This window comes from Limanda limanda, chromosome 20 (genome assembly GCF_963576545.1).
Source record: "Limanda limanda chromosome 20, fLimLim1.1, whole genome shotgun sequence".
NCBI classification, from domain to species: domain Eukaryota; kingdom Metazoa; phylum Chordata; class Actinopteri; order Pleuronectiformes; family Pleuronectidae; genus Limanda; species Limanda limanda.
The window spans coordinates 8812370-8956548 of record NC_083655.1 but is presented as its reverse complement, the minus strand read 5'-3'; the positions used below and the strand labels follow the sequence as shown (position 1 = coordinate 8956548).

Sequence of the window (144179 nt, the reverse complement as noted above, 5' to 3'; positions counted from 1 at the left end):
CTGTTGCTCCTCAGTTGTACAAACATGTTGAATAAGTGTATCAGACGGTGAAGTAATTTAATTTAAAATCCCTACATTAGATTTTGGTCTAATTGACTTCAGGCCTCTACTTGTTGATGTGTTTTCATTCTTCTAGGCCTCCTCCATGTTAGCGAATGGGACGTGGACCACAATAAAAAGTAAAATTACACGTACAATATTTTTTTTAAATCTTCCTGATAAGTTTTACAAGTTTTTGGCTTCCTCCGCTATATGTTGTCATTGTGTGTTTGTGATTCCTTAACAGATTAGCATTAAACCTGGTGGACGGATGTGGAATTGGCCAGAGAGGAACCCATTAACACGGATTTTCTGGCTTCATTTTTTTGAACAGTGGGAGTAACTGGGAGACACGTCGTCCATCTTTGTCTACGGCCATCGGGATCAGCTGACAGGAACACTTCAGGTCAGGTTTGCATGCAGACTCTTCTCCAGCTCCACCAACACACGCTGTGTTTAAGTGCTGGTGGAAAACTGGGACATCTTGGCTTTGGGTGAATTCATGTGTGAAGTGGCAAAGACGGAACGCGTAGATTTACGATGTCTGTGGACACTTTGATTTATTGATATATTCTTTTTCATTATTATTTTATTGTCTGATAGGTTTTTCCCTCTTGGTGTTGGGCTCCACGCCATTGCACTGTGTGAGCTTAGGGAGCCGAGAGACCAGGAAAAAGAGGCGGGAGTGAACTGTGCGATCGCTGTCGGACGCCGTTACTTCGGGGACATCGGGCCAGATTTATGTTGAGATGATTTAGGAGATGAAACCGGGATGTGCTACATTTTGGCGTGTACATATCCATTTATGTAATTAACTAGGAGTGCTCCTGTTAGCGAGGACGGTTAATAAGCTCCAGTGGGAACATGGGGAGGCAGGTGAACCCGTGGCCCTGGAGATGTTAAACACAGATGAATAGATGCCATAGCACACACACCGCCCAGTAAATCAGCTAAAATGAGCAGTGGAACATGACTGAAATGGGCTTCACGGTGAAAACTCAATATCACATAAACGGACAGGCCTCTCATAGATATTGGAAACTTGTAACCTTGCCACCGCCGCTTCACCTTTTCTATTGCTCACACGCCCACCGCACATTTACAGGCCGAACCTTTCTCCACGTCCATTCCAGCCCTCGGAACCTTTACACGTGCAGCGCGGTCATTACGGGCCGTCGGCTAAATGAATGTGTTAATGTAATAGCCGCGGTAACAAGATAGTGAAAACAATATATTATGTTGTCTGCGGTTTTTTCCTGCCACGTAGCTGACCGCGTTATCTGGTGTTATGAGTCAGGGAGGATGAGGAGGTCAGAAGCTGAAGGAGGAGGAGGAGGAGGAGGAGGAGGAAGAAAATGGAGAGGCAATGACCTCCTCAACTCAAGGTTTCTTGTGAAAATGAAGGTTTAATAGATAGATAGATAGATAGATAGATAGATAGATAGATAGATAGATAGATAGATAGATAGATAGATAGATAGATAGATAGATAGATAGATAGATAGATAGATAGATAGATAGATAGATAGATAGATAGATAGATAGATAGATAGATAGATAGATAGATAGATGGATAGATGGATAGAAGGATAGATAGATAGATAGATAGATAGATAGATAGATAGATAGATAGATAGATAGATAGATAGATAGATAGATAGATAGATAGATAGATAGATAGATAGATAGATAGATAGATAGATAGATAGATAGATAGATAGATAGATAGATAGATAGATAGATAGATAGATAGATAGATAGATAGATAGATAGATAGATAGATAGATAGATAGATAGATAGATAGAAAGAAGTATACAAGGATGGATAGACATCAAGGTTTTGTCCTATTTGATTAATCTGCTTCCAGCATGACCCATTTAACGTGTGTTTCATGGTATATTCCTCTGAGACTCTTAAAGTCCTTTACTGTTGCTTCCAGCTTTTGATTGAATCTCAAATGGCTTCTCCTATATACATCAAGTTAATATTGTTTCTTTCTTTCCTTGATATATTGAAAAGCCAAGAGAGAGGGGCCTTAACAACTGGGATCTTTACAGTCTGAGGACATTTATTTCTTTACATATAATACAATTTATTTCCCCATTAACCTTCTGGGGAAACGTATCAATGTATCAAGGAAACACTTTTAATGAATGTATCTGCAAAACTCTCAATGAAAACATTTTCCATTCTCTTTTCCAGCTTTTTCACAACACCCCCTCCTGCATTACAATATCCATCCATAGAGAAGCGACACAGTACGAGCCCTCAGTTCAGGTGAGGCAAAGACTTGTGGTAATAAAGTAGTGAAAAGGTCGTACAAGTCATAAACGTTACAGTCTGCAGAACATACACATTTATTTCATGAGGTTGGCAAACGTTCCAGTCTTCCCTCGACCCCGTGTCCTGGAAAGTATTATCTCAGCCGCGTGGTTATGCTTTCACCCCCGTGTCTGTTTGTTTTTTTTGTTTCGCAGATTACTCAACTACTGCATGGAAAATGAAACTGGGGGGGAGGGTGGGACATGAGCCAAGAAAGAAGCCACTAAATTCTGTCCGTGGATCCAGGTAAAGTGGAATAACTCACGAATCTTGCTTTTAAAAATCAGGCATTTTGATGGGAACGGTAGCTGTATCTAACCCTAACCCTGTTTCAATTTGGTGCAGCTCCAAATAAAAATCTAGGGGGCGGGTATTTGATCCCTCCTTTCTCTAACACTGTGAGACAGGACCCCTGGTGGAAGTGTGTATGAGCCATTTGTGTAATTAAATATATAAGGTTTGCTTCCTTAGAGCTCACTAATAAAACCTCTCAAGAAGCCTTATCTTAAAATATACACAGCGCTGATGAGGATGATGCGCTCTGGTTTAATAACTTGCGGGCGTCTTGTGTTCCCTCCGAACCACAACACTGTCATATATCATTAGCAAGTTATTCTAAACACACATGCACCAGAGAGAATAGGGAATAATTAAGCTGTTTGATGCCAGAAATATCCATTTAGATTCATAAGGCAGGAAAACAGAGCAGAGGATGTAAAGGGAGCTGAGATGAAACGCAGCGTGACTGGGACCAGCAGCACAGGTCAGATCCCACGGAACTAAACTGCAAATTCAAACTGGAGCTTTACATTCATTTTGTCAGACTTCATCCAACAGTTTTTATTATATTTTTTATTATCCCTTTGAGAACGTGTTTGTTCATTTCTAATCGTTTAAGATAAACACCAGACAGGGAAGCGTTACCCGTCCCAGAATGCACTGTGGATGACAACGTGTACTTCCAGCCGACCCTCGTGATTACAAAATAACAGCTTTAACTTCTCCTTGTTTAAAGCGTTGAATAAAATCCTGTAATAAACTCATAACAATGCACTTATTGGAAAAGTGGCGCCCATTTAAGTTGGCTCTAATTGCCCCGGAGTTATGGTGAAGTAGTGGACGGAGGTCGAGAATAGCAGCACTTGGCACTTTTATGAAGTGGGATAGATAAGACGGGGAGTGTGGGAAAGAATGCTTTCCTTGGTGTTTTCTATTTTATGAGCTCTTCAGTAACTTGGGGGCCAGACATCCTGCAGCTCTGCCCTTTTACCTTGTCTCCTCAGTCCTGTGATTTAAATAATGGAAAGTGCCGTGTTGTGCCTCCTGGCCGTCGCACACGAGGAGCGCTTGGATCACCAGTCGCTGTCACAAAGGGCTTTACTGCACAGCGGAGATGACGATAGATTTGTCTTTTTCTATTCTTTTCGAGCAATGTCACCTTGATGGCATCACAGGAGCGGGGTGGGGGGGGTTCAGGGTTTCTCCGGGAGTCGGCGAACGCTTTGATGTGGCGTGTCGTGTAAGGTGTCAGTTAACAATACGACTTCTGAGTGGTAGAAAGAGAAATATATTCCCTAAACCTCAGGTGCGCAGAGGGAAACTGCCGGCGCTCATCCTTTAAGCAGCAGTCAGACGAGACCCTCTCCCCAATGGCCGTTAATGTAGAACAAGAAATATCTCCTAAGTTATGTGCTTTTATTTTGGGAACACGCCGCTGATTTGCATATCCTCATGCACAGGTCCCTTTGGTGGCGTTTAAATGATTTGCACGTCGATACATTTCCCCCAGATTCATCGCACTTGCGTCGGGATTCAATAAAACGAGGGGTCCGGTTGCTTCTCCGGACTCCTCGGCCCCCCCCGAGCGCCATGCGGCCCCCTCACTCCTCGTCCGTCCTTCAGACCGAGCGTCTCCCGGCTCTGCGGCGGTAATTAACAGCAGCGTTACATCTGGGGAGAGAGACTCCGAGCTATGTCAGAAAATTAGGCTGCGGAATAATGAGGGTTGAGGGACGTGCACTGTACCGCCGGTCGGGGGAGCCGCGTTAAAATCAAAGGACTTTCACAGCTAATTGGAGAGAGGGGTTAAACTGCTTGGCAGCCTCACCCCTGTCCCCACCCCTCCGCCCACAGACCCGCCCCTCGGAGATCACTGCCCCCCCCTGCTGCTGTCATTTCGTGTTTCATTTCCATACAAACGCCAGAACTTATTCACTGGATTGAGGAAACCTGCCCAGGCGGTGAGACCTGGTTCAGAATAGCTCCGGCACTGTAGCTCGGGTAAGTGTGTGCCACCAATTTAAATTACAGGAAATTACCTTTTTTTTTTTCCTCTTCTCTCTGGACCGTGATAGGCCGCCCAGCTGGCTTGTTTTCTTTTGAGCGGTCACCAATTACCTCAACGTCCTCGCAATTGACCATAAGACGCGGGCAGCACAAATCAATGCAATGTCCGAGCGGCACATTCACTCGCCCGAGTGGAATTAGCACAGCAGCGAAGAGGTAGACTCCCTCCCTCTCCCGCCTCCCCCCCCCTGGTTAGGATGATGGTATCAGCAGCATGACACTGTATAATGAGCCCAGCCACGGTCCGCTGCTCAGATGAATACAGTAAATACACAGCATTGTGTTGGGGGGGTGTGCAGAGCAGCTGTGTGCTGCCCCGGCTGCACAGCGGCTAATTACCAGCCAGCACTTGTATTTATGTATATCTTTAAGGGGGGAATCAAACAAAATTGTGTTCTTTGCTATTTAGAGTCAAGAGATAGAAAAACCAACAGTGCACAGAGTCGCTCGAGCCAGTGTTTGTTTTTCACGACGGGGATTCACATAGGCTGCATCCGGAAAATGATGTTTAGGTTCAATTATCCTGAAGAACAAGCGATATATTTTAATTAAAGCGACGCCTTTAGCTCCACTAATAAGAGTTATGTTAAATACACTTACATTAAAGGGGGGAGGGGGAGGTATGGCAGTATCGTTGACCACATTAATAGACCACTAATAAAGCATAATGGCTTCAGAAGAATATGATAATTATACAATAACAAGTCATAAATATCATGTTAGCAGGTGAAAAATGTCGATTTTTACTACAAGTGACTTGTAACGACTATAGTCTCAAGGTAAAGACTCAAATGGATGACGTGTACCCACTTCCTCCCACTGTATAAAAATAAATCCCAAATATCATGGATACTGGTGACACCTATTTTAATAGCATCAAATAACAAATTTAAACCTGATTTGAACCTATAGATAAATTATGGTTATTTTGCAAATAGTTCTCTAATTTTGATATCCAAAGTTTAATATTCATTCCATTGCGCAAAGTGAGGTAGTGCTACTAAACATAAACAAAAAGGCCTATATATAATTAAAATATGCTATAATATTGTTTTTGAGAAGCTTTTCTTGTTGAATTATGAATTTCTTATAATCTGAATGGAGTCATCACGTCTCTCAATCGGTGTCTCATGGCTCCAGAAGCTACGTGTGCAGAAGATGATTTCACATCCATGAACACAACAAATTCAAGGTTTTTCCTCTTAAATTTCCTTTTTTGTCCCTGATACAAAAAGTACATTTAAAAAAAACAACTCTGTCATCTTCCTTTTTAAGTGCTAAAATAAAAACACATTCTCACACGGAGTCGGTCTCATTGTGTTTCACTTGACCTTATATGGTGTTGTGCTGTTTCCTCCGCGGCGGTTTCTACTGGCTTTTAAGTCTTGTCTGTGTTCGGATGAGACCTTCTGCTTGTCACTCTCAGTCATTTGGGTCCTGACAGATGGGGAGAAAAAGCAAATGAATTCAAGTCTGATGTTAGAATTTCAAGTGTTACCATCTTGGCTCGAGTGTTGTTGGAGTCTGCAGATTTCATTGGAAATGCAGCCAGAGCTGGAAGAGGAACAAATCATTTCAAATGAACAGCGGTCCTGTGTTTTCAAATAGTCCTCAACATAAAATAACATCAAAATGTGAATCAAAGTATACAGAAAAGAAAATATGTGATATCAAAATGGATAATTTCAGATATTTCTGACTCAGACATGCACATAGCCTCGTACAGACTGGTACATGACAAGGAGGTTTTCTGAGTTATACAATCGGCCTCTAAAGTTTGCCACTGTTTTCAGACCAAACTTCCAAGTGAATAAAGATTAAAAAAAAATACTTACGAGCTGGAAAGATCTTGGACAACACAAAGATAACAGATTTTCTCTTCATTTCTTGTTTTGATGGGTTGAGTGAATGATCGTGTTGTGACTCAAATCTTAACTCAAGCCTACGGTGGCCCTGAGAGTCAAAACACAATTTCCCTTGTTGGGTTTTGAGTTGTTCAGGGTTTTCCTATAATGTTTTTGTGTTTTGTGAAATGTGTTTTGGGCCTCAGGGCCACCGTACAAACCAGACAGACGGTTCAATTCGCCAAACTTTCTTACTGTAACTAATGTATTTTACTAAAAACATCTGGTGCAGCGTCTTTCGTCCCTGGACAGCACATAATAACGTTAAAAATATAAAACTAACGTCCATCATGATGAACTCGATGCACTCGAGTGAATCCACAACACATTTCACTTCAACTAATGTTGGAGACACAACGCTAGTGGTGTACAGTGTTTGCCCTCCATACAAATCAAGATGCACATTTGTAGATCAGGGAAATCAATTTCTTAAACCCCGCTCCTGGTCATGGAGACTCCATCTGTGTCACTAATACCCTGCAGCTTATTTGAAATTGACCCTGTTGGTATTAGAGCTCAGAGTAGGTGGGTGGAGGAGATTTGGAGAATGTTGTCCCCTGGCTATAATTCCTAGAGGCTACACAAGACTTTGACAACATCATTTCATATTCAGAGAAATAAACATCCTGATGAATTAATCATCTTTTTATTAACCATCCTGTTTGTAGAGGAAGAAGAAGCGATATCATGTTTTTAAAGTACTAATTCGTCATGTCTCTTTATTTAAAATGTCATAAGACTGTGATATCCGCCTCAGTTTAGAATCCGTCCCTCTAGCCTCTGCTTCCCGATCGGGTTCCCAGTCCAGGTGATGCGGTTGATGCGGGAGAGAGGCCACAGCTTTGTTCAGTCCCCGAAGGGAAACTGTTGTACACGGGCTGCAGCTGCCGTCTTCTCTCGTTGCCGTCGATTAAGGCAGTCAGGCGTGCTTCTTTATTTATTTATCTTTTCATCAAAAATCTAATAGTTTTGCATGGATTTAAAACACATTTCAACATTCTGATATATCTCTCACATTGTCTAGGACAGTCTTATGAACTGTGAATCCCAAAAGAAAGAATATAAAATGAGTAATACTCTGAGCGGTGATTTCATCAAGGCCCTAAAGCCTTTTGCAGATTCCTTTAGATATGAATAGGAAAATTACTGTAAAATAATTATACAGAGATTTACTTTTAGTCTTTCGTACAAAATGTAAACTCAGAGGCTCAAAACTTTCCTTTTACAACAGTGAGTCTCTTGTAATTGTGGCCATCGATTGCATGAAACTGCTCCAGGATACTGAGGAGTTTTCTACGATTGTGCTGCGGCAAGAAAAGTTACCATATTTTCATCAATATTTATATGTCAACAAAGGGGCAGTTCGTAGTGAAAAGTCTTCGACAAGCAGTGATTTCTGAGTTCATCGTTTACTAGAAACACGAGTTTGTGGCTGAAACAGAGCTAAGAGCAGAGAATATTGGACACACATTCAGCGCCATGGACTTAAACTTAACTTTAAAAAAGTCCATATGCTCATGATAAAGGCAGCAGTTTGTTAAAGTTTACTATTTAGCTTGGTAAAGACAAATAAGGTCAACGAATCACTCATTCTAGGTTTAAATCTGTGAGTTGTTATTTTACAGGAATGTGGAAAGACTAATGTCGCTCGAGACAATAACTTAAACCAGCAAATAGTCTCAACCAACCGGGGGGGGCGACAGCTAGCTGTGCTTTACCTGAAGGTGAAACAACTGCACACCATCACCTCTAATGCTTACAAATTATGCATCATCCAAATATATCAGACAAGAACTGAAATGTAAAATGATAAAGTTGTGATTTCGTGCATTGTTGCTGGCTGGAATGGGATTTCTTATCTCAATGCTAAGCTAACTTGTAACTTACCACGAAGCTTGTATAGCGAGAAAGCAAATAAGTGTGTTTCACAAGATATCTAACTAATCCTTTAAGACTTTATGATATCTGTGCTTTGCATTGCTGTTGCTATCGGCTAATCCCATATGCACCCCCCCAAACAGAAAATGATTTTGGGGTCAGGCAGCCCGGGCAGACAACAATCATGTGAAATCATCACAGAGGCCATCAGAGTTTGTTTGCGAGTGCAGAATCGAAACCTAAGTAATTGAGTGTATGGTGGGCACTGGATTATTTTTTATATTTTTTTCATAAATCCATTAAAATAGAGTGAAAAATGAAAATATAAATATATAATAAAAAAAAACCTGGGAGCATCTGCAGTGACTCAAATCTGCATTTTGTCCCAATAATGAAATTTGAAAGAAAGCCCTTGAGAGATTAGGGATTCCCCTTTGCCAACAGATGTTTGTGAAATGAAAGAGTTTCAGAGAGAGGAGGCGAGGAGAGGGGGGCGGAGAGGCTGGGCGAGGGAACAGCCGACGTGTAATCTTGAGATGGAGGCAAAATGTTTGGATTCTCTCTGCGTTTGCGCAGTGGGGTAAGAGGACAATGGACGAGGCTGATTTCTACATTGTAAATGTATTAGAGTGCAATCCCCCTGCAGAGGAGCGCTGCATCAGGATCAAGACTTAAACAATGTCGCTTCGCCTTTATCTCGCCGCCACACTCTCCCACCGACCTGCTGGAATTGACTCGCAGTCTGTTATTCCCGAAAGCCTGAATCGCAAACAGCTCCCTCTCATTCAAGTGCAACTTCATTACCGCCGGAATTATGCTGAGATTGGAGTATATATTGCTTATGTGTCGCTTGCATCATAATTTTGTTTACATAGCGCCGTGGCAATCTGTGTCTGCAGCAATAAAAAGCGTGTAAATTGAACTTTATGAGAACCTTTGACAGACGTCTTTGACCTTCAGCCGTGATGGAACAGCTCGGGAATCTGAGAAAGAAATTGCTTCAAGATGGCGAGATACAATCTTACATTTGCCCTCTGCACCAATTCAACCAAAAGAACACTTGTTAAAGACCTCCACTTTATTGGACCAAAGCTGTCACATCTGATAAAGCTCACTGTAACCAAGTGGGTGACCCAGGTACATCGGGGGAGACTGGGAGATTGGTTTGAGCCCAACTCCTGTGACACTGAAATACACCTTTCACTCTCGAGGGGGAAAAATATGAAAAAAGATGTCACACCTTCGAAGGCAGCAAACTTTAACAATATCATAGCTTGTGAAAGCACATAAGCCCCGAATGACAAGCACCACTGCAATCTGGCCACATCATTCGCTGGAACACCTTGGACTTTAACGACGGCCATGAAAGCACAAATGAGCAAGTGAAGACTTCCTGTGTGGAATCACAAATGAACACATTAGCGGGTGCTGACAGATGAGTCTTAATTGTTACCTCTGGCAAACGGGACTTCACAGGCGAGAACCAAAGCTCTCCTCCCAGCGCCCTGTTTGATGCAATGTGACGATGACCTTGCTGCAGTGCACCCCCCCTCCGCAAGATCCTTAAGAGTTTATCTTGACAGACTCCCAACGACTGTCTCTCAGGTGTCGCGCTGATAGACCAATTCATTTAACTCTGTCACGATCGGGGGGGCTTTAGAGGCTGCAGCCTGATGAATCCCTAGCGCTGCTCTGCCTGTCTGTTTGCACTCCTCCAGGCGAGCTACATTACTGTTTCAATAGCCTGTGGACTATTACCACATGAGAAACCGCTGCTATTCCCCCCGAGCGGGTCCTTTGTGTCCTGTGTGGGATTCCATGGTAACAATAACAGTGTGCACTCACGGCCAAATGGATCGGGTTCAGCTCGAGATCTGAGTGCGTCGTGTTCACATGTTCCATCACCAGATTAAACACATAAACCTGAGGAGTGTTTTATATCATTACATTGTTTTACCTTGATGCATTAAACTGAATTATATATCAAGATCTTCTCTTCATATCTCTTTATAAACCATATGAATAAAAAAGGGCTTTTTTGTTTCCATGCTTATACGGGAAGATTTTTACTCTTATTCCTGTTTCCATACATAAATCTACAGACAGGAAACCGCTAGCTTAGTTTAGCATTAACACAGTTATTCTATTTTGTCTAGTTAACTGTGCAAAATCCAGAATATGCCAGTTTGAACCCGTTTCTGATATTTTAGCACAGCCAGCCGTCAGTTATTTTAGTGTAGCGTAGATTTTTTGCTATAGCCAGGCTTTCTCCAAACAAAAGGGTTTAACCTGCTCTAACCACAAAATTTAGTTTGGTTAACTGAACAAAAGCCTAACCATCAAAATGAGTTGGAAACAAGAGTTAAGTGTGTACTTTTGTATAATGCTAGGTTAGCTCCATAGTCTTTATACTAAGACAGCTTCAATTAGCTTATAGTTTAGAATATTGAAGCAGTTGCAAGTAGAAACAAGTAGTCTGGCTTTTAGAAATATGTCCATCTACCAGCACCTCTTCAATTAAAGAATTATGTATAATGAATCTGTCATTTTGTTCCATGTATTCTAGTTGGCACAGCGAGCTCTATACTTACCCCACCGACATAGAGAGTGGTATCGATCTCCTCATCCAACTCAACAAGCGAGCGTTTTTTCTCCAAATGTTGTATTATTCCCTCGAGTAATTACTCAATCTCCTGTCTTTTCTACTATCTGCACAACCTCACTGTGGCTGTATGGAGGGGAGTGTGTGTGTGTGTGGAATACAGGAGCATGACGGAGGAGAAGAAAAATAAGCCTGGGTCTTGTTTTTGAAAGATTTCTCTAGCAGAAAAACATTAGCTGATAAGAATGATTAAATATCCACGTTGAAAGGTCAAACCCAACATGCTTACAGATTTGAATTCTGTTTGAAAAGTAATTTTGCATCTTGTTGAACAGTCGCCTCTCACCACCCTCGATGCCCTTTGTACACCTGAGCAGAGAAAAGGCGTGAGAACCTTGAAGAATCCGGCATCTTTAAGTAAACACACGGTTTATTCCACCATTGTGGTGCTAAGTGAGTCAGATGCAGTGAGGTAAATAAAGCACCACCTGATTTGTGCTTGCATGGTGTGAAAACTTGAACATGAGTTTCAGTAGATGAGTGTTGGTGTAAACACGTTAATGCATCGTAAGAAAGGATCCAAGAGAAATGGGAGAATTAGAAAATCTAAAGTCTGGTATTTTTTTCCTGTCAACGCAGGTAGTCGCTGCTGTTTCTGAGATTTTTCACTTTAATCTGCTGCCATGTCTCAGTTTAAGACTGTATCTGGAGATGGATGATATCCTGGCTGTCGAAACATACCTGTAAATTATTTTTTTTGTAATTTGATGCTATACAACAAGATGAAACATCATGATGACAGGTGACACTGACTTGTGATTGGTCCATGTGTATCAATACTGTGTCCAAGTGCACAAAATGCCGCCACAAACCAGAATATATTTTCGCTTAACTTTCTGGACACGTGGAGGAAGTGGAAACAACTGTTTCTTGTTCCGGCCGATTGCTGCACGTGCAGAAGCGTGAGAGAGTCAACTTTCCTCATTTTGTCGCCAGCCCTCTCGTAATACATCAACAGATCACCACAAGTGGCTTCATCTGGCTGTGCACTCTCATCTCTGAGCCGCCAGGCCGCCTCCTCTCCAGCAGGGAGTGTGTGATGGTGTGAGTGGTCCTGCCCGGTCCAGCAGTGGCCATGCGGGTGTTAGATGAGCCATTGATCCTCCCCAGCAGGATCTTCACCAGACCATTTCTCCGCTCGCACCGGCCCCTCCCCCACGCCATCGACTTTCCGCCATGACGTGCCGCTGTCACGGCAGGACCTGACATTTAATGATCCTCTGATGGAGTGATGTCACATTTATCACCTGCCAGCAGATGTGACAGGGCGGAATCTGAGGGGCAAGCATGGGCCGAAGCCAATAAATATATATATATATAAACAATATAATCCAGGAAGAGGAGCTGCACTCTGACTGACAGTGGACGTAATGCAGGATTAAATCCTGAAATGACTGTGGAGAAATGTCTTCTGCAGGCAAACCAAACAGGACACATCTACCAGGGCAGGCTGGAGTTACCTTTAATGTGGAAAAAGTCAAGGCCAGGTACTGGAAACATGTCTTAAACTCTATGGTTATACTTTATTGATTGATTTAGTTTCTGTCCTGCTGACAGCATCAATTGACCTCTCACCTGACACCTCCCAGGGACAATTGTCCAGTCATAGCTCGGCAAAAGTAAGAGGGGAATGTATTGAATATCCAATTTGGTCCAACGCGTGTTTTCCCTACTGCACAAAATCCAAATGTCCAAATGAACAAGATGGAGGTGTTTGTATCCTGGATACTTTGGCGTCATATCTGGAGAGTGGAAGGAAGTGGGGATTTGTCAAATTTGTGTATGTGTAGTTTCAGCCAGCAAAATCAACATTTGTCTATTTGTAATAAGGAAACCTGCTTTTTGTCAAATTACCAATCGGTGTCCGCTGTCTCATTTTCTCTCTGCTGTGAATCTGCCATCATCACCGTAAAGTTTATTTTCGCTGGAGTGGCTCAACAATAAAGTCTTGTGTTTAGTGGTCGGGGATTTCAGGTCCAAGCTATACAATTTTAAAATGAGTTTTTCACTGTTTTGACAGTTCAGGACCAAGCATGACAGTGTTTACAGCCGGATCGAGCCTCTCACCTTTCTGCTGTCTACGGGAATAGTAAAGGAGGAGATATTCAATAATAGATCTTAGAGAGCTCTGCTAAAGAAGTTGCAGAAATAGACGTAGGATATAAGAAAGGCGGAACTGTCCAAAAAACTGCAGCTTTTGTTGCAGTCTTCTTCTGAATACCAGAAATTAAAGTCTTCTACTTTGTATCTGGAAATGATTTTACATACTATTTAGTGAGAACAAAAACATCCCAAGTGTGGCTTCGCCTGCAGCAAACAGTCTGACTTACATCTAAAGGGAGAAATCTGCAATGTAAGTTAAAATAGTGACTCTGAGGTCGAATAATTAAGCGTCCCTCCGCGCGGCACATCGATGCGCACGGTTCTGCCTAATTTTGGGTGTAAAAAAAGGAAAAACAATGTCGAAGGACACTGAAAGAGATGTGTTAATTTACAAAAGGCTTGAGGAAGTGTTAATTAAAGCGGCTGCGGGAATGGGCGAAAGTGCTGAGTCCTGGAGACACAAAATATTTATTCATCAGCCCATTAATGTTTAATTCCCTTTTTTTTTCTCAGGCCTATTTTTAAAAATGGAGTTAGAGCGAAGGAAAAAGCTTTGAACATTTGACCTTATATGTAAAAGTATCGGGTGAGTCTGAGGCGCCGCGGGGATTGTCTTAATCATTAGGAACCGGCAGGAAGAAAAGAAAAAGATCTCTCTCACTGCTCTGTCGGAGCAAGCTGACGTTTTATTCAAATCAGATTGTTGCCGCGTTCGACTGTTTCCCTTTTTTTTTTACCTTTTTATAAAACCGTGTCCACGCCGGTGAGGAAACAGATCGTTTGACCAGGTGACAGCAGAATCAATAATCTGCTCCAGACAAATGAAAACATGACAGAGTCGAGTTTAAAGCAACATGCACTAAACATTCATTATGTCACACAGAACACTTGACGCTGCCGCAGGTAGCGCCCCCCCCCTTCACTCCGGTGAGATGTGTCTGATTAAAGGATGGGGTGGGGGGGCGCCCGGTTATGTTCTGGATTTGTCTGCCGCCTAATTACGTGGCAACAAACGAGTTGCCAATCATGAGAATATATTGTCTGGTTTTATCTCAGGAACTCATCAAGTCAACCCAATTAAAAGCTGCAACGAGAACGACATCGGCAACAGGGCTCTCGTTCAGTTAATTCATGATTGCCAATTAAAATAGAATAGCGTGCAAAGTTGTAAAGCTGTCAGGAGGGCCAAGCTAAATTACCCTTTTCCACTTTGAATGATGGACGCGTTCATTGCTCTCCTTTATCTTATTTATTCTCTGGGATGGAAGGGAGTGTGCGTGTGGGGGGGGGCGGCGGTGATGCTGCTGCTGCTATGGGTGGGGGGGCTGCTGGTGGTGGTGGTGACAAAAGCAGGGAACAGTTTAAAGAGTGCAACGCTAATGAAGAAGGTTCCTCTTTTCGTAAAAATCCGCCCGCAGAAGATTGTTTTTGCTTTTTCTCGTGGATAGAAAAGTTAATTAAATCACCGACAGTTTGCCGGATCCGTGCAGACGGCACCAATTTGCTCAAACAATCACTTAGAGAGCTGGAAATCCAAAGTGAGATCACACCGCAAGTCGGCATTGTTGATATTGCTATAGGTGGCTATAGGTATTCATCACATTGTATCTCTCTGACAGTGTTTTCCCTCATTTCAAAGAAAAACGTTTCATTTGTGTCAAAGCTTTAAAGTCCGTTTCAAACGTGGTGTCCCCAGCAGTTAGTGCCAAGGCAACTTCTCCTGGTTGTGTCTTCTGCACCATTAGCTGCTGTTGCCATACTATTGATGGCCTAATTAAAATGTGTCAGGCTGAAATATGTCACTTTTTTTTTTTTTAAAAAGCTGAAATTGATAGCTCACATTAATTTTCACTTTCTCAAAAATGACCTTTAATTTCGCGTGCCAAATGCGGGCTTGTGTCTCCACCGGCCCCCAACCCCCCGCCCGCCCGTGCTCGAGGCTGGGACAATATGTCAAAAACGTTTTGACAACACGTGGAAGAAGCCGAGCGTGATTCTGGGATTCCACATGAGAAAATGATATGTCAACACCTCCCTGTAGCCTAATGGTCTCCAACATGTTTTTTCTTCCTCCAGTTAATAACTCATCACTCACAACCTCCCCTTTAAACCAACTCCCAATTTTCCTTTTCCTTGGAGCCCAGCTTTTCTTATTTCCCCCCCTTGGGATTCTCTCTTTGTGAAAAGCAAAACAACTTTCCGGTCAGAAGTGTCACCGCGCCGCGGCTCTCCTTGGAACTGGCAGGAGGGAAAGCGATAGTTTCCGTTCGGGCGCCAGCAGCCCAGAGTTTGTTCTCCTCCTCAGAAGACGTGCTCCGCGGGTCAAGCTCTTTGCAACAGATTAAAAGACAGTGTCACCGATGTCACCCGGCGAGGGAATCGATGGCACCGAGTAGGAAATGAAAGCTGTGACGGACGCGGACGACCACATCAGCTCCTGTCACCATGTGTCCACCGAGCGGTCTCTTCATCCTGGCAGCTGCCGGGGCCTGGGGGGGGGGGCTGTCAGCTGCAGCCAGTGTGGCCCCTGCACACCATGAACCATGGAAAACCCCTGAGGGACCTTTCTTGGAAAAGGCTTACAGGGCTTCAGACACTCACACCACCGGCTCAATCAACTCTTGCCGCTCCGGCCTGAGCTCTGCTGCCGCACCAGTGGAGAACTTTTCTCATTTCGAATGCGGCCTCGTCCTCACATGAGAAATCAAAGTGTTGGAAAGAGAGGAGGATGAAATTTAAGAGAGAAACAATGAAGTGACGGAGAGCTATTCGGTCGAACTTGTGAGACTTTTCTCTCCGGTCACATTGATAATCAACAGAGCTCGTTGTTGCTTAATCTTTATTTCACATACTGATTGCAGCCATTTTTCAGACAATGGATTTAATCACCATTTGTCATCCTCCTCCTTTTATTTTTTTATTTCCCTCTGTCTCTTTCTCTATGCGAGCGGAATCTCATTTAGACGCGGACATTTGTCGTCATTGTCAGACTGACAATATGAAGCCTTTTTATTGTTGAGGTTAGCTGGAGGCTAAAGGAAGAAAAGTCGCTAATCATCAAACTTGATTGGAACGTGAGCCACGACTTTCCAACATAGACCAGAACAGAGTTACTTCATTCAGCCTTTGAATTAATAAACCATCTGGTCACTTATTTGCCACTAACGTTAATGTTAGATAAACACAACATTCTCTCACACTTTTGCACTTGTTTGATTTTTTAAAAATACTCTTGGATATATCCAAAGGTTGAGATGCCCAAGTTACGGCTACTGGTAAAGTGGGCCATGTGCTGGTAATGCTGGTTGCATCTTTCTTGAACAGCCAATGTGACCGGCAGTAACTGAACTTCGATGAGTAAAGACCAGTTACCTTAACAGCAACACACCTGCAAAGTTTGAAGTAGATGGGATGAGAATGGGATGACTGTGATTCTCACATTTTAGTAACTCAAAAACTATTAATTTGAGGCGCTCAAAGCCAGTAACCACCAGGGAAACCAAAAGTTCCAAAAGTTTTGACATTTTCATCCTCGATTCCCAGGCAACACAAAAATAACATCTCATGCTTTTCCTTTTCTGAAAAGTTCATTCCGTTCTGAGATGACATTAGAAAAGAAGCCTCATCCTAACAAAGTATTTCCCAGCTCACACCGAGCCATTACCTTTGTGTGCCTTCCTGAAACAATACCTCACTTGAAATTCCCTTCCCGTGTTCAGGAGATGATTTGTTACGTGTCCTGTTCTGTTTGCCCTCCACCCATTGACTCAGCAATTGTTCTTGGCTCTCTGCTATCCCATTCACATAAAGACCCCAAAGCAAATTTAATGGGGAGAGTGGAAATCCGTGGAGTTAATGAGACAAGAAGAAGACCTGCTCTGTTTTTCAGGGCTTTCAGAGCACAGTATATACTCAGTCAAACCCGGCCCCTAACGCGAGCCTGTGTATCCACATCTGACACTTGTCGGTTGATTGAGCCCATTAGATTATCTCTGTTAATTTCCTTTCCTTGAGATCGGCAAGTCACTCCTGTCACCAGCAGGACGGCTCCGGCACAATGGGCGCAGCCGGGTTGGCTCGGCAGGAGCGTATTTGATTTTCGGGATCAGGGAGCTTCGCCGGATGCAAACGCCACCTGGGCTTTTTGGGGTTGAGCTGTTTGTGTTCACCTGTGTCTTGCAAAGGAAAATAAAACATGCGCCTCGTGTTTTCCTTGTTACTTGGTGGCCAGGAAACACGGGGGCTCGTTGAAGCAAACAGAATGCAGATGCTTGTGGTGTGGGGGAGAGAATGGGATGTGGAAAGAAGCGGCGCAAGCAGATGAAGGGATGTCGGATAACAAGCTCTTTGCCAGCCAGGCAACCATGAGTGCTATTGCTCTGCTGGAGTGAATGCAACAGGCCTGTGTTTTTCAGCCTGACTACTGGAGCATGTGAACACACATCTTCTCCACCATGGGGGGGTGGAGGTGGGTGGGGGGGGAATGTCATGACAAAGCCAGTGCCTTTTTCCTCCTTTTTCTTCTTTCACTGTCTTTTTACTGTCCCTCCTCATCTGTGTCTCTGTCTCCTCCCGTCCTCATTTCTGTCGTGTTTGTGCTCGCTCTCCGCTGGCTCTTTCGTTATTTCTCTCCCGGTGTGTGTAACACAAGGTGACATTATTTCCCCCTCTTTTTTTATTTTTTTTAAAATGGAAAGAAGAGTTTCTGGGTGATATGTTGTCAAGGCTGTCGAGGCTCGGAATATGTGCCACCTTTTCAAGGAAGTCCTAATTGAAAAGCCTGACTCTGCAGGTACAACACATACAGGTGAATACATGAATACAGATGTGATCCCAGGTGTGAAACCAGATTTCTTAATACACTGAAAAAGAAACTCTGAATTTGAATTGTAATTTTCCATTGCAATCAATCTGTTGTAAATTCAACACAAGATTGTGTAGCGGTTTGTTGTCGACTTGGATCTACAGCGGTTATAGCAGACAATGGGGATTTTTCTTTCTCTTTTAAAGGAAGTTTTAGTCACAATCTTTTCGCCAAGGAGAGGCTGCGACCTTTGATAGCAACTTGGCTTTGTGCGTTGTTAGTGTTTTTACAGATTAAGCTCCACAGATGTAGCTGTGCTGTTTCCTGTCCTGGCTGCTTTTTCCAATGAGCAATTAGTTTTGCCAGGTCAGATATTTTCATTGAGAAACGCAGCTCAGGCTATAGCAACATTTGTGTAGCGCCAAATCATAACATCAGCTCAAGGCAATTTATTTAGGGAAAGCTAAAAAGAAACTCAACAGCTCTTATGAGGTCAAACTGACAGTTCACACCTAGTAAGATAATAGCATTTCGTGTTTTTGTAACCCTTATATTATTTTTTTTATATGAATTAAATCAAAAATAATTACATTATAAGAGGAGTGAGAATTTACTCTATTAACTGAAAGGCTAAACAAGCTGATCATCTATCAAAAGTAGCGTAAAGCAGAGGTGTTAACTCAAAGTGAATGACTTTGATAACTTCTCTGTGATGCAAAATATTGCTTATAATTGCTCTCATGGCATCAAAGCATTAAAAAAGTTGAAAATACTTTTTTAAACTAAAGTCACTTTAGCTAACCTTGGCAATCAGTTGGCTCTTTGTGCATCCGGCAACGTTAGCATTCACTTCACAGTCTCCGTCCACCTGAGGCCAATAGAATGTTTTGATTTCCCTTCATTCGCCTTAAAAACATCCGACTCTTGTTTCGGTTTAATGCTTCACTGTGTTCACAAGCAGTTAACAAACATTGTCTGTCTGCTGTTGTGTAGTTTACCAGAGCTGGATTTCTGGCAGTGACCTAAAATTAATTAAAAGATGAATTCTCAGGTCAAGTTTTCGATGGTTCAAATATTTCATATTATTGTGTTTGAGTGAGAGAAGAGATCCTTCACCTCCAGGCTGTTTGTATTGCAGTGAGCAGTGTGATGGGGGCTATATTGACAAGGAGGATCTCTTCTGGCTGCCTCATTTCCCCTTTTGTAGGGATTTTGTCGGTGCAGGACTGAGAGGGAGAGAGAGAGAGCCCAGCCCGAGCTGTCGCTGCTCTCTCTCTCTCTCTCCCTCCCTCTCTCGCTCTGTGACACACAGGCCGGCTGAATGCAGGCGAGTTGGTGTGTCATTAGGATTCGGATCAGGACGCCGTCTCAGTCGACACAAACTGAGGTGAATGAACATGACTGTCTGCAGTGAGACGTTTCTCTTTCAGGACCTGCTGTGACTCGTCTGGAGGGAAATTGCTGAGAATGACCTCTGTACTTGTGGGTTACCTCCACCTATTCTCAATCTCAAGTATTTACCCAGATTTATTTTCCTCTCTAAGGCTCCTCTGTCTCCTCCTTCTTGAGGAGAAACGAACGCAACGATTTGCAGAGGTGATATTAGTGACGTTGGAATGAAAGACGCCACGACTTCATGATCAACTCTCAGCAACATTGATTATTCACACGCATGCAGAAGACTGCCCTTGAAGAATGGCTGTCTCTGCAGCGTTGGCAGCCGGTGTCACCGACCACCAAGTCATAATTTTGCCTGTGTGCAAAATTGCAGCTGCAAGCATGTCAACATTCCCACCACACCGTATATCAATGAGGATTAAGGCAGTTTATGTATGGAGGGTGAATATGCAGCAGCTCTGCAGTATCTCCTCGTGAGGGGAAAAAAATAAAAAACCTAAAAAAAAGGGAGTTGATAAAAACCTGTTACAGTAAATTATTTGAAGACAAGTTCTAAGCTGCAACTCAGCAACATTGCCATTCCTCCCCCGTATTCTATTGAACCCCCCGGGGAACACGGGGGGTGCGGGCTGAATTAGTGTAATCTGAACGAGGGGTTTCTGGAATCTGGTGGATCCAAGCGGTGAGGAATCGTTTCCTCCTCCGGCTCCCGTGGCCCGGTGGACAATGAGGATATGACCATCTGAATCGATACAGCCAATCCACCATGATTAGGTCATCCATTAGTTCACTTGATCTTTCGACCCTCTTACATTGCATCTGATGAAAATGTAATCACTCAATACTTGCCGGATGATTAGTGCAAATCCCTGCTCTCAAAGTGGAAGAGAGGGAATGTTTTGATGCAGCGAATGCAAATAAGCCGGGGCTTTTGTATTTTGGTCATGGTGGCGGAGTCGGGGGGGGACGTCAACTCCCCGGCCTTGTCCCTTGAACATCAAGGCCCCTCCGCTTCCTCTGATCCCCGGCTCTCTGCAGCCCTGTGAACTCCATGTAGTGAAATGCATGTTCACATTCTGTGTGCAATGTGAAACCCACACAGGCTGAGGCTGGCTTACACAAACACTGCTGCTGATGTGACTCTGGACACAACAAAAATCAATCAACAACAAGGTTTAAAATTAAAATAAAATAAGACAATCATGGCACAAGGCATTTTCACTCGTGTGCAAATGTCTTCGTAGAATTAGGAAGTGGAGAAGGACTCAAAGAATAGTAAGAACATCCACCAAGTAGAATTCAGTTTGAGGATAAATCAGGATCCCACTGTCAAGATCACCGTGTGAAAAAGGTCACTCGCTCTGAGTCATCGCTCCACCAGCACTAAAGATCCCGAAGCCCGACGCGGTGTTCAGTGAATCCTATTTTCATAAACCTTAAAAAAAACTTGAATCAAAGCGAATTAAAGTACGATGATATTCTCCATGTTTCACCGTGGATTTCCTCCTCTGCGTGCACATGATGAGCAGAAAGCGGATCGTGTCCGTGGCCGTTTCATCATCGTTCTCCTCGCCGTGTGTTTCTGAAGCGGCGCCAGACTCTGCCTAGCGCCCGGTCGGAGCCGTGATGTTCCCAAAAGCTGGCGTGTGTTCTGGTGGCTCTTTAGCTGTGAGCACGGCATAACGTGTTTTCTTTAAACGTCCACCGGAGAAATCGATACCTTGTTTGGGCCTGAAATTGTCCAGTCAATGTTACAATCATCTGTTTCCAATTACAGTGAGAGGCAGTCACTGGAATTATAATGTCAACTGTCTGGTAGCAGGTTAGAGACTGCCCAGCCGTTAACACCAGTGATCAATGCATCCACTTATGTTTCTGTTATGAGCATCGGTCCATGTGTATCTGTGTCTTTTTGTTCCAGCAGCAGAATCCGACCAGGAGGAGCTGAGCCTGTGGAGGAGCTGAGCAGGAGTCAGATTGTTCTTCGAGGTCATATTTCATTAATGAGCTGCTCCACTGTCCCAGCAGTATATTTTTTTCCTTGTGAGTTTGTGAACAAAAGGTCTGCATCAAGTGGCGTGTCCCCGCGGAGCAGATAACTCTGAGGGCTGAGGTGAGCGGAGGTCACAGCATCCTGATAGGGGGGTGGTAAGGAGGTGTAATGGAGGCGCCGGCGGTTAAATGCCGGGGCCGCGAGGGATCCCGGAGGGAGTGGCACACGGGCCCCATCACCTCGGGCATCTCCTGACCGCGCCTGATTGATGGGGGGGGGGGGGAAGCGCTGACGATCCCAGCTCCCAATGTCACTCTCCAATTAAATAACTCTCAGCGCTGAACCGCTGCACCCCCCCCACACCTCCCATCTTCCCTCCCTCTCTTCTCCGGCGATAAACCGCCCCCTTCTCCTCCTCCCTCTCACCTCTCTCTCTCTCTCATCATACAGCCGCTCTCCCTCTGCGCTCTGTCTCCACACGTCCTTTAAGTTGACTCCTCGGTTACAGTCCAGCTTTACATGCTCTCCTCCCGTTTATCTTGACATCACCGTGCCCCCCCATCCCCCCCCTTTAGCTGCCTTGCCCTCTGCCTCCTCCAAAAAAAAAGCCCTCCTCCCCCCTTTATCCACTCCTGCCTGTTTGTACCTGTGCATTTGTCCAATATCAGTAATTTCAGCATTTGCTAACTGCTCTTCCAGGCTTGACAGACAGAGGCTGCTCTTTCTATTAGTTTGGTTCAGTGCTCCCTTTTTTCCTCGATGACAAAGCAGGGGAGACAAAAAGAGAGCAGCGGCGGCGGTGGTGTAATGTATTCTGTCTCCAAAACTGCAAAGAGCACGGAGAAAGATACAAAGACTGCATAATGCATTCGTGACTAATGGCCTGGAGTTGTGTTTAAAGGGAAATGCAACGTGAGAACAGGTGTAGAAACCACCTGCGCCAAGAAAAGCAACAAACTGTTGAGTCTGACGCGACTGCAGGAGAATCTGAGACGCCGGTGCACACTGAATGTTTTCTGTCACTAATTAGAGATTTAACTAATTCTGTTTGGTTTGGACGGTGTGTGAGAGTGTGGAGGTGCAGCCTCCTCCCTCCTGCCTCCTCCTGTCACCACAGGAGCTCGGTCTGCAGCTAATTGGGTGAAAAACAACAACAAAACAACTCAGACTAGAGATATTGTGTTTTTAAAAAGTTGTATTTGGAAAGTGTGACGGTTTGCATGAGAAAGAACAATTTAAGGCAAATGTCAACGAAAGAGAAGAAACATGAGAAGGAACTTATTCATCTGCAAAAAACATCCAATGTGTTTTTTTAAACATTTCCTTGATATCGTTCAGGATTTCGGATTTGAACGCAGGATGGGAGAGTGTGTGTGTGTGTCTGTGTGTAGGAGGGGTGTGTGATGGTGGTAAGTTCCTCTCATTGGTCGAAGGTGTGAAGAATTTTCCTATTGATTTCCCTTTCACCATGGAGCCTATACCTCTTTACACTGCGCGTTGAGCCATCTGCTGCCAACTAACTTGGCAGGTTCGGACCCAAAAAACTGAGAATTCGTCTCGTTCTCTGTTTTGTGCCAAAGACGCGACGTGTGTGTGAGTTTCGTCCTCGCCAACTTATTCTGGTCAAACTCTTTGGATCCATCCCTCCCTCTCCCTCCTTCTCTCCTTCCTTCTCTCTCTCCATCTCCGCTCCAGTCAGTGAGGGTTTGGCTCAGATGTGAAGCTTCTCCTCCTCCTCCTGTCTCGTCCGGCGCCCCGGCTCCTCGCTGCGTATGAGAGAGAGAGAGAGGAAAAAGAGGGAGAGAGAGAGAGAGAGAGAGAGAGAGAGAGAGAGAGAGAGAGAGAGAGAGAGAGAGAGAGAGACTGCCCCAAACCCCGCAGCTGGGGTTCCCTGCACAGAGGAGGCAGCACTGCGCAGGATGCTCGGAGGAGAGAGAGGGGAGAGGGAGGAGAGGGAGAGGGAGAGGGAGAGAGAGAGTCTGACTCTCCACATCCCAGCCAAGGGTGAAGCATTTTACGCGCGATCCAGTGGCCGAGCTCCATCAGCTCCGCTCCTCCATCAGGACTAATATCATCCGGAAGAAAACTTCAGAACTCTTTATTCTCACACCAGCTGCTTTCCTGCGATCTGGTGAAGTGCGGAGAAAAAAAAAACAGGCTGAACTTTTTTGCGACGCCAGGCATCATCTGGTGAAGTTGCTCCATCTTCCTCCCGGTGAGTGATCTCCTCCGGATTCCACATCTCCTCTCCTCGAATTGAATGTGGTGTTTTCTGTGCATCTGCGTGTCGTCCCGTCGCTTAGTGTGTGATTAGTATTCCGTGGACACGGGTTTTCCTGCGGCGGTCCCTCACAGAGATGTTTACTGTCTCTCTTTTCTCTCCTTCTCCCTCCTTCTACCCATCATGTGCCGTATCTCTGCTCCTCCGCTTCCATCCCTCCTGAAGTTCCTCACATGTTTAAATCGATAGGTGCTTTATTGAATATCATCTCCCGTCGATGCAGGAACAGGTGATGCCTCCTGCGAACTTTGCTTTCCTCTCTCTCTCTCTCTCTCTCTCTCTCTCCTCCTCGGTGCTTGTGCAGGTGTTGGCAGCTAATGCGCAGTGATGGATCGTTAAGAGGCGGGTGGTGGAAGCAGTCAGGTCACATCAGTGCGCAGGGCCGAGGACCCAGGGGGGGTGGGGGTCCTCTGATTTACACTGCAAACACTCCACCATGCCCAGCGAGGCTCTGAGAGAAATCCTCTGCTCCTTATTTATCATTTCTGGGAAGGAGTGTGGGGGGGAAACTGCACCCTGCAGGGTAGAATGTGGATTTTCCAAAGTTGTATAATCTGCCCCCCCTCCCCCTCCCCTTCTCTTCCACATGTTCCAGGACACTAATATCTGCAGAGAAAACATGTGGAAGCATCACAGGATTAAAAAATAAAATAAACTATGGATCAATGCACAGTGAATTATCTTTGATATTGGATATTTAATGCAATTTTTTTGCAACATGCATGAAATGATTTGTGATCTCCAGCTGTGTGGAATACTTTATTTGTGCTGCTGGTATTTTCCCAGCATGTGAAGCCCGGTGCTGACCACAGCGACTGGGATTCCTGTTTAAACATCATGTTGCTGCAAGGACAGGAAAGAAGGAACATGTCTTCTAGTCCCAGTTTAAGGACTTTCTTAACAAATTCAACAATTCCTACATTTTTATTTGATTTAAATACACATTTATTTTGCTTTTATCACATGAAAATGACTTAAAATAAAAAAAAACATTTTTCATTTATCAGTCATCGATGACAGAGGGTTTCATTCTGCATTTCTCCAGTATTCTCAAGCAAGATTTAACTTTTAAAAAAGGCAAATTCCTGCTTTAATTTCCACTTTGAATCTAAGGAATCACTTAGATTTCTGCACAGATTTTCTTTTTATTTCTTCTCCTCCCTGCAGCGAGAGACACGCTCACAGTGTCAGTCAGCTCCAGACCTAATAGTGAAGGATGCCACATGAATTCAAATGACTGTGAGGTGAGGCGTTAGGAATCTGTGAGTGGTGAGACCACCCTTCAACCAGAGGACTCGGGTTCAGGAGCCTGCGTCAGCATGGAGGTGGTCCGCCCGAGTGTCCTTGAGCCAAACACTCGCTAAACCCACCCTGTCTTGTTATTGGGGCCGTGTTCAGCAGTTGACCCCCGAGCTCTCATCTCCACAAACAAGGAGGGAGGATCCCAGAAAAATCAATTTCATAGTAATTGAAATGAAAACTGCTGCACATGCCGCCTCTTTATTTGTAATTACAGACCATCACGTGTCAGTCAAATGGGATTTTGATTTACAGGCTGGTTTTTCTTCAGAAAATGATTCAAAATTGATTTTTTTTTTCTAAATTCTATATACTTAAGTAACTCTATTAAACTGCCTTTACAAAGTGTCTCGGGTTTTAATTAACTTTACACCACAGCACTTTGTGCATTCTGACCCACGAGTGTCTGTGCGTTCACAGTGATGGAGGAGAATATGGATCAGAGGAAGCATGCGATTGGTTACTGAGCTCTGTGGCCCTGGTAATCCTGTTGTGAGACTGGCAAATGGGATTAAGTCAGCGTGTGTAAGAGAAACAGAACCCGGGGGATGACTGCGAGGCTTTACATCCACGGCTTTATCTCACTTTTTCACTTCATTTAGCGTCATCACTTCCACGCCGGCCAACAAATGAGTCTGCGTTTTCCCACGGGATCCCCCCCAGCGTGGACTCTGACCAGTTTGAAAGACTCATATTCTTCCACTGAATCAGCCAAATGGAGATTTTTATTTTTTGGGTGCTAATAAATGGATGTTTGACAGATGATTGGAAAACGCACCAGGGTTGTTTTTCTCCCTCTCTGCAGGGGTGAAAACCCACTGAGGCACTTAGTCCATTTGGCACCAAAACATTGCCAGTGCTTTAAGGCAGTGTGACCCACCGCAGCTTCTCCACACAGGAGTGAAACTGCCTTTAAATGAAGAATTATAGACTGTTTGACATTTGGTAGTAAAAGCACATTGCCTGTGTTTTCTCACATCTGTGCCAACTTCCATGTATTTGGCTGCAGAGTCACTGGGCACACTCAGAGACATCAGCCCTGGTTTGAACTCCCTGTACAATAGAAAAACACACAACTCCCACCAAGTGAGATAATTTATCTCAGTGAGCAGGACGCATTCATGTGTGTGTCTCTTCCTCTTTTGTTGTCGCTTTGTTGTGCTGGAGCATTACGCTAACGCTCGGCTCACTGTCAATCACCTGACACTGACAGGAAGAAGAAACAGGGACGTGCTCTCGCTCCCGTCACATCTGTCTCTTTGTTTTCCGGTCGGAGCAGCTCATTTCAAGCCAGATATGACGTTGCACGTTTTTTAATTTGCGAAATGATAAACCGTTAAAAAAGGCATTGAGAGAATGGACTTCTCTGCAGCAGGAACTGCCCAGTAATCAACCCCACGATAAATCAGCGAGGAACTCATTCGATAAAAAGCCGGCATCTGCCTAACTGAGCACCCGACTGCACCCACATGGACGTCAGTGTGATCTGAGCTGTCTCTGTGCTCGTAGTGTTCGGGCCTCAGAGTGAAATGAGAAGCATTAACTCGGCCGCTTGTCTCAAACTGACCCTGAGTCCCCCGATGGGATCTCCTCTACCCACAATGCCACTGCTGCAACCTGCCTCCACAACTCGCACTGCCCTGCAGCCACATCTGCTCCACTTTCCACCTCCACCATTAAATTGTCATGCAGAGGCTGTGACTTTGAATCTGTGTGTACATGTGTTTGTGCGCCTTCATGTGTTGCTGCAGCAGCAGCATCATCGATTGATCGAATGATTATCTTGAAAATATTCAAAAAAACACCTTCTCAGAGGTTGAATTCACATCTGGAGAGATGAGAGTACTTCAAGAAGAAAAAGGACAAAGCAACAGCAGGAAAAATCTATTTTTGATTTGTAATAATGGTTGCAGGTTATTTTCTCTCAATCGACTAATTGATTCATTTACAAATCATTAATGCTCGAAGCCAAATGAGATCAGGATGAGTGTTAACAGCTTCATGGCCTCGTGGAGAAAGTTGTGTTTGCTTTTCACGCCTTGACTGGAAATTATAAAAAAAGATGTCTTCATTAAGGCTTTGAATATCAGAGCTGCAGATTAATTTTCCTAGATAAATTCTCACTTTATCAGGATGCTCACAAACATGTGTGCGCAGGAGACACTCATGCTGGTGTTATTCATTTCCGTGTTAATTATCAGCGCTTGAGGACTTTGCCACAGAGAAGCGCGGCAGAATCACTTTTCACAGGATGTGTGTGGATGTTTTTATGTTTTGCTTTGGGGGGGGTCTAGCTGAGGGGCTTGCAAGAAACGAGAAACTGTCGAATCTGTGTGGGAAGAAGCAGGTCACTGTATGCCAAAGCAATTACCTTCCTCGTCAAGGACCCTGCCAATACTCGGCGATGAGGAGGAGAGAGAGAGAGGTCAGCGAGGAAATAAACACACGGGCGGTCAAGCTCTCAGTCGTCTGCTTCCTGTTGACGACCTCCTGAAGTTTACGTGGCGTTTCCGAGTCGGTATCGTCCCAAGATGGCGCATGAATTTGCAACCGAACTCGTTTGCTTTCACAATCCTCCTCCAAGATGTGTTTTTTTTTTGCAGGGAGTTTGTGGAAATCAAATTATACAGATAATACCAGAAATGTTATGAAGCCCGTGCGATTGTTTAACCGCCGCCGACTGGCAGGATGTGTTGTGACATGACCAACATTATCTGTCAGGAGCTGATGCTTCTCTCCGCGTTGACAAGTCTTCACGTTCTGGCATCTCTGGGGGAACTGTCACAGCGCGACAGCGGCGGCGGCGGAGAGACAGCCCCCCCCCCCACCGCACGTGTTTTCGGGGCCGGCAAACAAACTGCTGGGACTAGAGGTCAGCGGCGCCCGGGCCATCATGCTGCTGACAGCTCAGATTTATTTTTAATCCCGGTGATGAGAAGTGGCCACACAGATCGCGTGGCTTGTTAGCGTTGAGTGGCGCGCCCTGCCGCCATTACGCCGCCACCTCATACAAAGAAAATGTGACCAACTAATGACCTTGGTGAGGTGAAGCCCAGATAATTGGGAACCAGCTTGAACGGCGTCGGATTGTTATTCCGTGCAGCCGCTGTTGTTCCGTTGGCTGTGAAATCTCTCATTTGAAAAGCCGGGTCATCTCCCCCTCTCCATCTTACCCTGATTAACATTTTGACCCTCACCCGATTCCTCCGCTGGCGTGTGTGTGGGTGAGCGTGTGTTCGTGAAGGACGCCATGTTGATTGTATTTATTGTCTATTCATTTTTTGAACAATTTCCTTATGATTAGGGCAAAAGCCCCATTATGTCTGCAGGCGCATGGCTTGATGTGCAAAGTGACAGCGGTCACACAGGAAAATGTTGCTGACGGTACTTTCTCTCCTTTCTCCTCTGCCTTTGTCTCTCCCTCCCTCCCCCCCCCTGCCTCCCTCTTTCTCTCTATCTCTCTGTTCTGATAGGTGCCAATTATACAGCCTGTGGGTTGAAGCCTCCCTGCTCGCCATTGACCCTGTTAGCCAGCTTTAATGTCAACTCCTTGGCTCCAAAGTGGAGGGAATTACCCCACTTTTAGTCTCCAATGAGGAAGAGAGTGGAGCAACACAGCAAAATGCAGAGCTTGACTCTTCTTCAACCCATTTGCTCTTTCCAGTGTCTGACTGCTCCTGCTTTCTGGTGAAATACAGAGTCAGGACAGTGTGGATAAGACCCTGAGGGTTTTGACATTTCAGCTTTTCTGCCCTTTTTTGTTGTTGTTGTTTTTTCCATCTCTCGCTCCCCTTCTGGCCTCAGTGCTTTTTGGAGGCGGCCCAGATGATGGGGTGGTGTAGCTCAGGCCTATGCGGAGCCCTGGCTCTCCTGGCACTCCTGCTCCCCTTGCGGCAGAGGGGCTGCTGGGGGCTGACTCCCGGCTCTGGGGACCTGGAGAAGTCCCCAGCCTCAGATCCAGACCCCTGGGAGGTCCTGCACAGGAACAAACGCAGCTGGGTGTGGAACCAGTTCTTCGTATTGGAGGAGTTCGGAGGGAACGAACCGCTCTACGTTGGCAAGGTAAGTGATCTGTGCAGCTGTTAATGGGTCAGCACTGTTACTTACACAAGAGAGCGCTTTCACTTGACTCAATCTATCTCGCTTGTGATAAACTGATCCCTATTTTTGCAGGTTTCTGCACCTGTACACTACACATATCAATAACCTGGCACTATAATGACCTGCAGAATCTAGGACGGCAGAGTTTTACAGAGTATACGTTCCCAGTGCCCTATATAATGTTAAACAAATGAAAAGACAAAACGCAGACCGTGTGGGAAGCTTTTCTGTCTTTTAATCCCAGCCAGACTGAAGTGTGGGCTCCTACAGATGTGCGGTTTTACTTTAGAGGCCTGTGCGAGACACGACAGGGTAATTTGCATCCTAATCAGTATCCATACAGGAGAGGTGTATATATATATATTGCTCCTCTGTGTCTTTGTACAGTAGGTGTTCTGCCAAGGTGCAAGCGGATCGAGCAGAGTAATGCGTGTTTTGGCAGGTGTGTAAATGTGCAACCCTCCCAATGACATTTAAAGCAAGAGGCACAAATGGGATAGTTAACGTGAGGGGACACTGACAAAGTGACTAATCAGGCATTAATGAGATATGGTGACACTGCTGCTCTATTATATATACATCACCTCGCCTCAGGTAAAGACCAGCGGTGAAAGAAGGATGTAGATACTTTTATGAAGTAGATTCAATTATAAGGATAATAAACAGTGGACCTGCCCCCCCCCCCGCCTCTAGCCCAATGTCAGCTGGGATCTGCTCCAGCTCCCCCATGACCCTCAAAGGATAAGTGGTATGGATAGAATGATGGATGGATGGATGAAAGTAGAAAGGCGAAACAAGACAATGTAAAAATAAAAAAAACTTTTCTTTAAAGCATTAAATGTGGTGATTTAAGAGAATAATTTTACAAAGTAAGGCTTGTTATCCAAGATAGATGTTTTAAGAATTCAATTAAACATTAATCACATATCACTAAACTACTTTAAAGACATTGAGGAAGTTTATCCTACAGCACTGCCTCATATCTTAGAAGCATCAATAGCAAATATGTGTCGTCTATTCTGTAAAAAGTAAAATATGACCTCATAAAAGAAGGAGGTGGGGTAAGAGTCAGAAATAATATTAATTTAAGTAAAATACAGGAACAAGTACCTTGAAACCTTAATAATTATACTCGTTTCATTCCAGTACTGAAAGAAGTAAGAAACTACACATTAAAAATATATTTATCAGTTCAATAAAAAGTGCATTAGCAGAAGTATAAAGACTCAAATAAGATCCAGGGAGTCCCTAAAAAAATCTACTGTAGAATAGATCAAATCAGATCCATAACTTCTATTGTTTCTACATCAAACCCTCACATCAAAGTTGCCTGGTTTGGTGTGCAGGAACATTTCAGCACCACTGTGTGAGTGGACAGCTCCTATAGGGGGGGTGCGGTCCAGATGGGCGTTCGGATCTCGTTCTCTAGATCCCACCGTTATCTCCGAGAATTTTCTGGTCTTATTATTAAATTAGTTTTCCGCCTTTCCGCTCATCTGCTGGATAATCATTCTCATCTGCATGTATTTGCCGGGTCTGCTCTCACGAGCCCATTTCCTTGCTGTCTCTGAACTGGATTATCGTCTCCAGCTGGAATTAGGATACATTTGACTGTCCCATTGTTATCCGCTCTATTTTTGCCAGAGGGATGTTGGAGGATGGCATCTAAATCAGAAGGAGCGTGTTTGTGACACTGCTGGAGTTCAGCGAAAGGTCATATCTCATACGAGCGTCTGTGGAATCTCAAGATGCTTTCGGACGTTTATTTTATCTGAGGAGCCGGGGCAGAGCTTTGTTTTTATATTTTTTTGGCTTGTTGACATCTGAGCTGTGTTTTCTGATTGAAATGTTTTGTCCTTGTCCTGTGTTGCACATCTGAAAGTTAAAGACGAGAGGCCGCCACAGTGGAGTCTCGAGTGCTTCTTTTCTTTTACACATGCTTGTGTCTGATTGGTTTTCTTGTTAGAAAATCCCACCGGACGTGAAGAGGCTGATTACTTATTCATAGATGTGTAGAGATCTGCTTATCCTCATGGAATATATACAAACTCATTTGCTAGCCCCTTTTTTTTATTTTCTCAGCATGCGGTGACGCCACATCCCCCTTCACATGAACATGTATATAATGGAACATAATGTGCATCTAGTGATCTTTTATTTTCCTTGGCATTTTAGGCTTTACAGTTGTAGTAGAAGCAGCAGACGTGTAAAACATCCGACCGGCTACATCCTTACATCTGACCTGCTGTACGAGCTGAGTCTAACCCTTTCAGAAGTCTGAAAAATCAGATTAATTTACTCCCCGCGGGCTGAGCAGGCTGCCTGGGAGCCTGAGAAGCTGTCACATTATTTGTTCCCTTAGATCATAGTTGTCACACAGTGTGTGTGTTTGTTTGGTGTCACGAGGACACGCGGCCGCTGTAAAGAAGTCTGGGCGGGCCACCCTGACCTCCTGATTCAGTGTGAGCGACACGGAAGGTCCCTCCATGTCAAGACAATGACCTTAGCAGAAATGAGTTCTGTACGACGCTTTAGAACAACAAAAAAAACACATCTCGTTCTTCAGGCTCAGCTCGGTAATTTCTGGCAGCCTATTGGCGAATCCGCAGTGACATGAGCGGTAATTTTATTTTGCCGGATGTATCCAGGTGGCAAATATGACAAACAATAGGAATCTGTGTCCAAACGAAACAAAAAGAGCGGCTGCACAATTTGGTCATTTGTTTGGCTGCAAGCAAAAGGACATATGATACAGTCAGGAAATGGGAAGTCATCACTTTGGCCCGGCTGCCTCTTTTGCATCTGCTTGGCTTTAATGCATTCTGTCAGATTCTGAATTTCACAACCAAATGTCTCATTATCCTTTGGCACTCTGCCTCGGGTAAGTGAACTGGCCTGGAATCAGCTGCAGTCACATCGTGCTGGTGGAAACGTGCATGTCAGAAGATTGGTGACCAGATATTTAAAGAAGAGGAAACGCTGGAGCCACTCGAGCACTTAACAGACGTGATGAGATTAACGATTTCTTCCGGGTGTTCACGCGATTTAATATCAAAAAGTGTTGCTGAGATGCAACTCTCTGTGCTTTACAGTGGAATATACATCTTCATCTTCTATCCAGTATGTTTCGGTGAAGCTGCAGCCACTCGCGCTCAGGCTCCTTTTTGTAAACAGATCTGTTTATTTTCAAGTGACTGCAGAAATTCACAGCGTCAGAGGCAGAGTGCTGCTCCACATCACAGGAGGAGCGAGCCCACAGACACGGCTCTTATGCTGGATCTCGCTTATTTATAGAGGCGTCATCAGAATGGGCAATCAGACTAACCATCCGGGTAATGGATTGACTTATGTCACCTTATAATTCAGGCTGCTTTCAGGGGCTGTTAGCCCAGGCTCTCCTGCCACACTCACAAAGGGATTTCTTCCAGTGCAAATAGAAGAACCTCGATGAGGAGCCAGGGAATGGAGAACAACTCTCGATGGAAGAATCTGTTGTAGCTTTCTGTCGAATCTTCAAGTGTGACTGAGACAGAGGAGGTCTGTGTGTGATCGTGTTTATTGCCGCACTCATGAGATTGAGTTCTTGTGCATGATGAGTCACTTCTGACCTGGCAGCAAGAACCTGGAATTGTGCTTGACACTAATTCAGTTTAATAATGAAACAATCGTCATCGTGGGCATCAGGGATAGTCCCACGTATAATTACAAACGTAGCGCCGGCCCTTCCATTTGCATTCTATTAGTTGTTCACTGTCAAATGAGTTAGAATCACGGAGCGTTGCTGCAAAGGTCAGCCTCACTAGCATCTGCTCAACCTCGCTGGTGCCACTGACACGTCGCACGCACAGCTGGGGAGGGGTGAGAGCGGCACGCCGAGCCGGAGAGGAGGGTGATTCGAGCTGACGGGGGGGGGGACATCATACACACGGTATGCAGGGACGAGAGCTCACAGAGGGGGAGAGCTCGGGAGGCGTCCTGGGGGCCTCTGGGATGGTGGGAAAGCCTTTATTTGAGCCAGGGAATCACAGGGGATGGAAACAGTAGCGTAAAGTGGACCAGAGGGGAGTTATCAGCAGGGAAGAGAGGAGAGGACTGAATATTGTTTGCACTCTGTCAGGCTCACGTAAAGAGCCAGGGGGGGGTCCACATCCACAGGGCAGTATAGATAAAGTCTGGGACAGTGGAGGGTTAAGTCCAGTGAGGAGGTCGGGGCAAAGTCAAGACTGTGGAGTAAAGTGAGGCTGATTCAAGACAAGGCATGAAAACTATTTGTCCTTCCTAGAAACTCTTAATGTGAAGGGGTTCAACCATTCATGTTAAATACAAATAAATAAAGCGGATCCACTTCCTCCCGCTGTAGCAACAATATCCCAAATGGTGAAGCCATCTTGCACTTTTATCTTCATCTAGAGCCAGAGTCTGTGAAGTGGAGTGAAGCTGGAATATTGAGTTCCTGCTGATGCATGAGCTTGACCAATCAGGAGTCGGTCTCCGCTGTCAATCAGGAGGATTCACCACATTACTATAGCGTCAAATAACTAATTATACATCAGTGTGATAAGTTCTGCCTTTAACAATGGAAACCATCTTTGAGAAACAAATAACTCGATGGAGAAGCCAGGATTCATGAATCATACTGCAGTGGAGCTCAAGTCAATGTGGCTTCACTTATGACGAGCTGTCATCTCGTCCATCTTCATTTACACTCTAGGGTTAAAACTAAATATGTAGGTCTGTTTATACATCTGTAATCTATCATTGGTATTGTCACTACTCTAATTGATCTCTCCTGAAGCTCATTCATCTGACCATAACTGTTTTGGTGCCAGATTTGTCTGGTGAACTCCAAGTTTGCTGCTAAAACTCTAAAGCTGTTTAGTTCTGACATGTGAACATATCTGGTGTTTGCAAATGCAGTCGAGTCCCATCATCCTGCTTCGAGCTGCAGCCTGACAGGGTATGAAATGTAGAAAAACGCCAATAAACAGAAAATCACTTCTTATTTGGCCTCATGTCAATTGGGCTGAAACTGTTTATTGATTAATCCGTTAGCTGATTGACAAAAAATCCTTTGAGTCATTTGTCAGAGAAGAAAAAAGTCCAAATATTTACAGGACCCAGTTTCTGCAGCGGAACAAACTATAAATAGAGTTAAATGAGAGTTTATTGATTAAATACTGAATAAGTGGTTTGAAAATATATATAAGTGAGTAATTACATTACTGTATCTACTGTCATACATGTTAGAAAGGTGGGAAATCTTTCACATGAAAACACGGCGTCTAATTATCCTCAGGTAAGAAACACCCACTCAGTTGTTTTCAATTACAGCGGCTGATTAGAGCTGCAGTCAGGTGGAAGTTGGGCGGAGCTGTGCAGGGAAGTACGTGACGCTACCGAACTATTTTTCATTGAGAAGAAACATCGAGGCGTAATCTGCCTCAACGCCTGCGAAAAAAAAACAAAAAAAAACTAACGGGGGAGTGAGGGAGACGTCAATCAAGCCCAGTGTGCAGACACCTGGAAGTGGGAGGACTGGGAAGCTGCAGCGGCTTCCAGCTGCTTCACCACATCAATTCAAAAGCCAATACTTCTCTAAATAAACTTTGAATTTGATAAATCTGTAAACTAAGATGTTGTTCTTCAGATAAGAGTAAATAAAAAAAAACCTGCAGCCCATTATTTTATATGAGGCGTTGGCGAGGAACAAAGAGATCCGGGACATTTCGGAAGAAAATAGTCCTGTTGAGAAGCTGTTTGTCGCTTTTTTTTTCTGCCAAACGTAACTTATTATTTACTCACTCTCCCTTTCTGTCTCATCCCTCGGCGAGGTTCTTCAAATTGATGTCGGTGTGATGACGGCTCGGTGAAAACCGATGTTGATCATTTTGGCGTTTTGGGGCGTTTGGTATAAAATAAACCTTCGTGTCTTGTAGCCAGTAATAGTTCAGCTTGATTAAATATTAAGGGATGTGGTGAGCGAAGGGAGCAGAGGAGCAGTTCGAAGTGTGTTTTATGTTTTTATGTTTCCTCTTTTATGTGCCGTTTTTTTGTCTGAATATTTGGTTTTCCGATGTTTCTTGAAGTGCTGATGTGCTGAATCTCTGGCATCCCCAACAGGTCTGACTCTGAATAATTCAGGAGAGGTCCTCAGCCCGTGCTGAGAGTATAGACATGCTACGAATACACACACAAAAAAAGTTTAGTTTTTCAGATCTGTCTATTTTTCCTCTACAAAGTGGATAACAGGTGGCCTGGAGGCTATTGTGTTTGGCGTAACCGCGGTATCAAGTATTCCTCTGCACTCCAGTGAAGCATGGCGGGGCTCAACTGCACACACACACTTGATGTATAACAAAGAATTTGGTTAAATGTCTCCCTGCTCCTCCTGGAAGCTTTTGTGGTGCAGAGAAGAAGAAGGATGTGGTGTAGTCGGAGGGAGAACGACAGGAGTGAGATGCCGGTCATGCATCTGTATTCAGAAGCTACTTCTCCTCAAAATCTAATGAGGCCTTATGGAAGGTTGCTCGTTTTTCACAGGCTTATTGCGTTTCACATGGATATCATGAGTGGAAATGAGAGCAGTGTGATCTCAGTGTTTCTCAGACGAGCCTCCATGCAGCCTGATACCCCGGCAGACAAGAGATTTGAGGTATTACAAATGTTTCCTTAAGATTACCAAGATATTGAGTTTCCCCCGTCTCTATTATTTCTCCTGTACTCCAGGTGCCTTCGGAGAGCAGCTCGTCGTGTCAAGTGTGTTTTGAGATTGATTCATTATGTATTACCCTCTGCCACTCGTGGGACCCCGAGTTCAAAGTCTGTCAAAACACCATTGAATTTGATTCTAATAAACACTGAAGCTGCACAGTAATCTGATTATCCCCCACTTTCAGCGGTATTCTCATTTCAGAAATATCCATCTGAGTGAGAGAGCAGGTTTCCTTTTTCAGGAGGAATAATCTGGTTATCGTGGCTAAGTTTGTGAAGGTGAAACCTGATTACTTAACCACGGATAGTAAAACCACATCCTGGTTTCTTGGCATTGTATCAGTGTAACTGTAATCGTTTTGGAAAGCAACCACCAACCAATGGTTCCACAACAAGAGGGGATTCTGTAGGAATCAGATGGTCCATGAAAAGATCCTAGAGCTGGAATAGTTTGAAAATAATTGTTTGCAATATTATTACATATTTGTTATTAGAAGGAAAATACATGCAACATATTGTTGTGAGTTTGGTCTTAAAGCCGAATTCCATTAAACCTCGGTGCTCAGAATGACGTCACACCCAAATAACCAAGTTAATAGCGTTCCAGTTTTAGCCAGCTAGCCCTTCTTAGCAACAACGGTTTATCATAGTAATTACAGAGCATTTCACGCATATTAACATCGTAGTAAAACATCCACAGACAGTAATTGGACAGTACTATGTGTACGGGAGGGGGGGCGGTCCAGTTGCAACCTCCGACTCGAGGGTCAGAAATTCGTTTGGTGAAATCTGGTCAACAGAGCAAACAGAGGTGTTTTAATATCCAGTAATAATTGATTGCTTCATGCTCATGATGCCCATGAATGTCTGAACAGAAAAGAAAATGGAAAAATGCAGATGAAGAGGGGTTTCACTATCATCAGTGCTTTGAAGGTACATCAGAGATAAAAGGTTGTGGAACTCGATCCTCACCTCCTATTGGCTGTAATTATTGGCTCTAACAAAGAGATAATTATGATTCAGAGAGTCAGAGTTGTAATATCCAGGCACTTGTTAACAGTAGAGCAGAGGGATGTTCTGATGTCAGTTTTTAGAAACGGGTAAAAGGGAAATACAAAAAACGAATTATCCGACTTTCTCACCTTAACCTGATTACGATCAGTAATCTACTTTGTGTGTCCATGTAAACGCGTCTAAATTGCAGTTCTGCTAAAGTAACCTGAAGCCTTCCCCCTCCTCTCCTCCTCCCCAACCCCCCCCCCATCCGCTCCATCCATCCGCACACAAAACCCCACCCCCACGCTCTCTCCTCCAGCCAGCGGATGAAGGGACCCTGGTATGCTAAGACCGGGGATGCATCGGCCACCTCTCTCTGTAATTAAATTCAGTCATAATGAATCAGGGCCCCTAATCCTAAAACCAGCTATATTTCCACAGGGAGGAGAAGTGACCTACATGTGCTGGAAGAGCTCCGAGTGCAGTCGTGCTTCTACACATTCCCTTCTTGGCATCTGCTCTTTAAGTATGATACACTAAACTCATTCTGAGCCGCGTGAATGTAAATTACTTCATTAAAGGTGCCGCTATAAAATCAGGTGGCAGCGTCAAAAGATCCACAGCAGGTCATGTGATGGTTTGTGAGTTTTTCTTAATGATGTGGGCAAGTTCTTCCAGGTTTCAGATAATCAGTAAGATAATTATCGTATTTGTATGATAATTTTGTCCCTTTCGATGATGCATGATTGTTTCTGTAACTTAATATCTTTGGAATCTCGACATAGCTTCGAATCGTATCGAGCGACCCGTCCCTACTCGGGTCTCTTACGATAATTTCCCTCAAAAAACGTTATTTTTAAGCATCTTGTACAATACCTCAACGTTTCCCATCTGGGGACACTCCAGATAATGTTTGTGGCCTGATTAGCAATGTGATGCAACAGCTCCTTGCTTTTTGGAGAAGAATCTGGGCACAGTAACTCAACGCAATTAGAGTATTGTATGAGCCAGTCATCGCGCTAATGTTGGTGATTCACCACGGTGCCTCTGTACCTTTGCTCCTGGAGGTGTATTTTATCATGTGCAGGCCGTGTTGGTTGCAGCCCAAGATGCTGTCACCGGTTCATTGTGTAAAAAACACACTTGGCAGCAGCAGAACACAGAGATAGTGCCGACTTTTGTTTTTTCGGTTTTGATTGGCCACAGACAGAGAAGACTCAGTGCACTGGGTTGCAATGAGGGGGAAGACGATTAATTACGATTTCTATCTTTGCTTCGTGTGTTTGAATTATTGTGTTGAATTCATTACAGTCTTTTTTTTTATTTTACTTAATTGAACATACTCACTAATTGCATCAGAGAATGAGAATTTCTTCTTTTAATTCAAGCTTTTATTCCAGTCTTATAATGGGCCTCATCTATCAATCACAAGCTGGAAAATAGATTTTCAATAAGGATTTTTGGAGTAAATAAAACACGTTCCCCTCCGCTGCACATGAATAACAAGCCTAAGACTCAATTTATACCTGATATCACCATGAATACATGTGTTTTTGCATAAAGACAGTCAATCAATGGCTCTTTGTGTTAACACTTTGTATAAATAAGCATTTTCAACCCCATCTTTGTGAAAATCTTAATATGCAAGGTGGTTCCACTGTGTGTCCCAGATCAAGGGAAACTATAAATCCCCTTTTACAAAGGAAGACTTATAGCTACTTTCACTACTTGTTGAGAACTTACAGGCTTAACCGAGCAGGAGGAGGTTGTGTCAGACGACCCTTCGATCTCCTGGGTCTGGTGTAAATGGGGTTTAAGGCCAAGTTCAAGAGCACTGTGTGGAACAAGTGCATGTATTTGAATGGAGCTGGTTTCACAGGGTGGGCTCCTGCAAGCACAAATCCCTGATATTGTGATGTGAAGGTGTTTCTCCTGTTTACCTTGTTATTGCTGTGACACAGGTAGTTCCCAAATTGGCGCCAGATGTTGTAAAAATCCTGTGTGTGAGCATTGCAAAGATTTAAAAGTCTTAATCTGGAGTTCCTGGATCTGTAAACATTTACTTCTCTCAGCATAGCTTCAAACAACTTCTCTTTCTCGTCCTTATTTCAGTTGGTAGCTTGGTAACATTTGCTAATTAGCACTGGAAGCAAAGTGAAGCTGAGGACATTGGGAATTCTTTTTGGTTGTTGGGGGTTTCACCAAAGTTATCAATAAAGTTTTCGTTATTCATGCAGTCAGGGGGAATGAAAGTCTGAACCAAATTTGATAGCAATCCATTGATGAGACAGTTAACTCAAAAGCACACATATTAACCTCATGGTGGCCTGATGACTTCAGTGATCCCTGGCTTTTTGTCAGGGATCACTGAAGTCATCAGGATTTGTCCTTCGCTAACAAGAAATGTCTGTTTGTGCTTATTTTTTTGAAGATCTATAGATATTGTACAGAATAGGTATGTTGGTGCTAGATGAAAAATCACTGGATCACCAAAATTATTAGGATTCAGCCTCTGGACATCACGAATATCTGTCAACATGTCACGGCAGCTCGTCCACTAGATGAAAATTCAGAGGACGAATAGTACGACTTATCCTCTGGGAACAATGAACGTGAGTAAAATTCATTGCAGTCCCTTTAGTGGTTGTTGAGATATTTCAGTCTGGACCACATGACAGATCGACAGCTCAGTCCCCAGAGCCGGCTGGTAGTCTGGCTTAAAGTATACATCAATAAACCAAATGACTTTGGATCATGAAAATCCATCCAGGGAAGCAAGGTGCTATCGTTTGGTTGGAGTTTAACAGCCAGATAATCTAGTAAATAATCAGAATGTGACCTTTGCTGCTCTCTTACGAGGCTAATTCCCCCAAAAACATAACCACAATAACTGTATTGAAAAGAGATGTTTGCTGATTCAATTTCTGTTTGTTTTTCAACTCTGGCTCCACGTATTCACCCAGTTTCAGGGACAACAGACAAACATGTTAGTCGGTTGGATCCGAAAATATTTAGTTTTAGCTCAAATTTGTCTTTCCTTTCTCAGTCCTTGGTTTTAATGTCTCATTTAATGTCTCATTAAAACCAAGGACAAGTTCCGAGTTAAAAATTGAAGGATGCACTTTAATTTTTTGCATTTAAATTGCTTGCATATAATAAAAGACAAACATGTGTGTGACTCATCTCGTTTTCTAACTTCCATTGAAATTGAACTTTCTGAAAAACACACGCTTAGCTGTGATTTCCCCTCGGAGGGCTTCTACCCTCCAGCTAGTGGTTGGTCATGTCGAGCAGTTTGTACAGTGTGAAACAAAAGGTACAAGACAAATTGTTTTCTATCTTTTTGGGGCCAAATCTCGCTCTATTTCAGACCATTATTTCCCTGCCAGCGGATATCGCTTGCCACAGCTGAAAACTCCGTTAATTCTAGTGGCTCCAGAGAAGTTTGAGAGGGTGTTTGTGAAGATATCTTGTTCTTGGAACCCGGCCCATTCATTTTTCTATGGAGGAGATGAGTTCACAGGCTGACAGTGGTAAATTAAGCCGAGGGGCTAAGGCTATGCAAAGACTATGGGATGATTCAGAGACGGATTGGGCTATGATCTAAGGTTGTTATTGAATTTGGCTCCTGAATGAAGAATGGAGTCAGGAGAGTGATTTGCTCTTTTTCTTGGTGCGAGACTAAATATATTCACGACTGCCGGGATTGTGTACACATCAAAAGTCTTCCTTCCCAAAGGCCCTCTCATGTTGGGGTTTAATAAGGTATTTTATTGTTTGAAGTGGTACTGCTTGTTTGAGTTGTTTATAATCCCTTTGGATCCAAGCAGAATAGTTGAGTTAGTAGCGTAAAAAAGAGAGAGATGCCATTATCCTTTCTCTTTATGCTCGTTCTTGCCGGGAACCAGGCTTCAGTTACATTTTCTGCACCAGGTGGGTTTTCTGAAATTTCTTTTTTCTCAAACATTTCAGGAAGGCTTGAGTCTCAGGATGGAGAACTCTAGTTCACTACCAGCGCACGGCAATGCGCATGTGAGCAGGTTCAGGTCTGCAGGCACTTCACACGGAGTGGAACGTAAATTGAACGGTGGAACAAGGTGAAGTTTCTTTCTTTTCGGGAGATAGTCGTTGGAGGTCAACGTAACCAAGTCGCGAAACTCGCATCATACGACTGCAGCACTCAAACGACTCAGTGTGGAGTGCTCGTTCCGCTGGAGAGAATCAATATGACCAGTTCTCTCTCGTCCTTCTGTCAGACAAGTGATGTCCAGACAATCTGGGGAGAAGATGTTCTCAAGACAAAAGAACAAGATGGAGATTCAAGAGAATTGTTGTTGGCTCAAAACAAAAACAAGTATACAATAAGATTAGGCTGTGTAGTATCCTTAGAAAGGGACAGTAAAGGCTCAGTGCAATGATTGGTTGTAATAAAAAACTAACCAAGAAGGCCGACTGCCAGATAACCTTGAATAAGAAGAAAAGAGTGAGAGAGAACAGAGGGCTTAAGGTTTCTTCTTTGCAAATAGGCCTGGTTCTTCTTCTTCTTCCTCTTCCTCTTGCTCTTCATCTTATTGTTGTTCTTCCTTTTCTTCTTCTTGGTCGTCTTCCTCTCGTTGTTTTTGTTCTTCTTTGTGTTGTTGTTGTTATTGATGTTTTTCTCCTCCTCCTCCTCCTCGACAAAGAGAGATCATGCATGTGAGTTAAACGTTTGTTACGTCAGCACTTTTTTTTGAAAAGTCTTTATCTCCCAGTGCATCAATTGTTTTGGATTGGGTGTAAAACCTTTTGGTGTAATTGAGGGAGTTCATTTTGACCTTTGCTCATTCGATACTTCAAAATGCAAATAAAAATACGTTGCATATGTTAATGGAACAATGTCATGGTCCAGGTCTCAAAGTGCAAATGCTTACGCCTGCAATGATAAATTCATTCACAAACAAATAATCTGTTCAAGAATATGCTTTTTCCATCCGCTCTAATATAAATGCATTACGTATTTTGCATACTAAACGTATAATACAATATTCAGTATAACACGTGTTGTAGTAAAACTAGTCTGCTCTTTTGAAATATACTGTCCTTCCTGAGAGACACAGATTTTTAGTGCGTGAAAAACGAAAGGAAATTCGCCTCCCAAATTAGCACAGTAGGTTAAAGTTTGTTAATTTAATCACATCTGTCATGAGCCTGAAAATCACTCTCCACCATCTCCACGGATATTAACACTGACAGGATTTAGCACAGAATTACTTCCCTTCAAATAAAAGTCGACGTGAGATTAAATTTACAGATTTACTCTTCCCTTCAAGACCTAAACTATAAATATTAAATGTCAAGAGAACTTCATGTGGACAGAAATGAAATCAATGCACTAGAATGAAATGCACTCAGAGTCTTACTACAACGTTGTGTTTACACCGACACGATGAAGACAGTGTCAGGTTTGAAGGGAAGTCCGTGAGTAAAGAAGAGGAGGAGGACAAGGGCAGCTGAGATTAAATGGAAGAAGTCATTAAAAGTACTTGCAAAGAACATTAATAATGGATGGTGGATAATGGACGATAGACACAGTGCCAGTGTATGCTTTGGTTTGACCTCCACACTAAATGAGCGGCCTGTAAATGTGTTGGACAGTGACGTGCAAACATGTCGCACTTTTACCCTAATTCATTTGTATTAGTCAAACAGACGGAGGAGGTTATATCAATTATTAGGGACCCAGTGATTTAGCAGAAGACGCTCTTTGTCCTGGCTGTGTCCGGTGCTCAGAGACCTTGTCCTGCTCAGAGACCATGTCCTGTTCAGAGACCATGTCCTGTTCAGGCTGTCCTCTTTGGCTTTAGAGAGTTTTATTATCTTGTGGGAATTTGGTCGTACTGCTGTTAACACACAAGTGAGCTGGCTCTCATGCTTTTAGTTTGTCGACGAAAAACCAGGACCGAGCTTGTTTAGGTGAGAAAGAAAAATCTCATGTTTTTCATTTAATTTAGTTTAAGATGATTTACTAAACAGGATTATATGAACATTTATGTCTAATGGCTTTAAACTTCAAGTTGTAATGTTATGATGAGTATAAAGTTGTAGTATTATTAGAATAAATTCGTAGTTTTACAAGAATAATGTCTGTATATGATGAGAATTAAGTCATAATATAATGATAATAAAGTAGTAATGTTTAAGAAATAAAGTCGTGATATAATAAGATTAAAAACTATAAAAGACATCTTGAAGTATAGAGACTTTTTTTCACATTAAATTGATGTTGAGACTTGTTCTCATAATAATCTGCAATTATTCTCGAGAACTACGAATTTATTTTTAATTGACATTAACAGGAAAAGAGCAGCTCCCGATTTCCACACAGAATCGTCACTTAGTCTGCCGGAGGTAATGAAGAGGTTCAGTTTGAACGCCTGATGGAAATAAGAATATCTCTGAGTTGCGTGTTGATTTAAAATATCCTCTTTCCACTTAGTGATGGGACGTTTGAATCCCTCTGGTTCCTGTACGCACGTGTTGCTAAGTCACGCGGCTCCGGTTGTGACTCAGAGCCGCGGACCACCAGGAGTCATGACATCCACGCTTTGCCCAAACTTTAGCTGACTCTTCACATCGTGGCCTCGGGGTCTCTTCAGCAGACGGTGTCACATACAGCGGATGTGTCATGCTCACCCTGCTGCTGTCTGTTGTACTCAGGGCAAAGGCACAGCGACGGGGACAACACACGGGTTTCTCCACGAGCGGCAGACGAAATCAAAGTTGACTCCTTCTTGACAGCGAGATTCCCAAGTGTCATGTGAGCAGTCGATGGAGAACGGTGGCGCCTGATGCTGTATTTACACTCAGAGGAAACACAGCTGCTGCAGGAAGGTTCAGGGCGTCAGGGGAAACACCGGATGATGGATAGATCTCACCTGGTCTCTAATAGACAACGACAGTGGTTTGATTCAGTCACATTTTCTTAATACATTTCTTGATATCTATTCATGTTATTTCATTTATAATTATTTATAACATATTGTTGGCTTAAATAACAAAATATCGAGCCTTACATTTCTTTGGCATAAGGGTTTGATAATTAAATCTTAGAAATCATGTGGATGGATGGATGGATGGATGGATGGATGGATGGATGGATGGATGGATGGATGGATGGATGGATGGATGGATGGATGGATGGATGGATGGATGGATGGATGAATGGATGGATGGTTGGATGGATGGATGGCTGGATGGATATATAGATAGATAGATAGATATATAGATAGATAGATAGATAGATAGATAGATAGATAGATAGATAGATAGATAGATAGATAGATAGATAGATAGATAGATAGATAGATAGATAGATAGATAGATAGATAGATAGATAGATAGATAGATAGATAGATAGATAGATAGATAGATAGATAGATAGATAGATAGATAGATAGATAGATAGATAGATAGATAGATAGATAGATAGATAGATAGATAGATAGATAGATAGATAGATAGATAGATAGATAGATAGATAGATAGATAAAACACCTGTATGTGTTTGATTTTCATTTTCCTCCCTTTCAGTAAATTCCATGTTGTATATTGAAACTTTCAGAATAGTGGGATATATATAATTACAACTTGGAAGTTGACAATTTGCCTGATTAACAGGTCAGAAACGTGAAATCATGATATTTCCCGACATGTCATGAACGCATCAACAGTCATCGCGCTGAAGGACATCATGTTAGCGTGTCACCGCCGACAGATGTTTTTTAATCTTCCATCAGCACTTCTAATTGACAACTTCCTGTCTCGGTTCCATCTCGAGCCTTAAATCTCACCCTCCGCCCTTTTTTCTAGATTTACTGCACTGCTGGTTCTCACCTATCTGAGGGCGCCTGTGTCTCAGGTGATGTGACTGATATATTGTGCCATTAACACACCGGCGTCTGGCTTATCGGCCCAGAAGATGAGGGAAACTTGAGCGGCTCATCAGGAAACCTCTTCACGCTTTAGCTATGACTTTTACTAAAGGCCACTTTCAATAAATGTCAAGCCCCAAACATCGGTAAACAGTTTTAGCCCTGATCAAATTCCAGCAGGGCCGGTGTACACGGCGAGGCGGCGTATCTGCAGGATTACAAGGGTTCCACTTTGTAAATGGCACATTAAACAAATGGTGCATTTCCCACTGGTGACGGCAGTGTTTATTCCCAACGCTGAGGAGGTCTGCCCTTTCACTTTAACGCCAGCCCCCCCCCTCGCCTGGTCCTGTCCCGTCGCTGGTGTGGACTTTGTTTCGCTGTGGTTGGAGAGACCAGCTCGGGGGGGAAGAGGGGGGGAAGCAGAACACTCATAACTGATGAAATCTCTCTGTGGATCAAACTCTCCCCCGACACATCTCATCTCCTCCAATTTTCCGCAGAATTTAATATGAAAACATTGCATCAGAATTATGAATGAGCTCTTTTCTCCTCCTCCTCCCTTTGATGTGAACCTGAGATCCCACTTCACAATAAAAGTCTTTTTTTTCTTTCTCTTCCGTTCTTCAAAAAAAAAACAGCTGGAACTACACTCACTTCATAATTTGTCTCATCTGATGTTACAGTAGATTGTGGTACTTTATGTTTACTATTGTGTTACAAGTCGTGGTTGTCGAGAATAATACGTTGCATGCCATCAAATGAAGACTCAACATGTTCAATATTAAATTAAAAATAAAGAGTATGAAGAAAGATATATCCTATTCTAAAAATACATACAAAACACAGCGTATTTGTAGACCAATCTGAAGAATTTGGTTAAATTGAATTAATCAGAAAATGTAACTATTATAATTTGTTTATTACAGGTAATTTCTTTGTCAGTCAAAACAAATTATTATTAATTCATGAATTTTTTCTGTCGTTATGTTGAAATTTGAGAAATCGGCAGCATTTATGCTGTGAAAGTGAATAGAATTATATTTTTATGCTTTTATAATGTTCAGTCTGTTTTAAATCTGGTCCCTGAAAGCACATTGAGTCCAGTCTGGCAGGATTTCAATATTTCGGCTTCATTAGAGAGATGATATTTGAGAGCTGACAGTAAATGTCAGGAGACCGAAGGCAGATAACATGCAATGACATTCCCAGGTCAGACAAGGAGACAACATGGTCCTGCACCTGAAGGCCACATAGACCAGGACGTCCCCGAAGAAACAGTTCGGTCTGTTAAAAAGTGATAAATAGATAATAGATAATATCAGTCCGCTGTCCTGGAAAAGGTTGTGATTTATGGCGAAGATTTATAGGGTGGTTATCGTTCTCCTGATCCACATCTCCAATATTTGTATTGTTCATTGCCCTTGTCGGTCATCTTCATCCTCATATTGTCGGGGACTAGCGCCTGAGAACAGATTATTGATGCCACTGTCATCAGGCGGTCACCTCCGAGTGCTCCCAGTCATGAATACTCTTCACCAAACAGCTTTTTAATCAGAATAATGTGTGTCAGACACCGTGGAAACCTGCTCGCTGCCGAGAGTGCATGTGAAAACAAGAGGAAACAAACATCGGCAGCATGCTACTTGTACTGTATGTGATTATTTGGGTGTTTGCAATTCCTTTTTTTCCCACTTGATTAAACCCTTTGTCTGATTAAATCGCTCAGGACCATATACAAAAATCTTTAACATGGCAGAGAGAAGAGAGATCAGATCTTTTAACTTAGAGGCATTGGAAATATGCAAAATTAGGCCGTAGGAGTTCGTGTTGGCAGCGTAACCATGGACATAAAGTTTCTCTTTCATGTTGTTACTGAGGGAAACTTCAAACCTGGCGATTTTCAGTCGAGCTCAGGTGCAGACAGGAACGTCTTTATTTATTATTTCTCATTGGATTTAATGACATTTATACGTGATATAAAATATAATAGAAATAATAACATTATCTGCAAATGTGAGTAAAGTTAAATTGTGTTAAATTAACCCGATAAAAATTGTTTTTCCGATTTTATTGAGGAAAAAAGTAAGGGATCATAAATATTAGGGAGGGGAACATGAATTTATTTTTAATAATTTCATGGCAGTGGATCCAGTACTTGGCAAGAATCATCCTCTGGGAATCACGAATGTATTCATCAAAGTCACTTCATCCAGTAGGTGATGAGATATTTTTGGCATAATAAGTGAAGACTTTGACCTGCTGGTGGCGCTAAAGAAAGTCGGGAGATGACTAAAATCATCAGGATTCTTGCACCATGAATATCAGCCACACATTTCCAGAATGATATGGATTCATCCTCTGCAGACAATGAATGTCTGAAGAACCTTTTCACATCGGTTGATGAGATTTTTCAATCTGGGCCGAGGGTCGAGTGGAATGACCAACACTGCGATTCACCGAGTCATTTGCAGGAATGAGTGGATGTGTATTGGATGGATCTGTCATCCCTGCCCAGATGAGCTCTGTGATTATTGCAGCTCTGTTCCCAAAATCCCTTCCCACGCAGTTGCACACCACTTCACACTTTAATTAACGCGGCTCTGACGACTCTCCAGAGTGCCGTGCGACCTCACATGCGATCTCCACCGCCCGGATCCACCTGCAGGGGCTTAAACGTCTGGGAAGTCCCCGTGATGATCAGTCAAAAGAACCGATGACGCCCTTCAAGATGGCACGGAACGCTGGAGCAGCAAATGCAAGCATGAAAAATATACAACATGATCCGTATACCTGCAGTTATTTTAATTTTATCTGCAAACAAAGAGTAAAAAAAGTGTCTCTGCAGTTTTTTTGCATCCAAAAAGCAGCTTTAAGGTGTTTTAACAAACTGCCAGGGCCTTTTTTTATGTGACAGCCAATGGGGAGCGGCTGCAAGAGATGGAAAGCAGCCACTTTGGAAGGGTCCTTCATCCCCGCTGGCAACGGGGGGAGCTTTTCTAAAGTTGTCGAATGTTTTAACTTTTTATGGGCGACTACAGCGAGTGGACTGTGAACTGCTGTTTCTGTGAGCGGAGGAAGGAGTGTTATGGTTTTCACCTGACACGCTTGTCACATTACAGTAAGATCAAGGATGGAAAGAAACAAAGTGGAGGAGTTTAAAGCAGCTGCGGTGGCGCGGTGGCGCTGCGGCGATTCTTTGACTGTTCGACCCCTTTTGTGAGAAACCAGTTCATCGTTCTTTTAAACTATTTTATGAGTGATACATTTTTTTGAAGAGAGCCAGAACAAAACAGGGTTAACCTTCCTCTGTCACATTGCTGAAGTTAAGGTTTTGTCCCTAGAATCCAAAATTTAATATAAATTCATGAAAAACTTCCATTAATATTAGAATGAGTTGCTTCATTTTGATCTGGATGGAGAAATTTGAAATTTGATTAGATTTTTTCAGAAAAATTTGAACGTGTAGTCACTGAGCATAGAGGGAAGAAGAGGGAATTCACTTTCACATTTCACAAATTGATTATATGAATTTTCTTACATGAGCAATTACAAATTACAAGTTCAAATTTTACAACTTAAATTCTACATACAATATTTGAATCAAAATAATCTACCTACTCATTGAATACATAATGATTTAAAACACTCCTGCTGATTCTGAAGAACTATAATAACACAGTGAAACAACCACATGTGAAGCTGATAAATGGAAGCAGTCAAATGAAGTAGAGTAACAGGTTTTTTAAGAAGGTGCTAATTTGACTGTGATATGAATTGAAACAATATACGCAAAAATGTTTTTCTTCAGATTATGAAAGATGACGTCCAGGATCGTCACCTCATACGAAACTTTGCTTCTCACAGTTCACGTCTTTTTTATTTAGATCCATCCTTCAATAGTCTGTCAGTTTAAACCTTTCCTCACCTGCACATGAAACAGAAAACAAGGGTCCAACAACAACAGATCAGATCTAAGGATCCTGTGTTTGTGACAACAGCACTTTGATTCCCTCCATATATTACTTTGAAAGAGACGCCTACTCCTGTCTGTTCATGGTCGTGTCTGTGATGAAGGCGGCAGGAAGCCACACACACACACAATACTTCTATCATACTGAGGACTCTCATCGGTTTAATGCATTCAGCCCCTAACCTGAACCATCACGTCTGAATGCCTCAAGGCGGATTCGTGCAAACCCAAACCCGAACAGCAAATCTCCCTCAACCAGCCCTTTGAAAAAGAGAAGACTGTCCAAAATGTCCCCATTTCTCAAAATGTACAAGACCGAAGAGACGGAGAGAGACACACAAAGCTTCATCCGGTAGCTTGACGTGTCACTGACGTGTGCAGCAGATCGACATGTCTCTAATTAACATGATTGTGTCGAGGGCCACTTCAGACGTCATTGTACTTCATTTAAAAGCTCTTAGTGCAGTGGATCACTTCAGATACTTCTCCTGGTGTGTGAGAGTGTTTCCATTGTTTTCTCAGGTGCACTTGTGATACTCACAGACTTTAAATAGAGACGGAGAAGAATGAAATGTACAGAAATGAACAGACGACCTTTAAGGAGAGTGAATTTGATGGGTACTTTTTTTGTGTCGTTCATGTGCCCTCTGCCAACATGGAGGAGGCGGGGCTTATGACCTATGCGGTTGATATTAGGGGCTTCACCGGGGAGCTGTCATGTCGTCCATCTCTATAAAAAGTCTGTGGTTCTTATTGGTGTGGATGCAGCTGTTCCAATATCCAGAAATTGATGAGTGATACCTTTTTTTTCATTTTGCCCTTTTTGTATGTCAGCCGTCTTTCAGTGGATCAACAGTCATTAATCATTCATCAAAACACTGTCAGTTACTTCCTCTAAAAACTCAGCTGTGGTTCGAACTGGAGCCGCTTGTCTTTTCTTTGGCTCTAGAACTTTTAGCAGCACAACACACCAGCTTCCCCGTGGCTTCCCTGGCTTAAAATGAACTTACATTAATCCATACTTATACCTGCATGTATAGTAGTTTATGATATCATATCAGAAGCGTGACAGAAAATATATGAATCCCTGTTTCTCCAATTGTCATGTATATATCTTTTTTGTTGCATTTTTATTGACATAACAGTTTCTATCCGTTATTAAAGAGCCATTATCTCTTTGCTGTTATGATTCAACAGCTGCCGATATGAACTCCCGCTGCCTGACTGTAGATCTGTTGAAGAGACAGTCAGGAATCTGAAATAACAAAAACATTCCAGATATTGATTGAAAGCTGATTCTCTCATGTGAACAACCGCAACGTTACAGAGGAAGAAGTGAAATCCGCTGAAATCCGACGCTTATATTTTCTTATTTATCCACCAAGAAAACGTCTAACTGCATTCACACATCTCTTAAATATATCAAACTGATTTTTGGACTCGATATTTATCACCAAATTTTGGCTTCAGAACTAAATTACGTCTTTCGGGTTTTCAATAAAAACAACATGTTGCTCCTACTGCTGGTTAAAATAGATTTAACGTGAGCTTATATTTCAACTGCTGTCACTGCCAATGTGGCTGTGAACCGTGCTCACTGTTTCTAACACTTTACCTTCACTTCAACTGCTTTTATTTCTGACACTTAAACTGACAACTCTCCACGGGGCCTGCGCTCCAACTAAAAAAAACTACAAAATTCAAATATTCCTACATTTCACATGATTTTTGCTGCTTTTACTTCTTACGACCAGCTGACACCTCGACTGCTCAGACTTCATAAACGTCCACCGACGCCTCTGTCGTATGTTCACATGCAAAGAATTTGTATTATTACACGAGTAGTTCAAATGAACAGATTAATGCGTGTACCGTAGTACAGTGAGACATGGATCCTGAAATCCAGGGCTCAATTGTAAAAGACGATACTATTGATCTATTCTGACTCTCTAGAGAAAGTATATTTCCTACTTATTAGTTCTTACATAAAGTTCACTAACTCGGTTTCTGATTAAATCGTTCATTTATTATGTACATTTGGTTTTCCCAATAGAAAGGAAAGGGATCTCTCTCTCTCTCTCTCTCTTTCTGAGCCTGTGTTCGAGGGATGGGTGCAGCTCTGTCGCTCACACTGCAGCATCGTGCAGTGTACATACACACACACACACACACACACACACACACGCAGACACACACACACACTCTCTCTCAGACCCTGCCTGTAGTGACAATGGCAGAGAGAACTAAATGTCCTAAAGTTTGGTGACACTTCCCGAGAGTCAATGGTGACAAGTGTAACAAGTCTTTTGCATCTCGGGACGGAAACACGCGAACACTCTGTCGAAACATTTAGAGAGAGTCCGTCTCACACAGGCAGAGAGAGACAGGCCCAGTTCTCCACTGCTCCGAGTTCATCTGTCATTCTTCCAGGTCTGTTATCAGCCTGCAGCTGCCACAGAAGAAACTACAAACATGGCTTCATGATAGAAAAATACATTTAATACGAAGTGTCAGGAGCATCATTCATGTGGAAGCTGCAAACTGAAAATTAGATGCTGTTAAAATGTTAATTTATTTCATTGCTTACACTATATTCTATCTTCATGATTTGTTGGAGATTGTTTGTATTCAATACACATGAGAAAACAAAGCAATGTTAACTCCTACAAATTAACAGTAATTGGGTGATAACAGTACAATTAAAGAACTAGATCTTTAAGCAGTATCAGTGAGAGTAGCAGTGATGGTAAAATCCTAGTGATACTCATTCTGAGTTTGGAGCTTAGAAAAGTATTTTGCACCAAACGTGAGCGTATCAGAGCTTTTCCAAAAAGGCAAAACTTGTATCAGACCTGGATCTCTGAACAATGGAATAAGGTCACGTAGTCCATTGAGTCCTTTGTTTCTCTGCCGTCACGTGCACCCACAGGGACATGTGCACCGGGTCCCCGGGGAAACCATGGCACCAGGAAGCACCGAGGGGAGAAGAGAAAAGCTGCTGGAGGGAGTTTGATGTTCTGCAGGGGAGACCCCAGGGGGTCCAGGCATTTATGTGGACATCAATTTTGTCGCGGCTAATAATTCCCGATCGAGCTTCGGTGGGATTTGCAGCGGCTCCACCTCGCAGCCGACAGGACTTAAAGGATCTGCTGCTAATGTCCCGGTGCCCGATACCACAGGTCGCACGTAGAGGTCGGGCAGAGTCCAGGCCTCGGTGGGTTAGAGCCGGTTTTAACTTGACACGTCGGTGTTTGTCTTAATACCTGATTAAGTGTCAACTCAATTACTCAACCCATCGTGGCATTAATCCAAACAAACACCATGATCTCATGCCACGTCCAGTGTTTTGTGTGTTTGTGCTCATACTGTCTTTGTGCATAATTTATGTCTGATTGGACTCTAATTAAAATCTGTGCCAAATGCTTTACAAGCGATACAATGAGAACATAATTCAAAATCGACCAAAATACACAAATGCAGAACGTAAAGAGTAAACTAGACAAATTCAAATTGTTTTAAATACACATTAACATGAATCCAGCATATTGTAGCGAACAGATAAATGGAGGCAGAAGACGTCATCTTTCATTCAGCGACACACAATAATAAAAACATGGATATATGAACCTGTGTATTATTTGAATAGCTTATTATTGAATGCACAGGGTACAGGGTTTCCCCCAGTGCTGTATAGGCCTGGCGGGCCGCCAGGCCTTACTCCCCCCCCCCCGCCAGGCTAAGCGTCGCATGTTTTTTTTATTTAAAAAAAAAAAAAAAATCCGTCACTCGCGCACATCAACAACACTTCACTTCCTCATTGAGCCCCGATCCCCAAGCAACCATCCTATTGGTCCAAACAGTCACATGTCCCACCCAGACGCCTTCACTGACCCTCGAACATCAGAACGCTCCTTCAACACAGTGTTTTACTGAACATACGTTGCCTTCACTGACCCTCAGACATCAGAACGCTCCTTCAACACAGTGTTTTACTGAACATAAGTCAAAACCGAACATAAACATAAACCCAGTCCATTACACGATTAGGCTGCAGCTATTTGGTTTCATTTATTTAAAAATAGGGTACTTCTTATTTCATACATTTTCCACAAATATGAGGAGGACTCAAATAGCCCTACAAAGTTCTGTGTTTAATTTATTTCAAAGTAGGCCGACACTTGCCTGTGTATTTTGTTTGTTTGTTATTTTGTTGCTTGTCTGTTTGAGTAGCTGGCTGAAAGCAAAGAAGTAGTACGCTTATCTTTTATTGGTAACCAACCTGTTACGGTTCATTGTTTCTGAAATAAGAGGCCTGACTGCTATGTTCACAGCAAACTTGAATTTTTTTTAATATTAAGTAGGGCTGCCACTAACGACTATTTTTCTACCGATTAATCTGACGACTATTTTATCGATTAGTCGATTAATCTAAACGATTAATTTTCCTCCAAAAAAATCAAATTGACCATTTCAATTCAGTTAATTTTATTTTGATAACAACAAACTGTATGTCACCATATAATGCAGCACAAAACAAAATGTAAACAAAGGCTCAAATATTAAAGTGCAAAACTGTAGGTTTAAACTAGCAACTCCAACGTGATAAAAATAAATAAAAAAAAGGACTTATAAGTTAAGTCAGCAGTGCAACTCAAAAAAAAATATCAAAGTATCTATTTAACCCCTTATCAAAATAAAAAAGTTAGGTGTACATATTAAACAAAGTGCAACATGTTTAGAGTATAAGAAACAAGAAACAATGGTGTCCAGCTCAAAATCCGACTCAACACCCCCCCCCCCCCCCCCCGCGGGTGCCTTCTAGCAGCCCTACCACCAGGCTTAGCAAGTTTTCTCGGGGAAACCCAGAAAACTTTTTTGCGTATATTGTTTCAATTCATATCACAGTCAAATTAGCACCTTCTTAAAACATCTGTTACTCTACTTCATTTGACTGCTTCCGTTTATCAGCTTCACATGTGGTTGTTTCACTGTGTTATTATAGTTCTTCAGAATCAGCAGGAGTGTTTTAAATAATTATGTATTCAATGTGTAGGTAGATTATTTTGATTCAAATATTGTATGTAGAATTTAAGTTGTAAAATTTGAACTTGTAATTTGTAATTGCTCATGTAAGAAAATTCATATAATCAATTTGTGAAATGTGAAAGTGAATTCCCTCTTCTTCCCTCTATGCTCAGTGACTACACGTTCAAATCTTTCTAAAAAATCTAATCAAATTTCAAATTTCTCCATCCAGGTCAAAATGAAGCAACTCATTCTAATATGAATGAAAGTTTTTCATGAATTTAAATTAAATTTTGGATTCTAGGGACAAAACCTTCACTTCAGAAATGTGACAGAGGAAGGTTAACCCTTACAATAGGGGGTCTCACTGCTCCATCTCTCCATCAGTTTGGGGTCCTTGAACTGAAAAACGTTGAAGACCCCTGCTATAGAGGAAATAAAGAGTGAATGTAATTACATATAGAAAAATGTCAAGTGTGTGAGGATCGAACGTCATTTATGGAACTTGTGGCGAGCAGGGATGAAACTGTGTGTGTACCGATCCCATGCATCTGCACACTGCTGCGTAATAGCGGCCGGTTTTCTCCATGGTGATTGCTAATTCCCAAACCTCCCAGCTTGAAATGAAAGAGGAGAGGCTGATGCCACTGAGCCGCTCTCAGAGCCCAGCACCATGGCTACTCACCAGAACACGGCCGAGTGAATAGATGAAAAGCCGAGCGTGCCGGCAGCCGATGTCGGTGACAGCTGCACCGAAGCCCCCGTCTGCATTTTGAGCTCTTTTTTTTTTTTTTGAGAATGACCCGTCTCTGCTCCTCCTGCCCTCCTCCTTTACTTGAGCTTCACGTACATGTTACTTAATGACTCTGAGCTCCCTGCTGACTTTACATATGGCGCACATTAACCGTCCCATAATAACCTTCATCTACTGGCAGCTTTACGATTTCAGTGGGAATCATAAATTCACTGAAGTCTCTGATTTACACCTTCAGAAGGATTATTATGAGCAGGTTCATCGCAGGTAGAGAAAAGACGGGCGGTCCGAATCGATTCCACAAAAACAAAGAGCCTCCACACTTTTTAAATTTGAATTAAACAACGTCTCAGGTCTTTTCGTGGGTGGTTCTCTTTTGTGTGCAGCCTCTTCTTTGTTTTGGTTGTTGTTGAACAGGTTCATCGTAGGGAACATCAATTCATCAGCGTGAAAGCATTTGAATTTTATTCTTGAATTGTTGGTGCTGCAGCACTTTGCCGGTATTGACCCTGTTCAGCTCGGCCGCTGCAGCTCCTCTGTGAAGCATCTTGAGGGCGATTGTTGATTGAGGGCTCTCGAGCAGCGGCTGTGTTAGTGTACTCCGGCATCTCCGATTGCTAAGAGGCTGCCTGTCGGTATAAACTTTTGTATCCAGACTGGATTGTGCACGGCCCATTGAATAGAAGAAATCTGACTCTGAGAGAGAGACGCGAATGCAAGAAGCAAAATGTGTGTTTTGGGGCGTTTCAGCCTTGTTATTGAAATGTATTTGTTATTGTTATTTTATTTCAGGCCTCTGCTTTTCCTCTGGGTTGCACACAGCCGAGGCAAATGGGCGTAAAACGGGAACAAAAAACGAATTTCAAAGCATCCAGCACGAGTTTTCATGTCGAGCACAATGGTAAGAGAATGAAAATTCAAAAAAAGCCAGAAGTACCTGAACCCATTGTGCAGTCGTCGTGGGGACAGGGCCAGAATGCATCAGTGGGTTGTTATGGGCCCTTTTATGCTTTTCAGTCGTCTCCCTTGCTACAAGGTAAACAAGACGGCACACAGCTAACAGCCCCCCCACCCCCAGGAGAACTGTGTGCACACAAAGTGACGATAAGTGTCAGCGCTGATTTCACAAGGTTTTGTGTTCAGAGCCCCCCTAACCACACACACACACACACACACACACACACACCTTTACAGTCCCTGTGAACGCTGCACTACCAGCACCTCAAGGGGAGCGGGGGGGAACAGAATGACTGACTATTTGAATATTTGCAACGGAAGCAAACTGTGGTGTTCAGTAAAAAGTAATAAGAGTTGAAACTGGGAAATCACCTGAAATGTGACAGTTTTAAAATAGCTCAGATTAATGAGAGAGAGAGAGAGAAAAACTATTTGACCAGGGTGTATTTTTAATCCCTGCCAAGCGATGCATATTTCATGTGGCGCTCGGTGTTGATGAGATACAGCGATGGAATATCTGAAGCCGCCTGACGCGCTGTTGTGTGTCCTCCTGCAGGAGAGTGGGAAATGGAGCAAACCAAACAGTTCACTGAAAAGACCACAGAGGGTGTGTGGCCCTTGACCCGCGTTGCACGCTCTGTGGCCCGTCCGCTTTGTCCTCCCTGTCCGCGGCATTTACCGGAAACAAACCGCCACGGATGGCTTCCCTGTGATTAAATGTTGACTCTCTCCACGGCTGACAATTCACCTCAAGACGGCTCCTGACAGCAGGAGATGGTGAATAAACATGGCGAGCCCCATCAGAGGGGGAGGGGGGATGGCATATGCACGCCGAGGCTTCAGGACACAACCGGTGCAATCATCGCGGTTCTAACGTGGCATCCATCAGCCGCCTGATAGATTCCATTAATAAAAGAGCTTTGTTGTTGTTGCATCCTCTGTTCTCTCTGTCCTCCTTCGGTTCCACCAATAAAATATTGACCTAATCATCCTGCACCCCCCTGCAGCGTGGACTCGGAACCTGAAATACCATTGTTGTTTATCCCGTAATGAGATGTTGACATTTTCAGATAAATTGAAGATAGAGCATCAACAACAATCATCCTGCCTGACTACAAAGTTTTATTAAAAAAAACAAACAGAAACACTGTTCATTGCTCTGCAAAACAATCAAACAAGCGGGGACAGCACTTAATTGAAAAGCAGTGTAAACAATGTGCACAGGAAAAAGCTAATCATGATTGAAGAACACTTTGAATACTCCCGGCACAAAGCCTTTCTGCACAGTGCCAGACAGCTACTGTACTTTCTGTCCTCGTGGTCAGGATGTTAAAAATCATGAAGAGTCACAGAGGCTCTGGCAAACCGTCAGCTGACTCTGAAACGCAGGGGGCCGACCTTTGCCGTGACGGCTTTTCATCAGCAGTAGTTAGCCGCTGAACTGAATTGGGCATCATGCAACGGCAGGAATCCAGCAAAGAACTCCTGAACCCAAATGACATGCTGTTCATGAGGAGGACCTGTGTGCAGACTGGATCCAAGCCTCAGCCGTCTCCCCGGCAGAGGTTAGCCGGAGTTTAAAAAAGTGCCAGACTTCTGTGTCACTCAGAGTTCAGCCACACAGCCTCGGGCTCCTTTAGGTGACAGAGTCCATTTTAGAGGAGTGTGGTTTTTGTCAGGCTCCTGGAACATGGAGTTTTCCTCAGTTTTTCCATCCAAGTTTGCATGTTTGGCGTTAACAAAGGTTTATCTTACTGTTTTCCTAGGGCTGCTGTTCCTGGAGAAATTTAAACCGATGCAATCGCTTGATTCGTCTCTGTAGCTCTCAAGCATTTTCCATGTGAAACATTTACTAGTGCAGCTCTGAGAATCTAAATCCCACCTGTGATACGCTGCAAAATCATTTTTGCCACGTTTTAAAATCTTTGCCATTAAACCTTTGGCAAAATGTGGATGATAAAAGTTTGATGAGGAATCATTTTTACGTTTGCTTACTTAGAGAAATATTTCTGAGCAGCAGTCGGGTGAAATACAGGTCAGTTACGAGAGTTATCATTGTTTTAACACTCTCTAGAGCCGATATTTATTTGGTCGATTCCGGGCTCCTGAAGAAACATGATGGTGAAACGAGGCGGACTGCTTGGACAAGGACGAGCTCCCGATGTATAATTAATAGTCTGATTCCAACATAATGGACAGTTTCAGGCGATTATTCACTAATGAAAACATAACTATGAATTATATTCAGTTTCTCCACTTAATCCTTGACTCTAGTCATTTAATCCCTGGATCATCCCTGTAACTTCACAATGTTTGCTCTGTGATCATCGGTGTTTGATTCGTTGTGGAAACCATTTGTCTCTGAGCAGGAGAAGCATCTGGCTCTAAAGGGACTGGCAGGTGGAACCATCTTAATATCACTGGTTTGGAGCTGAGAAGATTCAATACATTTGGTAAATTGAGATTATTATGGATGTAAATTTTACAGCTCCATTATGCTGAACGTTTTCACACTAAATATTGAGAATCATGGGAGAAGAAATATCCACTAAAAGCTTCCTCTGCATGCTGTGCCTTTAATTGAGGTGTTCTGTCATATTGGATGTGAAGAGAGAAAAACGCACTCTGCTAAACGCTGACGGTTAGAAAATGGCCCGTCTGTCCATTTTTTAAATAGCCAACGACGACCTTCCTCTGAGATGTTTGACGGTTTCTGTATTCACTTTCATGTCCAACACATTGAAGAGACCGACGGCCATCACACAGCTTTGACTCTAAAAAGGATCAGTCAAGGTTGGTTACTTGTCACGCTGGTTTTAATGCTCCGGGAAGCTTTGGAGCTGTTGGAGGATTGTTTCCTCCCAGTCGTACTTTGAACAGTGGTCTTAAAGTCCTCTTTAAACCTGTGACTCGATTCCTCTGAGATGAAACCTCTGTCATAAACACTGGGTTGTTGTAGTAACTTCAGAGACTCGCTGATAAAAATGCATCTTGTCTGACCTGTGTGCGTTTCTATGGATCATCGGAACAACGTCTATTAATATTTTTCGCCTAAAAACCTGACATTCATAGCGGTAACCCACATTCTTTGAATCCGGAAAACATTTGCTTTGACGATGTGAACTCATGTCCCACCAGTTTTAGAGAGAGATGATATATTCGCACTGATCTGACAGCACGGCTCCTGGAACACGATCTCAACTCGTGCTACTGATCCTACAGAACACATTCCTGCAATCGGATAGTGGATAAACTCCACTTTCCCACTTGGCTCCTAATAGCAACCAGAGAGAACAGTATATAATTGAGCTTTAATATACAAACGTCATGTAATCTGTCATTGAGAACATTACACGTCTATCGAAGCACCTGCAACTGCTTTTATACCAAAGGGCAGAAAATGGATGAAAGGAGGTGCAGCATGTAACACTGAGCCCGGCTGTCACTCAACAGAGCATTCACTCAGTGCTTTAGAAGAACTGGTTTGAATAGTGGGGTCTTCGCCACAACACCTGACACCAGTATCATTCAAGCAAAGAGCTACATAAAGTCCCGGGTCCCCACTGGGTCACACGTACAGTAGATCCTCCCAGTGCAGCTTTATGACGCACTCGTTCTGCACTCTGCAGTAAAACGTTGGCAAAAAAAATGTAAATGATGAATGTTTCCCGCGGACTTGTTTTACCCTGACATTAATAATTATGTATTTCTGGCCAGAGAAAATTATGAAAACACATTCATCATTGTTTTTATTGATCCAAAACACATTTATCCAACAGCTCCTATATTTATTTTTAATGTGAGACAAGCTAGTTATTACTGTGGGTTTTTTAAAAGGGGGAGGAAATGGTTAGTTTGATCATTTTTAATGGCCAGTGACTTAGTTAACAAATCACTGAGGCATTACAGTAAGTGGCAGCGTTTCACTTCGTTCCATTATTTGTTGCCAAATGCAAATCATGATGGGAATCGGTTACAAAACTCATTCGTGTCATTCATGCTCAAGCGCTCTGATCTTTTGATCCAGCTCGGATGTTTGTCTAATACACACGATGTGTGTTTACTGGTGTTGTTTGATGCATATGGTGTAAATATTAAATATTTTATACAGCATTTACATATTTTAGTAGCATTTAATTATGTATTATTTATGTATTGTATTTAATACGATAAGGGACATGATACATATTAAATACAGATGAATTTAGCAGTGAAATTATGAATCTTTGAATTGGTGATGAATAAGCATGACCTATCTAAATATATTCAGACTAAATATAAAAAGATAGGCTCCATAACTGACCCCCTGGTGGCTGGCTCCCGCTCTAAAAGAGAATTCACTTTCCACCTTAATGCTGATGTTGTCTCTTCTTCCCACAGCTGCACTCGGATGTGGACAACGGAGACAGCAAAGTGAAGTACGTGTTATCCGGCGAGGGAGCCGCCTCCATCTTCACCATCGACGAGAACACGGGAGACATCCACGCCACAAAGCGTCTGGATCGGGAGGCCCAGGCCTACTACACCCTCCAGGCTCAAGCTGTGGATCGAATCACCAATTTACCCGTGGAACCGAGGTCTGAGTTCGTGGTCAAGGTCCAGGACATCAACGACAACGAGCCCAAGTTCCTTGATGGGCCGTACCTGGCAGGAGTCCCTGAGATGTCTCCCTTAGGTAGGTCTCCACATTCGTCTCAAATATAATCGCATCACCTTCTTTTCAGCTTCCCCTCATACTTCTAAAATACTCCATTTTCTTTGACTTGCCCTCGCTCCAACATTTGCATTTGATCATTTTCCACCTCGCTGAATTTGTCTTCATCTCATTCGGTCTTTAGGTTATAATCTAGGAATGTGCTAAATTAAGTGAAGCTCGTTGTCCATGAGCTCAACATCCATTGAGGTTGGACTTTCTCTTTGCCAAACTATCATCTATTCAGGTCGATTCTGCCTCAGTGATATGCTGATTAATAAGACTGTGGATGTCTCCCACCTTGAGGCCTTTGACCTTTCGAAAACCTAAGGTTTACATTTTTAAAAAGGCATGATGATAAACGAGGATCGAGCTGAAAAGATGCCACTTTGAACTTTAAACCAAAAAAATGCAAATGCAGCACATTTAGAAATTCAAAGCACTTCAGGGAAAAATATTGCGAGTGAAAAGCTTAAAAACACAGAATGTAAGAAATCAAGGAAAGTTGTTATTAAACGTTGAGAACTCTCGAGTCTTCTGGAGCTACAGGCGGTGAAGTTGCTTCACCACCACTGTCTCAAATTACATCAAATTTATACATAACGATAACTGATGTGACTCACTTATCTGTATTTATATTTAGCAATAAGACATTTTTTTATCTGCCTGTTTTTTACCGTACCTCGTTAATTTCGTGAAACTGCTTTGGAAAGACTAAAGAAGGTTGTTTATCCTTTAAACTCTGTGATTGATTGATTAGTATTTATTCAAAGAAAGTCAAATGAGGCCGAGGTACAGTTGCTCTTTTAGCTAATTGCCACTTTCAGCTTATTTCCGAGTTTTCCACAATGTGTAGAGGCCAGGGGCGTCGTTAGGCCTGTTTTAGGGGGGCTGAAGCCCCCCTAAAACAGGCTGAAGCCCCCCTAAAGCCCCCCTAAAATGTTCTTCAGCCCCCCCAAATAATTATTGTGATTTTTTTTTAATTTTTTTTTTTTAATTTTTTTTTTAAAATTAAACTATTGTTTTACACATGGACAAGTTATTTATAAGTCTCACATGCTACATATGTGAGTGCGTTTCTGGTTTGTATGTTTTCTCCAACATCAAATTACAATCCAATAGCCTCTCATCATACTTAACAAAAAAAGACCGGGCACTAGGACCTTGGGGAGTCTGCATCGCTGCTGCGCTGGCTTTCTCACTCCAAGTAACGTCTCTCATCAAGACAGCAGGATTACAGCCACGGAGTTTAGCTCATAGTAAATGATGCACGGAGTGAAATTGTTAGTACAGGTAGTTACAGAATGTGGCTATCTGTAGTTGTTAACGATTGTTACCTGCTTAAATTTAGGTTTACTTGAGGCAAATGAAAGGGAATATTGTAATGAGCTATGTTTACACTAAGCTAGCTACAAATAAACAACTCAGAAGTTCATATTTGTGTTGTCAAATTTTACAATGACCCTGAAATTCTGTCTCTTCTGTTATCTCATACTGAATGAACGCAAGCAAAGATACAGAGAAAAATCACACTCTTTCTGATTGAACCAATCTATGAACTGTCTGAAACAATTGATATCCGCAGCCCCAAATGAGCCCCAAAAAAATTGGCGCGCGCTGTGCGCGCAAACATTCAGCATCCTTAGGGGCTAAGCCCCCCCTTTCTTTCAATCCTAGAAACGCCCCTGGTAGAGGCTAAAAGGTTTTGCACGAATTTGATCGTAAGTTTCAAAAAAATATTTCCCTCAGATATTTCCTTTCAATTTACAAACACCAACCTTGTGGTGGCGTAACAGTAAAGGTCCATTCGTTCTCTGAAGATTAGGAAACAAATTGCACTGCAGACATATTTCTGTGACACAACCCAGCAGGTTCTATGTTTTCCGTTGGCTTGTTAGCATTTATTCCAGCAGATTTGTCTTTTATCTGTCTGTTTTAAATGCACTCCCGGAGGAGGCCATCCTATCGGACATATTTAAAAGCCTGCATGGTCAAGATTTCCTCCAAGGTTTTGAACATGACAAGCCGCAGCTCAGAATGTGAGTAAATGCAAATGAGCGACAACAACATCCCGAGGCCTTTCAACTTAGCAGGTGTGTTAGAAGCGCAGCTGCAGTGAGGAAGAGTGACCTCCATGTTGATAAGCCGCGGACTCTGTGCACTTTACGTGATGCAGAACCCGACGCGCCACACAGACCTCTTCATCAGCATGACTCTGAAAACACAGACGTAAAAATTCCACATTTTGGTCGACGTGAAAAGGTGCCGAGCGTGAAGTGCTTTGAATCTGCTGTTTCATGCTGGTGTTAGTCAGCCAGACGACTCGGTGTATTGTAATGGGAAGTGTGATGCATCTGAATTTACATATTTATCACCCCACATATGCCAGCTCAGTCCTCTAGGCTCAGAAGTGTTGATGAATGATGCATGTTTTAAAAACTGAGTCAAGCAAACTTAGGGTCTGATTCAGCCTCGAAGGCCACGGGCAGTCTTCACACAAATTGGGCTCATAGTTCACGCCACCACGTACACGCACCTGCCTGATGGAGATGGGTCTGAAAAATGTCTGACAGCGACACATGCATTTCTAGCCATCCATTATCTTGCCACTCCTCGGTGGCAGCAGAGAGAGAGCGGAGCAGCACAGACACACTTAACTTCCTCCGGCTTCTCTGAGGGGTTCCGACGGCGCTTCAAGACGTGCTGGGAACTGTGGTCTAATCACCAGTGAGCCGAGACTAATGGGATGGAGGCAGAAATGAACTTGCACAGAAAAGGATGATTTATACAAAAATCTAAAATCAAAAGCATAAAGTTTGAGATCACGTCGAAACCCGGAGCTGTTTGTGAACAATGAATCGCGGTTGTTTCCTCTTGGGAGCTTCAGGTTATTGATTACTCCTCAAGACCTCCTCAGGTGTTGAATTTTCTTAGTGAGAACACAGAGGCTCCGTGCATCCTTGCATCATCTGAGAGAATATTTCAAATATGCGATTCAGATCCTCTACACAGACAAATATTAATATACGAGGCAGTGCGATCTGCAATCTGCAGTCTGTATAATAATTCATTATCAGAATTGGGGCCGAGCAACCGATTCCCTCAGGATTTCTCTTCTCAAATTTAGTCAAGTTAATTACACGATCTGCCCATCTTTATCAGAATATGCCAGAGAATGTAGACCAGGCATAAGGGAACGTCTGTAAAGAGTAAATTATGCTTATATGAATATGTATCTTCACATGATGCTGTTGCACCAGACTAAACTGTAAACTGCAATGATAGTTGTTGGTCTTTTAAGTATATCTATGATGCCTCCACATTCTCCAGTATTCATAAAAATGCTTTTACATATGTCGATGTCAGCGTTATCTTAAAGAGACTGAAAGGCTGGGTGTTCGGGGCCATGTGGTTACCAGGGCAACGTGGATATACAAGGAATATAAAGCAATCACTGATGTCTTTGGCCTCTGTGAAGCACTGGAAGCAACAGACTTTGATAAAATATCTTCTTTTTAAGCTCCGACAGTCTGGATAGATACACACCCAGTAGATATGGAGGAACCTTTTTTTTTGGACGGGTTCTGTCAGGCCACTTGACGTGAGGACGTCCAATCTCACTTCCTCTCTCCGTGTGGATCTGTTGTGGATCTCCTGAGGGAAATATAGTTCTCCAGCTGCTAAATGCTGCGCTGTGTCCACCGTCCAGTTGTCTTACTTTGTCTGTCGGCTTAAATCAGCCGCCTGCTGCAGTTGGACGTGACACAATGGGAACTGTGAGAGTGAAGCGAAACCGTAAAGACCCAAAACAATGAGGCTGTGGAAACTCTTCTAGAGCTCAGCACCTTCTGAAACTACTTCGGGAAGACTTAGGAAGGTTTATACTTTAAATGGTGCGATCAAATAGTTTGTAATTTACATAGGAAAGACTTCAGCAATGGTTCATAGTTAGTTTGAGGTTGAGGTACAGTTCACTATTTCCCACTATCCAGAAATAAGGCTGAAGGAAATCTGCCATCTTGTGCATTTGGAGCCAGAGTATTGACCAGGGTCGGTCTCAGCTGTCAATCATGACGTGAGCATCAAGAAACTAACTGTAACCAATTTTAGTGGAAACGTGAACACTTGCACATATCAGTGTGATAAACCTAAAATGACAGAAACCATTTTGACATTTTTGTGTGGTCTATGTCCCATTCGTTAACATGGAGGAGGCCCGGGTTTATGACCTGTAATGCAGCCAGGCATAAGATGGCGCTCCAGGTGTTTTGGCTTCACTTTTGGGGAGCTTTGATATCGTCCATTTTCATATTTACACAGTCTTTCCAGTGCATGTTCACCACCTTAGTTCAGAATGTAAGCATGCTAACGTATCCTCATTAGCAGTAAACACAAAGTGCAGCTCCGAAGTGCTTTGCAGGAATTTGGTCATAGCTCTGGATCTGAATGCATCGTTTTCAATATGTATTCAAGATGAAGCTGGGGGTTGTTGCTCTTTAAATCTACAATAAAGTGTTGTTTTTTGGCCACTTTGTGTGTCAGCTGGAATCAGCTGCGGCTGGAAATGACACAACGAGAGCTGCATCGTGAAGCGAGACCGTAAAGAGACCCAAAACAATGGAGCCATAAAAGCTCTCCTGGAGCCGAGGGGCGCTGCAGCGTCAGGTGACAATTCTCTGTGGGTTAATTACTTTGTGTGACCCCCTTTTTCACATATAGAGTGTGTGATCGATTTTTTAATTTATATATTTTTTTATTACAGCTGGTGAGTCTTGCAGCAATGTATGTAGGACCATACATAAACACAGGGAGCTAAAAATCGAAATCAAACATGCGTGGTTCCATGAAATTTAGTGAAAAACAAAGGTGTTTAAGGCTCTTTTAGCAGCTTCAAAGTCAAAATGAACATTTCAGCAGGCGTACAGGGGGAGTGGGAGTCGTTCCAAGGGAAGCAGTGCTTTGCTTACAACAGAGGCGCGGAGATCTCTGAAGGATTACACAGACGACTGTCAGCAGGGGGTACAGAGCTCAGGCTTAAGGAACCAGAGGATTAGAGTACAAGGGCTCGGAGTCTCGTGTCCAACCCAAGATAAGACAGCGAGTGGGTACAGAGGAGGATGCGTTCACACCACGAGCGCCGAGACGCAGGGTCACCCTCAGCGCTTTATTTACTCCGCCAGCTCGGTGAAGGTCTTCATCACAAGTTGTGAGGACAACAGTGGGATAATTCGTCGCCTCTCTTTGTAAATATCTGCTCGAAGCAATTATCAGCGCCGTAAAGAACAGGGAAGGGCCGAGCACCTCTTGTCCTCAGTAATTCCTTTATAGATGTCTTTAAATCATTAATGGTCACAGCCCTGCTCGGCTGATGAATGGGTTCAATTTAGAGAAAATCATGAATTTAATTAATTAAAGTAATTAGAGACGCTGCTCGTCCATACACAGGCAGACCTTATGGCCCGAGGATCTCTCAGGGCTTTTGTCTTAATCACGGCAGGGATGTCAAATAAAAGACAGGAGGGCTTGAGGACAGTCGGAGGTGTGACAATCGCGATCCTCTTCTCAGTCCCGCTGCTCAGCGACGGGCCAAAGGAGCAGTTTGAGGTCTCATTACAAGCAGAGAGAATGTAATGTCAACCCAAGGCCAAAGCTCTTGAATTTACTACACACCAGTCCTGTAGCCGGCTGTCATTGTTCCTGCCTAATTCATGAGAGCGGAGACCAAGGATACTCTTTCATTCAAGAGAAATTAAAGGTGCTCTGGATTAAGGTAAATTGCTCTAAATTAGCGTCTTTGTGAAAGGTTCAGTGTGAAAGATTTAGGTGAAAGGGATTTATTTGCAGAAAATGAATAGGAAATAACCCTTATGATGTTTTCACCAGTGTGTTTTCATCTAAATTGTACAAATTGTTGTTTTCTTTACCCTTGCATTTAATTACTTTATATTTTCAGGGACAAGTTCTCTTTATGGAGGCAGCAATGTTTTTTAAAGAAGCCCAAACTGGATAAACAAAAAAAGGTTTTTGAGTTTTTATGAGAACTGAAGGCTTCCACAGGTTCTCATATTTGACACTGTGGGATTTAAATATAGATATTACATATATCTTTCAACACTTTATTAGGTACACTTGATCAATTTCATGTGATCAAATACAACAGCTCTTGCACATCTCGCTTAGTTTTTGGTGAAAGTTAGGGTAAGGGTTCTCGAAGATTAAATTATATTAAGAGTTAAGAGTATATTAAAAGAATTTTCTCTCGTCCCTGTGTAGTTTGCTATGTTATCACATATGTAGAATACAGCGGGGAATTCAAAGTGTAGTTGTTCAATTTTGCTTTGCAGTTGCAAATGAATGTGAATTGAATTCTGAGCAATAATTCCTGCTTCTCTGAAACAGCGGGGAGCAGGTGTGAATGTGCATGAATATAATCAACTTAATCAACGTTCCCTTGGTTGAATACTCATGAAGACGTCTCAGCACTCGAGCGCACAACTCCGGAGAGGCCCAACACTCACTCAACTAACACACACACACACATAGATATCAGTCTAAATGTCTTTGTTTATCAGAAACTATGAATTTAACTTGAAAAAAGTTAAAAGAAATGTCCGGTCGCACAGTTTTTGTGATTTAAAAACTCCTGAACTTGCCCCTTTGTCCGACTGTGACAAAATGTAATTGATTCTTTAATGGAGTTGTAAGGAAATCTGTTTGTAGTTTTTTGTGTAATCCTGCTGACAAACACACAACGAACCAATGTTTAAATGTAACGTACAAATTTGGTTTCGAACTTACACCTTAATTTGGGCTGAAACTACAGGGATTGAGTTGATTATAGGCCTCCCAACGGTATGCAAGGATTAATCTTGACTAGAGCCCTGGTCTGTAATGATGTTCGCTTCTGTAGTCTGAGTTTTTGGAGCCTCCGTTCAAATTGTTGCTTCTTTTTGGCCCCGGATTTAGAGAAATGCTGGATTGGCCTGAGCCCAGCTGTAGTCACATGAAAAGATTGTTGCATTTCCACCTGCTGAAGAAGAAGGAGCTCTTCATTTGGAAACACATCCAAGTTGTATTAACACGGGCCCCTTTCCTCAAAACAATCACACTTGCATTGTGAGTGCTCACTCAGGAATGCCTATTGGGCCTGACAGTCAGATGCAGCCTTGATACACGAGTGGCTGAAGAATACCTGTCTCCCATTCAGATTAAGCACGCCACATTTATTTTCATTACTGGCAGATGACAGTTGCTCACCCAGGATACAGAACTGATTAGGAAACCTGTTTTGTACACAGCTGCAGGTGGGGGGGGATTGGAAATGAAAAAAAATGCGGAGATCTGATCCATCACGTCAATGAGGACGGACAAATATCGAAGGGACGCCGACAGGAAGATTTGAGAAGCAGATGACAGCCTCGCGGAGCAGAAAGAATCTATTCAAATTTCAGGTTGTTCATCAGTTTTTCCTCCTGACATGCGGCTCACCCAGCTGGCATCACCTTCCATACCCTGACATCACTGTGAGAACAGGGTGTTCGTGGGACCTGTGGGGAAAAGCTGCAAAATAAACCTTTCCCCCGTCCGAGTCCATATTGAATGTGAATTTACAGCCTCGTCCACTGCACCTTGTGGGAAGTGATTTTAACTATCAACCTGTAATGGAGGTTTAGACTTTGCCCGAGTTCCCTCTCACACACTCCTCCTTTGACCTTGGCCCTTTAAACGACCTGTAATATAACCTGTCATGAGTAAGAGGTGATGATATAATCTAGGTGTCCTTCCACAACCGGCTCGGTGATAACTTCTCCAGCTTCACCACGTTTTTTTTTATTTATTCTGCATTATATCGTTCACATCCAGGGCCGGGACCTGTTAATTCTGCTTTACGGCCGTGAGTGGAAGACTTTAATCCTCAATATCCGTGATCACTTCATTCTGTGAAAGCCTGTAAAATACACCCCATAATGTTTGCTTTGATCTGGAACAATCTACTTTCAATTACGACTAAATTCTGGACAGAATCCGTTCAGTCTGTCTGACGTTAGCATGTGCGATCTGAAAAGTTTGCAAATTAGTGGTCGGAAATCTTGCAGGAGTTGCTATGGCGAATTAAAGCCGTAACTGACCCAGAGAGAAGATCTGACAAATGAGAGACGGAAGCAAAAAAACCCAGTTTGTGATTGGTCTATTGACTCGTCCGACGGCCAATGAAAGGACGGTTATGTTTTCTATCTGTGTTTGGTGTTTGAAACTACCTGTAATATAACCTGTCATGACTAAGAGGTGATGATATAATCCTTCCCCGTCCCCATTGTTCACATCCAGGGCCGGAGCCCGTTAATTCTGCTTTACGGCCAGAACGGTGGAGTCTAATCTCCAATTTCCGTGATCACTTCATTCTGTAAAAGCCTGTAAAATACATCTCACGTTGGAAAGTCACATTTTTATTACGGTGTTTTCTTGCAAGACTTGTCAGACGCAACAATACGAGCTGAAGCTAAGCCATTAAAGTGAATTATTCAGTCATAAGCCAGTTATTCATCGAACCATCTGGAAAAGACCCAGTCAAGGCAAATGGTGTTTCTTCGTTTTCAAGGTTATTTCAACAATATCCATTGTTGGTGATTTCCTTGCTGCCAAGTGTGAGACGACTTTCGGCGTCGGCTTTAAGAACCGTCACCGTCTGCTGGAGAAAAACAGCCTCCACCGTAATGGTTGTTTGTGATCATTTAACAATTTATTACATGGCTTTTCCCTCCATTATCAGATGAGCCCGGTCGGAGCAACAAGGCTCATTTGTACCGTAATGAATGACCTATTGAAATTGATTGGCAATGATTGTCGCTGATTATGTTTTTCTCTGTGAAATCTTCAAACGCTTCTGCACGTTACCTTTCGAGCCACGGCTGTCAAATCAAGTCACATCAGCCACGTCCTGTTGGTGTGTTTGAAAGAGGAAGAGGAGTCAAGTCTGATGCCTTCGTCTTCGTCTCCGTTTTCCGATGAAGAACAGAACTCCGGAGTAGCGAAGTTCTCAGTCCAGTTTAAATGCAAATGTCCTCCTTTCAGCTGGAGGGAGGTTTTGGGATATGGGGGAAACTCCTTGACATAAAATAAAACGTTGCATTTTGAGTTTAATAACTTTACCTGCAACACAGCATGAAGTCAGGTTGTCCCTGAGAATAATATGACTCAGTATGAAATAATATATATGACTATATGGAAATAAGCAATTCAATGGAAAATAAAGCTTAAAATGAATTAAATGTATGAATAAATGAATAACATTTTACATTTATTATCATTTAAAAGAGAAGCCAAACTTTAAAATCCAATAAATTAATGCTTTTTCCCACATTACTTAGATTTTACCTTCTAAGAAATTAAAACAGCTTTTGATGTTGTGGCTCTCTACCGGTTTCAAATTATATACATATATTATACATGTCTTACTTTGATAAATAAGGGCTTTTCAATAGAAGATGCATTGTCAAGTTTTGATATGTCTTTCAAAATCCAGTAATCCACCATGTAAGTGTGTGTTGTGTTTTCAGATGCGTAAATTAAGGATTCATTCAGGATTCTTCTTTATATATGGATCTACATTAATTTCATGCTTATCACATCATTTTTCTATCTATAATTTCCATGGTTTTTGCTTAAATTCAATTTCAATCATCCACAAAGCAGTACATTTTATTTATTCAACTAGAACACTTCATTAAAGCTGCTGATTTGCTCTTTGCTGGCACCAGAATGTAACAGAGCTTCCTTAACAAACAACACTTAAGGTGTTTGTGCAACAAGACGGCGAAACCTGCCTCTCGCCTTCAAATATCATTTTGTTTTCATGGTTACAGTTTCTCTCTTCTGCAGATCGACATCTTCTCTGGTCGCAGTTTGCCGATGCTCAGTCCACAAACTGGACTCTGCCATCTGTTCACGTTCAAGTAGATTTTAACGAGAAAACTGTCTGGGTTGTTTCCAAAAATGAAGAGGGAAGTGAGGAGAGAAACAACGTTTACTCAACCGTGTCTGTATATAAAGCTTTGTATCATAAGTTTTATTGAGCTCAGTTATGACACAAGGATGCAGCGTCCTCACGGAGGAGAATTTCTAACTCTTTGACTCAGAAACCAGAAATAGTTGCAGTATCGAACCCAGTTACAATATGAGATGCGTAATAATTCCACATTATCTATTTTCAGTGGGGTGGAAGTGTCTCTTTAGCGAGCACAGATGAGCTGTAGGAGCCATTTGGCAGCTGAATCGGAATCAACAGATTGAAGTTACTGGAGAAAAAGAGATGCTGCTAACTGATCTGTAAAGAGAAATGTGAACAATGGCAGCGAAATGATCTCTGAAGGCTGCGAGAAGCTGTCGAATCCTGCGGCAGAGCTGGCGCACGCGGTGGCAAAGGCTGAAAGTGTTATTTGTTCTGCGGGCGTTCGAGGCCGAGAGCCAGAGCGCGGCACATGTCAGATCTTTCGATGCCGCAGAAAAACTCCTTTAAACTCAGACAGTAGGTATAAAAATGTAACTCTGTGCAAATAAAGTAGACACAAGTCGCAACAAAGGCAGATTAATGACTAATGAGGTTATTCACTGCCTCAGAAGCTGCCTTTTCACAGCTTTGCCCTGTTTTCCTTTCTGCTTTCGGGTGGAATTTGTCACACGCTCAGCTGACACGATGACTGTTTCCACATTTAGCTCCGTTTGACCCGGCTCCTGGATGTTGTCTTGGAAACTAATGAAAGTCTGCCCACAGGAACCATGGTGGTGCAAGTGGCAGCCACGGATGCAGACGACCCGACGTACGGGAACAGCGCCAGGGTGGTGTACAGCATCGTTCACGGACAGCCCTACTTCTCCGTGGAGCCCAAAACAGGTGGGTGAGACAAAACAGTGATGGTGCATTACTGCAAAAAGTGGTGAAACAGGTGGTGATGAAGGTAAAGATGTGGCATTTCACCAACAAACGATTCATGTTATTTCACTTGAGATATTTGGGGATTTTTGTTTTTGTTTGTGCTCGTTTCACTAATTCAACAGTTGCCGGGTTGTGTCATTTTTCAACTTTGACTTAAATGGATGTTTTTTATAGCCATCGATATTGTGTTATTGAGAAATGCTTAAAATAACAACCAGCCATTAAGCACTGATCTCTATCGATGCTGCAGAACCAGATATAATCAATCAATCAATAAAACAGCAGCTTTCATACAGGAAGGTTCAGAAATGACAGATGAGACAGAAACAAGACAAAAAACATAATATATAGTTGAGGATATGATTCCATGAAATAGATTTTAAAACCCATAACATCTATAAAAAGTATATTTGTCTATATTTTAAGTGTGGATATCTAACCAGAAGCCAGTTTAAAGAGAGAACTGTAGTTTCCAGCTCATAGCGGCAAATCCAGCTGACTAACTGGCTTGATGATGACCAAACAACATTGCCACTTCAATTTTGCCAGTGATAAATAAGTCCGATGCAAAGCTCCAGCCTTCAAATCTCAGAAGCGGGAATGAAAGTGCTGAAATAAGCTGCAGAGAAGATTTGAGTCTGTTGACTTGAGAGCTGTTGTATCTTTATAACTGCGGCAGAAGTCCTCGCTACATCTTCATCGCCGGCTCATTAGCCGCTGCCCTGCCGAGGCTGGGCTCCTCCATGCAAAGCACTCTCACTAGAAAAACAGAAAAACACGGGCCATCCATCCCGGAATATCAGATTTCATCCTCAGCTTGGAGAGCATTGCGTGCTCCCATGCTGGGATTTCCTGAATGTATCTGATTCATGAGCTGATGAAAGCCTCTGCAATGCAGGGATCTACTATATGTTCTTCATCGCACGATAAATTAGAGGCATGCTTCATGGTAACTCCACGGTGACCTGCTGGGGTCACTGTAAACATTTGGTGAAGCTAACCACTGGAAGAAAATGGAGCATTGAAGACGAATGGATGTGTATAAGAAAGGACCTCACATCACACTGTGTGGATATTAAGGATATGGTGTGTGTCTAAGGAGGAAATGATGTGAGCATTAAAATCTCAGCCCATTTGGCTGTGAAGCCGGCACGGAACCGCTGAATGTCAATGTTGTTTTTCCTCTTTCCAGAGACCTTCGACTAATGAAGCCTCCCGCTGCAGCTTTCATCAGGGAACATTTCTGTGTTTCCATGTTTCGGGGGCTAACATTTACATGGTTTATACGCTCTAAATGACAGATCCACTGGGAGCATCTCGGAGGCTGTACATCTTTGATTTCGACGGAAGGATTCCTCACGCTTCCTCAGAAGATAAAACTTCTGTGAGCCAATTAATGTGTTAGAATGCTCTGATCACCTTCTCGGAGATGAGTTTGGTTTAGAGTCGTCAGTGTTTGTCCTCGGTTACTTTTCTGTGGTGAATTCAACCGGTGATCGAGTTTATACACGTTTAACTACTCCCTTAAGTAACTTATTTAAATATTTATACTTAAAATGTCCTTTTGCCCCTCTTCAATGACAGGTAGCTGATAGTATATTTAATGCTATCACAGAAACGTCTCATTTCCCTGACGCTACATATTCATTGTGTGTGCACACGTGGATTTCTCTCCACAAGGACATGGAGTCACCAGCCAGTGGGGACAAGTAGCTGCTTCTGGGGTAAAAGGGGAATCAGGCTCCTTGTGTATTTGAATAGCTCTTAATAAATCCTTCAAACTTTTGTAATTAAAAACCTTAAATCTTATCATCCATTTTTGACTTCACTTACATCTTCAATGTGAAGTTCAAGTATGCATTAGTATGCAAACGTTTTTTACTCAGAACATAAATGCACTCGCAAAGATTAACATGGTTATTTTAAAACGGAACATGTTTTCAATCCTATGTCTTTATACTGTGCTACAGGTATAGATATTTCATTAATTTGTTCATTCAGCCCTTAAACGTCTTTTTTATGCTAACTGCTAAATCTTGGTACTGGTGTTTTCCAAAGGAATATTCTGTTTGTACAATCGGGTCAATTCTAAATGTGTTTAATACTCAATTACTTTGCTTACATATTTTAAAACACTGAAGATGACTCTTTGTTTGGAAGTAAAGAAGAAACAATATTCAACTTTACTACAAAGTTTCGGAACTATAAATCAAAGATAACTGTTAACTATTTGATATTCGATAAACCTTCAACAATAAAAGCAGCAGGAACCATGGTCACAGTCAAAACCACCATTAAAAGGAAAAGTACAGTTTTTTGGTCATTAATTGCTGGTTTGATTTCTCGCCCCACCCGCCCCCTTTCCCTTGAGCAACACACCGAGACCTTAATTGCTCCCAATGTGTACAAAGGGGAAAAGTCGTCCTCTGAAAAGAAGGTTCGTCTGCTCAGTGAATTTTTACATTTAAGTGTCCAAAGTTGCTTAGTGTAGCTTTTATCATAAAACTTTAAGCACAAGGATAAATCCCACATCGGTGCTCTTTCTGTGGCACAATGGCTGGTTTATTAACCTGTCACACACACACACACACACACACACACACACACACACACATAGCTGGATGTACACCCCTATATAGCCCTTGGGTCTCTGCCAGAGCCTCTCTCCCCCGACCACGACTGATTATACTCGGCTCTCTCTCCAGCCGAGTGGAAGACGACTTGGATCTCGTGGATTCACAAAATGCCGTATCGGTTTGAATTGACTAGCTGGGCTGGGCGGGGGGGCGGGACTCCCTGTGAGACCTGACGCAGTGAAGTGTGACGACTTCCTCTCTTGTCTGACAAGGGAAACGTTAATACTTTACCGAATGTAAAGAAATAAGAAATAGAGCCCATAGAGCATTAACTTGAGTGTAAATGGGGAAATCCTGCAGTTCTTTACAGCAGCATTGTTACTCACCCGGAGCCACTTTTGGTTTATATTAGTTTCTTAATGAACTCTCCCCACCCCACCGCTGCCAGAAAAGATACAACCGTAATTGAGAGAAATATTAGAAAGTGTCCACTCAGTTACCTTCGTCTTCATCTTCATTTAGTTACCTTTCAAGAAGAGCTGCCCTGGGGAAATACAAATTTATGCTACGGAAAATGCTCTGCTGGTTTCCTGTAAAAACCAAGATCCTGTAGTGTCATTAACTTTTAACACAGCCGCACCGTTTATAAACTCACCGCTGACTTATTTCACCTGAAAATACAGTATATATTGGATTTGTGGTGGTACAGGTAAGACAAAGCAGTTCCTGCCACTTCTTATTTTATGTCATTCAGTGTTTAGCATCCAGCAGAAGTTGAACTGGTACAGAATCAGTGGGAATTTGACCACCTGCCTGTGGGCGTTCAATGAACTTTGAACAAAGTTGGAATGAACAATCATCGGTGACCAATTACAGCGAGAGCAGGCATTTACTCAAGTGACATTCACACAGCACGTCTTCCCCATAAAGAACCCATTACTCCCATATCATGTTCTTTTTCCCGAGACTCATTCAACTCAACGACACTTTCACAGCCTCCGCCTGGTGACGTCTTTTTCATTAAGCTAAGTGGATTCTTTAAATCCCGAGGTTTATATTTCAAAAGCTTTAATAGGTTATAATTGCCGACTGTAAGTGGCCTGTGTTCTCTCGCAGTCGATTGTGCAAACCAGAGTTTATCTCCACGACCTGGACTAATGTACACTCTGCATACTGGGAGGCCACATGATGAGATGTGAGCGAAGTCATCAGATAAAACCAGTGGGGCCTTTATTCTGTTTTATATTGAGCGTTCACTACGACATCTTTAGATTTGTTTGTGTACTTTATTAAATAATAATATTTAAAGGGCCGATACAGACACTTTTCTGTAGTTTTTTAGAGTCAGTCAATCTGAAGACAGCCTCAGAGCCTCTGCTGTCTTTGCCTCCACTAAAGAGCCGGATAAACATTTACTAAACAAGTGGTAATTACAGAAGAGAACTAGATTATCACTTAGTCGATCGCCCACTTCTGCAAACTCTGCACTAAATGCATCAAATTCATTTGGACATGGTTCTAAAACTATTGAACATTCACCTAAACTCTTGATTCTTTACTGAATCCATTATCTCTGCTACACATCCAAGGTAGTTACAGGTTTTCAAGCTCAATTTTTTACCATGTAGCGAGTGACAAAAATCCTATAGCCGTGTGAAATGACATTTAAATCGACTGGTTAAGGAGTTTTATTTGGATTCGCATCAAATTACACACACTCATAGACACCAGTGTCCTTAATATGACAGATCTATTTCTTAAGATCCTGAAATATTCCCTGGGAAATCAGTGTAAATAAACATGACAGTTTCCTGTCTCATCCTTCCACCAAATTCCGTGATAATCCGTCCGGTATTTTCTGTGTAATCCTGCGAACTAACACGCAAACAGACAAAACCAAACTCCAGTGACAACATTTACTCCCTGGCAGAGGCCGTAATGTCAGCTACACAATAGTTTGCAAACATTAGCCACCACAGGCTACCGACCATACTACGGTTGAATGACAGAACTGAGTCTGAGAACATTTCAATGCTGAGTATATTCTTTTTTTTCCAAGAGGAGGAGGTTTGTGTTATTTCTGTCCCTCCGATACTTGTCCTCTTTAAATGGAAATACATTCCACAGGTGTTAAACACTGTGTCCGCCCTCAGTGCTGGCTGTGAAAGGAACCACATTGTTTGTGTTAACTGTTTGCTGTTAACATATTGTCAATACCGAGCGTCTCGCGGAGTAGACACGCCGGCTGTTGGAGCGCGGCCCTGGATCGAGTGCTGTGGGATGAGCGCTTCGCTTCTGTCCCTGCACGTTACTAATTAGTCCCATTTGCAGCACACGCCTGGGCCGCAGCAGAGAGTGACTTTGACAAAGTGCCTGGGCTGAAATACACTCTAAGCCGCACACTGCAATACTGCACTGGCGATTAAGTGGCAAGAGGGCTAATGGTCAGAGGGGGAGGAGCAGGCGTCTGACCCAGTGTTGGGGCGGGTAGCATCCCGGCTCCCTCTCGCCTTTACTCTGCTTCTTAATCCCAAATTGAATCTACAAGGTGCCCTTGGGAAAAGTACTTAATCCTGAACAGCTCCGGTAACTTCCGAGCAATGCATACCGTCGGCAAAAATACATAAGTTGCGGCGCCTAAAGGTGCTCGGCTAAGCCACATGTTGTAATATATATTGATTGATAGCGTGTCGTTTGGTTTGAAGGTGAAGCAGAAATGCTAATGCTGTTGAGGACCGCGTTCTAATTGATGGCAGGCTCAAGGAGGATTGAACAGCTGCTTCCAGCTCCGTAGATCCCGGCGATGTGGCGTCTCCTCTTAGAGACAATTACCCACACAAGGTAACGCCGTGGAGCTGCATGCTAACAAACCTCCACGGCAGGAATAACAAAAGAAAGAATTTTGAGTTGTTCGGAAATGCCAGGTACCTGAGAGAGAGGAGAAATTACATTCTGTGACACAGCTTGCCTCTCAAGGCGACAGGAGGAGATGACAGGTGCTCAGGTGATGGAGGGATGAACGGACCCAGCTTTGTCTGGACTTCGAGAATCTAATTAAACTGGAAAAACGCTTGACTAATAAAGGAAAAGGCCACGGAACAATCAGTGTGTGCTCGCTGCCCCCCCCCCCCCGCCCGCTCGCCACACGTGAGACTCGGACTTTCTGAGGTAAAGAGGCGAGGAACCGGGCTGTGATCAGCATGTGATTAAGATATTAGCGTGGCCTTTTTAGAATCACGTGCGCTTTTTCTTTGCCTTCATTTTTTTAAGCTGGGTGGGGGGGGGGTGGGCTGTGTGCGAGACCCTGTTGTTGTGGCGCCCGCACTAAATCGAGTGCATTACAGCTGAAGGCTAGATATAAATCTGGCTGCCTCCTGCTGTTCAGACAGGTAATATAGAGAGGGGGGGCGCAATTTTTTTCATTCTAATCACAAGCACAACAGGCTCTTATGTGTGTGTGTGTGTGTGTGTGTGTGTGTGTGTGTGTGTGTCAACAAACACACTTCCTTTCAACTTAGTGTTACAAATTATAGCTGTTTATGTTCTATATGCCGGTTGAAGTGCGTCTGTGCTGAAGCCTCATGGGGTCCTGTCATATATCTAGACTGGGTCCTACCAATCACCTATATACACGCACATATATACACATTTATAGACCCTCACACCCCCATAATGTGCAGTGCGGTGACCGATGTGACCCGTGATTAGAGCGTGATCCTTTGAATGTCACTCGGTAATAAAGCACCTGTGCCGGGGGGTTTTATTCCCTGTTTGTGTGGCCTGTTCCTTTGTGTTATGGGATCTCTTCCTTGTAAGTGGAGCGCCCGAGGCTCCGGCAAATCACCCGACGCACCCTTCATGTCGGAGTGTTCATCACCTTCATCAGCACCTCTCATAGCTGCACGGCCCGAGCCAGAGGGTTCCTCCCAACGTCTGCAGCCCTTTATATTCCGTCTTCCTCCCCGGGACAAATGTCAACTATCCGGGCTTTAGCAGGGAGCGTGGCCCACCCGTCTGCCGCCAGTGTTGTGGAGACAGCCAGATAAATGCGCGGCTACTATGCGTCTGGCTTGCAACCGGAGGCGAGGAGTCACAGCGCCGAGGCGAGAGGCTGCGCCGTTACACCGACAGAAGGATTTTAATCATCGCCTCTCCCCAGGAATGACACCAGCGCCGCACGGGGTAACAGAGATAGAGAGCGGGGGGGTGGGGGGGTCTGGCACCCAGCAGACAAACAACAGCCTTGTAACATCGCCGGGTGGATTAGCAGCAGCGGCTCTGTGAGAAGTGTGCGCTCCTGGCCAGACAGGAACAGAAACATGTCGCTGTTTTTCCTCTTTTCTTTGTGTGTGTCTGTGCTAGAATCAGGATTCATGGCATCATTAACCACAACCAGTATCTCTCAGGCGCCAACACACCAAGCTGATATTAAACAAGTATATCAGTTGTGTTGTTAAGCCTATCTATGGTTTAGTGGGAGCAGTCTTTTGTTTCACTTTCGGCTGAACAAACTTAACATCTTTTTATTTCACCTTTCAGGAGCCATGCTTTGCCGCTGTCATTATAATCCAACCATTACCCGGCTTCCTCCTCGGCCTTTACATCCCCAGAATGTTAAATGAAGCCTCTTTTCAAGTCTAGACATGCATGCTCCGTCCCCGTGGTGATGTTGCATGGAGTTGAGAACAGAAAAGTTTTGTTCTGTTTGTGTCTACCGAGCATTAAGGGAGCCGTGGCGGACTGACGGCTTAAAGAAGCCTTTCTGAGGCAACGTGGTAAACAGGGTTCACAGGTGCCACGGCAGCAGGCACCAGAGCAGTGGTGGTGCTCTCTAATTGGCTATAAGCTTGCACCGCGGAGGAGGCAACAGAGAAGTGATGAATGGATGGATGAAGGGAGGATGTCAGGGATGAACGGAGCAGACGGGCAGATATCCACCGACAGATTCTGAAATGCACAGAATTTCAGAATCGTGACATGTTTTGACCTCCGTTTTTTCCCTCTGTGGCGTGAGCACGTCCCCACTGTTGGTTATTAGAAGCAGGGACTGAAATGGCAGGTCTGGTAGGACAACAGCCAAAGATTATTGCTTTATTGACTACAGCCGTCCCACTGTCGGGGACATTAGATTAAAGAAGTAGACACCTCACTGTAATTTAGCTAACTGAGCCATTTAGTTAAAGCACTCATTAACAGTTCTCTGCCAGAGGGGCTGTAATGACATTAATAAAAGATGGCACAGAGAGAAAATGAAATTGTTTGTTTTCAAGTACAAGGGAATTGACGGTCAGGAGGCATCTTCATTATTCTCCAGATGTCATTTTCTCGATTTGTTTGTTGTTTTGTTCCTAGATTTAATTCTAAGTGTGTGTGTCTTTGTTTTTACAGGTACTACTAATGTTGTGGGGACGTCAATCCGTTTACACATTATGGGGACTTGTCTTCCTTATGGGGACAAAAAGCAAGTCCTTGTAAAGTAAATCATAAAATGTTGAGGTGAAGATGTCTTCATGTGATAGGAACTGCCTAACTTGACAGGGACCATATTTTACAAACATTTATTTGACGTCTACTCTGAGCTTTTTAGTTTGGTCTGTCCCGTCCACTCACATGGAGGAGGCAGGGTTTACGACAGTGAGCCGCCATGTCGGCCATCTCATTTAAAGTCAATGGTTGGAGGGTTTTAAAAGGTGAATGAGTTTCAAAACAGTTTATCAACTAAAAAACTTGTCATCGTTGGGTGATGATTGAAAAAGTCCGGTCAAGCAAGGTTCGGTGATATGTCGACTTGAGTCATTTGAGGTTTTCAATAATGTCGATGGATGCAGCTTTGAGTAAAAACAAGTTTTAATCTACTTCATATAAGAATTCAAATGTCTGGGTAATTTTACATCCGAAGACAACAAAGTCAAGGCCGCAGCGGATGAGAATTCTACAACACGTCATTATAAATTAAGTATATATTTTTTTAATTTCCCTTTCTTGTGGGATTGGACCTCAATTACTTGTCAAATTTCTGTGTAATTTAAAGGATCAAGAGAAATACTTCAGGTGCAAAACTGGAAGCCAGAGTTCCCCCCCTTTGATCTGCTTCATCAGGCTGTGAATACGATAAAGCCACGAAAAATGTTTCATTTATTCAGGAGCCGTGTGCGGCGGCTTTGTGAAGCTTTTAATGAGTAATCTTCCGTGTTCTGTAGGAATCTTTAATAAGTGCCATTTAATGAATGAAACACATTGTGTGGCAAGTCATTAACTCTGAAAGCAACAGTGATTGCTTTTGAAGGATTAGGGAATTTTTTCTTTGCATTTGAATGCGCGGCGTTCATTTTTTTGGGAGGAATTATCATGTTTGTAGTCGAGAGATAAAGTTGAGATTCAAAATAAATGTCATTAATGAAAAGATTTTAGTATTTGGTGCATGTGTACGAGACACCCGGCTGAACGCTGGCTGGTGTATTTGGCAGCTCGGGTGGAGGCGGCTCCAGACAAATGTCAGTCATCTGATGTCAGCGTTGTCACATCTCGGATCCTCCTCTGATCCAGATGGATCGTGACAGGGCGACTGACGGGTGACACCTCGCTCGGCGGCTGAAATATCCTCCTGCTCGTGCTCTTTTCCCTGACATTGTCTTCACATTAACCTCATCACATGTCAGAGCGCTAAACTGTGTGGAGTGACAGCACATTGCCGGGCTCACCAGTCACTATTCATCGCTGTGGTGTAAATAGACCCCCGGCCATTATGGACATCCCCCATTAACCCCCGAGTCGTGTTTTCTTATAATTGCCACTTGAGGGGTCTTGGTGAACAGGTTGTTCCCGGTCAGAATTCATATTGATGAATATGAATAATCTTCCAGTACTTACTACTGGTCAGCCAGCTAATGTGTGTATTTGGCTGGAGGCTTCGTGTCTTTGAGATCATGATATCTCAAGAACACCTTAAAAGGATAGTTCACCCAACACGAGCAGAATGGAGGCATGTTGTGTTTCTTCTTATATTACGTCTGGAGATCGGTCAATAATCAACTGCACTGTTTACCCCTGAAACTACATGGACTCAAACCCTTCACCCATCCCCCCATCGGCATAGGGGTAAGTAGCTAATGAGTGAATTTACATTTCTGGGTGAACTATCCCTTTAAGCCTTAAAGGTTCAGTTTGACTGGAGGATGAATTGATTAGGTTTCAGTTGTCGAAGGACAAGGCCGTGGTCTAGTGAATGCAACATCTCAAGGAAAACCTTCAGGGAAGTTCTTTGAATTTCATGCAAATGTGGAATTGTACTGGGCTGGTCAATGGTCAAGGTCATGGTGAACTTACAAAACTTTATTTCTTCATTTTTATCTACAGAATGGCTCGAGAGAATCCTTTCAAATATGAGAGTAATGTTGACTAACTGATTAGATTCAAGTGGTCATTGGTCAAAAGGTTTTGCTCTCCCATGTTTCTGGCTTCTCGGACATGATATCTCAAATCTGCCTTCAGGGGATTTCTTCAAATTATGACTAGTTGTTTCAAAGAATAACCTTTTAGAAGGTTTGGATAATAAGTGTATGTATGCTGACTCTGCACAGGCTGCTGAAGGCGTACAACCACAGGGTGATAATACAAGTCCTTTGATCCTGTTCTGAATATTCTCTGTTTTGCTTTTGTATTAGAACCATCAGTGAGCTGGAGACATCTAAAGCTCTGTGGGGGATAAAAGTTCAGACAACAATGAGTCTTATTGATAGAAGTTAAACTAGCAAAATGCATATGAAAACAAGAAGGAACATAACTTATTTATGAAACACTTTCTTTCTTTGGACCCCAGGAGGTGCTTCTGCAGTTGAAATTTGGAACAATAGAAATTACTATTTGATTAAAAACAATGTGTTGAGTCATCTGTGAGCTCAGAGTGAAAACTGGGTTGTAGAGCAGTTTGGTATTTTAATGGATGTAAATCTGACGAATAAAGATGGTTTAAAACCCCTAAAGCTTCTCCTTCTCCCTCTGTGCCTTTCTGCTCAGGGGTCATCAGAACAGCTCTGCCCAACATGGACCGGGAGACGAGGGACCAGTACGTGCTGGTCATCCAGGCCAAAGACATGGTGGGCCAGATGGGAGGCCTCTCCGGGACCACCTCTGTCACCGTCACGCTCACAGACGTCAACGACAACCCGCCTCGCTTCACTCACAGTGAGTCTCCAGCCATGATTGTCCCTGTAGGGTCAATTAAACTGGTCATATAGCTGCTCAGCGATCGGAAACAAAACCAGCAGCTCGTTGCTTCGTTTGCAGTGTTTTTTTGTTTTTGGTTCCAGCCGAATGGTTCTTTAAAGAGTGAAAAACACTCAAACGGCTGCAGTGAATTCACTGAGAACACTCGGCTGCCATGTTCCGCCCTCAGAAGGAAGTCATTGGAAGATATGATTGTATTTATAACAACACTGTAGTATAATTTTCCTTTTAATCTGCAACGTTAAACAGAAAATGCTCATTACAGAGGCAAAACGCACGCATTAGGTCCTTGTCATTACGGAGGACACGTGCTTGTTCCCTAACCCCGTTCCCCGTTTCTCACTCCGTAACTTCCCTGGATTTGTGTTTTCGACTTTGTGTTTGGACTTTTTTACGACCAAATTAAAAAACTGCCGTCCGGGCAAGGTGTGCACACCACCCTGCTTTGCTCTTCATCAGAGCCGGGGGGGTGCTCCGGCCTTGGATACCAGGATCAATCAGGCTCCGTTTTTTGTTGTCAGCCTATTTCACGGCCCGCTAATGGGTTCCAGGCAGAGCTTTAGGATTCAAAGGCATGCGGTGCTTCTCATGATAATCCGAAGCTCCGGCAATGGGTTTACTGCTGATAGCCCCGGCCATCGTCTGGGTGGTGCTCTCACCGCCGGACTGCCGTGAAGCCGAGTCAATTTACCGGCACCCCCCCGGGAGGAAAGTCAGGTTCAAGCTTGCACAACAAGTCATCAATGGCATTTTAACCCGGAGTTGTCACTCTGCGAAGAAGTTCTGGGTTTAGCTCCTGCTGTCGCACTGGCCGGGTCATGGGTCAGAATCGATAGAACATTACAGAGCATCAGAGCTGATAGAGTCCAGGAGCTACAGCTATAGTCCTCTGAAGAGACGAGGGGAGAGGAGCCAAGGTTAGATGCATGAGAGGACAGGCTGAGGGAGGGTGTGTGTGTGTGTGTGTGTGTGTGTCTGTGTGTGTGTGTGTGTGTGTGCGCATGGGGGCAAAACGGAGGGAGGAAAGCAATTTTTTGGTCTTTTAAAGAGCTGCTATTCCACGGCAAATTAAAAAGCCATTATAAAGATTACATGGCGGCAAACAATGTCAGGCAGATTAGCATTTAGACAGTGGCTGAGGGAGACACTGTGAGGAACACAGAAAGGTCTGGTAATGAGCTCTACCATGGTGATTGGGAGATTATGATTATGAATATGATTCCCTGCTTTATTCTTATAAGAGTACTTTAAATCCCAAGGGTCAGACAAAAGCTCTGGGAACACAATGGAGAGGTTGGGAGTAATAGAATCTTCGAGTGGACATTTCATCCTCTGAAAGGTACTGAAAGGATCTCGCTGTGACTCCTGGTAATTTTCTTTTTCACATTTTCTTTTTTTTTTTCGGTTGAAGGGATAACCCATTACATTCAGACTGCACTTTCTGAAGTTCTGCAGTTAGCTGGATGTGCCCGTCCAGCTGATTCCAGCTTTAAAAGTTGCAAAAGCTGGAGTTCTCCATTGCATTCCCCGCTGCCTGTGCTGCAGAATGAAGTGAAGGCAAAATCTCTTTATCCCACGTGTGTCGCTGCCGCTGCTGCCCGCGTTATGCAACATGAATCTGAGGAGCCACGCGAGCAAATCAAAGCTGAAAGGGTGTAAAAGAGAATCTGAGGCGCCTGAAGGTGAGCTGGTGGTGAAACAAGCACATCCATTACCAACATCCGCTCCTGTCCATTCTTTCCCAGAGAGCTATCAGTACTCGGTGCCGGAGTCCCTGCCGGTGCGATCTGTGGTGGCGAGGATCAAGGCGGCGGACGCGGACATCGGCTCCAACGCGGAGATGGACTACCGGATCATGGACGGAGACGGGCCCGGCACGTTCAACATCACAACAGATGATGTCACGCAGGATGGGGTGATCGTCCTGCTGAAGGTGAGCCATGAACCACGATCTGCTTTTCAGGAAATAACAGAAACCAGTCAGTCAGACTGTGAATGGAGGCCATGGTGAATATTTTAGTTAGAAGCTGGAACCTTTGGACCGTGACCCTCTGCCTGGATTTGGCTCTGAAGCCTCTTTTCTGCAAGTCAGTGAGACGTAGGAAAAAATGTTCATGCTGTTGGACAGAGCCCTGTAAGGAGCAGCCGCTATGACATGGAATGTTGCTAGAAATGAAGATTGGAGCCGTGTGATGACTGTTAACTATGTAGTAGTGTATCTAGGCCCGGGCAATGAAACAAAATGAATAATTCTTGCATTATGAATTTTATCAACAAGCAAATTGACAAAATTCCAATATAAATTCACATGTTGCCTGTTGTTTATCAATCAATCAATCAATCAAGTTTTATTTGTATAGCCCACATTCACAAATAACAATTCGTCTCATGGGGCTTTAACATTGTGTGACATCCTCTGTCCTTAACCCTCAACAAGAGTTAAGGTTTAAACACATGGAAGAAGAGTTTAAAACCACAATCTTCACTCACGAGAAAAGTCTATAAAATATAATTATTTGACATTTATTACGATAATTATTGATATCAAATGGGATTTAAAGATAAGTCGTGCTCTATGTTGTTTTCCGTGTCCTTATCGAATGCCATGAAAAGCCTGAAACCAACAATGAATTGATCGCACTAACTTATATTCCCTGTGAACCTAGAACCTAATATACTGAGGCTTATTCTTCTGAGCCGTGAACCTCCTGTGTTGTCCAGGAACCATTAAAAAGACATCAGCTCCACTCTCTGACATTTAACTTTATTACTCTGATCATGGGCTTTGGAGTCTTTGTTTGAAACCACATTTTAATTCACTAGATCTGGATTTTTCATCTGGATCTTCACCAAACTGCAAAAGACTCATCGATACCAGTCGACTAAATACCTAAGGTTTTGTTTTTAATCAAGATCCATGAATTATTCTTGGAGAAATCACTGAAAATATTGAAATGTGCCTCATCTTGCAATGTTAAAGAAAGTGAAAAAGGAATCCTGGGTCCGCCCCCTGTTCCGAATCTGCATACAACTTTATAGAGTTTCACATCAAATTGGTTGAGTGGTTTTTGCGACATCCTGCTAACTAACAAATACTGATAAAAACCAGAGGAAATTACATATCTGTGAACATTCATCTTCAATAACAACTAATGGAGCTAAGAGCCACAGACAAGATGGTCAAGATGGACTCTCACATTATCGCTTTTGGTTCCTGCAGCGTTTCCCTCAAAATTAATTCAACCTCTGGTGGAAATAATACATCGTCATTAATGTAATTTCTTATAATCAGGAATTATAAAAAAAACACAAACATTGCCACCGTTTCACAAATGTTAGATCCGGTGAGATCTGTGAGCTCCAGGCTGCATGATGCTTGTTTACTGGAGGATATCAGTGGAGCTGCCTCTCCCAGTTTCCCTCTCTCCCCTCCATCCGTCTCCCTGTGTCTCAAAGTGTCTCCCGCACCGTCGGATTAAGTGATGATCACTAATGACAAATCAACAGTGACCATCTCCAGCGGCTGGGACAGAAGTAGTGCGGTCACCGGAAAGGTTCGGCGCCCGAGCAGCTTCCGAACACGCCGCTATCTACAGAACCAACACACAGCCTAGAGAACACAGCTGTGATTGATGACGGGAACAGAGAGACTCTAATACTCCTCTCACCAGGGGGAACTGAGATGCTATAAATAATGTCATTGACATCCGCCCACGTAAATAAATAAAACTTCTCAAGTTAAATGTGTAACAAAGCCACTGATTCATTTATACGGGGGATAATTTGTTGCACATTCTTGCCTCATTTCCCGATGCTTTAGAGCTCTTCACGTTCGCAGGGTGTCAGAAGATTGGAAACGGTCTCCGCAGGCCGCGTGCATGTGACAGCACATCGCTGCCGCTCTTATGGGGGCGGGAGACAGGGAGAGAGACAGAGAGAGAGAGACATTGACTAGCAGAACTCGTCAGATGGGCCATTTTGATCCTTTGTTTGTTTTGCAGCAAACTCAGACAATTACAACATCGGGGGGAGAGGAGTCAAATCAATGGTGTCCCGAAGTATATTAAGTGTTGCAATGGGGAGTTTGATAATCCAGGCAAAATGACAAAGTGTCTCAAAAGCGTTCATTTCACAACACTTTCCACATTGTGCTGTGACACTCGTCAAATCAATATAATTGCCTTCAGAGCTCAAAATAGAAGCCATCAGAGAGGGACTGTGTTAACCCCTTGAGATTGTAATGGGTGTTTAGAGGCTTCGTCCTTAATTGGGATCAAGATCTCAGCTTTTTATTGATGATGCACTGATTTACATACTGGTCAAAAAATAACTCTTACCTGCACTTACATCTGGCTTTTGTCTGAAATGGGAATGAATACAGAAGGCTTTTATTAAAGTAATAAGACATACATATATAGATATAGTCCTTTATCCTTGGCTGCCTGACATCTATTCGGCCGGGAAAATGAAGGTCACGTTGCATATTCTTTCTCTGTCTCCTCCAGCCTCTAGACTACGAAACAAAGAGCAGCTTCTCTCTGAGAGTCGAGGCCACGAACAGGAACATCGACACCAACTTCTTGACCCTGGGCCCGTTCAGCGACACCACCTCGGTCAAAGTGACGGTGGAGGACGTGAACGAGCCGCCCGTCTTCTCCTCGCCGCTCAGCAGGATGGTCATTTCGGAGGACGCCAAAGTGGGCACTTCGATCGGGAGGGTCTCGGCCCACGATCCAGATACCTCCAACAGCGCCATCAGGTACCGACCACTCACATGCTGTTCTTCAAACTCAAAATAAACCTTGAATTTCCCAAAGAATTCTCATAAAGCCAAAGTCAAGAACACTAATTAGTTAATCAAGTCAACTGCTCCACATTATCTGCAATCACAAGGAATCTGAGGACCCTCGGAAAGAGTCCCCGTGTGGATTTCACAAAGACGGCGCCAGATGGTGGGAAGGCCAAGGAGTGCAGCATTTGCAAAAGTGAAATGCCATCTTGAACAAGAGAAGGGCATTCCTGCAGGAGGGTCGAGACTCCACACTTGTGCCGTGGCATTTACGACTCAAAACAAGCACTCGCATTCCCACTCAAGATCCCACCCACTCTGCATTAATTGAACCCACATTGTACGGCATTCATGCTCGGTCTGTTTGGATTGTTACTAATCTTAATCAGAAAATCAAATTACTGCACCATTGTGGCTGTAAATTGCTTCTTTTTGCTCCTGTGACTGTTATCAGCCTCGGCAATATATTGCACTACATCTGTTGAAATTAAAAATGATTGTGGAACTAATGCAGCCACAAGAGTCAAATTACATTGCAATAATACCCTTTGGATGTAGGCTAATTGAAGCTGTAATTTTCTCTGCTTGCTGTGTATTGAAAAGGGTTTGATCAGTGTTGTGTGCTCAGGGACAAGTAGACAGCATCAGGTTTATCGAACTCTAATAAGGTTTCTTGGTATGAAGTTCCAAGTTCCCGTTGTATTCCTGGAAATCAAGTGCACTTTTTGATAAGAGGAAAATTGTACCTGTTGTATAAAGCGTGAGCTCAATCCATTGATTGATTAAAGTTGGTAATGCATCAACAGAAGGTGCGGCAGGATGATGGAACCAAACTACAATCATCTTTCCTCACACGTAGAATAAACACTACAATGTCGGATCGATACCACTTTCCCAAAGCAGCATTTAAAAGTACACAATGGCCGTGTGTTTGTGTCCAGGTACTCCATCGACAGGAACACGGACCTGGAGCGCTTCTTTAACGTGGACGCTCTGAGTGGGATCATCAGCACGGCCAAGCCTCTGGACCGCGAGGCCAACTCCGTCCACAACCTCACCATCTTCGCCATCGAGAGCCGTGAGTTTACCTGAAGTCATCAGAGCTAATTGTTCACTGAAGTCCCCTGAAGAAACATTAATTAAAACTTAACAACCATTAGTGAGGTGTGAAATAAGGAGGGTGGGGCTTGTTTTAATACAAAGGTGTAAGGAAGGGATATCATTTTTTGCAATCTATTCAAAAATACACAGAGAAATACATTTTGCAAAAACACAAAGGAGAGAGTCAGTAAATTAACAATAATATGTTTATTAAAAGCTAAAGCAGTGATTATTATAAATATAGAAGCAAAGGATTTGCATATGATTTAGTGTAACTGTCCAAATGCAACATGCATCACTCCTGAGCTTGTTTATGTGCATCTGCTCTAATTTAAGCTATTAGCTCCAATTCACACTATTTCAATAACTTACTTCACTGCGGAAATAAATGAGAAGAAAACAATATATATTTCTCCGTATGTGGAAGCTTGTTTTTAATCTTTCATGGATTTGGGAAAGTTTAAGCCTCAAACAATCCGCAGCTAACTTTGCTTGATATGCTCACTCCCTAAAAACATTGATTATTCCTTATTTTAAAAGTCTTCTTTGCTCTTGTTTGAAACTACAAACTGTTTTATTTAATAACATAAAGCAAAGCAGCTCTAAACACCAATAGGCTCCAAGCAATATGTCGTTTGTCATGTTTTCTACACATTGATACAGAGTTTCTTTTGCCTTTTAGCTTAAACCACAACTTTAAATGTAGTAATCAGCAAAAATGTCACTTCAAAACAAGTCAGCAGGTAACATAGTTAACTCATGAACTCCCTCCAGTTGCTAACTAGAAATGTGAAGGCTGCTTTATCTTTGTGTGAAATCCAAACACCCGATGTTTAGATAAGGACTCTGGTAAATCTGCCAAACGTCCATTGAGTGTTTTAGTTTGTAACCTGTGTAAAAACACGAGACCTCAGATCCTGTCTGTGCTCACGTCCTCTTCATCCCGTCTCTTCCTCTGTTGCGGACGACACAATCGCTGGGGTCGTGTCAGGCTGTCGGGGAATGTTAATTCACGCACAGGGGGGCGGGCGGTCGCTTTGACCTCCGTGTCGCTTTGAGCCGGGGGGGGCGTGATGCTGACTCAGGGTGGGCGATCTCACCCACGGGTGAACTATGTTAATGTGATGTGAAGAAGTCCCGCGTGCCTTTTCTCTTTTTTTTTTGTTCGTCTCTCGATGCCTCCAAGGACGCAAGTGCCTTTCTTTGCCTTTGCTCTCTCTCCCTCTCTCTCTCTCTCTCTCTCTCTCTCTCGCTCGGCATTCCTATCGTTTCACCGCCGTCACGCAATCGACAACAATCATCTGCGCCCGATGTGCCGAGCAGTTCTCGACAGCTGCATCGCATCAGTATAAGTTGCAGAGAGACGAGCGGCCTGTCAGCTCGGCACTTCCTCTGCTCTCACGTCTCCACACCGAGCTCAGTGGGAAAAAGGGTCTTCATCGTTTTTTTTTTATTGCTCAAATCTTCTTTTCATCACTCTCTCTGCTTCAAAGACGTGTTTTTATTTACATCTAAGGACACATAGACACGGCTGATTCCCGAGTGTGAGCTCTCGCCTGATATAGCAACAAAGACAAGGCAGCATGTAATAATAGCCGTATGAAATGTCACCACGCTCCCCTCACGCATGAGGAGCCGGCTCCTGACACACAGTGACGCTCGGCCGCTGTTTTTTTTCGGCCGGGAACATCTCGGAGTTCGTGGACTCGGCAGCAACGCTCGCCCCCCCCCCCATGACAGTATTTATAGCAAATGGGTTCTTTTGTAACTCAAGAGGGTGAACGGGGGGACTCTCCGGGTTGAGGGATGTTGTGCATTTCAGCCGCAGTCACTCACATTTCATCCGCCCCGGCCCCCGGACCAAGCCAATGACAACAAGTCTGTGGCCCGCCCCCCCACCCCCGAGGGTCCGAGCGTCCTTTCTATCACCGTCAAATCAGCCGGAGCCGAATGTCAGCGCGTCATCTCTGGCCGGCGTGGAGGCGACGCCAGGCTAAATCATCATCTTGCACTCAGACGCAGCCATTTAGCCATCAGTGCGTGTCAGGGCAGAGACAGGGGGCGCGAAGCCCACTGATTGCCCACGCAGTCCCCCCCCCCCACCTGACAACAAGCCTGCACTGGGTGTAATCACTTTGGCTTCTCCAGAGCAAAGAGGACACCAGCTGCTGGAAGCACACGCTGCATATTTCATCGCAGCGGCTCTTTTCCCCCTTTGTGATTAATAAAAAAACATGAGAGAGATTAATATTCAATAATTCGGTCAAAAGCATCAAGGATAAGTTGAGGGGGGGGGGGAATTTACTGCGAAATAAACAAGGACTCTCTGCTTCTCTCTTTTCCAGAGGACCCGACCCAGATCGGAAAAGGCCTGACGCTCATCACCGTCATGGACATCAATGACAACGCTCCGGTCTTCGCCATCGACTATGAAACCCTCCTGTGTGAAAACGCCATGCCAGGACAGGTAAGGCCCAGAAACGTCTCTGCAGTTGGTCCAGCTCGCCTTCGGGTTTTCCTTCATCCACTCCCGACACTCGCTTGAAGTTTTTCCTTCGTAGCGAACGCCCGCTGATTCTCAAAGCCATTAAAACTCTTTCTTGTTCCTCAAAACAAGTCCAGATTCTCTCCACAGCTCCGGGTCATCCCGGGGAAACGGCATCATTAGGATGAGGCGCATCTTTAAGATTTAATAGCAGGTATTGTAGGTGTTATTGTTCATTAGCGGTTGTTGCTCTCATTCCGTTCTGTCAGAGCCAGCGGAATTAATGACAGTGCTTGACTCTGCCTGCGGTCCTAATCCGCAATGATATCCCAGCGTAATGTGATCTCTCATGCTGGGACGGAGGAGTGATCTGCCTCGGTTTGACTTTCCGTGCGGAAGCCCTTTTGTAATTAGACCATCAACCGCACAAGGGCACGAGGGCACGAGGGCAGAGGAATGCATCACGGTATCATGAGGAGGGGGGGGGGACGTGGGAGATTTTCAGAGAACAGAGGTTTGCAGGAGGAGAAGCTTCTCATATTCCCCCTGTTGAGCATTTGGCCTCATTGTTGCTAAATGACTTGTGCGTCCGCGGCGGCGATCCGTCTGCTCGTTGCGTTGGGAAAATACAATCAGAGGCGAGGGTGAAGGAGGCGTGCAGACCTGAATAAGTACAATTGATCAGAATGATGCATTGTTTGGGGAAATGGCTATTAGGCCCTTTTTAAATACGTTATTTGCATTCCTATTCTGTGGAGTTTGCCGCTGAGCTCGCGGTTGGGTGAACAAAAATAGCAAATGATTCCATTTGCAAAACTGAGAGATAATATTTCATGTGTGCATTAGTTTGGTTTTTTTCATGTGTGCTTTTTGCTTGACCACAATGTGGCTGTGGTTTCAATGAGGTTATTCTGAACAGGTCATTGTTGTTTGCTGTGGGAAGTTCATTATTTGTGTTGTTCCAGTTTTGTTAAAATCACAAAATAACAGAAGTAAAGTTCACCATCTACAGTTCAACCCACCTCGAGGTGCTTTCAGACATGGCTAAATGTAAATTGAATTCATAAACAGCTCAACCTGGGGGCCAGAGCATTTTGTGGAATAAACATCAACTCTATATGAGCAGTTATCGAAGGATCTACCGGAGCTGAATGTCTATTTTTGGTTAATGATCCCGCCACTTATCCTCAGAAGATTGTCGCCCAGTGACACAGAATCCAGAGCAACACCAGCAACTATCCATCGCCCGTCAATACGCTCTGACTTTCACATTCACCACATCATTCGTACATTTCTCTGCTCCGGCGCTTGATAAATTATGGCAGCGCGACTATGACAATACTGAAACAAAGTCATTCCCCAGCAATCAAACCGGCCCCCAGGACACAGTCACAGCCGTGGCCCATGACAGCATCATCAGCAGGAAAAGGTACAGCAAATCTGTAATTACTCAGCTGAAGCAGACAGATTGCTTACTCAATGCCAACCATAGCTGAGCACCCACCCCCCCAACCCCCTCCCCACCCCCCACCCCCCCATCAAGTGTAGCTAGGAGCTACTCTGCTGTAAAGTGCCGAGCCGCTGGTGACGGAGACCTGTATCTCCCTCCGCCCAGCGAGCTGACGAGCTGCATTCAGATTCTATACAGTCTGTAAGTGGTGCAGTCGTAAATGTGCTGCTGCAGCTCGAAGCTCGCGTGTGTGCGTGTGTGTGTGTGTGTGTGTGTGTGTGTGTGTGTGTGTGTGTGTGAGAGAGAGAGAAGATTTGTATCCAAATAAAAAGTTGAACTTGAGTGAAAACTGTGATAAATTAGATTAGATTTGATTCAACTTTATGGTCATTGCACAGTACAAGTACTTATACAACGAAATGCAGTTTAGCATCGAACCAGAAGTGCAAAAAAGGCAGTAAAAGTTCAGAGTATTGTGCATATTAAAGTGAAAATGTAAATAAATGTATATATATGGAATATTACAGTATTAAGAGGAATTGTATGATATAAGAACGATGAATACACTGTGAGCAGGATAAATATATATATAAATATGAATACACTATAGGTGGGATAATACAGCAGTAAAAAAAGTAACAGTCAGTGCAAATAAATGCGTTATTACAAAGCCAGCTAGCAAGTTAACTTTACGGTCAGTTCTAAATGAATAAAAACATTCAGTGTTCTTTGTCATTTCACTTTTAATTGTCGTTTTTTAAATCTAAACTAAAATGAAAATGTGTTTACTTTTAGATTATGGCATTCTGCATGTGGGTTCTATTCTAATGCAGTCGTCTGTTGGGGAAACAGTGAAGTGCACCGCTGGGACGCTGCACTTTCAGACTGAATAATGAAGACGGGCAAAATGAAAATTTCATGATGAAATTTACACCCCAAAATACACATAGAGCAAAAAAGGGGAAGAGGGCGGTTGACATTTGAATGTAGAAACACCGTTTGAATCCCAACGAGGAGTCGGCTGTCTGTGAGCAGGCTGACTGGGTGGACTGGGAACCTGTCGGGTGTGCGCTCCACTGCCCTCCTGATTCCTGATTAATTAAAATGCTCCTGTTGTGTTTGTGTGTCTGGTAGCAGAGCAGTGAACTGTCCTGCACCACGAGCTTTGCTCCGAAAACCTCCGGCCGCCCACTGGCTGTCACGCCCATCGGCTCCTTCACAGCTGCGACAGAGATGAAATAATATTTGCCAGTTGGGATCGGAGTTGACTCTGTGACTCGGTGGCTCAGATTAACAGGGAGCGCACGGATGGAGCAACCTGCCATTTCTCAGGCCTAATTAAGGGCGTCTCGTGGCGCCGGCGCTCTCCGGAGACGCCACTCGCTACGGATCACCGGCGCGTCTGTCTCCTGCCATAATATTAACTGATATTATGATGGGGGTGGAAGGGGCAAGGGCACTGGGAATGGTGTGGTGGGTCATGTTGTACAATCACTTCGGTGTAACCATTACATACATGAGTGGACTTGGCATTCTGCTGCCCCCATCTGCTCCCCCTGCCCCCCCGAGGAGGCTCAGCAGCCCCTGAGGAGACGCGCCTGAACGCTGGTTAGCCCCGGAACACAGGTTTTTCCTAAGTGAGAGAGGTGAAGTGGGGACAAAGACAAAGGTGCACATGCCATTGTTCTCACAGCAACAGGAATTACTCAGTGTTTTCATTACACTCATTTGCCGCGGTGGTCGGCAGTCAGAGCTTCGGCGGCGGCGCCTGAGACTCGGCTCACGGAGGCAATTAAGGTGCGAAGCTCTCAGATCCTGATGGCTCCAATTTGCGCCTGACACCGCGCTCCTGCTGTGAGTCATAACTCTCAGTCCAGTCTGAAGCCGCGGACATGATACACATAGTTTCAGATCCAAATGGGATCCCAGTATTATCATTATCTGCGATGTCTACTCTGAATAAACATCCAAACATTAAGGCTTATAGAAACAAAATGCTTCTTATGAATTCAGAACTCCCCTGAGGATTTCTTCATTCTCACATTTATCACATTTTTTTTTTAACCAGACTTTTAATGGAGCACAATTTGAAAAAGCGGCACACTTCCCCAAATATTATGAGAACTGTTATTCCTATAAACTGAAGTTATAAGAGAGATTATCCCTGATGAAGTTTACAACTCAGAGTCTGACGCCAAGTTCATGTCAGTGCTTCATTGTTTACATGTGATGACTGTTGTATGACACGTGTACGTCCTGTCGTCATCACGTGTGTGAGCTGTGTCAACTTGTGCTTGTACCTGCACATCGATCAGTTTGTATCTGATGTTGGCCTGGTTAAAATTCAGCTCTATCGTATTTGCTTACTGGATTAAATGTATTTAAGAAAATTGCTGAGACTGTATTATCATCAGGGTTTAACTGTCAGAAAAGTAAACGTCCTTGTCGTATCATCGGAGGCGAAGACGTCAAAGGATTCTGCCAGCAGCTTTTCTGCTTCTCTTTCTTCTTCTGTTGTTTAATGTCGTCTCAACTTACTGTGTGTCAAAGTCTGAACTGTCTCACACTGGTCACACTGCAAATGAAACAAGTCTGAAGGGTCTCGTCCAAAACAAGTTGATGTGAAAGCCCTCGAAGATAAGGAATATTTATAAGCACCATAAATAGCCTTTAATGCTGAATACTAAGAAACTTGATTTACCGGATAATCGAAATCAAACATAGATCCTTGAAAACCTGTTGACACACAAACATCAAATCCTTTTAACTTGGAGCGGTGGAAGCCAGGTGTTTGAAAACCTCTGGTCATGAGCATTTCTGGTGTCGTCTCTTCCCCCCCGATCAAAACCACTTCACCTGCCACTTCTTACACGAACGCCTCCAGTGTCACATCGATCACTTAAAAAAAAAACACATCCTCGCCCCTTCCAGCTGAATAAACATCCATAAATCTGCTTCTCAGAACTTTCACCAGTATCAAAGTAACCCGGTGATATTCATCTGTACGCCCACGTTGTGCACTGCAAACATGAACTGCTAATAGCTCATTCAGCGTAGTTATTCATTATATTTCTGCTATTTCTCCCCTTTCCTGATCAAACCCACAGTAATTACCGCCTCTTACCCGCCGCCTTGGCTCTCACATCAATCACACACACAACACAAACACGTCTTCATGCCACCAGTCGTCGTTAGAGGTGTTTCATCAGGGCGGGAGATATAAACAGATATGTCAAAGTGCAGGGGACGCGGAAAAACAACCGTCTGCGCTATTAAAGAGATGGCACACGGGGGCAAATATTCATCTGGGATCTCGCCACCGGGACATCGCTTCAGCCGCGTTGGGATCACGCCAACCAACATGAATCTCAGCAGAAGACTCAGATAACCAATGAGGAAACGAGAGAGTCGGCTCAGGAACGGATGAGATTGCAAAGATGACATTTGTTGAACGGCATTAGAATCTACTTGTGTGTGTGTGTGTGGGCGTTGATATCTTATGAAGCCGCCACCCGCGGAGAGTGAGGGGTGTGAAAACTGCAGGGCCGCCATTTCCTCCGTCAACACAACCCCTGGTGACAGCTGTCACGTCGTCATGGCAACGAGTGCCACCTATGCCATGCTTATTTATACTCTGGGGCTCAAGTTTCAAGTGTGTCTGGTGTGACCTGGTGGTGTGAGTCATCTACCAGCAGGGCTCCACGGGGCTGAAGTGAAAGACTCATATCCCCGTTCCCAATAATCAATAATAACTACACCTTACACGTCACTATAGCAACTGGCCTTTACGTTGTGAAGGAACTCGTCAAGTCCTGTAAGTCTCATTTCTCCACAGAGTAAAGTTAACTCCGACTCAACGATTCTGCACCACGAGCAGGAACTCAGAGACGCTGGAATAGATTCTAACGTGTTTACTCCGCCGCCGTCAAACAGAGGAGAGTGTTTTATTCAAGCTTGTTATCGCTCTGATCTCCTCGCACACGCTCACTAGAGCCTCAGTGTGGTTCGGCTTATTAGCAGACATTACTCTCTTCATCACATCGGCCACAAAGTGAATGAATCCCGACGACTGGACTGGAGGCTTCAATCAAAAAAGTTCAGACACTCTGAAGTCAAAAAGATTTTTTCTGCAGTTAAACTTAAAGCCCTTATCTTGGGATGGATTTAGTTTTAAGAAATTATATTAATATAATACTTGAATTTTGGGCTGCTGCGGCTCAGGAGGTAAAGCGGGTCGGTGGTTCGAATCCCGGGCTCCTCTATTCGGGTAAGATATGGAACCACAAATTGCCTCAGATAGTTCTGCCAATTATGTATGAATGGTTTGGATAAAACGAGTGCTGGGAGTTTTATGAACAGGGGACTTTGACTTTGAGTGGATAAGACTGGAAAAGTTAATATAATACATTTACATTTTTGTTAGTACTACTTACTACTATTACTACTATATACTGTAAAATATATACAATACACACATCTAAAGTAATTTCGCCCAAATCAAAGATTAAATACCTGAAAAATGTGTAAATGTTAGTTATTTAAGGTCAGAAAACATTATCATAATAAGAATAATGATAATAACCTTCTTCATAACAGTACTAATTAAACATGATATTACAAATATTTCGCTCTGTTGTATCGTCAACTTTTCGATACTTGACTTTTTCTTATGCTTCTGTTGGTATTTTACATCTATTGATATTCAATAGCCGGACCTTTCCTTCACTCAATAGGCTAGAACAAAGTTATCACTTTATTAGTGTGAAAAGATAATTAAATAAAGAAGTTGTGTGTGATTTGTTCCTAATTAACCAGTCATCACGACGCAGTGATGTATGATAAACATTGAGACTGAAGCATTCACCACAAATAGAGACGTGTTGATGACTGTTTTTTCAGGTGTCGCCTTCTAAGTCACGTTCACGTCAGTGCCGTCGTTATTCATCACTTCGTTAGTGGAGCGACTGACACTTCTCATCTCACGTGTTTGCTGATGTGTACGAGGAGAAACTTGACATGTGTTAGTTTGTTGAAAGTTTGTAAAGCTCTTTATGAAACATCCGTCTGCGGAGAGCTGGGATATTTCGGTGGAATTTTCCAGTGGGGCTGTTATGTGAGAACACAAATATCCGAGTCAGTCGCTCAGGACTTTATCCCTCAGACGTCTAGTAAAATGTAATGGAAGAATGTAGCAGCGGAACTCGAGTGGGCGTGTTGTGGACGTAGACACACAACAGACGTGAAAGGAGACAGATATCCCATCGTCATGCTCGTAGGAGACAGTGTTGAACAAAAGCAGTGATGAGTTTATACGTCATGTCCCCAATTTCCTGTATATTTTACCAGAGTTCATATCTGAAAACGAAACCTATCCATCCATCTGGTTGTTTATCTGTCCGTCTGCAATCGCTGTTGTGCCATATGTTGTTGGACAGTGGTTCGATTCCAGCCATCTGTGGTCGTATGTTGAACAGGATTGGAAAAAAGGGACAAAATGTGATTCCGCACAACAACTATGTTCATTTTAGTTTGTAGAACATTCATTTAATTGGTTAATTTAATTTTTGTTGTATGTTGCAAATGACTCTCAATGTAAATAAGTCTTCTCCCAGTTATTTAGTGATTTATTATGTCAGGACACAGAGCTCTGGACTTTTATTCCACTGAACCACTGGTGCTCACGATAGAAGTTTTAAGGAGCATATTCAAATCGAATTACAACTCGACACATTCGTATTTTTACATCACTGATAAGTGCGTTAAGTAATAAATAGAAGATCTACGGTAACAACGTGATGTTTTATTGAAAAGAAAAACAGCCACGGGCCGAAATTGTGCTTTAACACAAAGATCATTTAGTTAAATTGTGCTTTCGTTTTTAATGTGGAAGGCTGTATTGAATTTTATTGTCTTTTCTTAGCCTCTCCTGCAGAACGATTAGTATTCCTGCCTTCGAAATGCTGCTGGCAGAGTCGCTGCAATTCCATCAGTGCATCTGTCCCTGCATAGTTTATGCATCGTGCTGCTGTTGAGCTTTATGAGAGTTTCCGGCTGAGTCAGAAAACTTTTCGATTTCCTGCCTGCAAGTGGCCACACAGAAAGCAACACAATATACATATACATACATTCTGTTCCCCTTCTTTAAAAATAATTCAGGGGCACAGCAAGGTCTGAACAGTAGCTCACCTGATACCACACAGAGGTTTAAGTTCCTGTGAGCATGTCCTGCTCCACATTTAATGCCTGAACTGTCCTGTCAATAGAAAATTCCGCATTGTATGTATGAAAAGAGAGGATTCAACAGTCATCAATAGTCAATTATTCATTCATCGTCACCAAGGTGCATTGTGGGAGTATTTGAGGCCCAGGTGGATGATGTCAAAATTGTCCCCATCCCCACCATGCATTGCGGTATCTCTCTCTACCTCACACAGATGCACAAATACAATAGTTGCATCAATAAAAAAAGATTTTCATTGTTTTCCTGTTGAACTTGTCATGATTGGTTCAGCAGAAATATTCATGGTGTCACAAGGGGGCGCCGACACAGGCCTCTGAGCAACGGAGCAATTAATTCAATCACTTCCAAAAACAAATGCAGTGATTGAGAAGAGGTTTAATCTGGATGTGAACCGGAAGTGGCTCATGTGACCCTGATCTGGCAAAACAGCAGCGAATCGCCCAAGTGCCATCGCTCCATCGAAGTGTTTCTATTTGGGAAGGGATGGTTCTGCTGCCCCACTCTGTGTCTAAATGAAACAATCAGGCGATTACCATTTCCTCCACGTACATAAAACAAATCAACAACCAACTTGAAGGGCAGTCTGTGACCGCATCTCTCCGCCAAGGATAACTCCTTCTATCTCTATCTCCCATTGAAAAACAAGATCCAGCCCCTTAATTGAATCTGCCCTAAACTTTAATGAGTTCTCCTTCGGGCCACACCCCTCTCTTCTAGCAGGTTTCAATAAAATCGGTTCTGCGGTGGTTGAGTAACCCTGAAGATAAACAGACAGATAAATGAGACTTGCTGCTATTTGTACACATTCAGTTTCAGTCGCTCTCTCCTTTCATCCATCCTTTCATTACCTTATCATAGTATTCTCTCATCTTCTCACATGCCAGACGCAGGTTTCTCAGTGAGGGCTGGTTTCCTTACAGAGGGCTCGTCCTCGAACAAAATGGCCCTTTTAAGACTTGAGGAGCAACCTTCTGAGTGCTGCATTAAAACAGGCCTTGATTTGAGATAACGTAGGTTAAAACCATCAGCTTCTGAAGTTGTGATTATTCATTCCTGCATCACATTAACACAAGTGGTGCTATGAGAAAATCTACAACCGGAACCCGTGTGAAATGAGCAGTTTACAGTGGAATCAGATGCTTTCATTCATTCAAACTGTAGATTTTTGGTGAGTGTTCAGCAAGGATTGTTTTGTCAGGTTAAGTTAAACAGACCTTTAAAGGCACAAGGTTAAAAGTTAAAAGTTATGCCTTAAAAACACCAAACATTTTAACTTACAAAGATTTTACAGTTTGAGAGTCCCTGTGTTTATTTCTAACTAAATCTTTATTGATTGATATTTATCATATGATCAAACCAACAATAGAAGCAGCAACACAGGAATATTGGAGAAAAAAACACTCATGTACAAGGTCACAGGCCCTTTGTTGTTCATGTAAATGTTTCATTAGCAGCAGTTTATGTTTTTCTGTCTCATTTACTCTGAACTTTGAATCAACTTATCAATACATCTATCAACTCTAAATCCTCAATGGCTTCACAGGACCAGTGAGTGTGTGTATGCGTGTGCGTTGCTCTGTTGTTTGCACATTCTCCTCCTCCTTCACCAAAGCCACAAATAGAGACACCTTTGTCCTTTTCTATCCGCTCTGATCTGACGCGCAGCCATGTGTAAACTGGAAAAAAAGACTCAATCCCGTGATTCATAGGCCTCCTCAGTCTTGCCTTCCGACAGGCACCAGTCTGCTGCGGCTTGCTAATGTCTTTCAGCCAGAATTTATGTCTACATCCATGCCTCTCTCTCCTCCTGTATCCTACTCAACCCATTAGAGAATTCCCCAGCAAAGGTTCTGTGGAACGCCTTGCATCAGAGCCACACTAATGAAAGGCATTATACATTACAAAGTGTTTGATTTAAGGATGATTTACAGATCTCTCGCTCGCTCGGCGAGGAATGGAAACCTTCCGCGAGATAAGCTCCGGAGCCATCTGCAGAATTCAAAGGACATCAAAGGGTTCAAATTGTGTGTAGGATTCATCATCGGCGTGCGAGCCACAGAGAAAGGTTTCTATCAGATGTGAGATTTCCATAACAGAATGAGAGGCATGTGAGATATTGTGATCCCACAATCAACGGTTGGCTTTTCATGCTATGCAGCCGAGCATGCACACGCTGCGTGTTGAGGTGCTCGGCGGCGGCGTCTACCTGTCACTGATGCTGACACAAACATCGCTTCTCTCCGCGTACACACGAGAAACCTGCGTGTTCTGGATAACCTTTTTTTTTCACGCGCTCCCCGGATTAATTTCCCCCTTGCGCTGCAGAACCAAACAGTTGTGATTGTTTTTTTATTTTCTGCTGATGAAAGAGCAACTATTTTAATTTTTGTTAGGAAACACGATAAAATATTCATGAATTTTTCACCCCCGCCTGCCAGTTTTAATAATTGGCAGGATGTCGTTTTGCCACCTACACCGACCCCTAATACCTGACAGCTTGTAACCAGCAGCATTTAATCACAGCTGACAACTGATAATCCAAGTCTCAGCGCTGATAGATCACTGGTGGAGGGGTGGGGGGGGTTTCTCCTCCTCGTCCTCCCTCTCTTTCGCCTCATTTAAATGTTGTTTTTGTCTTGATGTCGGAGCTGTTCGGGGCTGGGACGTGTGATAATTTAGTGTGAATTGCTTTTAAGAATCTCTTGGATCCCGTCCACGGGCGCCAGTTGTCGCAGGGTTGAGTTTGGAGATTTGTCTACAAAGGACTCGGGAGGCTTGATCGGAATTCACAAGGACACTCCTGCAGTAACACCCACTTTGATGGCCGTCGCGGTGGCTATCATTTGTCGTCCATATGGCGTGTGTGTCTGTGTGTGTGTGTGACTCGCTGCTTCTGTACACCACGTACCCACTGAGATCTCTGCTTCTTTTTTTTTTCAAGTCCTGCCGCTCGGAAGCTGAAATTAAAGCTCAGCAGGCGTCTTCTCTTTTTTTTCCTCTTCTTTTGCTGAAAACAGATAACTTGATTTCCAGATAACATGTTTGTATGAATAAAAAATCATTACAGCACATGCTGGTGGGTGCAAATAAATTGGTTTTATTTGGTAATTTGATTTCCTGCATTATTTAGATTTGTCAACACTGCTCTATAATGAAGGGGGTGAGATTCTGTTTAGTCCTCGAGTTCTGAGGCGCAATAAAATGGGCAGAAGCAAATAGAATTCACTTGTTTAACTCACACATATAAATGCGTGTGTTGCATCGCCCGGAGCTACAGCCGTCCTTATCATGAGTCATTTTCATACTTTCAATAATAAAGAAGAAATGCCTGCCTGAATCACATATTTATTTTGAACAGTGTCAGCGTAACATCCTGTGGACTGACCTGACACTGACTTCACTTCTCACACGGCTCTGATTGGATTTTAGATTGAAGAAGAATCCGTGGATTAACTGTTTAATGGTCATCACAACACATTTCATCACTAATTACAAGCTGACACTGATTAATGATGATTTAATAAAGCAAAATTATGCCAATAACTATGTGGACATTGAAATATTACGCTCTTATTACTGGAAGCTTTGCCAATTATGCCCATTAGGGGTGTGCATATTCAAGTGTATATGCCAGAAAAGTATTTTATATATCTAAATTGTCTTTTAAAGTAATAATTTTTTAGAATACTTAAGTAAAATGCTTTATTTCTTGAGGTTTATGCTGTAAAACCCAAGATATAAAGCATTCAAAGATAGTTAAAAAGTCCACTTTCACTTAAACACAACGTCATTACCACATGTGCATAAATAAAGAGACATTTGAGCATCTTTGGAAGAAGCTTAACTATCTTAATATTCCAGAAATCTCTGTCTGAATGAGGCCAATTTATTCAGTTTGGACATGAGACACGTTCGATATTAATTAAATTACTGCAGGTTGCTTTTCCAGTTTCAGAAACAGAAGTGCAACCTGCATCACCACAGGCCGAACCACAGGCGGGTTTAGAACGGGCATTGCACCAAAAGTTGAGAAAAGTAAAACAGTATTTTGTTTTTATTAGTGGATTTTCTGGTTTCTATATAAAAGAGTTAATATTAAACGTTATCACTCAATGTTTTTATGGGAATAAGCCGCTTGACAGTCCTTTGCTCTCCCAAAGCAAACACTTCGTCCCTGAGAGGTTTCCAAGCTCCTGCCAAACGAGCACTTAGGGTATTTTAAGAGCTAAACGACAGGAAATCACAGCCAAACATTATAAAGGAAATATCTTTCCATCAATCAGAATACGAGCTCATTTTCTCCAGTTTACTGACCTGGCTTTTTAAGAATGATATCATGATATAAATCTACGACAACAGTGTTTATCCTCAAAGCGAACCCACGTGGGACAATAAAAGCTGCAAACATCCGACAATTTAAAGCTTCAGTTAACAGCTAATCAACCAGTGGAAGGAAACTGATCTTGTGTTTATGCTCCCCTTGTCTTCAGGTGATCCAGACCATCAGTGCGGTGGATAAGGACGAACCTCTGAGCGGACACCGCTTCTACTTCGCCCTCGCTGCACCTGTTGCCGGAAACCTCAACTTCACTCTGCGAGATAACAAAGGTGCGACAGCCTCTTTGTTATCACCTCCAGGCGGCCGCGGCGAACCATTATTCTGTGATTATACGTGTGGAAGTGTCTCTCGGCGAAATTCAAACAGAAATCTGTAGGTGTGGGTTATTTGATGGTCCTGATCACAACATATTCGGTTCACTTTCATCAAAAAAAAAAGGGCCTTAGGAGGTAATAAAAAGTTTTATATTTGATTCACCAAAGTCTTACATATTTCTCTTGTCTACCATAGGCAGCAGCGTGAGGTATGAAATGATTTCGCAATTGATTGTGGACAAGTGAAATAGTTTCAACAATATTCAATGCTTTTCTGTTCCATCAGAACCTTGTTATGATGCTTATGGGTCCAAGTTTTGTTGAATATTGAAATTACTGAGGTTTTATTTATCTCTACAAACAGATTCCACATGTGATTTAGCAGAATCTGTAGGTGAGGTTCAGCATTCTGAGGCTGGCTTCCTGTTTCTTGTTGGACCTCTCAGGTTTAAGAAAACTTGAGATTTAACAGAAACCCCTAAAGTCAGTATGTCCACGTTCTTGTCAAAAGCTCCGGGTATCAGATCAGTTCCCGCTGCAGCTAAATCAAAATCTCCCCTGAGTAAAGTGAGTGTGTACAAGGTGCTGGTCAGGTTGAGTACTGTGTATTTCCTGCGTACTTCCCTCGAGCAGGAGCCTGGCTGCAAAGCATCTTTGGCACTTTGGTCATTTCTCTTTCCTGGACACAATCTCCTCAGCGATCTGACTCTGGAGAATCCGCACAGAGCAACCGGTGCCCCCCCGGCTCGCCCGGCTGTGCCAAATGAAACCATAATTCTGCTGTGACAATGCCCTCTGTATCCCTGTTGTAATTGTTCATCACAGCTGAATGCAAAAACAAACTTTCCTCTGCAAACAGGAGCAGATCTGAGATAACTCATCCTGAGCCGTGTTCTGCTCAGTGCAGAGATCACACAACAACCGAGAGGAACTGAAAACGACTTTGTCCTGTAATGATTCTCCTCACCACCTACACACAGAGCAATGAGCAGACGAAGGAAATTAGCTGCTGCTATAGGAAACGTTCAGCCTTCATTGGCATATCCTGTAGCTTTGCAGACAAAAGAAAATTGAGCCTGACTCCATCATCACTAAATAACACGAAACCCCTGCTGCTCTGAAAAGGTGCAGAGCTGCTCTGCTCTCTGAATTAATGCCCTGTGTGCCCTCAGTTCTTTTTCTCTCACACATGTGGGAGCTCGGCTGAGGCTGGAACATTATAGTTCAGCAGCAGCAGCCGGGTTCTCCCACTGTAATCTGTGCAAGTGCAGACCTGTGGTACATGATGAAGTGGATGTTTGAGGGAACCTCTCAGCAGATTAACATCAGGACCACAGTTTACGATTTGACCTGTGGAGAGTTTCTCTGTGACCATTCACTTCCCTGTGTTTACCTTGATTGCACTGAGGCCGAGTTTTAAAGGAGCGGTTCAACGTTTGGAAATCTAACTTTTGTCAAGGAGGTCATGTTTTTAATTTGACTCTGTGGACAGATTACCACGTTACTTGGTGGAAATAATTTCATTTCCAATTCTAATTTGGCATGTATCCAGAGAAATAGGCAGATCCGATAATTAAAAATGTTGAGATCTGAGCGTCTGCATGGACGGTAAAAACGTTATGGGAAATAGTGCTGCACACAGCCGTACCGTGCAGGAATTGAGCCAATCAGACAGTTAGAAATCTCCTGTGTTATTATGACTAGTGCTGAAACATATGTTTGTCTATTATTTTGCAGCATTATACAAAACATACTGGACGTGTTAACATGCAGGTTAGAGGAAGGAGGCCGGGAAAGAACCTTATAAATTCTGGTGTGGAATCACTTTCTGTAACATTATGAGATTTATTTTTACCCTTTGAGACATTTTTACCCAATTCCCCAAAGAATAATAATAAATGTCATGTTTAGACTGTTATCTATGAATTTGTAGAATTTGGTGTGGCTTGTGATGATTGATTTTAAGGGGACTGTTGGAGGTATATGTTTTCCTTAGTGCTGTTCTAGTTTCCCCATTAGGTTTAGAGGCACAAAAGCCTGCGACCAGAGGAGCAGGAGGCAATTATAGCATTAGTATGAATTATTCAGCAGCCACATTAGATTGAATTCAGATGCTAAAATACTTTTGCTATGTGGCTCAATGTCTCAAAGTCCTATTTTCACTTGCACTGTATTTGTTTGCTGCCCGGCTGCACATAAATATCCCTCGAAGACAAAGTGCGCAACCAAATGTTTCACAATGAGAACAAGATCATATTAATTTACCATTTTAAGTGTTTTGTTTTGGAACCCTTCACAGTTGCTAACAGCCAAATGTGTTTTTTCTTTGCCCCATGAGAACATTTTGCTGATTTTACTAATGTGGCGTTGACAAAAGAAGCCAGCTCTGTATTTTATTCTCACCTTGTTCTCTGCATTCCGAGAGCAATTTTGTCCTTCAGGGCAAAATCTACATTTCAGTCATGACTGCTCAATGGCACATTATTGTCTCGTTGTCTCTGAGACGCTAACATCTCATATCTGATCTAACCATCGAACCAAAGCTGTTATTAACAGGTGGTCAAGACCAGGGAGAGATGCCACAGTGTCTCGTGTAATGAGTTGTGTTAATGACACCATCTGTTGGTGTTTCTGCTTCCACTGTAAAACCAGTTCAGACTGCACAACCGAAAGGAGAGAAATCATTACAGAGCAGAAGTTGCACCTCCTGCTCGTCCAAAGTACACAGATCATTGTTCATTTGAAGTCAGAGAAGTCGTCTATTCACACGTGTGACTGATGCTCTGTCCTGCAGACAACACGGCGTCCATCCTGACGAAGCGCGGCGGCTTCAGGAGACGGGAGCAGGCCGTGTACCGGCTGCCCGTGCTGATCGTGGACAGCGGCAGCCCGGCCCTCAGCAGCACCAACACGCTCTCGGTGCGGGTGTGCGACTGCGACTCGGACGGCGTGGCCCTGTCCTGTGGAGCCGTGGCGTACACGGCGACCGGCCTGAGCACCGGCGCCCTCCTGGCTATTTTAGGCTGCATCATCACGCTGCTGGGTAAGATCCATATGACCTCAGTGTCCACGTCACAACTTCTGATATTTGTTTTTGTCAAGGTGTGAAGCTCTGAGTCATGAGTGTCCTTTTGTAGAAGGACATTGATGACGCAGTTTTTACAACATGGATTTTATTTGTGCAGCTTTAGTCCCTGTTCCTTTCAGATATGACCATTATTTCACATTTTTACTGTGGTTATATATATATAACCACATATAACTGAGGATATGTTTACAACGTTTGGGATCAAGGTGTTGTTAAAGTATTTAAATCTACAAACGTCTGCAAAAAGTATAAAACTCATATGCATAAAAGTTCAAAAGTCAGTAAATCATCTGCAGAATGTGCTTAAAGTAAAACTTCTCAGTATGCACGTCCTCACATCTCAATTAACACCGAAACGATTAAAATGAAATGGCCTCAGCTCATTAATTACCATCACTACAGTGCACATATAGGTAGATGACAGCAGCATATTAAAGCAGAAAAGCTGCAGCTGAGCAATAACACAGGCTGCTAATGGCTCCTGATGTTTCCAGCCTCACAGACACAGACAGAGCAGAGACTCCGGCTGTCGAAGGACGTATTAGCACAAACGGCAAATATTTATCTCGGTGAAGTGAAGCGGTGATCCGCAGGAGCTCGGTGACGAGTAAAACCTTTTGGGGAGAGTCACTGCAGTGACAACAGAGCAGAAGCACTAAACTCTTAAACTGAAATGTGTGTTTGTGGCCGAGCCAATTAGCCGTAACGGCTAATATGATAAACGACAAGCGAACCGAGGCGGTGAAAACAGGGAAGTAACTGCAGAAAGTACAACACAAATATCAACAACAACATCAGCAGTGTTTTATTTGGGAAAGTAAGTTGGTTTTGCAGCAGCAGTGTGACAGTAGCACATCAGGCGAGTGAGACTGACATCCACAGCTTTAATAAAACTATTTATTATAAAAGGTGAGTTGGAAACAAGTAGAACATTTCACTGGTTAAAAGTAAATCTGTTTTGTTTCGGATGTTAAACTTCAGTGTCTGAGGCCCAAAGTGTATATTTATATTTTTCGGCGGGTTAAAGAAAAGCCTTAAAATTTGATCTGTTATCGCAAACTTTTGTATTTTGCTTCCATACTTTTCCTATTCATCACCTTCTAAACTCCCCATATTAACTCTATTTAAACAAGTTAAAATGTTAAATGATGCATCAGAAACATTAACCGTGTTTTGCATTAAGTGCTGATTTAACTTTTAATACTTTCAGTTTATGCCGCTGCTGCTGCTGACACTTTTTTTACTTCCTTACTTAAGTAGGATGTAAACACAGAACTTTTACCCTGACTATTTTTTATGAACAGACGTATCTCAAGCTTTGAGTTTAGTGGCATCCATTGCTTTTGTTGCTGTTGTTTATTTCATGGCTGCAGAGAGGAGGTACAACCCTCTGCAGTTCAGATTTAAGTTCAGATCTAAATGGAACGGATTCAAATCTTCAACCCAACAGAACAAAAGCCTGTTCACCTCCGTGTCTCACGGCCCATTCAGCCTCTGCTCAGGCGGCCGAGCGTCTGAGAGAAGCTTTCCTGAACCAGGCCTGCATCTCGAGGTCATCCACGGGTCAAACCTGGGGGGGGGGGGATTTGACCTGGGTCAGCTCGGTCTGAAACGCAGTAGAAGTAAAGTAAAAAGCCTCTGAAATGCTGCCAACGCGCTCAATTAATAACAGTCCTCAATCTGGCTCCTGGGGGGGGGGTATTGGTTGTATTTTTATTGTGTGCAGCTGCTGGATTGTAAAAGTCATTCTGTGTTTAGTTTTTTTATTTCTCAAAAAAAAAGAACTGGTTCACCCATTGACTGTAAACAAAAGCATCTCCACTTCCTCTCATTGTTCATTCATCTGTTATCCAGTCAGTCCAAGTTGAGGTTTCACCCATTTTATATCCAATGACTAATTAAAAAGCTTCACATGTATTTTGGCTTTTTAGTTTGGTCCGTGTCCCGTCCACTAACATGGAGGAGGCTGGGTTTATGATCTATACTGCAGCCAGCCACCACTCTTCACTCTTATTAGGAGCTCTCATGTCCTTCATCTTTCTTTTCGATTTTGTCTTTTGCAAACTACTCACAGTTTATCTTTAAGTCTCCTGCAACTTTTTTAAAAGAGAAAAATAACCTTCTGTTGCCAATTATGAGTGTGTGTCATTCATGTGACTGTCATCCTGCATTCCTGAGGAAAACATTACGGAGGAAAACAGAGTGCAGAGCGGTGAAGTGCAGTTCTATTGAGAGAAGCCAGAGCCTGAAGACAGCCTGACTCACTGATGAGGTTATGGGTTTTAGGTTGTTTTCTTTTCTCTTCTCGGGGAGCAAAGTTTATTTTATTAACTTCATGATAACATTTCATGGAGGTCATGGTATGGATGCACCGGGGAGGAATTACGGGCTTTCAAGGATGGACTCCCGTTTCTAGCGTCACGCCACACGTTAAGATGTGAGGAAAGACGCTTGTCCCATCGGGTCCTAGTTTAACACCCGGGCGATCTTCATTGAGGAGGATCTGAGCAACACGTACAATAACAGAGAGGTCTTCTTTGATGGGGTCAAACTTTGCTTCTTCCTCTGCTCCCCTTGAAGTTTGCCTTCCCTTTCATTTGCGACAGAGTCCACTTTTGGTGATAAATGAAACTTCAAAAGACCAACAGGGGCAAATCCGTGGCCGCGGGAACCCTGAACCCGCCTCCGCTAATGAAAGCTGGCTCTCTTCTGCTCGGAACAGCCTCAGGCCACGGGCTTAGAACTAATGGCCTCCAGTTTAATATACCTCCACGGTGCCTTGTCTGCCTGTTTGTGTCCTCATCTGTCCCCATCACTCTGCTTCGCTCGATTGGATCAGCCTCTTCTTTCCTCTGCTCCTTCTTTTGTGCATAATCTCCCTCTCTCTCCCTCCTCTTGTATTAACAGCCCGTGTGCGACCGCTCGGCCTGTTCCCTTTATTCTGATCTGCTGTGATGGTCTTCCATCAGGACCCCTTTCAATCCATGGGTAGCAATTGAGGCTGTGATAGCGTGTGATTGTATTGTTCTGGATGAGACGCGAGCCAGAGTACGACCCGCGCTGCGTCTCGCTGCCGGCTACTCAGGTGCTGTCAGTCTCAGATATGCCCCCCCACCACACACCCCCTCACACACACACACACACACACTCACACACACTTTCCCTCACTCCATCAATCTCCCTCATCAGGTGAGAGGAGCACACACTCCCACCGGCGGCACTGATTCCAGCGATCTGTCATGTTGCTCATGGAGAACTCTTCAGAGTGCCACTCCTCCACTTGTCTTAGTATTCATCAGCAGCGTCTGAGACCTTCAGTCCCCGCGGCTGGAGACACTCTCCACCTGCCTGCCGTCCAGAACCCCGGCGAGCCGCGCATGTTAGCGTTGGCTCCGACATGCTCATAAGCTAAGTGGTCATTAATCACCAGTTGATATTTTTAGATTTAATTACAGAGCGTGTCCTCTACTCCAGAAAACGCCTGCGCACAAGTGACTTTTTTTTTTTTTCCCCTTCTCCTCAAATGTCATTTAAAAACCTGATGCAGTCACTTTTGGATGATGCATCACAAACACCGAGATGATCGTCATCTTGTTAAAATCCACCGGCTCTTTCCCCCAGAGCAGGTTAGATATCGCTCAATTCTCCCGGGGGCCAATTAGGACATTACGTATCCCTCCAACATCTCCAGACAGTTATTTCTGCCTGAGCACTGCTCATCAGACTCATTCTATAAATCACCTCCTCCATTCATCTGTCTCCTATTTTACTGTCTGTCTCCTGCGTTAGCCCGCTGTCTGTGTCTCTATTTATGTGTCTCTACTCAGACAGCAGACGATTTCCCTCCTCAGATCTGACTGTCTCGCTGTGAAGCTGCAATCGGCAGCATCAGGTTTGCGTGTCGAGCGCCGTGTGTTGAATCATCAGCCGGTTGATGCGCTAAAAATACAGAAAGAGAAGAAAAGGGAAATCGGCCTTTTTGTTTTTTTTAAACTGCACGAGTCAATTAAGAGTAAATTTGTCTCGGTAATGACAATCAGGGGAAAAGAGACCTATTGTAAAGCAATCGGGAGAAAACTGCAGGAATGTTGATTAGACAGTAAACAGGGACATAGAGTAGACAAACACACAGTTAACGCTGCGACAGACAACATCAGCAGCAACAAACGACAACACCATAACAGCCATTTTAGTCAGGAAGCAAACATACAGCTGCTCTGATGAGGAACACAATGTTGGCAGCAGCATGCAGGTTTCTGATTGTTTCCATGTCCTTCATTTGGCTGCACTTTGTCCTCCACACACCAGGGTGATATCCGTCATGTTGTGGAGGAGGCCTCTTCATTTATCTACGACATTTCTCTGTCTCTCTCTCTCTCTCTCTCTCTCTCTCCCTCCACCCTCCTTCCAGTCTCCAAGATCGGAAGTTTAGTCGTTGCACTCTGGGGTCTTTGTTTCTGGCTCGTGTTACAGTAACAGGTGCAAACAATCCAAAAACTCCAGGGTTGAAAAAGAAAAGCAAAGTGTCGCCTGCTGAGCAGACAGCACCTCGCACATAAAGGCTACTGGCTCCCGCCCGCCGAAAATCTGCCAATTATAGGAATCAATTAGAAAAACAAAAGCGGTGCAGAGCTCGTTTCAGTCATAAACATAAATAATAACTATGCCAATGTTTCACTTTGTATAAAATGGACCACAAGGGACATTTATTTAGAAATCAGCTAGTTGCACTACGCAGCCAATTCGATTCAAAGGTAAAAATCATTAAACAGTGCAAAAAGAATATCTCAACTTTATAAAGACAAATTTCCGATATAAATAATGTAAGGAAAACACATCCAGGTTAGACGTGTTCACAACAACAGGAAAATGTCTGCGACTTTCAGGTGAGGGGTGGAGTCTGGACATGACGGACACATTTTACTGGAATGCGTCGTCTTTTAGTTGGCGTCTTCTTCCGCGTCTTTCTGGAAAATGTCTGGAGCTCAGTGCAGGTCTGAAATCAGCTTTAGAGAATAGAGAGACTTTATTAAACAGGTGGAGTTGGTGACATAATGTAAAAAGTGAAAATGGGTGCACATAATATCCTTAATCCTGACTGATGCATGAAAGCACACAACACCAACGTGTTTCCTGGAGAGAAATACCCAAATCTCACAAAACCAAAAAGAAAATAACCAAAGTCGTTGAAAATTTGGAAGAAAATTGTGTTTTTGTAGAACCGGCTATCGCTCAAACCAACAGATTTCAACATTTTTTTTTTTTAAAGCTTTTCAACACAATCTCTCTCAGAGGAATTAGTATTCACAAAATAAAACTTCCTCCCATGTCCCACGGCGCCACAGCAGCTGATTAAGACTTCGCTTAGAACCGGCACAGTGGCACAAAGACATAGGAGGTGTGTGGGTGAATAATCAGTCCCAGTCACCAGAATCATACAGCGCACGGACAAATGCTCCTAATTAGAAAGTGCATTCGCCGATGCATGCTGGGAAGGAAAGGGCAGCACAGAAACGTGGCCTCGTTCACAATTTAATTGTGGAGTTTGGGGGGGGGGGGGTGGGGTCATTTAAACAAATCAATTACAGCAAAAAGCCTTCGTAGCAACAACCCGATCTTCTGCTCGTCTGTTTTTCATCTCGCGTACATGATCAGGAAGTGAGTAATGCAGAGCGGGACCCCCGTTGTATCGCTGCTGTGTGTTTGCTAAACTGCCGGGGCTGGAAATCATTTCTAACAGGACCCTCGGCACCTGGCACGGAGCAACCATTTGTATGCTCGGCCATCCACCTGCTCATCTCGGCCGGACGTGATTGGATGTTGGCCCGTTTCCAGGCTGTCACGCATCGCGGCTGCCTTCGAGGCATTAAACCCTAAAGAGCTTTGCTGGAAAGCACCGAGAATATTCTGTTTCACTGTGTCACTTTGTAATTCACTTTGTAGGAGCCTCGCTGAATCGAGAGAAAAAAGAATTTAGACGGAGTTCAGTTTCCAGAATCATAGGAAACAATCTTCCGCAGAAATATTTGTTGCTCCGTGTGGAGGAGATGGATCTTGTCAGGGTCATTAGGGCCCGAGCACCAAACAGTAGGAGACAGTGGGAGGCCTTTTGAAATTGTAAGGATTTTTATTTTATTTAACATGCTGAAATTCTTACCAAAGTTTGCAGAAAATTTGAAATCGGTGAAAATTTACTTCTTCTGGAGTCATTTTAAATGGCTGTGGCAAAATGGCTCAACAGCGCCCCCTGGAATGCGTTCACATTGACGAATCTTCACAAAAATCAATACATCATAAAGTGATTGATTATAGTGATTTTATGACTGTGGTTGATGTTTGTACTGTTCTTAAGATGTAAGCTGCAAACTTTTTAAATTGAAGTTCAGAAATGCATTCTTCTGCAGTCATAACAAAAATAAAGGTCAAAGGCAAGATAAGTGCCAAATCAAAATCATAGACACGCCTTTGATCTTGGCTGTGTTATAGCCTTAAACTTACTGTATATATATATATATATATTATCATACATATGAGGAGAAGGATCAGTCATTGCAGAAAAAGCTGAGCCGTCAGGCACTAATAGATCGACATTATGCAGAAATATTTGCTACTAATTTCAGGGTTTAACGTGCTCGGGCTTCTGATGATGATTGTTTTGATAGAGGATCTAAAAGTTTCTTATGATGCCATGAAGGAATTGTCCATGAGGAACAGAAAGAATGAATGGAATAACACACTTCCAATGACAAATTGTCTTGCTGACAATGCAAAACTTAAGAGAATCATTGACTACATGCTGGCAATTATTTTCATATTTGCCGGCTTTTTGATCGGTCTAACTTATATCGATGAAAAAAATTGTGAGCGGCAGAACCGTGTGAAACTCTCCTCCCATCCAACTCCTCCATTTGCTCCCTTATTAGAGAGCGTGAGTGGTGTTTGAATTCGGTTCCCGTGCCTCCTCCTCCGCCGCCTGCAGTAGCTCAACGGCACGACGGGAAAAAGAAATATGGGCCCACGGAACGATATTTCACTGGCACCAGCTTGACATTGATGGATAGAGGATCATTAGACATTTGCCAGTTTGCTTGGGCGTAGAGTTATTTTCAGCAATAATATATGGGAGAGGAGGGCGTCTGCTCAGATCTCCGAGGGCCACGGATTCCAGGCTGGTGGAGTCTGGAAGCTGAATGAAGATGGTGGAAGCCAGAGAGGGGCCACATAGATTACATTGGAAGTTTAGTTTAGTAAACTCCGACCGCATTCGCAAAGCATCGTCACTGGATTCCCAGAGCAGTGGTTTCCCAGCCATGCTCCACAGCTACATGGACTCCAGGATTCCATCATCCACAAATAATCTCAACAGTTAATCCACAACTTTTCTGCAAACTGTTTCTTACTGTTTCTTACTATACAATAACATTCTCTGTGTGTTTTTGATGACTTTTGACTACAGAATGACTCTTCTATACTTTAACTCTTTCAACTGTAAATGTTGTCGCTAATTATTTCATCATTAAACTTTGATTTATGTCTTTTTCACTATATATCGATTCTTCATTCATTCCATTACTCAATTTCTATTTCAACTTTTTATACTTTGCCAAATTTACTCCGTTTAATCCGTTACTTTTTACGAACCTTTAACTTTTTCACCAATTACTTAACTGTTAATCCGTCTTTTTCACTTTTTTAACTTCATTACTTTCGTCCTTTAAACCTTTGGTTCAAAAACCATTTAAACTATTAAATCAAGCCCCTGTGCTCATCACTGTTCGTAGCACAGGTATCACCTGTTGGGAATCGCTGTCATGACGCATTTGGCTCCTTATAAAGCCACGGTCTGGGATATTGACTCCGGTCTCCCCCTTTCTCCGCAGTCATGGTTCTGCTCATCGTGACGATGCGCCGGAGGAAGAAGGAGCCGCTGATCCTGGAGGAGGAGCGGGACATCAGGGAGAACATTGTCCGCTACGACGACGAGGGCGGCGGCGAGGAGGACACGGAGGCCTTCGACATGGTCACCCTGCGCAACCTCAACGTCATCAGAGACCCCACGGTGCGCAGAGACGTCACGCCGGACACGCCCACCTTCTTCCATTACTCATCGGCCTCTCGCCCGTCCTATAAATGCCTGCCAGACAATGTGGTGTTCCGAGAGTTTATCTGGGAGCGGCTCAAGGATGCTGACGTGGACCCGTCGGCCCCCCCGTACGACTCGCTGCAGACATACGCGTTTGAAGGCAGCGGCTCGGTAGCGGAGTCACTGAGCTCACTGGAGTCGCTAAGTACAGACTCAGACCAGAACTATGACTATCTCAGCAACTGGGGGCCGCGCTTCAAGAAGCTGGCCGACCTGTACGGCACCGGCGACGGCACCAGTGTCTTCTCATAGCCCCGAAATGTCTCTCTTGACATTCAAATAAGAGTAATTTATCGTCGGAGAAAATATTTGTCTGCCTTAGCGCGCCGGAGGGAAAGATTCAAAGACAAAACAGAGAGAGAGAGAGAGAGAGAGACTGAGAGGTCAACACTTCAAAGGTTTTTGGTTTGTTTACCTCCCTCTACGGACTTTGAGAAGCGTGCCATGGTGCGGTTTGACACAGACTTCAAAAGTGGAAACGTTGTGTGCAAAGAGACATTCAAGGTTTCAGGTTTTGGGCTGGGGTCCAACCACTGACTGCAGAATGCATACATGTTGGAGTATTTATATGAGGAGGAGGCAGCGGTCCTGTCATCCCAGCGATGGGCACGGGGCCCAGCTCTCTGGCTTTGATGCATTCCTTTGCTATCTTTGTGCTTAAAAAAAGTAAGAAAAACATAGAAGTTTCTCATGAAATGTCCCGGGCGACTCGTCACGAGTCACTTGACTGTTCATTACGATATTTCACAATGATTTCTATGTTTTTTTTTTACTTCTGTTTTGGTGGGGCAGGGTGTCGAGGGGCTGTTTTCACTCACATTACTCACGGACTCAGTCACACCTCTGTATGAAAAGTGCAACATAAAGTATAAACCAGTAGTAGATGTGCTAACGAAGTGATGTGAAGACAGACGTTGTGCAAATAATAAAAAGAAGGAGACTCTTTGTGGGATGGATGTCTCCGCCGGGTGAAACAGGAAAGCGTATGATTTCTCTTATTCTCCTAACAATACATTTTGCAGTTATTGCAATGTAGTGTTTGTCTAGAGTCTGTTTTTTCTTCTTCCTATTGCCAATGTATGATTTTTCTGCTTTTGTAGGAGGTGGGGTGGGTGGGGGGTAGGGACTTGGGGCGGGGGGGGTTGTCATGCTTGATTGCGAAATTCATGCCGCCTTGACTCTAGAAAAAAAAAAAAAAAAAGCATTGTTTCTGTCCTCACCCGGGTGAAGTCGCAGTTTGTAAGTAAATTCAATTTTGCTTCTGTAGTTTGCAGAGTCCAACATATATTGTCATTCAGAAATGAAACCGATAATGTTCACCGGCGGCGAGGGGACACACTGTATGATAATCATGTTGTGCCATTTCCTTTCCCGGCTTAAATGAATTCTGTTGAAAATTGGGTGTGGACATGTGCAACCGATATGTGTTATTATTTATTTTGAAGAGGCAGAAATGTGCAAATGATGTTTTTATCCTTTTCCTGAAAATAAAAATTGACATTCAGTTCCTTGAGAGACGGAAGGCATTTCTTTTCAGTCCCGGCCCGAACACGGGGAGAGAGGTAAGTAAATAAAGAGGTTATTTCTGACCATATACTACAAGCAGCCTCTGACAGTAATGATGGATGGTTTCACAACGCGCTGCTTTGTTCTCGACTCGAGGAACTCAAGGAACCAGTGAGGGGGTTGGAATGGGGAGGAGGAGTAGAGAAAAATCATTTTCTCTTTTTTTTTCATATTTCTTTTTGATGAGGCTTTTGTAGTTGAAAGGCCTGATGGAGACAAAGCGCTGACGCTCCGCAGAGGCATGTGTGATGACTTTGAGGCTCAGCATCAGCCGTCTGAGGACGTTTCCACAGTTTATCCAGTTCTGCACTCTAACAGCCCATAGGTGTGATCGCGTGTTGTGGTGATGACTTCAGGCAACACGTCAAAACACAAACATTCACTTTCAAATCACATTTTAAATTTATATTTGTTTCACCAGGAAATTCTGTTGATAAAATATCTTATTTTGACTTACAAACAACAAAGTATCTATTAGAATGTTGATTAAGAAATTGGCAGAATCCGTCTTACAATCAAACCAGGTGTGATTTAAGTGTATATGCATATTTAAACTCTTACTTTAAACTCGTACATAAGGTTACATACAGTGTTGGGGAGTAACGGAATACATGTAACGGCGTTACGTATTTAGAATACAAATTATGAGTAACTGTATTCCGTTACAGTTACAAATTAAATAGATGGTATTCAGAATACAGTTACATTGTTGAAATCAGTGGATTACATGACGGTACTTCTCGAGTTTATTCACTCTCTCGTAAATCCACCGGCGGCAAAGCCCCCAGGAAGCAGCTGGAGACCAGGGCTGCCGTAAGAGCGCACCTTCCCCCGGCGGCGTGAAGAAGCCTCACCGCTACCGGCTCGGGGCCGGGACCGAAGCTCTGAGAGACTTCCGTCGCTACCAGAAATCTACGGAGCTGCTGATCCGCAAGCTGCCCTTCCAGCGCCTGGTGAGAGAAGACCGACCTGCGCTTCCAGAGCTCCGCTGTCATGGCTCTGCAGGAGGCCAGCGAGGCACGCCGGGTTCACACCGGACGCTGAAGCGCCGGGCAGCGCTAATAATATCACCCGTTGACCCAGTAGTATAAAAGCATATAGTCACTTGTTGCTCCAACATTAACTGCAACAGCGTCCCAATTTAATGTCATCTATCTGCAAGAACTTCTCCGCTGTTTGCTCCGTTCAATGTCGGGTGTCGAGGGTAAATTACGTATTCTCCGCCCCCCTCTCTTTTTATCTTTATGACTGCTTGTGTGTCTGTAGTGGATGGGCAGAGGGGGGCATTTAATAATGTGATCGGTAAAATTGGTAAAATTAAAACTCCAGGACAACAGAAGGGGAATACAAACTATGGGATGCATACTTTATCATTTATATCATATAAAATGTCATCAATATCGTTTAAAATGATTTTTCAGTGTGTTTCCTGGAGCGATACGCTCGCGTCAAGCGCAAAAAAAAATAGACTCGACGCCGAAACGATCGCTGCACGGCGCGAGGCAGCCTTGGCGCAGGGGGGGGGGGGGGGGGGGGGTCCTTCAGCCTCCGGTGGGGCCGGCACAGAGATGGGAGAGGATGGGAGCCGGACATCCAGCTGGCCCGCCGCATCGGCGGAGAGAGAGTTTAAACTGCTGCTGCTCCACTGACTATAACAACGCCGCAATCATACACTTGCATTACAAACCGGAAGTATTCCAAGTATTCAGAATACGTTACTTAGATTAGTTAATGTAATGGAATACGTTACAGATTACATTTTTGGGCATGTATTCTGTATTCTGTAACGGAATACGTTTTGAAAGTATCCTTCCCAACACTGGTTACATATTGATGACTATTGAATTAGGTATTTCTTTATTTCTTTAAATCTCCTTATAATTAATATTTGATTAGTGTTACAATACCGTTAAAATGGCCTAAAAGTGAAAATTATAATAGGAAAATAAATTAAAAGTATACCATGTGTAATCTGAGTGTAGTTACAGATGTTTTCTGACCAGATTAAGAACACAACAACAAATGTTGAAATAGCCACAACTGAATTAAAAGGCTGATGATGCAACAATGAATCTTGTATTTTACAGTAAGTGTTAGTAGTAGTATTTGGTTCAGTTGAGCATATGACATAATACAAAATTTCTAAAAGCAATATATTTTATTCTGTGTCGATTTTTGAACATTGAATACTAAACTAAAGTTTTTAAAAATATCTACGTTCTATGACTTTTGCCAAAATGTTCTCTGTTGTTGTTTGACCGATTCTCTGTTTAATGAAAGAACCCGTACACAAGAAACAGAACAATATTTTTTGGGAGACGACTGTGATCTGTGTCAGTGACGGTTTGGTTTAAGTTTAGTTAAAAAGTAGACGACCTGCGTCTGCTGCTGTCGCTGCATTTCGACGGGAACTCAGAAACTCTCAGTGATGCAAGAGACTGCAAGGAACTTGTTATGCGTCTTTGCTTGGTAAATACGACGTCTCCTTACAGGTATTGACACAGTTTCCACAGCTTTGAACCTGGCAAAGACAAAACATCAGAGACCTTTTTATATGAGTGCGTAAGAAGTAACCAAGTTCATCGTGTGTTCTCATTAAGGGGCAGTTAACAAACATGGTGTCGTTTCTTAAAACTTAAGGGGTCAGCGTACGGGAAGAATCTTTTTACAACCACAACAAGACTTGTTTGAGCCGGATGGAGCAAGAAGGGGTCGTGGTGAATATCGGAAGATGAAAAAAGTGAAACCAGTCAAAGTTCAACAACCCTAAACCTAAACACAACCCAAACCCTAAAAAAACACAACCATAAACCTAAACATAACCCTAAAACACAACTCTAACAAACTTTAAGGTAAAACCCGCCAAATGCATAAATTCTGCATAAATGAAAACAAAAACAAATATGAAGAACACAAGCAACAACTAACAGGAACGTTTGTTATAGTGGCTAACGTTAGATATTGTGCTTATGATTCTACTCTGTAAATATTTATTTATGACTTATATCTGAGATTATTTGAGCTTCTTTTTATCCCGTAAGTAACAGTACTTTATTTAAATGCTTAGTTGTCTTCAACCAAAGCATCATCTCATTTCTTGTGGCGGCCACTCAGAACTCAGTCAAAGTTACAATCTTGTTTTAAAACTTACATCGGGTAGAAACCTATGATTTAAAATGAGAGCTACTGTAAAGTTTCAAAAGTGACATTGTCTCACTGAAAAACTTCTAAATCCCAAAAAGTTGTACCTCAAAGAGAATCCTCCTCGTTCTCCTCTGCAGAGGTTTCTGCAGAAGGAAGGCGAGTTAACCCAGGACGGGTTTTAGTGATGATATAGCAGGAGACACTTTGTAGATTAGAGATCATGAGATCTCCGTTATCTCAGGAGATGGAGACAGAGAGATGTGATGTAAGCTCCGGTGCCGATGGAGGCTGATACCTGCAGATGTTGATTTTGATTGACCAGCTATCAATCAAAATCAGCAGCGGGCTTCTTAAACGCCTGGCGCCCGGGGGAACCTAATAAGCAATCAGGGAATCCTCTGCTATCAGGGGCTCAATCTGGACCTGGGCTGATTATCCGTGTTGGCCTCGGCGCCTCGGCGAGGGAGAACCCCCGGGCGACTGCAGACACTTCACTCAATTCTTATCATAACCATGCATCATCAACAAATTGCCCTGACAAAGAGGTGGCCATGCTCCGAGAGTCTCGGCAAGATGATCAGGATCACGCTTCTCCTCAGATTGTCCTCTGGAACACGGCTGATAGAGTCTGACCTCGTGGCCGCTCGTTAGAGAATCGTTCTCTGCAGTCGCCTCTCGGCCGCACGTGGAACAAGCAGATGTCTGAGAGCGTTTATCATATAATTACTCTTCTCTAGTAAACTCCTCTTTTAATGTTTGTACTTTCATCACATTAACGGCATTTCTTCAAAGTGACGACATTTTACTGTAGTTTTCTAGATTAAATGATGACTTTGTTTGCATTATTTTCCAGAATATAATGAATCATATTAATGCAGTAAATCATGAGTAGAATTTACCATATATATTAAGGTAAAAAAAATTGGTTAAGGCAATCATGAACATTTAAAATATCGTCCTTGAAAAATGTAATTACCACAATAATCCAAAAAGGGTAAGAAAGGCAAATTATGAAAATTCATTATTAACAGACCTGTACATGAAACTAAATGTTAACATATTTTCCAAATGTCTCTACAATCTAGAGGTTTTTAATGATATTGCATGATAACCTGACTTACTTTGAATTGAAAACTTACAAATATCATTGGTCGATTCATGAATTAACCTCTGTAGTGACAGACGTTTCTGAAATGATGTTTTGATGATGAGAATGACTTCTTAGGTTTATATTTCAGTCAAGGTTTCAGACATCCACCTCAAGAGCAAGATGTTATTCGATCTCACTCTGTGGCTGAGAAATAAGTCGAGAATCTTGCTAAGCTCTGGGCCAGCTGGGGACTTAGTCCTTGCATATTTATGCATGTAGCAGGTGAATATTTATTTCTGCGATTAACCAGCATGGAACAAAACTCCAAAGAAAGCCTGTCTCCTTTTTCTTCTCGCAGAGAACAGAAAATAAGAAATAAATAATCCTCTGGTCGTCCGTCCCGGGGAGCCGGTTGGTGGCAGAGACACGGGGCCCCCCCGCTGCGGCAGCGGCTGGACGACTCCTCACTGGTCCTTTGAAAAAGAGAAAAGGAGGCAAAGGAAGATCAAAGGCCATCCCAGCGCCATGTTTTATTCTCTGTCTCTCTCAGTAGCGCTCACAGCCCCTCCGCCTTCAGCAAGAGAAATGTCAGACCTTAGGTTTGTGTACTCTATAGTTCCACCAAAATTAGACTGGTCCCAGACCTGGGCCATATGAATAATTCTCTTGAGAGGTGTGTGTGTGTGAGTGGGTGTGCAGCAACGGCTCGAGCGCCTGGGGAACCCGAGCATTGGGAAAGTAGGTCAAAGTGGTGCGATTAGGGTAATAGTGTGAAGAGGGGGAGAAATTTAGGGAAATAACTGGAAAATAACTCGAAATTGATCCGTCATTGAAGCGTCAATATCCAGACGAAGTGGGAAGGAGTTGTAAAAAGGGCGAGAGCACGAGAAATAAACGTGTAATTTGATCATCAGGTTAAGTGGAGGCTGTCGATCAGCTCGTCTCAGAAAGGTCGACAACAACAACCACAGGTTTTTACACAGCTTCATACGAGTTCATCTGCACATTGAAACAGCTTCACACCTCCCGTCGGTAAGCAGTCATTAAAGCAACACTGAGTTACTGTTCTGAGCAGCAGCAGCAGCGCCCTCTACTGCCATACGTGGGGATTGAATCTGTTGGGCTACGTGGACGAGCGATTAAGTGCTGGTTTCACTCTGGAGAATCTCCTGCTGTCTTCTCACATCACTCAGAAGTTATCCAGGGTTTTCAGTACGGGAATCTACTCAACAATTGACTCAGACATTTACGATCTCACGTGCAGACCCGCCGGAGAACGTAGGGAGATTAGCCGGAGTTCAATGCCTCTCACAGGAGATCGTACCTGTTCACCGAAGCTATGAGCATGAACATTTGAGGAATAGCATTGGAAATACAGAGAAAACATTCTCTCTATTGCAGGTCAGTGAACCATCAAAGGGATTTTGAAGCCGCTGTTTTAAAGTTTTACGTTACACAGTTTTGCTTGAAAGGGGCAGAGTGTAGCTGTTTATTTACCAGTCTAACGGAACGTTGCGAGTTTAGCATCAAAAGCCGTCTCCAGCTGTGGAAAGTAACGTCTTAGTTAACGTGTCTTCTCTTCGGCCGAGCCGCTCGCCCGGCAAGAAAACTACATCTCGCACCTTTAAATGATGCAGAGCTCGACTTCAGCTACACTGTTTCTCAGTCAAGTGATTACATTTTAGATTATAACGGAAAACCTAAAAAGACCCAATTCGTTTGGTTTTTCTGTTTTATTTTTCCTCTTCAACCCTTTTGAGAGAGATTGCGCTTTGAAAGAAGAAAGTAGGACCCTATTGCATCATCGGATTTATTTTGCTCTGGAAAGTTGAAAAAGAAAATATTTTTGCGAACAAAGTCTGGAAATGGAATCAGAAAGAGCAGAAACCACAGTTTTCCCTCACGTTGGGTCACACTCGACCACTCGGAGCATCACCACGATGATGAATTACAGTGATTAGAACATGATACAGTGAATCCCTCTCCACTGATGATTGGCAAAAACACGTCAGGGCAACATCGGCCTTAATGAGCCATAATCGACGCAGGCCTAATTAGCGGCGGTTTGTACTCTTATGTAGGTTTGTCATCATTAACCGAGCCTGGTGTGATGTAGCAGTGAATGTGTGGGTGGCATAAGTGTTTGTTGATCGTGTCGACATGGAAAATAGTTACATGCAACAACGGGCCGGGAAGAGGGGGGGGGTTCTGAGGACCTACATGTGCCACCAGGAGGGGCCTCGGGGCTAATTAGCTCTCGAAAGACTCCGGAAACTGTAAAAACAAAAAAGAAAACATGCATATTCGAATAAACAAGATTTACTGTAGGTGTTGGGAGTTTTTCTTTTTTGTAAGTGAATCATACATTTAAATGAGGATGACTAATAAATCATCTATAAATGGGAGTGTTACAACCCATCAGCAGAGGTCGAGCAGCACTTCTGTGCATTTTTAAATCTTTAAAATTTCAACCCCTTTCCGCGGACGATTCATTTCTGATCTCGGTGTTTGTCTGACGTAATTAATGAAAATATTCATCGATCATTTCTTCTGACATCCGCCCATTTGCATATTTTTGCATGAAGCAAACTGCGCAAACAGCCGAGTCTGCTGCTTAATAATTCACCGGCTGTTTTCCTTCGCCATTGTCATTTCAAGGTGTGAGCATGCCCGGGTTTATTTTTCTAATAAAACCGAATGGCACAATGAGAGGATGGAATTATCCTGGTTGTATTTAATTGAGTTTGACCGGGTCCCTGCTCAGTGTCGGTCTAATCTCCCCACAGCACTGTAGTCTCTCTCCCGGGGAGACAGGGGAGCCCGATAAACTTTGAAGCTTGCGCTGAGAACCTGCTCGCTGCACCCTCTGCATTATTCATGACGCGGGGACTAGAGCATCTTCAAATGGCCTGTCATTTCCTTTTACCCTCCATCACAATGGCCATATGCTGCACACACTAGAGGAAGGAATGGGTGGAAAAGCAATCTGCAGCTAAGCCTGGCCAAACAGGAACACGTACATGCTAACAGATACAGGTAAAACCACACAGGGGGATACTGTACGTACAAGTGGGAAAAGCTGTTGCGGCGTATTTCAATCTTGTGCCATTCACAACTCACCTCCTCCCACGGCCTCCACTCCACACGGCGTCTGCTGCTATAGCAAACACGCCTGCATCGGTGGCGGAGAAGTTACCGAAAGGACAAACAAAGGGAGCAATCAAAAAGTTTGCGGCCATATTTTTGAAAGACGCGTGCGGGTTCTGTGGCATTTTTCGGAGATAATTGTTCTCACAGGAAAGGGAAAGATGTTAATCTCTGGCAGTGAGGTGCAGTTAATGTTTTTTTTCTTCTCTCCCTCCGCTGCTAAACAAAGTGCGGAGGCGTAGTCATTGTTCAAGTAGGAGCTGCATGGTCTTCAGTTCCTTGATTCTTCGCTCAGATCCCTGACATTTTGTCAGCCACCCCTGAGTCCTTCCCCCGCCACTGTTCCACATGTTGTTTGTATTTACAGAGTTTGTTTGCGTGACAAAACCGCACAAGGCCCCACGTCCCTCGGAGGTAATTGGGATTGCCGTCATTTGGCCTCCCTAATGTCTGCCATTCAGCATTAACATATCATTAGCTCTTTCTGGGACCGTTCACTCAGAAAATTAGAGGCCTCCGAGGACCCCCCCCCCGCTCCGTCAGTACGGCAGAACCGGCTGACACCTTCCACCGTCGCTCTCAGGAGAGAGAGACGCAGAATGAAGATAAGGCGCAGCGGGTAAGTTGTTTCAGGTGGTTGTTGATGATGTTTAATTTGTAAAACTTTGTATTTCTGTCTTCAGTTGATGGATTGTGATTCACAGAGAACATAATTGACGTTCCTCTCGCTGACCTTCACCTTGAGGCAGAAAGATGCTGCTGACAGATGGCGGGAACGTGATCAAATTGCATATACACGATTCCCGAGGGCTGAAGTGGATTCTCCCAAAATACCACCGGCCTGAGAGTGATGTATTAAACGATACTGTAAAGACTCTGCCCTTGTTGAGAGCTGGAGATGAACTGCACTGCCTTGATACCTAATGACAAAACATCTGGACTGCTCCTGCTCGGTGATGGAACTGCTCCAACACTTAGTCTCAGTAAAACGCTTGTTGTGACACCTGCGATGGCGCCAAGTCAAACGAGCTTCCGTTGTTGTCTCACACACTAAAGAGGCGGCTGCTGTAAAGTCAAGCTTCAGGTAATTACAGGTTTAATTAAACCCTGAAAGAAGTGAAAACGTACATTGACACCAATAACTGTCTGGGAGGAAGATGGAGGATCAGGAGGTTCATGTAAATACAATCATGACATGTCGGTGTAGTTAAGTCAATTTCATCTTGTTTTCTCCTCTACATACAAATAAATTAAGAGCAGTGTTTGACATTGAATAAATGTGTTTACTCTTTGTAGAGAATATAAAAATGTCCATTGATATCAAATTTATACTTAAATATATACTTAAAGTACTGCAAACCTAGCATTGAATTGACAGGGAGATTGTAATTATAATATCCATATGCAGTTTTGTTGTTTTTTTTAATATTCCACTGCACAATCGTGATCTAAATGAATCATGAATTTTAATAAACATCATGCGAAACAAGATCTCTTTAATTTAAATGTCCTTAATGATGAAAGTATAGCAGTTAAGATAATCATCTGATTAACCTGTCAATCATCAGTTTATCAGTTATCAATAAAAAGTTCCAGACAGTAAATATACGGATTTGCTCTCATTATGTCACTGTTTTATATTTATATGAACCAATAACACAAATCCAAATAGACTAATTGGGGAATGGGAACCAAACAAACATAGAAATTCTGTTAGAGGTATAAAATTTGTGAAAGTTAATGAAATATCATACTAAATAATTAATATCTGTATTGGCCTGAGCTTTTAAAAAGGGCCCAGTAGGAGATTGCTTGACTTCCATTAAAGTTCTGTTCATTAATTGGCAAAATGTTGTACAAAGGAATATACAGTATATGGAAAATGTATTTAATTTCAAGGACGTTATATTTTCAGTGATTTCCATGAAATTGAATAATAATAATAATAATAATAATAATAATAATAATAATAATAATAATAATAATAATAATAATAATAATAATAATAATAACGGCTTGCATTTATATTGCGCCTTTCACTGCACCCAAGGACGCTTCATGTCTGTGAGAACAAAACAGAAGAGAAGAGAACTTGGTGGAAGGTGAGGTCAGAGAACAGAAAAGAACCAACTCCATTTTGGCATTAATCTGGAAAAAGAGGCGGATCCAGGACTTTGAGAAATTAACCAATGTCCCAGGGAATAATTCATGAATCTGTGTGAACAATAAGAAAAACCTGGCATATTTATTAAACTGTATAATCTAGCATGACTTGGTTGAATCCAAGGCGGCTGCTATTTGAGTTTAATACAACGTTTACTACATTGTATTAAAGCTGTTATCTTCATCACAATCGGAAGAAAATTCCAAGCTGCTTAAATCAATCAAATTATAAAACTCTCCTCAGCGTTGCCTCGTCGCCCGGCGGCTAAACAAAGCTGTGAGCGGGGGGGCTCGTTTGTGCTCCGGAGGGCCGAGTCAACACATGAGAGACAGTGGGTAAACATTTCCCGTGGACGGCCATTAGAAAGCCACAGTACACTGGTAAAAGGCTGTCTCCTCCCTGCTGGTATGTTTCAAATCCAGCAGACAGAAGGAAGCTCGTCCAATTCCCAGCATCCTGCAGGACACAGATCTGCATTTCCTCTGTGCTTTGATGAAACAGCAGCCAAGCTGTCCGCCTCCATTAACAGCCCCTCTGATTTTACACCGTGCCCTGACAACTCTCTCTCTCTCTCTGTGTGTGTCTGTGTGTGTGTGTGTGTAATAAATATCTTTGAGTGCATGTGTCTGTGATGTGTGTCTTGGGATGTGTATGTTTATGCTACTTTACAGCAAGGAGCTCGAGGTAAAGCTTCATGACCGGTCTGGGTTTATTTTTAGAAAGTATGTGCAGCTTTAAAATCTGTTTATGATGATAGCACTCACAGAAATATGATTTATATATAAAGCTGCAGTCACCTCAACATATTTATATTACAGGGTTGGAACCGGACTTTCCTCTTAAATCTGAGGCTGGTTTGTTTTCCTTTGTTTTTACTGTTTTTTTTTTGTAATCACAACATGTGTCACCTTCAAATACCAGTGTTGGGTTTTTCCAGGTTAGGATTCAGGTAAAAACCATAATTTGTCAATATTATATATATCACAGCAGAGTTTTTTTTTTATATAATTTTCATTCAATTTGCATGCACTGGGCCAAAGGGGTTATTATACCCATCACTTACCCCCTTCAAATGAATGATAATACACTGTAATTAGTCAATTTCCATGCTTTCAGGTACATCCATCCCAATTGCTTCCACTTATTTGAGAGTCTTTCTTTTTTTGCTGAATTCCGGAGAAAATCTGTCATTAAACAAGAACAAACTCACAGTGAGACGGCAGCGTTTTAGCCTGGGATTCCTGCGGCTGTTACAGAAAGAAGCTTAACTACCTGCAGCCCTGTGACAGCTGGATGCTCAGCACGCTGGTGTTTTTATTGTTGTGCGCCCTCACCTGCTAATGCATGTGTTATTAGACGGAGACAAGGACACTGGAGAGGAAAGCAGTCTTTCTCTGTGGTATTTTCTAGGTCACGTCCGTCTTACGCCATTTCAGTACAAACATGGCTGGTGGATTCAACGCTCAGACTTAAGCCGGGTTTATTCCGACTGTGTGGGATCTACGCAAAGACTACGCAGATGGCTACGTCACCGTGAGCTTGAATATTTGTGCCTGGTGCGTTTCTGTTAAGATGCCAGAGGAGGTTATGTGTACAACCATCAAACAAGGAGCAGTTGAGTTTGATGTGCTGGTCCTGCTCATGACCTGTAAATAAAGATGGACGATGCATCTTCTCCTCCTTCAACTATCCAGAAATGAAGCTCAAACACCCTGGATACTAGTGCCGCCATCTTGTGCCAAATGGCATCATGTCACAGTGCATGTGCTCAACTAATTGCAAGATAGTAGAAGGTGTAAAATCATGATGTCTCCCCACATTGTATGGCATCAAACAACTAATTACAAGAGTATTCAGAGTCTATAAATCTGCCAAGGCCCAACAATCCCATTTTTAAACCACATCTAAATTCAGTTAATACTGATTTTTATTTAGATTTATGCCAAATTGCAACATTCAAACTATCAGACTGGTCTTATTTGTTTTTCATCAAGACATATGTATTACTCTATTAGGAAACAATGTTGAATGCCCTATATGGAAGTGAAAAACTAAATTCCTGGATCCACACTTTGTTCCTGATCCACAACAAAACTTAATGGGTTCCTTCCGGACCCAGAACGTATCCTTCCAGCAAGTTTCATTCTAATCTGTCTCATAGTTTTTGCGTAATCTATTAACAAACCAACAAACAAAAACACAACTTCCTTGGCACAGGTACTGAAAACCAAACTTGATAGAAACCATCTTTGAGAAAAATGTAGTTGAGATGTACTTTTTAGTTTAGCCCCATGCACCATGAACACTAACATGGAGAAGGCACAACACAGAAAAATAAATCGGCCTTTCAGGGTCTGATTAATGCCACAAAGGCTCGTCACACTTATGCAGAGGCGGGATCCACGCAGCTTGAAGGGCAACCCCCCCCCGAAATATATTTAGTAAAAAGCAAATATCACTGCATGTTTTGGTTCCACCTCCGTGATGACGAGCACACACGGGATGGTTAACTGCGAGAAATTGGCCCGAAATTGTCCGGTGAGTTCAGACGTGCATGTAATGTGGCTCAAATCGCGTGCCCTTTCCAACCGGGGAACAAACCTCCTCAATGTCAACGCTCTCTCCCACATGTTGAGTGCTTAGTTTGCCATGCAGTACAAGGTCTCCAGGACTGTTTAGTATTCACCCACTTGAGTTTCCTAAAGGTTACCAAACCTAATTAGACATTTATGCAGGATCTTCAAAGGTCCCTCCGTTATTAATGATGTGCTACTTCTGAAGACTGCATCGATGGCTTTTTCTCCCCGACTCGGAGAGCACACTCCTCACAATATGCGCATACACAATGGAGACATGCAGACAACCAACATGCACGGGGAGGCCAATGACTGGCTGCTCGTGATTACTAAAGTTGCTTAGAGCACTACACTTGAATGTGGACACACAAACACACACACATTGTACAAAACGGTCCTACATGAGCCGACTGTAACACTCCACGTTTCTCCATTACAGTGAGTTTATTTCTAAACTTCATTCAAGAGCCTGGTGTTTCAGATTATGGCTCCGCCCACTTTCTAAAGAAGTCGCAGCTCAGTTGCATGTTTGTTTTTGCTCCTGGTTCAAACTGTTGGTCTGCTGTCGCTGCACAAACATCCTGAACTTAATTTCCTGGCTTCAACTGCGTGCTCAGGAACTGACCAATCAAATCATCTCTTTACTTCTTACGTGCAGCTCCAGCACAAATCAGCCAAGAAGCTTGAAATCTGTATTTTATGCAAATTGTGCGTTTTACATTTTTCAACTTTAATTAAAGTCGGACTCTTAGAAATGAAAGACCACACTCTTGAATTAAGATAAGAAAGAAAACATTGACAATCTTTAGCTCTTTAAAAAAACAGCTGATAAACGATGATGATTATTATGTGAGGCTGCAACTAACATTTGTTTTCATTATAGATCCACAGATAATATTTTCAGGTATTACAAACTATTTTTTTTAACTCTTCAAGGGGCTCGTTCACCTGAATGATTGACTTATATATTCTTTGACTAATAATTTTACGTTTATTAGTTTAGTTTCTTATTTATCATAAATCATTCTGTAGAGAAGGAGGACGATGGCAGATGATTGACAGATCTATTGGCGTGTTCATTTAATTTCCTAACTAAAAAGCAGTAGATTCCTCTTCCTCATTATGCATGAAGGTAAAATTAGAGAAAATGAATAATCAACGATCTCATGTACTTTTCTCAGATGAAAGTCAAAGTTTCTCAGTGTGAGATTTTAAAATGCTGCCTTCAGCCCAAAATAAGACCCCGGCCCATCATCTGCTCATCATTCAAACTACGTCATAAAAGAAGACTGAAAAATAAAAACTTCTCCAAAGTCGAGTGACTCCTCCAGCGCCTCCGTGCCCTCCACGTGATTATGGGTAAATGTAATTGACAAGACACTACAAATAAAATTCAATTTCCATTTATTATTTACATTTGGGCTTTAATCAATTATGAATGACAGCTAATTAGTGGAGTGCAGGGGCCATCGCTCTCCACAGTGTCAGAGTCGACTGGATGTACTGTACGTCACGGACTGTGGACATTGACAAAAAACCTCTCACCACTTACAGATTCAGGCGTCTTTTTTCCGAGGAGGCTTCACTAATCATTTGTGAAAGTGCACGTGGTGTGCGTGCACGAGCGTGCGGGTCTGTGTGTGTGTTTGTGTGTGAGTGGGTGTGCACGTGTTTGATAATAATAAGGCAAGTGAAAATGAAGAGGAGCTAAACTGTGTAAGTCATTTCTCATTTCCTTGCTTCAGTGCCTGTCAGAAGAAAGCCCTGCGTTCTGAATGATGGCTTCGACAACAAAAAGTGAACAACAAACCCTGTGGCTGTGAGCAGGGGAGGGAGGGGGAGAAAGGGAGAAAATAACGGAAACAAGCCAAGAAAGAAAAATAGACATTTTAAAATTCCACCAAACAAACCAAATCACAAAATCGATGCTGCTGAAAATGTCCTAAGACCAGGGGCGTCACCAGGTATTTCCTGGCCCAAAGACAAGGTGTCTCATCCAAACCTCTGCAGCTCATCCAGATCGATGCAGCTCGACAGGTCTTCAACCTCAGTTCGCTCACACCTCCTCCGCTCCTCCGCTCTCTTCACTGGTGGATCGGGACCAGTCTACATCCAGGACATGGTCTAACTTTACACCCCAGCCCGTCCACTCCGCTCTGCATCAGCCAATCGGCTTGAAGCTCCCTCACTGAGAGCTAAACACTAAACACTCAACAAAATGGTGGAACAAGCTTCCCATTGACATCAGGACAGCAGAAAGTCCACACATCTTCCACCGCAGACTGAAGACACATCTCCTCCACCTACACCTTTGGTTAAGAAGATGATGTCAAATAACCATCGTCAAATGAAATGTAGCACTTTGTAGTCCGTCTTTTTAACCCTCACGGTTGAATGCACTTATTGTGGGTCGCTCTGGATAGAAGCGTAAGCTAAATGAAATGTAATACTAATGTAAAGGTATATATATCTATATGTATATGTGTGATTGTGTCTGTAGATATCACCCCCCCCCCCTTTCACCACAAAATGAAATATAAAAGAGAAAAAGAAAATGCCTTTACAGTTGGCGCTGGTACAGTTTTGGAAGGACCTTTGAAGGGGCTGATTTAATGTGAGAGCATCAATCCTTTAGCAGCACGGGGCCTTGACAGCAAGTGAAAGTAATCTCTTCTTTATTAATGGGACTTTTCACTTTGGACCCGAGGCCTTTGGTATTCCATAATAGTAGTTTCATGCCACAGACCTAAGGAAAGAACAATATGAAATCAGATCAAGTGGATGTGTGATGAATGATAAGTGGAAAGTATTTCTTTCTATGCTCAGCGGTGCCTTTGAGAAGAAAAAGGGGAAAACAGAACGGATGAGATGTGGAAAGGTAATTTGATTTAATAAAAAAAAAAAAGTTTGCCATGTGTCAGGAAGAATGAGTCAAAACAAAGGAAAATACATTTTACACATTATACACATTTTATATCTGCAAAAAAATCTGTTAACCTCTTAATATAATAACAACTGGAATATTCGTGGAAAAATGGTCAAAGGTCAAACTTATAAATCAAATCTAATATTTTATAAACTATTTATATAAAGTTTAATATGACACAATATAGATCCAACCTCTGGGGAGCGAAAATTCATTTTTTGACCCCAATGAGTTCATTGGAGTAAAACTACATTTCAGGGATTTGGACAAATCCTGATGCTCTGGTGCTGGAACTATAGATTGACCTTCTACCCACAAACATTCGTAAACAAACTCAATATCTTTGTCGAAATATGATATAATATAAGAGTTCTACACCCACAGCCTGCCACTGAATTAAAGTCCAGGAAATATTGTTTTTTTTAAGATGCACTGACTCATATTTTATAATAACAAAGGATTTATGTGAAAGTTTTAAGTGTTGCAATATTGTTTTACCGTATTTACCAGAATTTTCATGAACTTTTTGATATTGAGTTTGTCTGTTAAAAACATATTAAACATAATTTTTTTATATAAATACTTAATTAAAACCTGAATGTGAAATGTTAGATTTATACAATTTTTTTTAATATAAATCTAGTTTGAAACAGTGTTAATGTTAAAATTAAGTCTAAATGTTAAATCGAAATATTCCACAATCAGCAAATCATTAGTTTAAATATTTTAGAGCATTTAGAATCTGGTGGTACTGCTAGATATTTTTCTCTTCTTGAAGTTGGTGGAAACCAAAACAGAGCAAAAAGGACACTAAATAATTAACTTACGCTATTCATTGTGTACAGCTTCACAAAAGGGACACTAAATACACATTTTCATTGTTAAATATCCCAAACGTTTCTAACTTTGGCAGAAAATATTGTGTTCACACATAATCCCGTCATTTCTAGTAAGAATCTGATTAAGAAACTTTGTTAACAAAGCTTTTGATTAATGGAAAAACCAGATGATGTGAGATCGGCCATCTTTGACAAACTGGCACCTCATCAACATCGGTTACTACTTTATATCCTGCACAACTCATTCCTTTGTGTGTTTAATTGGAGTGCAGGTATCATGGTGCTTGGCCACAAACATGTGCATCCCCCCAAATAAAAGACAAGCAGGAAATTAGAGAGGAGCAACAAGTGGAGAGCATATGTCACATTGATAATGACTGTGATGGCGCTGAGGCTTCAATCAAATGTTGACCTCTCTGCCATCCACTGCAAATCTCTCATGGAACCCGCTGGTTGAGTCTCTATGAGCCTGTGTGATTTTCAGTCTGATTCGTCAGAGGAGATGGAAGGGCACGTTTTTTAATGCTCGTTTTATGTTGGAGTCATGATGATGATTGGTGATTAGCACCAGGCTCACTAACTCTGCAATCACATGCCAGCCCGCTCTGCCTTGCTCTCATTTCAAGTCAGTTAGAGATGTCGTCCTACACTTAGCCTGCATCATCAGTGCTATATAATACTGGAGATGCTTCACCTAAAGGGTAAATACACAGTTTCTATACAAAACACATCTACTAACCCACTTGGAAATTATTTTATATGCTGAGGGCCGTTTCTCAAGTGTCTCTCTCACAGCTCTCACAACTTAGACATTATTACCGTGACAACAATATCAACGAATGTCCCTTTTGGTTTTTGCAAAGAGCAATAATGGGGTTTATTTTGCATTTAGAACAAGGAAGTGAAATCTGATCAGATCATCAGAGATGTCGGTAATTCACAGGACCCAAAAACCCTTAAATAATTGCAGATATCTAATAAACAACCCAAACCAGACCAGTCACCAATCCGCTGTTTACAAGCTACCAAACGACTTTCCTAAGTTTTAATTCCAAAGTGTGACGATTGCCAAAACCTCACAGCAACAAGAGGGAAGCTCATTAATGGAACAGAATATTGAAGTCTCACATGAAATAACTCGCAGGAAATGTATTCTGTAAATCCTGAAATATTAACGTTTGCATAATCTTTTAACACATTTGCTGTCAGATTTGACTCCAGCACTCACGCTGTGGCGATAACAGCCGGGTTCTGTGAAAGGGATCAGACGTGCAACTTTGAGTCGACTGTTTTCTTTTAATACTTTCGTGACTACGGATTAATATATTGTTTATTGTGACGTTCAGGCGCTTTGTCCACATCGTTAGGACATATCCTCAGATTCTCTCTCCTGGTCATGCAGACATCAGATTGAATCTAACAGCAGACATCAGATGAAAGACATATGGGGTCTTATATGCAGTTATTTTTAACACTGATAAAGCAGAATATTACATTTTACATCTATATAAGGTTGTTTTAACTGTTGAGGGTAACGCGTTCTTTTTAACTCTTTATCTCTTTAATGCACCAACCAGGAGAAGCACTCTTCATTTCACTGTCTTCTGTACAATATAATGACAATAAAGGCTTTTGACTTTTTATATTGTTTCTTCCAACAATTAACTTAAACTCCAATCACATATTTAAGAAGATTTAACTTCTCTTCTAAAGTACAAGATAAAAATACATTTGCACAAGATATATACAGAAGGTCGTGTGAGAACAAGACAGCAACATGGAAATTAAATGAAAAATACACTCTTTTCAGACTTTGGGGGCTGTGGTGATTAATTATTAAGACTCAGTTTATGATTCTTTGAGATCAAGAAGGCGCACAAAGCAGATATCACACAGACAGACAAACTAATTAAAACATTCACAAATGTATAAAAAAATTGCCAATAAGTCAAAAGTCCTTCAGAGAGAGTCTCTAACTTGTTTTTCAGTTTGTTCCAGTCGTGTGGTTCAGAGTTAAGTCTTTAAACTCTGAACCTTTATTCTGTGATGTGGTGTCGTAACAGTACAGATAATAAAAACGTCAACATGTACTTTCAGTTGAGTTTCTCCCTGGATTCCTGCAGAATAACCCTCTAAATCTAACAAATACATATATTTAGTGTACAGTATTTTCCTCAGAGGTGCAATGGAGTAGGACTGTAAAGGTAAAAGTACCTTAGCAGTACATCAGTAAATATAGTCGGGTACTTTATATCACTGGTTTCTCGAAGATTTTCAGCAAAATTGTTTTAACTAATAAATAATATCCAGGAACTTTGCCAATTTCCACTGCAGAGCCAAACGTACCGAGCACGGTTTCTACAAAACTGAACAACAAAGCAGATATTCTACGGTTGATCATGAAACCTCTGTTCTGTTCTGTGGAGGGAAAACCTCCCCTGGCTCCTCTGGTGGAGAAGCAGGTTGAGGAGCTGAATTCTCTCAGAGATTCCGGCTCCCTGGGGGAAGTTCAGGTGCTGGAAACACACCTGTGGTTTGTTCAAAAGCTTCACTTCTGACAAATGACCCCTCTTGAGCTTTTTTTCAAGCCCACACACACAATGTGAGAAACTACTTTTGGTCTCATCCGGTGCCTCGGGTCAAACATCCATCTGTGTTTGTGTAGGGATTCATGTTTTCATCAGAATATTGTGTAATTGTTGTAATAATGTCGTCATATTTGACTTTATTTCAGCTTTTTTCCAACTTCTGGTCTTTGTCACCTCATCATCATCTTGTATGAATTTAACCTTTAAACACACATTGATGTACCTATCACCACTAATGCAGGTTTCAGTTTTCTATATATATCTGGGATCAGACATGGAACTTAAGCACGCTGGTTATTCATATCCCTGCATGGATCTGACATGATCCAGGTTTCTGATTATCTGCAGGAGTCTCGGGGACTAATTCACATTCCAGGTATTGAAGGTATTATCAGTGTCTGTCTTTCATTTGTGGATCATGATCAAGGATCAACTCGAATAATGAATTTGATTATTTTTTCTAATATGAGTACTTAACAGCTTGAAATAGGCCTGCATGTAAATGAGTGAAGTATTTCAGGAATGTTTGATCTCAGTCAGAACAGATTGATTCTGTTATAGCAGGAAAGTTATGATAAAGACAAACCCTCTGATCCTCAGCGTCAATAAAACAACAAGTTCCCATCAAATAAAAGATAAAACCCAAATCAGCACAACTCAGTGTCATTAAATAAATCTGTGGAATCTAAATTCTGGCCCCGTTGGTCTGTGAGTCATTAGCTTCGTCCACTTCTTCAGTCCAGACTGAAATATCTCTCCCATTATTGGCTGAATTCTGCAGAGACATTCGTGGACCTGAGGAAATGATTCCTACCGTAACCATAACGTGAATGGATTTCTATTACATTTTGAAAATGAATGGTTCCCAGGTGATGAATAAGGAATCCTTGGCAGGAACGTTCAAGGAACTTTGAGGGCCCCAGGCAAAATGAAGCTGTAGGGCAAAGGGCTTCGTTCTGTGTTTCAGATCATCGTTCTAGTCTACTGTAATTAGTCGATTGTAGAATTTTGAATTGTTGTTGCTGTGTGCCAATGTAATCCGCCATTCAAGGTTCCCCCTCTTGCAACATCAGTCATCCATCAAACCGTGAAGATCATTTTTAAAACCCAAAATGAATTTCTGAAGACTTCTCACATATTTTCTGTCTTGTATGACATTTCTTCTTGAGCTACCACCAGGATGACATTTTTGACTTTTTCTTAGAAACCTCTTTGGACTATTGAACTGATTCCCATTACAGGTTGAACATACATGATGAATAAGAGATCCTCAGATTACGGGTTTAGGGTCAGGCTGTGATCCCATAATTTAAAAACTACGGTAAGTAAAGAAAAAAATCCACATTCTTCCACAGGATCTAGACTTTTTTTCCCAGCGTGAGCAGTTCTTGCATCTCCTTTGTGAATCCGAGTAAAATAATGAATAAATTCCAAAAGCCGACTATTTGGTATGCATGCTGTCTGTCTGAGTGAATTTCATTTTGTCTCTTTTTCAGTGCGATGCTCTCACTTACATTCTACATTCTCGATTTAAGATGTGTGCGCTCCACACGTAATGTCCATAGATGTAATGTAGGCGTTCAACCATCCGTCAATGAGCTTCGCTGGATGACAGTTGTTACACACACACACAGACAGACACACACACACACTATTGTGATGCTCAGAAAATCATGCAGATACAATTATGTTGCCGAATTGCACATGAATGATTCGATCCCTCTTCAGCCAGACCTAAAGGCATATATGTTGCAAATGATTCTTTCTTTCTTTCTTTCTTCTTTTTTTTCTTAAATGGCTCTCAGAATCCTTTCAGGCATCTATTCAATCAGCACCGGTGTCTGCCAGACGAGAGGCTCTCTCTCTCAAAGACCCTCCAGTGAGCATTGTGGCGCTCGACGATGGCTCTGGCACCGCGTCTGAAAAGAAGACCTGAATGTATAACCTGTGTGGGGAGAGCACAGAGGACGGAGACAGTTGACGGGTTGAAACCTCTTACATTGCCGTAATGGGTATAATTACACAAAGAAAAGAGCTATTAGGTTAAATTGCCCGTGATATGCACCATGGGTAATGACAGAAATTCAGAAGGTTAAATGACACCAGGAGCTGAATGACTTTTGACATTAAGGTTCTATTGAAGAGGGAATTATAACAGAGCCTTCATGGGCAGAGCCCACGTCAGACATGTTGGACCGCGGAGTCTGGTTTGAAAGGGCTTTAAAAAATAAAGGGCATATATTTCCGTGAACACCTGCGTCTTTAGAAGCAATTGTGAGACAATGATTTCCTCTGAAAAGCAGCGTCTGGATGGATTGTTTACAGCAGAGGAGGCTGTTTGAGTTGCTGGAAACCGTCCTGCTGAGATGGGCTGCCAACTCACACGAGTAACAAACGCAGGAAAGGAGGAAAAAGCAGAAAACGATTCCAGCAATTAGTTTGCTTCTCTCACATTGTTTCCTGACTCGAGGTATTACAGCTACTTTCCAAATAGGTTTGTGTGCTTTTCTTCGCTGAGAACTATTTCCTCTCCGGTCCAAACAATGACCTTCGCAGACGGCAAACAGCCCAATTAGCGGATGAGAGGGTGAAGGGGCACGGAACCTGATCACCATGCAATTACCTCCAGTCAACCCGCGAGCTGCCGCCCACGCCACTGACAGTGAGCATGCAGCGTTTGCCAATAATACTGTAAAAAAGAAAGCTGTACAGTATATCATGAGCATTCTCAAGAGTTTCACTTTCTTCATACATTTCAAATCAATGCTCCACTAACTTCGTCTCCTCTCGCAACCTTACTTTTTCCTCGCCAGCCGTACGCCCTCTCTCTGCCGCTGATTGGCTGATGGGCTCCCTGGTGACTCGACAGAGAGCCGAGAGTCTTATCATACAGCATAATACATGTTAAACACTTGATATTTAATAGATACACGTCTCTTATGTAACCTTTCATTTCTGTCCGGATGAGACTGATGAGAAATCCAAGAAATTCTCCATTTAGAAAAATATGTCGGCAGTTTCCATTAATATAAATAATTTTATAGTGTAAAAATACAAAAGCATATAGAGTACAGACTGTTATGAGCCAAACATATAAAACAGCATTATGAGAACTTAATAATATTACAAATAACAGGTATTAAACACAATACTGTAATAACAATACTGTAATAACTGCAAATCTTTTACACCTTTTAACACTTTCATGTCAATGACAGTTGTGTAATATTTGTCTTGATATAAATTAACTTTTGCATCAACATTTTTCAAGATCCATCAAGATTGGATGTTTGACATTTTCGCCGATTTCTAAAGGATTAATACATCAATCTCGAAGAAAAAGAAACTGGCAGATTAAAAAGACTGATATCTATGAGTGTGTGTGTGATTTGGTTTGAGTTGATTGAATTCAAGGCGACTGTTGGGCCTTGGTGGACGTTGAGCTCTCTACGAGTTACGTTCTAGTTTTTAATACGACCTCGACAAATGTGCACGGACTCAGTCTGGGCGTAACAAGCAAACATAGAAATCATAGAAAGGAAATGTTCCTAGAGGCAAAAGGAAGTGAAGTTTTCTTGTTGTAAACCACAATGAAACAAATATGAAAAAATTATGTCCCATCTTCCACCTTTTTTTGAGTAAAGTCTGGTCACGTTTAAGTCCCAGGTTAAAGCTGCGGGCATCAATAATATTTTACAACAATAACATTTGGTTTGGTTTTCAAGCTGCAAACAACCGCTGTGCTCAACAACCTCGTATCCACCGGCAACAGGTCAAAAACCTACAGGATGCGACCTGCTCATTACAAAACTATAAATCTACACCAGCTGTTGAATGTGGTAGTGCAGCTACAAGTTAAATATCGGAGAGTGAATATCTGACAACAATCGTCCGTCTTTCCCACTAAACAAACTCTCCTCGTCTCCTGGATTCTCTCACCAGCCAATTATTTCTGCTTTTACAGCAGGTAATGTGTCATCGCTTTAGCAGAAATTATTCGAGCCGCATTCTGTGAAATATAGTTCAAACCTATATGATCCAGCCTTGCACCTTTGACCTCTTTGTCGAGAGGCTTTTCAGCAGCGGAGCCACATCATGCTGCTTCCACTTGTGCTGCTCTTAAGGAGCACAGTCATTATTTGCACGGCCGTGAAAAGGGTCAATCGTCAGGAAAAATATAGCCACTGGTCTCATGAATGTAATATCTGTGATATCGCTTCTAGCTATCGATATTTGGTATTTGGTCGCGTACAGTGGATGGGATTTGATTGTTGCAGAGTCCAGAGAGAAAAGGTTCAGCCCACTTCATGTAATCTGTATTTGAACAGTTACAGAAAGTGAGAAAAACATGGCAACAATAGTGTTTTATATGTACGTCTTGATTCTATCTTTAAAGGCATGGTTTGACATTTTGTAAAATACAACAGTTGGTTAGCACAAGCGCCTCCATAGACATACACCTGCCGACTGTAGCTTTGCACTGTCTTGATAATAAGCATCTTTCACAAAAGGTCAAACTGCTCCCCCTGAAGAAGAACCTCTCAGAAGATGGTGTCCTCCTCTCCTCCCCCATACCAAGGGGTGAGCCTCACTACGTAGGGCCTGGTGCTACAAGCCGCCTGCTCGGGTACAATCTCCAAAGCAGCCGACTCCAGTGAGCTCAGGGATCCCGCCGGAGACCCCGACCCCTCGTAAGCGTAGATCCTGAGGCAGTCGTACGGGGGGACGTGAGGGTCTCGATCCGCCTCCGCCATCCTGTCCATAATAAACTGCCTGAAGACGTCGTCCTCCGGCCCGATGAGGTGCGACTCCCTCAGGGACATGCGGATGCTGGCCCTGACGTCCTCCCTCCGCAGCCGCCTCTCCCTCCGCCTGTGGGAGTGGTGGCGCAGGGGAACGGCGGGCGGGCAGAAGTCGAGACCCACTCCGCCACCCCCGCGTTCTCCGTAGTACAGCACCTTCTGAGACACCGTCTCCGGCAGCTCCAGCTCCTTCACCTCCACATCCTGCGCCTCCTGCTGCTTCCGCCTGTGTCTCCTCACCATCAGCATTAGAATTGACAGCACTGCAGACACAACCCAGCGGGAGATCATTATAGTTAAACACCAGGGCATGAGCGCGGCGGGGAAAGAGCATGGAGGGTGCCTGATGGAGCGTGCACGCACAATGTAAAAGTGCACTAATGATAATAGCAGCCAGATTTGTTTTTTCCGTGACAACTTGTGGGTGCGAACAAAATCAAATCGAAGCCAAATTATGCCATAATTTATCTTTTTTTAATCTCAGGTCTCACACAAAGGAGGAAATTATTGTATCAGCTCCATGTGGCACCGAAAGCTGAATGAGTGTTTATTGTTCCTGTCGTGTTTTCACCGGGTGTTGTTCTCATCCGACAGAGTGTTAGCATAGCAGGCATCGTCATTAATCTTTCATGTGATGGGCAGAGGGAGGACACAAAGCAGCCGAGGTCATAATAAAGCTTTTCACTATGCAAACCCATCAGCGTCCCAGGATGGCAGTGCTACTGATGTATTGCAACCACTACGCTCATTACCTGACATCATTGCTCTGCAAGCTTTCAGCATTTTAATAGTACGTGTTAAAGGCACACCGGTGAGTAAAAACATAAAAAAAAGGGGGATTCACATCAAAGTGCAGATTTGTTAATGAAAAAACCCCGCTGTTAAGCACATGTTTATATACTTGCCGAAATTGAGGTGAGGTGGAACTGCTCTAGCTCAACAGATCCGCTGGAAAAGCAAAATATCAGTGAAGTTTCCTCTGGAATCACATATCTCCAGTTCTTTAATCTATAATAACTCTGTAAATACAAATTCTCCTCCTTAGAGGGATTTTATTGGTTTTTCCAGTGAGCCACAGCCCGGCGTACCTTGGCCTTTTTACACTTACACAAATTGCTCCCAGCCTCAGGGCCCTGGGGGAGGGGGGGCAGCTGATGGAGGTCTGACTACACAACATTTCTAAAGGGAGATTTCTTCTGCTCCCAAAGGTTCATTATTTCTGATGAATTATGAGTCAAAGTTCCTGTTTTTCTATAACATCATCGCAGTAAAATGGTTTCAGAAAAACTTAAAAATACACCTGACAAGATGAACTAGGAGTGAACTCAGTGGAGAGCACTCACACTCACCGCAGGCCCGACAGTTACCTTCCATTACAACAAGCCTCAGAGCTGAGGCCACATCACATTTCTCAGCTACATGGTAATGGCAGTCATGGGTTTAAACTCCTTCTACAGTCCTATAAACCACATTTAAATGCACTAGATCAAGACTTTTACTTGGATCCGCATTAAACTGCAGAGACTCATTGATTTCAACCCCCTAAATATGTGTTTTCATCAAGTTTCACTCATTATTCTCTGAGGAAATGTTGAATTTAACAGAGAGAGAAACACAATTCCAGGATCTGACCTATGATCCAGATCTGCACCAAATTTCATGATAACCTTTCAATAAGTTTTACATAATCCAGTTCACTGGATTCGCCCTTTTTTATCTGAATCCAAACTTCCACCAAGTTTCAAGAAAACATAACATCCGTGGTGGAGTGTAAAAAAGAAATAAGAATCACTTGTAAATGTATAGAACAGGAGTTAAATCATTTCGGTGAAAGATAAAAACTACGAGTGGAATATATTAAGTTTTGAATTATTTAAACAACTGCTGGAGTTAAAAGATAAAAAGCTCTTAGGTTTCAATCAACTAATTGGAGTTTAAGGGAAAACTATAAAGATAATATGTTTTAAAAACTCAATCTTTAATTATCTAGCTCACAACCTCATTTATTGATGTATATTTCTGTCTGATAACCTCTTCGCATTTAGAACTAATCTTCTAGCTCGAGCTGCTTTTTCATTTTTCTCAATTCAATTTCAATCTTCAAGACGAAATGACTCTGATGTGAGAGGATAAAGATTCACAAGAGACAAAACTGTCTTCATATGAACGATCATCATGTTCTGATGCAGCAGCCGGAGACAGTTACAGACACATGACGTTTACCTGTGAGCGTGACCAGACAGACCAGGAGCCCTAGCAGGGTTTGCAGGCTGAGCCCCATGGACAGAGCGAGCGCCTCCACCCCCCCCGTGGGACAGTGTCCTGCCGGCTGGCAGCTGCACACGCTGATGGTCAAGGTGCTGGTGCTGGAGAGAGCTGGGGAGCCGCTGTCCGCCACCACCACGGGAAGGAGGTACTGGGTTCGATCCTTCCGGGTGAACGTGCTCCTGCGCGCCACGATGCCGGCTGTGTTGTCTGAAACCGAGAAGGAGAGGTGCACTTTTCAGCTTTCTTTAGAAATGAACACCACCCCTTGGCGTGTGAGTGCTGATTTTGCGGGGGAATTGAAAAATAAGATGAATAACAAGTGAAGTGACACACGTAATGGGATTTAAAACACAATCCCAGCTCCGTGGACGGCCGCGGCACCTTGTCAAATGTAATTCTCACTGTGTACAAAAGTAAATCTAGAAAATCTGCTTCAGGTTTGGCTGCACCTGTGAGACTTTATTAAGGCACAGAACAAAAACTTTTGGGGAGTCGAATATGCCTTGAGGCATATGGAAATGTGTTTTTATTAAAAGTGCTCCTTCTTGATTCATTATTCATTTCCTAGTTGCTGACTGGACTGCTGTGCCTGCCTGGCTAACCACCCGTACACTGCACCTGCATGCATTTCATTTCAACCTATACATTCCAACAAACTCCGACAACACAGTTTGTTCAATTTGTCAGCCTTTTTTCATTATGGAATCTGAAAGAGGGTCGACTACCCACTGATTCTGAGGCGAACACACTTTCAATTTGCTTACTCGAAAGGCTGTCAGCCTCAGAAACCACAGCCGCGTCCAAAAACAGCTCCAAACACACAGGATTCATTCAGATTCACACTCAGAAAATCTACACATATCAGGAAGAGACATCAAATACATTTTCATCAAAGATGCTCTCTGTCATTTTATGTAGATCTCTTCACGATGATTTTTGTTTGTGCTCATTTTCCCTATAAGTTTGGTTTAAATTAGTTCTTTAATAGCCTGGATTTGTCTTGAAGTAGAAGCTCAAACTTACTTAATAACAGGTTGTATTTAGATTGGATTCAGCTCTCAGCTAAAGATCTAACTTCAAAAGCAAACAAACGTATATTCCCCTAAATATTGCAATATTCCATTAAAGGTTCAGTGTGTAGGGTTTAGTGACATCTAGTGGTGAAGTTGCATGTTGCAGCTGTGCAACCCTTGCCTGTAGTCTGGGCTACTGTAAAAAAAAACATGGTGGCCTCCGTAGAGAGGACTAGCTCACTATGTAAATACAGTTTAGTTAAGTATAATAAAGTATTTAAATATGAAGATAATTACAAACTAATGAAAACATCACAAGGATTATTCTATATTCAGTTTCTGCCATTAGATCCTTTCACCTAAACAGGAATATAAAGTGAGACTTACATAAGAGTCAAATTTAAGGTCCTCAGCTCACGAACATGGACATAGCGATGTGTCTGTGTGAGAGATTCCGCTGCCTGGTCTGCGTGTGTGTGTTTCAAAATGCTGATCCACTGCCCAGTCTTGTTGTCCAATTAATTTTTCAGGTCCTCTGGTGCTGAGCTTGATGTTATGATTTCAGCTCACCTCTTAACTCCGAATTCTCACGACGGGTTTTGCTCTAAATGAACATGTTTGGTGTTGCCGTGTGACTTTGTCCCCGCGAGCAGCTGTTTCAGGGAAAAATCTACAAACACTGGCCTCGCGCTTGATTCACACGGCATGAAACACACTATGTCAGACACACCATTTGTCCTTGAGGACACATTTTCACCATCACTCTCTCTCTCTCTCTCTCTCTCTTTTTCTCTCTCACGCACGGCTAGTTTTCAATGTGCCATTTCGATTTATTCTTTTCTTTAACCTGAACTCGCACCCCTGACAACAGGCTGGCTAAATGCGGCGGCTAGCATCTGAGAGGTGACAGGTAAGATGAGGCGATTGCAACGTGTCATTCAGAAGCAGTCTGGGTCAGGTTGCATTGGAATTCAGGATCAGGTTCTACAATTCAGACCCGAGTCCGTCTGGGAGAAGAAGCTTTTTTGGGGGCTTTAACACTGTTCGGCACCAAGCTGCTACCACACGCACAACTCTGAACCGGGATCATGGGGAAATGGTATATATAAAGCTACAGAGAGTATTATGTGTGTGCCTTATTATGTGAGCAAATATAACCTTGATTATCTCGGATGGTGAAGTTGGGATTGATGTGCTTCTCGGGGACCATGGAGAAGTAGAAGTGGTGTCCCTCCACAGGCTCGTCCGAATCGACAGCGCCGAGCAGCTGAATGAGCTGAGAGATAAAAGATACATTACCGGAGATATAAGAAAAAGCAGTATATCACATATACACGGTTCTCGGAAGTCTAGATATTTATATGACTGAAGGTGACTCATTCAGGTACAATGGCTAAACCACCTGAGTACTTGTGTGAAAAGATGAGGAATAATAATGTTATTTGATGCAATATGATATAACATAGTAAGAGAGCCTATACCGTCACGGCCACACAGTAAATCCTAAACATCAGTATATCATAATATATACATACTTCTCCTGCCTGTGTCCCCTCACAGATATATGGCTGGTAATCTCTTGCAAGCCTTGGCACGTTGTCGTTTATGTCCAGCACTTTGATGAACACCACCACCGAGGAGGATAAATGGTTCTGGGCTGCAGAAGAGAAGATAGACATTTACTGGAGGTCCACCGGGCAGCGGGTCTCATAAACGCTTTGTAAGAATCTCTGTCAGGAATAAGACTTAAGACAGATAAATGTTTCCTCTTGAATCATGACGTTTGCAAACACACAGGGGGGGGAAAAGGACTTTTGACGTTTTACGGCTTTGTTCCAAATGAGATGTTGAACAGTAAAGACACAGGAAGTCCTTCTGTGGACTTTTAAATGTTTTGTTAAAATCAATCTGTTCTGGTGAGCGGATTTTAAACAAACACTTTTAATTAAAAGTTGATATCATCCACGTAAAAGAAGAGTAAACATTTGTGGAGTCTACAACAAGTTACTTTAACCATTTATTCATTAACTGTGGGTTAACAACTGGTTATTCATCACTGTTAGTTTACTTTTCAATAACTTCTTCATTAATTTGCTTCTTCAACTAGGTATCGTTTAGTTTTGGTTTATAATTTCAATTATTTAATCATGAATGTTCTTATTCAACCAATTATTATTGAATTATTGTATATATTTATCATTTCTATATATTCATATACTTG

General features: G+C 42.9%; 2 protein-coding genes across 3 annotated transcripts in view; one reads left to right on the top strand and one right to left on the bottom strand.

Annotated features, from left to right (window-relative positions):
• Positions 1-28855: 28855 nt before the first annotated feature.
• On the top strand, positions 28856-114087 carry LOC133026862 (cadherin-7-like). 2 transcript variants are annotated; one of them, XM_061093844.1, is made up of 11 exons: positions 28856-29092; positions 59838-60132; positions 70922-71041; positions 81676-81843; positions 83631-83818; positions 86391-86644; positions 87616-87752; positions 90121-90242; positions 102442-102559; positions 105399-105647; positions 113573-114087. In XM_061093844.1, exons 1-11 carry the CDS (start codon positions 28856-28858, stop codon positions 114085-114087), a joined length of 2403 nt encoding a protein of 800 aa, XP_060949827.1. The 2 variants fall into 2 exon arrangements, with proteins under 2 accessions (XP_060949827.1, XP_060949828.1); XM_061093845.1 differs by lacking the exon at positions 70922-71041 and having other exon boundaries at positions 29024-29092; positions 81676-81847; positions 83635-83818.
• Positions 114088-138416: 24329 nt separating this feature from the next.
• Positions 138417-144179, bottom strand: part of cdh19 (cadherin 19, type 2) — a 14909-nt gene continuing 9146 nt past the window's right edge. Inside the window, exons 8-11 of the mRNA XM_061093889.1 lie at positions 143494-143615; positions 143117-143234; positions 140901-141152; positions 138417-138940 (exon numbers count right to left, since the gene is read on the bottom strand). Of these exons, the coding sequence (XP_060949872.1) occupies positions 138417-138940; positions 140901-141152; positions 143117-143234; positions 143494-143615 (1016 nt within the window). The remainder of the gene's footprint in view (positions 138941-140900; positions 141153-143116; positions 143235-143493; positions 143616-144179) is intronic.

What these genes read in the sequence shown, in the direction of transcription:
- LOC133026862 (XM_061093844.1), top strand. Translation starts at nt 28,856, where the DNA reads ATGATGGGGTGGTGTAGCTCAGGCCTATGCGGAGCCCTGGCTCTCCTG. An exon ending in CCCGCCTCGCTTCACTCACA is followed by an intron (nt 81,844 to 83,630) that starts GTGAGTCTCCAG and finishes ATTCTTTCCCAG; the next exon opens with AGAGCTATCAGTACTCGGTG. An exon ending in GGGTGATCGTCCTGCTGAAG is followed by an intron (nt 83,819 to 86,390) that starts GTGAGCCATGAA and finishes TGTCTCCTCCAG; the next exon opens with CCTCTAGACTACGAAACAAA.